This window comes from Equus asinus, unplaced genomic scaffold, assembly GCF_041296235.1.
Source record: "Equus asinus isolate D_3611 breed Donkey unplaced genomic scaffold, EquAss-T2T_v2 contig_196, whole genome shotgun sequence".
NCBI lineage: Eukaryota > Metazoa > Chordata > Mammalia > Perissodactyla > Equidae > Equus > Equus asinus.
This window is the reverse complement of record NW_027224845.1, coordinates 4,122,085-4,259,319: the sequence shown is the minus strand read 5'-3', so window position 1 is coordinate 4,259,319 and position 137,235 is coordinate 4,122,085.

Genomic DNA, 137,235 nt, shown 5'->3' with positions numbered 1-137,235 from the left:
GTTCCCAAACGGGCAGAGGGGTCCCAAGCGTCTTGCTTCCAGCTTTTCAGGAAGGTAAGAAACAACTGGCTCTGCCCAGTGCTCTTACAGCCTACCGGGAACATCTCTTACCAAGGCCTGTGAAACGCAGTTTCTTGGCAGGCCTGATCTGGCTGAAGTAGAACTCCTGCTCTGGGCGTGCTACTTTGGCCTAGAGCTGCCAGGCCCAAAGGGCCGCCTTGTTTCCAAAGGGGCTGAGAGTCCCCAAAGTATCTTGCTTCCAAATCTTTGGGAAGCTAAGAAACAACTGGCTCTGCACAGTGCTCTCACAGCCTACCGGCAACGTGACAGAGAAAGGCCTGTGAGACGCAGTTTCTTGGAAGGCCTGATCTGGCTGAGGTAGAACTTCTGCTCTGGGTGTACTCCATTGGCCTAGGGCTGCCAGGCCCAAAGGGCTGCCTTTATTTCCAAAGTGTGAGAGAGGCCCCAAAGCATCTTGCTTCCTGCTCTCGGGGAAGCTAAAACAACTGGCTCTGCACAGTGCTCTCAAAGCCAACCGGGAACGTCACATACAAAGGCCTGTGAAACGCAGCTTCTTGACAGGCCTTATCTGGCTGAGGTAGAACTTGTGCTCTGGGTTTGCTACTTTGGCCTAGAGCTGCCAGGCACAAAGGCTGCTTTGTTTCCAAAGGGGGAGAGAGGCCCCAAATCATGTTGCTTCCAGCTGTTTTTGAAGCTAAGAAACAACTCGCTCTGCCAGGTACTCTTACAGCCTTCCGGGAACACCTCTTACGAAGGCCTGTGAAAAGCAGTTTCTTGGCAGGCCTGATCTGGCTGAGGTAGAACTTCTGCTCTGGGTGTGCTCCATTGCCCTAGAGCTGAAAGGCCCAAAGGGATGCCTTGTTTGCAAAGGGGCAGAGAGGCCCCAAAGCATCTTGCTTCCAGCTCATTGGGAAGCTAAGAAACAACTGTCTCTGCCCAGTGCTCTGACAGAGTACCGGGAACATCTCTTACCAAAGCCTTTGAAACGCAGTTTCTTGGCAGGCCTTATCTGGCTGAGGTAGAACTTCTGCTCTGGGTGTGCTCCATTGGCCTAGAGCTGAAAGGCCCAAAGGTCGGCCTTGTTGGCAAAGGGGCAGGGAGCCCCCAAAGCATCTTGCTTCCAGCTCTTCGGGAAGCTAAGAAACAACTGGCTCTGCCCAGTGCTCTTACAGCCTGAGAGAAAATCTCTTACCAAGGCCTGTGAAACGCACTTTGTTGGTGGCCTGATCTAGCTGAAGTAGAACTTCTGCTCTGGGTGTGCTCCATTGGCCTAGAGCTGCCTGGCCCAAAGGGCCGCCTTGTTTGCAAAGGGGCAGAGAGGCCCCAAAGCATCTTGCTTCCAGCTCTTCGGGAAGCTAAGAAACATCTGGCGTTGCCCAGTGCTCTTACAGCCTACCGGGAACATCTCTTACCAAGGCCTGTGAAACGCAGTTTCCTGGCAGGCCTGATTTGGCTGAAGTAGAACTTCTGCTCTGGGTGTGATCCATTGCCCTAGAGCTGCCAGGCCCAAGGTGCTGCCTTGTTTCCAAAGGGGCAGAGAGGCCCCAAAGCATCTTGCTTCCAGCTCTCTGGGAAGCTAAGAACCAACTCGCTCTGCCCCGTGCTCTTACAGCCTACCGGGAACATGTCTTTGAAAGGCCTGTGAAACGAAGTTTCTTGGCAGGCCTCATCTGGCTGAAGTAGAACTCCGGCTCTGGGTGTGCTCCATTGCCCTAGAGCTGCCAGGCCCCAAGTGCTGCCCTGTTTCCAAGGGGCAGAGAGGCCCAAAGCATCTTGCTTCCCGGTCTTTGCGAAGCTAAGAAACAACTGGCTCTGCCCAGTGCTCTTACACCTACCGGGAACATCTCTTACCAAGGCCTGTCAAACGCTGTTTCTTTGCTGGCCTGATCAGGCTGAAGTAGAACTCCTGCTCTGCGTGTGCTCCATTGGCCTAGAGCTTCCCGACCCAAAAGGCTGCCTTGTTCCCAAACGGGCAGAGGGGTCCCAAGCGTCTTGCTTCCAGCTTTTCAGGAAGGTAAGAAACAACTGGCTCTGCCCAGTGCTCTTACAGCCTACCGGGAACATCTCTTACCAAGGCCTGTGAAACGCAGTTTCTTGGCAGGCCTGATCTGGCTGAAGTAGAACTCCTGCTCTGGGCGTGCTACTTTGGCCTAGAGCTGCCAGGCCCAAAGGGCCGCCTTGTTTCCAAAGGGGCTGAGAGTCCCCAAAGTATCTTGCTTCCAAATCTCTGGGAAGCTAAGAAACAACTGGCTCTGCACAGTGCTCTCACAGCCTACCGGCAACGTGACAGAGAAAGGCCTGTGAGACGCAGTTACTTGGAAGGCCTGATCTGGCTGAGGTAGAACTTCTGCTCTGGGTGTACTCCATTGGCCTAGGGCTGCCAGGCCCAAAGGGCTGCCTTTATTTCCAAAGTGTGAGAGAGGCCCCAAAGCATCTTGCTTCCTGCTCTCTGGGAAGCTAAAACAACTGGCTCTGCACAGTGCTCTCAAAGCCAACCGGGAACGTCACATACAAAGGCCTGTGAAACGCAGCTTCTTGACAGGCCTTATCTGGCTGAGGTAGAACTTGTGCTCTGGGTGTGCTACTTTGGCCTAGAGCTGCCAGGCACAAAGGCTGCTCTGTTTCCTAAGGGGGAGAGAGGCCCCAAATCATGTTGCTTCCAGCTGTTTTTGAAGCTAAGAAACAACTCGCTCTGCCAGGTACTCTTACAGCCTTCCGGGAACACCTCTTACGAAGGCCTGTGAAAAGCAGTTTCTTGGCAGGCCTGATCTGGCTGAGGTAGAACTTCTGCTCTGGGTGTGCTCCATTGCCCTAGAGCTGAAAGGCCCAAAGGGATGCCTTGTTTGCAAAGGGGCAGAGAGGCCCCAAAGCATCTTGCTTCCAGCTCATTGGGAAGCTAAGAAACAACTGTCTCTGCCCAGTGCTCTGACAGAGTACCGGGAACATCTCTTACCAAAGCCTTTGAAACGCAATTTCTTGGCAGGCCTTATCTGGCTGAGGTAGAACTTCTGCTCTGGGTGTGCTCCATTGGCCTAGAGCTGAAAGGCCCAAAGGTCGGCCTTGTTGGCAAAGGGGCAGGGAGCCCCCAAAGCATCTTGCTTCCAGCTCTTTGGGAAGCTAAGAAACAACTGGCTCTGCCCAGTGCTCTTACAGCCTACCGGGAACATCTCTTACCAAGGCCTGTGAAACGCACTTTGTTGGTGGCCTGATCTAGCTGAAGTAGAACTTCTGCTCTGGGTGTGCTCCATTGGCCTAGAGCTGCCTGGTCCAAAGGGCCGCCTTGTTTGCAAAGGGGCAGAGAGGCCCCAAAGCATCTTGCTTCCAGCTCTTCGGGAAGCTAAGAAACATCTGGCGTTGCCCAGTGCTCTTACAGCCTACCGGGAACATCTCTTACCAAGGCCTGTGAAACGCAGTTTGTTGGTGGCCTGAACTGGCCGAAGTAGAACTTCTGCTCTGGGTGTGCTCCACTGGCCTGGAGCTACCTGCCCCAAAGGGCTGCCTTGATTCCAAAGTGAGAGAGTGGCACCAAAGCATCTTGCTTCCAGCTCTTCGGGAAGCTAAGAAACATCTGGCCTTGCCCAGTGCTCTTACAGCCTACCGGGAACATCTCTTACCAAGGCCTGTGAAACGCCGTTTCCTGGCAGGCCTGATTTGGCTGAAGTAGAACTTCTGCTCTGGGTGTGCTCCATTGCCCTAGAGCTGCCAGGCCCAAGGTGCTGCCTTGTTTCCAAAGGGGCAGAGAGGCCCCAAAGCATCTTGCTTCCGGCTCTCTGGGAAGCTAAGAACCAACTCGCTCTGCCCCGTGCTCTTACAGCCTACCGGGAACATGTCTTTGAAAGGCCTGTGAAACGCAGTTTCTTGGCAGGCCTCATCTGGCTGAAGTAGAACTCCGGCTCTGGGTGTGCTCCATTGCCCTAGAGCTGCCAGGCCCCAAGTGCTGCCCTGTTTCCAAGGGGCAGAGGGGCCCAAAGCATCTTGCTTCCCGGTCTTTGCGAAGCTAAGAAACAACTGGCTCTGCCCAGTGCTCTTACACCTACCGGGAACATCTCTTACCAAGGCCTGTCAAACGCTGTTTCTTTGCAGGCCTGATCAGGCTGAAGTAGAACTCCTGCTCTGCGTGTGCTCCATTGGCCTAGAGCTTCCCGACCCAAAAGGCTGCCTTGTTCCCAAACGGGCAGAGGGGTCCCAAGCGTCTTGCTTCCAGCTTTTCAGGAAGGTAAGAAACAACTGGCTCTGCCCAGTGCTCTTACAGCCTACCGGGAACATCTCTTACCAAGGCCTGTGAAACGCAGTTTCTTGGCAGGCCTGATCTGGCTGAAGTAGAACTCCTGCTCTGGGCGTGCTACTTTGGCCTAGAGCTGCCAGGCCCAAAGGGCCGCCTTGTTTCCAAAGGGGCTGAGAGTCCCCAAAGTATCTTGCTTCCAAATCTTTGGGAAGCTAAGAAACAACTGGCTCTGCACAGTGCTCTCACAGCCTACCGGCAACGTGACAGAGAAAGGCCTGTGAGACGCAGTTTCTTGGAAGGCCTGATCTGGCTGAGGTAGAACTTCTGCTCTGGGTGTACTCCATTGGCCTAGGGCTGCCAGGCCCAAAGGGCTGCCTTTATTTCCAAAGTGTGAGAGAGGCCCCAAAGCATCTTGCTTCCTGCTCTCGGGGAAGCTAAAACAACTGGCTCTGCACAGTGCTCTCAAAGCCAACCGGGAACGTCACATACAAAGGCCTGTGAAACGCAGCTTCTTGACAGGCCTTATCTGGCTGAGGTAGAACTTGTGCTCTGGGTGTGCTACTTTGGCCTAGAGCTGCCAGGCACAAAGGCTGCTTTGTTTCCAAAGGGGGAGAGAGGCCCCAAATCATGTTGCTTCCAGCTGTTTTTGAAGCTAAGAAACAACTCGCTCTGCCAGGTACTCTTACAGCCTTCCGGGAACACCTCTTACGAAGGCCTGTGAAAAGCAGTTTCTTGGCAGGCCTGATCTGGCTGAGGTAGAACTTCTGCTCTGGGTGTGCTCCATTGCCCTAGAGCTGAAAGGCCCAAAGGGATGCCTTGTTTGCAAAGGGGCAGAGAGGCCCCAAAGCATCTTGCTTCCAGCTCATTGGGAAGCTAAGAAACAACTGTCTCTGCCCAGTGCTCTGACAGAGTACCGGGAACATCTCTTACCAAAGCCTTTGAAACGCAGTTTCTTGGCAGGCCTTATCTGGCTGAGGTAGAACTTCTGCTCTGGGTGTGCTCCATTGGCCTAGAGCTGAAAGGCCCAAAGGTCGGCCTTGTTGGCAAAGGGGCAGGGAGCCCCCAAAGCATCTTGCTTCCAGCTCTTCGGGAAGCTAAGAAACAACTGGCTCTGCCCAGTGCTCTTACAGCCTGAGAGAAAATCTCTTACCAAGGCCTGTGAAACGCACTTTGTTGGTGGCCTGATCTAGCTGAAGTAGAACTTCTGCTCTGGGTGTGCTCCATTGGCCTAGAGCTGCCTGGCCCAAAGGGCCGCCTTGTTTGCAAAGGGGCAGAGAGGCCCCAAAGCATCTTGCTTCCAGCTCTTCGGGAAGCTAAGAAACATCTGGCGTTGCCCAGTGCTCTTACAGCCTACCGGGAACATCTCTTACCAAGGCCTGTGAAACGCAGTTTCCTGGCAGGCCTGATTTGGCTGAAGTAGAACTTCTGCTCTGGGTGTGATCCATTGCCCTAGAGCTGCCAGGCCCAAGGTGCTGCCTTGTTTCCAAAGGGGCAGAGAGGCCCCAAAGCATCTTGCTTCCAGCTCTCTGGGAAGCTAAGAACCAACTCGCTCTGCCCCGTGCTCTTACAGCCTACCGGGAACATGTCTTTGAAAGGCCTGTGAAACGAAGTTTCTTGGCAGGCCTCATCTGGCTGAAGTAGAACTCCGGCTCTGGGTGTGCTCCATTGCCCTAGAGCTGCCAGGCCCCAAGTGCTGCCCTGTTTCCAAGGGGCAGAGAGGCCCAAAGCATCTTGCTTCCCGGTCTTTGCGAAGCTAAGAAACAACTGGCTCTGCCCAGTGCTCTTACACCTACCGGGAACATCTCTTACCAAGGCCTGTCAAACGCTGTTTCTTTGCAGGCCTGATCAGGCTGAAGTAGAACTCCTGCTCTGCGTGTGCTCCATTGGCCTAGAGCTTCCCGACCCAAAAGGCTGCCTTGTTCCCAAACGGGCAGAGGGGTCCCAAGCGTCTTGCTTCCAGCTTTTCAGGAAGGTAAGAAACAACTGGCTCTGCCCAGTGCTCTTACAGCCTACCGGGAACATCTCTTACCAAGGCCTGTGAAACGCAGTTTCTTGGCAGGCCTGATCTGGCTGAAGTAGAACTCCTGCTCTGGGCGTGCTACTTTGGCCTAGAGCTGCCAGGCCCAAAGGGCCGCCTTGTTTCCAAAGGGGCTGAGAGTCCCCAAAGTATCTTGCTTCCAAATCTTTGGGAAGCTAAGAAACAACTGGCTCTGCACAGTGCTCTCACAGCCTACCGGCAACGTGACAGAGAAAGGCCTGTGAGACGCAGTTTCTTGGAAGGCCTGATCTGGCTGAGGTAGAACTTCTGCTCTGGGTGTACTCCATTGGCCTAGGGCTGCCAGGCCCAAAGGGCTGCCTTTATTTCCAAAGTGTGAGAGAGGCCCCAAAGCATCTTGCTTCCTGCTCTCGGGGAAGCTAAAACAACTGGCTCTGCACAGTGCTCTCAAAGCCAACCGGGAACGTCACATACAAAGGCCTGTGAAACGCAGCTTCTTGACAGGCCTTATCTGGCTGAGGTAGAACTTGTGCTCTGGGTGTGCTACTTTGGCCTAGAGCTGCCAGGCACAAAGGCTGCTTTGTTTCCAAAGGGGGAGAGAGGCCCCAAATCATGTTGCTTCCAGCTGTTTTTGAAGCTAAGAAACAACTCGCTCTGCCAGGTACTCTTACAGCCTTCCGGGAACACCTCTTACGAAGGCCTGTGAAAAGCAGTTTCTTGGCAGGCCTGATCTGGCTGAGGTAGAACTTCTGCTCTGGGTGTGCTCCATTGCCCTAGAGCTGAAAGGCCCAAAGGGATGCCTTGTTTGCAAAGGGGCAGAGAGGCCCCAAAGCATCTTGCTTCCAGCTCATTGGGAAGCTAAGAAACAACTGTCTCTGCCCAGTGCTCTGACAGAGTACCGGGAACATCTCTTACCAAAGCCTTTGAAACGCAGTTTCTTGGCAGGCCTTATCTGGCTGAGGTAGAACTTCTGCTCTGGGTGTGCTCCATTGGCCTAGAGCTGAAAGGCCCAAAGGTCGGCCTTGTTGGCAAAGGGGCAGGGAGCCCCCAAAGCATCTTGCTTCCAGCTCTTCGGGAAGCTAAGAAACAACTGGCTCTGCCCAGTGCTCTTACAGCCTGAGAGAAAATCTCTTACCAAGGCCTGTGAAACGCACTTTGTTGGTGGCCTGATCTAGCTGAAGTAGAAATTCTGCTCTGGGTGTGCTCCATTGGCCTAGAGCTGCCTGGCCCAAAGGGCCGCCTTGTTTGCAAAGGGGCAGAGAGGCCCCAAAGCATCTTGCTTCCAGCTCTTCGGGAAGCTAAGAAACATCTGGCGTTGCCCAGTGCTCTTACAGCCTACCGGGAACATCTCTTACCAAGGCCTGTGAAACGCAGTTTGTTGGTGGCCTGAACTGGCCAAAGTAGAACTTCTGCTCTGGGTGTGCTCCACTGGCCTGGAGCTACCTGCCCCAAAGGGCTGCCTTGATTCCAAAGTGAGAGAGTGGCACCAAAGCATCTTGCTTCCAGCTCTTCGGGAAGCTAAGAAACATCTGGCGTTGCCCAGTGCTCTTACAGCCTACCGGGAACATCTCTTACCAAGGCCTGTGAAACGCCGTTTCCTGGCAGGCCTGATTTGGCTGAAGTAGAACTTCTGCTCTGGGTGTGCTCCATTGCCCTAGAGCTGCCAGGCCCAAGGTGCTGCCTTGTTTCCAAAGGGGCAGAGAGGCCCCAAAGCATCTTGCTTCCGGCTCTCTGGGAAGCTAAGAACCAACTCGCTCTGCCCCGTGCTCTTACAGCCTACCGGGAACATGTCTTTGAAAGGCCTGTGAAACGCAGTTTCTTGGCAGGCCTCATCTGGCTGAAGTAGAACTCCGGCTCTGGGTGTGCTCCATTGCCCTAGAGCTGCCAGGCCCCAAGTGCTGCCCTGTTTCCAAGGGGCAGAGAGGCCCAAAGCATCTTGCTTCCCGGTCTTTGCGAAGCTAAGAAACAACTGGCTCTGCCCAGTGCTCTTACACCTACCGGGAACATCTCTTACCAAGGCCTGTCAAACGCTGTTTCTTTGCAGGCCTGATCAGGCTGAAGTAGAACTCCTGCTCTGCGTGTGCTCCATTGGCCTAGAGCTTCCCGACCCAAAAGGCTGCCTTGTTCCCAAACGGGCAGAGGGGTCCCAAGCGTCTTGCTTCCAGCTTTTCAGGAAGGTAAGAAACAACTGGCTCTGCCCAGTGCTCTTACAGCCTACCGGGAACATCTCTTACCAAGGCCTGTGAAACGCAGTTTCTTGGCAGGCCTGATCTGGCTGAAGTAGAACTCCTGCTCTGGGCGTGCTACTTTGGCCTAGAGCTGCCAGGCCCAAAGGGCCGCCTTGTTTCCAAAGGGGCTGAGAGTCCCCAAAGTATCTTGCTTCCAAATCTTTGGGAAGCTAAGAAACAACTGGCTCTGCACAGTGCTCTCACAGCCTACCGGCAACGTGACAGAGAAAGGCCTGTGAGACGCAGTTTCTTGGAAGGCCTGATCTGGCTGAGGTAGAACTTCTGCTCTGGGTGTACTCCATTGGCCTAGGGCTGCCAGGCCCAAAGGGCTGCCTTTATTTCCAAAGTGTGAGAGAGGCCCCAAAGCATCTTGCTTCCTGCTCTCGGGGAAGCTAAAACAACTGGCTCTGCACAGTGCTCTCAAAGCCAACCGGGAACGTCACATACAAAGGCCTGTGAAACGCAGCTTCTTGACAGGCCTTATCTGGCTGAGGTAGAACTTGTGCTCTGGGTGTGCTACTTTGGCCTAGAGCTGCCAGGCACAAAGGCTGCTTTGTTTCCAAAGGGGGAGAGAGGCCCCAAATCATGTTGCTTCCAGCTGTTTTTGAAGCTAAGAAACAACTCGCTCTGCCAGGTACTCTTACAGCCTTCCGGGAACACCTCTTACGAAGGCCTGTGAAAAGCAGTTTCTTGGCAGGCCTGATCTGGCTGAGGTAGAACTTCTGCTCTGGGTGTGCTCCATTGCCCTAGAGCTGAAAGGCCCAAAGGGATGCCTTGTTTGCAAAGGGGCAGAGAGGCCCCAAAGCATCTTGCTTCCAGCTCATTGGGAAGCTAAGAAACAACTGTCTCTGCCCAGTGCTCTGACAGAGTACCGGGAACATCTCTTACCAAAGCCTTTGAAACGCAGTTTCTTGGCAGGCCTTATCTGGCTGAGGTAGAACTTCTGCTCTGGGTGTGCTCCATTGGCCTAGAGCTGAAAGGCCCAAAGGTCGGCCTTGTTGGCAAAGGGGCAGGGAGCCCCCAAAGCATCTTGCTTCCAGCTCTTCGGGAAGCTAAGAAACAACTGGCTCTGCCCAGTGCTCTTACAGCCTGAGAGAAAATCTCTTACCAAGGCCTGTGAAACGCACTTTGTTGGTGGCCTGATCTAGCTGAAGTAGAAATTCTGCTCTGGGTGTGCTCCATTGGCCTAGAGCTGCCTGGCCCAAAGGGCCGCCTTGTTTGCAAAGGGGCAGAGAGGCCCCAAAGCATCTTGCTTCCAGCTCTTCGGGAAGCTAAGAAACATCTGGCGTTGCCCAGTGCTCTTACAGCCTACCGGGAACATCTCTTACCAAGGCCTGTGAAACGCAGTTTGTTGGTGGCCTGAACTGGCCGAAGTAGAACTTCTGCTCTGGGTGTGCTCCACTGGCCTGGAGCTACCTGCCCCAAAGGGCTGCCTTGATTCCAAAGTGAGAGAGTGGCACCAAAGCATCTTGCTTCCAGCTCTTCGGGAAGCTAAGAAACATCTGGCGTTGCCCAGTGCTCTTACAGCCTACCGGGAACATCTCTTACCAAGGCCTGTGAAACGCCGTTTCCTGGCAGGCCTGATTTGGCTGAAGTAGAACTTCTGCTCTGGGTGTGCTCCATTGCCCTAGAGCTGCCAGGCCCAAGGTGCTGCCTTGTTTCCAAAGGGGCAGAGAGGCCCCAAAGCATCTTGCTTCCGGCTCTCTGGGAAGCTAAGAACCAACTCGCTCTGCCCCGTGCTCTTACAGCCTACCGGGAACATGTCTTTGAAAGGCCTGTGAAACGCAGTTTCTTGGCAGGCCTCATCTGGCTGAAGTAGAACTCCGGCTCTGGGTGTGCTCCATTGCCCTAGAGCTGCCAGGCCCCAAGTGCTGCCCTGTTTCCAAGGGGCAGAGAGGCCCAAAGCATCTTGCTTCCCGGTCTTTGCGAAGCTAAGAAACAACTGGCTCTGCCCAGTGCTCTTACACCTACCGGGAACATCTCTTACCAAGGCCTGTCAAACGCTGTTTCTTTGCAGGCCTGATCAGGCTGAAGTAGAACTCCTGCTCTGCGTGTGCTCCATTGGCCTAGAGCTTCCCGACCCAAAAGGCTGCCTTGTTCCCAAACGGGCAGAGGGGTCCCAAGCGTCTTGCTTCCAGCTTTTCAGGAAGGTAAGAAACAACTGGCTCTGCCCAGTGCTCTTACAGCCTACCGGGAACATCTCTTACCAAGGCCTGTGAAACGCAGTTTCTTGGCAGGCCTGATCTGGCTGAAGTAGAACTCCTGCTCTGGGCGTGCTACTTTGGCCTAGAGCTGCCAGGCCCAAAGGGCCGCCTTGTTTCCAAAGGGGCTGAGAGTCCCCAAAGTATCTTGCTTCCAAATCTTTGGGAAGCTAAGAAACAACTGGCTCTGCACAGTGCTCTCACAGCCTACCGGCAACGTGACAGAGAAAGGCCTGTGAGACGCAGTTTCTTGGAAGGCCTGATCTGGCTGAGGTAGAACTTCTGCTCTGGGTGTACTCCATTGGCCTAGGGCTGCCAGGCCCAAAGGGCTGCCTTTATTTCCAAAGTGTGAGAGAGGCCCCAAAGCATCTTGCTTCCTGCTCTCGGGGAAGCTAAAACAACTGGCTCTGCACAGTGCTCTCAAAGCCAACCGGGAACGTCACATACAAAGGCCTGTGAAACGCAGCTTCTTGACAGGCCTTATCTGGCTGAGGTAGAACTTGTGCTCTGGGTGTGCTACTTTGGCCTAGAGCTGCCAGGCACAAAGGCTGCTTTGTTTCCAAAGGGGGAGAGAGGCCCCAAATCATGTTGCTTCCAGCTGTTTTTGAAGCTAAGAAACAACTCGCTCTGCCAGGTACTCTTACAGCCTTCCGGGAACACCTCTTACGAAGGCCTGTGAAAAGCAGTTTCTTGGCAGGCCTGATCTGGCTGAGGTAGAACTTCTGCTCTGGGTGTGCTCCATTGGCCTAGAGCTGAAAGGCCCAAAGGGATGCCTTGTTTGCAAAGGGGCAGAGAGGCCCCAAAGCATCTTGCTTCCAGCTCATTGGGAAGCTAAGAAACAACTGTCTCTGCCCAGTGCTCTGACAGAGTACCGGGAACATCTCTTACCAAAGCCTTTGAAACGCAGTTTCTTGGCAGGCCTTATCTGGCTGAGGTAGAACTTCTGCTCTGGGTGTGCTCCATTGGCCTAGAGCTGAAAGGCCCAAAGGTCGGCCTTGTTGGCAAAGGGGCAGGGAGCCCCCAAAGCATCTTGCTTCCAGCTCTTCGGGAAGCTAAGAAACAACTGGCTCTGCCCAGTGCTCTTACAGCCTGAGAGAAAATCTCTTACCAAGGCCTGTGAAACGCACTTTGTTGGTGGCCTGATCTAGCTGAAGTAGAAATTCTGCTCTGGGTGTGCTCCATTGGCCTAGAGCTGCCTGGCCCAAAGGGCCGCCTTGTTTGCAAAGGGGCAGAGAGGCCCCAAAGCATCTTGCTTCCAGCTCTTCGGGAAGCTAAGAAACATCTGGCGTTGCCCAGTGCTCTTACAGCCTACCGGGAACATCTCTTACCAAGGCCTGTGAAACGCAGTTTGTTGGTGGCCTGAACTGGCCGAAGTAGAACTTCTGCTCTGGGTGTGCTCCACTGGCCTGGAGCTACCTGCCCCAAAGGGCTGCCTTGATTCCAAAGTGAGAGAGTGGCACCAAAGCATCTTGCTTCCAGCTCTTCGGGAAGCTAAGAAACATCTGGCGTTGCCCAGTGCTCTTACAGCCTACCGGGAACATCTCTTACCAAGGCCTGTGAAACGCCGTTTCCTGGCAGGCCTGATTTGGCTGAAGTAGAACTTCTGCTCTGGGTGTGCTCCATTGCCCTAGAGCTGCCAGGCCCAAGGTGCTGCCTTGTTTCCAAAGGGGCAGAGAGGCCCCAAAGCATCTTGCTTCCAGCTCTCTGGGAAGCTAAGAACCAACTCGCTCTGCCCCGTGCTCTTACAGCCTACCGGGAACATGTCTTTGAAAGGCCTGTGAAACGCAGTTTCTTGGCAGGCCTCATCTGGCTGAAGTAGAACTCCGGCTCTGGGTGTGCTCCATTGCCCTAGAGCTGCCAGGCCCCAAGTGCTGCCCTGTTTCCAAGGGGCAGAGAGGCCCAAAGCATCTTGCTTCCCGGTCTTTGCGAAGCTAAGAAACAACTGGCTCTGCCCAGTGCTCTTACACCTACCGGGAACATCTCTTACCAAGGCCTGTCAAACGCTGTTTCTTTGCAGGCCTGATCAGGCTGAAGTAGAACTCCTGCTCTGCGTGTGCTCCATTGGCCTAGAGCTTCCCGACCCAAAAGGCTGCCTTGTTCCCAAACGGGCAGAGGGGTCCCAAGCGTCTTGCTTCCAGCTTTTCAGGAAGGTAAGAAACAACTGGCTCTGCCCAGTGCTCTTACAGCCTACCGGGAACATCTCTTACCAAGGCCTGTGAAACGCAGTTTCTTGGCAGGCCTGATCTGGCTGAAGTAGAACTCCTGCTCTGGGCGTGCTACTTTGGCCTAGAGCTGCCAGGCCCAAAGGGCCGCCTTGTTTCCAAAGGGGCTGAGAGTCCCCAAAGTATCTTGCTTCCAAATCTTTGGGAAGCTAAGAAACAACTGGCTCTGCACAGTGCTCTCACAGCCTACCGGCAACGTGACAGAGAAAGGCCTGTGAGACGCAGTTTCTTGGAAGGCCTGATCTGGCTGAGGTAGAACTTCTGCTCTGGGTGTACTCCATTGGCCTAGGGCTGCCAGGCCCAAAGGGCTGCCTTTATTTCCAAAGTGTGAGAGAGGCCCCAAAGCATCTTGCTTCCTGCTCTCGGGGAAGCTAAAACAACTGGCTCTGCACAGTGCTCTCAAAGCCAACCGGGAACGTCACATACAAAGGCCTGTGAAACGCAGCTTCTTGACAGGCCTTATCTGGCTGAGGTAGAACTTGTGCTCTGGGTGTGCTACTTTGGCCTAGAGCTGCCAGGCACAAAGGCTGCTTTGTTTCCAAAGGGGGAGAGAGGCCCCAAATCATGTTGCTTCCAGCTGTTTTTGAAGCTAAGAAACAACTCGCTCTGCCAGGTACTCTTACAGCCTTCCGGGAACACCTCTTACGAAGGCCTGTGAAAAGCAGTTTCTTGGCAGGCCTGATCTGGCTGAGGTAGAACTTCTGCTCTGGGTGTGCTCCATTGCCCTAGAGCTGAAAGGCCCAAAGGGATGCCTTGTTTGCAATTGGCAGAGAGGCCCCAAAGCATCTTGCTTCCAGCTCATTGGGAAGCTAAGAAACAACTGTCTCTGCCCAGTGCTCTGACAGAGTACCGGGAACATCTCTTACCAAAGCCTTTGAAACGCAGTTTCTTGGCAGGCCTTATCTGGCTGAGGTAGAACTTCTGCTCTGGGTGTGCTCCATTGGCCTAGAGCTGAAAGGCCCAAAGGTCGGCCTTGTTGGCAAAGGGGCAGGGAGCCCCCAAAGCATCTTGCTTCCAGCTCTTCGGGAAGCTAAGAAACAACTGGCTCTGCCCAGTGCTCTTACAGCCTGAGAGAAAATCTCTTACCAAGGCCTGTGAAACGCACTTTGTAGGTGGCCTGATCTAGCTGAAGTAGAACTTCTGCTCTGGGTGTGCTCCATTGGCCTAGAGCTGCCTGGCCCAAAGGGCCGCCTTGTTTGCAAAGGGGCAGAGAGGCCCCAAAGCATCTTGCTTCCAGCTCTTCGGGAAGCTAAGAAACATCTGGCGTTGCCCAGTGCTCTTACAGCCTACCGGGAACATCTCTTACCAAGGCCTGTGAAACGCAGTTTGTTGGTGGCCTGAACTGGCCGAAGTAGAACTTCTGCTCTGGGTGTGCTCCACTGGCCTGGAGCTACCTGCCCCAAAGGGCTGCCTTGATTCCAAAGTGAGAGAGTGGCACCAAAGCATCTTGCTTCCAGCTCTTCGGGAAGCTAAGAAACATCTGGCGTTGCCCAGTGCTCTTACAGCCTACCGGGAACATCTCTTACCAAGGCCTGTGAAACGCAGTTTGTTGGTGGCCTGAACTGGCCGAAGTAGAACTTCTGCTCTGGGTGTGCTCCACTGGCCTGGAGCTACCTGCCCCAAAGGGCTGCCTTGATTCCAAAGTGAGAGAGTGGCACCAAAGCATCTTGCTTCCAGCTCTTCGGGAAGCTAAGAAACATCTGGCGTTGCCCAGTGCTCTTACAGCCTACCGGGAACATCTCTTACCAAGGCCTGTGAAACGCCGTTTCCTGGCAGGCCTGATTTGGCTGAAGTAAAACTTCTGCTCTGGGTGTGCTCCATTGCCCTAGAGCTGCCAGGCCCAAGGTGCTGCCTTGTTTCCAAAGGGGCAGAGAGGCCCCAAAGCATCTTGCTTCCAGCTCTCTGGGAAGCTAAGAACCAACTCGCTCTGCCCCGTGCTCTTACAGCCTACCGGGAACATGTCTTTGAAAGGCCTGTGAAACGCAGTTTCTTGGCAGGCCTCATCTGGCTGAAGTAGAACTCCGGCTCTGGGTGTGCTCCATTGCCCTAGAGCTGCCAGGCCCCAAGTGCTGCCCTGTTTCCAAGGGGCAGAGAGGCCCAAAGCATCTTGCTTCCCGGTCTTTGCGAAGCTAAGAAACAACTGGCTCTGCCCAGTGCTCTTACACCTACCGGGAACATCTCTTACCAAGGCCTGTCAAACGCTGTTTCTTTGCAGGCCTGATCAGGCTGAAGTAGAACTCCTGCTCTGCGTGTGCTCCATTGGCCTAGAGCTTCCCGACCCAAAAGGCTGCCTTGTTCCCAAACGGGCAGAGGGGTCCCAAGCGTCTTGCTTCCAGCTTTTCAGGAAGGTAAGAAACAACTGGCTCTGCCCAGTGCTCTTACAGCCTACCGGGAACATCTCTTACCAAGGCCTGTGAAACGCAGTTTCTTGGCAGGCCTGATCTGGCTGAAGTAGAACTCCTGCTCTGGGCGTGCTACTTTGGCCTAGAGCTGCCAGGCCCAAAGGGCCGCCTTGTTTCCAAAGGGGCTGAGAGTCCCCAAAGTATCTTGCTTCCAAATCTTTGGGAAGCTAAGAAACAACTGGCTCTGCACAGTGCTCTCACAGCCTACCGGCAACGTGACAGAGAAAGGCCTGTGAGATGCAGTTTCTTGGAAGGCCTGATCTGGCTGAGGTAGAACTTCTGCTCTGGGTGTACTCCATTGGCCTAGGGCTGCCAGGCCCAAAGGGCTGCCTTTATTTCCAAAGTGTGAGAGAGGCCCCAAAGCATCTTGCTTCCTGCTCTCTGGGAAGCTAAAACAACTGGCTCTGCACAGTGCTCTCAAAGCCAACCGGGAACGTCACATACAAAGGCCTGTGAAACGCAGCTTCTTGACAGGCCTTATCTGGCTGAGGTAGAACTTGTGCTCTGGGTGTGCTACTTTGGCCTAGAGCTGCCAGGCACAAAGGCTGCTTTGTTTCCAAAGGGGGAGAGAGGCCCCAAATCATGTTGCTTCCAGCTGTTTTTGAAGCTAAGAAACAACTCGCTCTGCCAGGTACTCTTACAGCCTTCCGGGAACACCTCTTACGAAGGCCTGTGAAAAGCAGTTTCTTGGCAGGCCTGATCTGGCTGAGGTAGAACTTCTGCTCTGGGTGTGCTCCATTGCCCTAGAGCTGAAAGGCCCAAAGGGATGCCTTGTTTGCAATTGGCAGAGAGGCCCCAAAGCATCTTGCTTCCAGCTCATTGGGAAGCTAAGAAACAACTGTCTCTGCCCAGTGCTCTGACAGAGTACCGGGAACATCTCTTACCAAAGCCTTTGAAACGCAGTTTCTTGGCAGGCCTTATCTGGCTGAGGTAGAACTTCTGCTCTGGGTGTGCTCCATTGGCCTAGAGCTGAAAGGCCCAAAGGTCGGCCTTGTTGGCAAAGGGGCAGGGAGCCCCCAAAGCATCTTGCTTCCAGCTCTTCGGGAAGCTAAGAAACAACTGGCTCTGCCCAGTGCTCTTACAGCCTGAGAGAAAATCTCTTACCAAGGCCTGTGAAACGCACTTTGTTGGTGGCCTGATCTAGCTGAAGTAGAACTTCTGCTCTGGGTGTGCTCCATTGGCCTAGAGCTGCCTGGCCCAAAGGGCCGCCTTGTTTGCAAAGGGGCAGAGAGGCCCTAAAGCATCTTGCTTCCAGCTCTTCGGGAAGCTAAGAAACATCTGGCGTTGCCCAGTGCTCTTACAGCCTACCGGGAACATCTCTTACCAAGGCCTGTGAAACGCAGTTTGTTGGTGGCCTGAACTGGCCGAAGTAGAACTTCTGCTCTGGGTGTGCTCCACTGGCCTGGAGCTACCTGCCCCAAAGGGCTGCCTTGATTCCAAAGTGAGAGAGTGGCACCAAAGCATCTTGCTTCCAGCTCTTCGGGAAGCTAAGAAACATCTGGCGTTGCCCAGTGCTCTTACAGCCTACCGGGAACATCTCTTACCAAGGCCTGTGAAACGCCGTTTCCTGGCAGGCCTGATTTGGCTGAAGTAGAACTTCTGCTCTGGGTGTGCTCCATTGCCCTAGAGCTGCCAGGCCCAAGGTGCTGCCTTGTTTCCAAAGGGGCAGAGAGGCCCCAAAGCATCTTGCTTCCAGCTCTCTGGGAAGCTAAGAACCAACTCGCTCTGCCCCGTGCTCTTACAGCCTACCGGGAACATGTCTTTGAAAGGCCTGTGAAACGCAGTTTCTTGGCAGGCCTCATCTGGCTGAAGTAGAACTCCGGCTCTGGGTGTGCTCCATTGCCCTAGAGCTGCCAGGCCCCAAGTGCTGCCCTGTTTCCAAGGGGCAGAGAGGCCCAAAGCATCTTGCTTCCCGGTCTTTGCGAAGCTAAGAAACAACTGGCTCTGCCCAGTGCTCTTACACCTACCGGGAACATCTCTTACCAAGGCCTGTCAAACGCTGTTTCTTTGCAGGCCTGATCAGGCTGAAGTAGAACTCCTGCTCTGCGTGTGCTCCATTGGCCTAGAGCTTCCCGACCCAAAAGGCTGCCTTGTTCCCAAACGGGCAGAGGGGTCCCAAGCGTCTTGCTTCCAGCTTTTCAGGAAGGTAAGAAACAACTGGCTCTGCCCAGTGCTCTTACAGCCTACCGGGAACATCTCTTACCAAGGCCTGTGAAACGCAGTTTCTTGGCAGGCCTGATCTGGCTGAAGTAGAACTCCTGCTCTGGGCGTGCTACTTTGGCCTAGAGCTGCCAGGCCCAAAGGGCCGCCTTGTTTCCAAAGGGGCTGAGAGTCCCCAAAGTATCTTGCTTCCAAATCTTTGGGAAGCTAAGAAACAACTGGCTCTGCACAGTGCTCTCACAGCCTACCGGCAACGTGACAGAGAAAGGCCTGTGAGACGCAGTTTCTTGGAAGGCCTGATCTGGCTGAGGTAGAACTTCTGCTCTGGGTGTACTCCATTGGCCTAGGGCTGCCAGGCCCAAAGGGCTGCCTTTATTTCCAAAGTGTGAGAGAGGCCCCAAAGCATCTTGCTTCCTGCTCTCTGGGAAGCTAAAACAACTGGCTCTGCACAGTGCTCTCAAAGCCAACCGGGAACGTCACATACAAAGGCCTGTGAAACGCAGCTTCTTGACAGGCCTTATCTGGCTGAGGTAGAACTTGTGCTCTGGGTGTGCTACTTTGGCCTAGAGCTGCCAGGCACAAAGGCTGCTTTGTTTCCAAAGGGGGAGAGAGGCCCCAAATCATGTTGCTTCCAGCTGTTTTTGAAGCTAAGAAACAACTCGCTCTGCCAGGTACTCTTACAGCCTTCCGGGAACACCTCTTACGAAGGCCTGTGAAAAGCAGTTTCTTGGCAGGCCTGATCTGGCTGAGGTAGAACTTCTGCTCTGGGTGTGCTCCATTGGCCTAGAGCTGAAAGGCCCAAAGGGATGCCTTGTTTGCAAAGGGGCAGAGAGGCCCCAAAGCATCTTGCTTCCAGCTCATTGGGAAGCTAAGAAACAACTGTCTCTGCCCAGTGCTCTGACAGAGTACCGGGAACATCTCTTACCAAAGCCTTTGAAACGCAGTTTCTTGGCAGGCCTTATCTGGCTGAGGTAGAACTTCTGCTCTGGGTGTGCTCCATTGGCCTAGAGCTGAAAGGCCCAAAGGTCGGCCTTGTTGGCAAAGGGGCAGGGAGCCCCCAAAGCATCTTGCTTCCAGCTCTTCGGGAAGCTAAGAAACAACTGGCTCTGCCCAGTGCTCTTACAGCCTGAGAGAAAATCTCTTACCAAGGCCTGTGAAACGCACTTTGTAGGTGGCCTGATCTAGCTGAAGTAGAACTTCTGCTCTGGGTGTGCTCCATTGGCCTAGAGCTGCCTGGCCCAAAGGGCCGCCTTGTTTGCAAAGGGGCAGAGAGGCCCCAAAGCATCTTGCTTCCAGCTCTTCGGGAAGCTAAGAAACATCTGGCGTTGCCCAGTGCTCTTACAGCCTACCGGGAACATCTCTTACCAAGGCCTGTGAAACGCAGTTTGTTGGTGGCCTGAACTGGCCGAAGTAGAACTTCTGCTCTGGGTGTGCTCCACTGACCTGGAGCTACCTGCCCCAAAGGGCTGCCTTGATTCCAAAGTGAGAGAGTGGCACCAAAGCATCTTGCTTCCAGCTCTTCGGGAAGCTAAGAAACATCTGGCGTTGCCCAGTGCTCTTACAGCCTACCGGGAACATCTCTTACCAAGGCCTGTGAAACGCCGTTTCCTGGCAGGCCTGATTTGGCTGAAGTAGAACTTCTGCTCTGGGTGTGCTCCATTGCCCTAGAGCTGCCAGGCCCAAGGTGCTGCCTTGTTTCCAAAGGGGCAGAGAGGCCCCAAAGCATCTTGCTTCCAGCTCTCTGGGAAGCTAAGAACCAACTCGCTCTGCCCCGTGCTCTTACAGCCTACCGGGAACATGTCTTTGAAAGGCCTGTGAAACGCAGTTTCTTGGCAGGCCTCATCTGGCTGAAGTAGAACTCCGGCTCTGGGTGTGCTCCATTGCCCTAGAGCTGCCAGGCCCCAAGTGCTGCCCTGTTTCCAAGGGGCAGAGAGGCCCAAAGCATCTTGCTTCCCGGTCTTTGCGAAGCTAAGAAACAACTGGCTCTGCCCAGTGCTCTTACACCTACCGGGAACATCTCTTACCAAGGCCTGTCAAACGCTGTTTCTTTGCAGGCCTGATCAGGCTGAAGTAGAACTCCTGCTCTGCGTGTGCTCCATTGGCCTAGAGCTTCCCGACCCAAAAGGCTGCCTTGTTCCCAAACGGGCAGAGGGGTCCCAAGCATCTTGCTTCCAGCTTTTCAGGAAGGTAAGAAACAACTGGCTCTGCCCAGTGCTCTTACAGCCTACCGGGAACATCTCTTACCAAGGCCTGTGAAACGCAGTTTCCTGGCAGGCCTGATCTGGCTGAAGTAGAACTTCTGCTCTGGGTGTGCTCCATTGCCCTAGAGCTGCCAGGCCCAAAGGGCTGCCTTGTTTCCAAAGACGGAGAGTGGACCCAAAGCATCTTGCTCCCAGCTCTTCGGGAAGCTAAGAAACAGCTGGCTCTGCCCAGTGCTCTTACAGCCTAAGAGAACATCTCTTTGAAAGGCCTGTGAAACGCAGTTTCTTGGCAGGCCTGACCTGGCTGAAGTAGAACTTCTGTTCTGGTTGTGCTACATAGGCCTAGAGCTACCAGGACCTAAGGGCTGCCTTGTTTCCAAAGGGTGAGAGAGGCCCCAAAGCATCTTGCCTCCAGCACTTTGGGAAGCTAAAAAACAACTGGTTCTGCCCAGTGCTCTCACAGCCTACCGTGAACATCTCTTACCAAGGGCTGTGAAACGCAGTTTCTGGGCAGGACTGATCTGCCTGAAGTAGAACTTCTGCTGTGGGTGTGCTCCATTGGCCTAGAGCTGCCAGGCCCAAACGGCTGCCTTGTGTCCAAAGGGAGAGAGAGGCCCCAAAGCATCTTGCTTCCAGCTCTGTGGGAAGCTAAAGCAACTGGCTCTCCACAGTGCTCTCACAGCCTACCGGGAACATCTCTTACCAAGGCCTGTGAAACGCAGTTTCTTGGCAGGCCTGATCTGGCTGAAGTATAACTCCTGCTCTGGGCGTGCTACTTTGGCCTAGAGCTGCCAGGCCCAAAGGGCCGCCTTGTTTCCAAAGGGGCTGAGAGTCCCCAAAGTATCTTGCTTCCAAATCTTTGGGAAGCTAAGAAACAACTGGCTCTGCACAGTGCTCTCACAGCCTACCGGCAACGTGACAGAGACAGGCCTGTGAGACGCAGTTTCTTGGAAGGCCTGATCTGGCTGAGGTAGAACTTCTGCTCTGGGTGTGCTCCATTGCCCTAGAGCTGAAAGGCCCAAAGGGCTGCCTTGTTTCCAAAGGGGGAGAGAGGCCCCAAAGCATCTTGCTTCCACCTCTTGGGAAGCTAAGAAAGAACTGGCTGTGCCCAGTGCTCTTATAGCCTAAGAGAACATCTCTTATCAAGGCCTGTGAAACGCACTTTCTAGGCAGGCCTGATCTGGAAGAAGTAGAACTTCTGCTCTGGTTGTGCTCCATTGCCCTAGAGCTGCCAGACTCAACGTGCTGCCTTGTTTCCAAAGGGGCAGAGAGGCCCCAAAGCGTCTTGCTTCCAGCTGTTTGGGAAACAAGGAAACAACTGGCTCTGCACCGTGCTCTCACAGCCTACCGGGAACGTCACATACAAAGGCCTCTGAAACGCAGTTCCTTGGCAGGACTGATCTGGCTGAAGTAGGACTTCTGCTCTGGCTGTGCTCCATTGGCCTAGAGCTGAAAGGCCCAAAGGGATGCCTTGTTTGCAAAGGGGCAGAGAGGCTCCAAAGCATCTTGCTTCCAGCTCTTTGGGAAGCTAAGAAACAACTGTCTCTGCCCAGTGCTCTGACAGAGTACCGGCAACATCTCTTACCAAAGCCTTTGAAACGCAGTTTCTTGGCAGGCCTTATCTGGCTGAAGTAGAACTCCTGCTCTGGGCGTGCTACTTTGGCCTAGAGCTGCCAGGCCCAAAGGGCCGCCTTGTTTCCAAAGGGGCTGAGAGTCCCCAAAGTACCTTGCTTCCAAATCTATGGGAAGCTAAGAAACAACTGGCTCTGCACAGTGCTCTCACAGCCTACCGGCAACGTGACAGAGAAAGGCCTGTGAGACGCAGTTTCTTGGAAGGCCTGATCTGGCTGAGGTAGAACTTCTGCTCTGGGTGTACTCCATTGGCCTAGGGCTGCCAGGCCCAAAGGGCTGCCTTTATTTCCAAAGTGTGAGAGAGGCCCCAAAGCATCTTGCTTCCTGCTCTCTGGGAAGCTAAAACAACTGGCTCTGCACAGTGCTCTCAAAGCCAACCGGGAACGTCACATACAAAGGCCTGTGAAACGCAGCTTCTTGACAGGCCTTATCTGGCTGAGGTAGAACTTGTGCTCTGGGTGTGCTACTTTGGCCTAGAGCTGCCAGGCACAAAGGCTGCTCTGTTTCCTAAGGGGGAGAGAGGCCCCAAATCATGTTGCTTCCAGCTGTTTTTGAAGCTAAGAAACAACTCGCTCTGCCAGGTACTCTTACAGCCTTCCGGGAACACCTCTTACGAAGGCCTGTGAAAAGCAGTTTCTTGGCAGGCCTGATCTGGCTGAGGTAGAACTTCTGCTCTGGGTGTGCTCCATTGCCCTAGAGCTGAAAGGCCCAAAGGGATGCCTTGTTTGCAAAGGGGCAGAGAGGCCCCAAAGCATCTTGCTTCCAGCTCATTGGGAAGCTAAGAAACATGTGTCTCTGCCCAGTGCTCTGACAGAGTACCGGGAACATCTCTTACCAAAGCCTTTGAAACGCAGTTTCTTGGCAGGCCTTATCTGGCTGAGGTAGAACTTCTGCTCTGGGTGTGCTCCATTGGCCTAGAGCTGAAAGGCCCAAAGGTCGGCCTTGTTGGCAAAGGGGCAGGGAGCCCCCAAAGCATCTTGCTTCCAGCTCTTTGGGAAGCTAAGAAACAACTGGCTCTGCCCAGTGCTCTTACAGCCTACCGGGAACATCTCTTACCAAGGCCTGTGAAACGCACTTTGTTGGTGGCCTGATCTAGCTGAAGTAGAACTTCTGCTCTGGGTGTGCTCCATTGGCCTAGAGCTGCCTGGCCCAAAGGGCCACCTTGTTTGCAAAGGGGCAGAGAGGCCCCAAAGCATGTTGCTTCCAGCTCTTCGGGAAGCTAAGAAACATCTGGCGTTGCCCAGTGCTCTTACAGCCTACCGGGAACATCTCTTACCAAGGCCTGTGAAACGCAGTTTGTTGGTGGCCTGAACTGGCCGAAGTAGAACTTCTGCTCTGGGTGTGCTCCACTGGCCTGGAGCTACCTGCCCCAAAGGGCTGCCTTGATTCCAAAGTGAGAGAGTGGCACCAAAGCATCTTGCTTCCAGCTCTTCGGGAAGCTAAGAAACATCTGGCCTTGCCCAGTGCTCTTACAGCCTACCGGGAACATGTCTTTGAAAGGCCTGTGAAACGCAGTTTCTTGGCAGGCCTCATCTGGCTGAAGTAGAACTCCGGCTCTGGGTGTGCTCCATTGCCCTAGAGCTGCCAGGCCCCAAGTGCTGCCCTGTTTCCAAGGGGCAGAGAGGCCCAAAGCATCTTGCTTCCCGGTCTTTGCGAAGCTAAGAAACAACTGGCTCTGCCCAGTGCTCTTACACCTACCGGGAACATCTCTTACCAAGGCCTGTCAAACGCTGTTTCTTTGCAGGCCTGATCAGGCTGAAGTAGAACTCCTGCTCTGCGTGTGCTCCATTGGCCTAGAGCTTCCCGACCCAAAAGGCTGCCTTGTTCCCAAACGGGCAGAGGGGTCCCAAGCGTCTTGCTTCCAGCTTTTCAGGAAGGTAAGAAACAACTGGCTCTGCCCAGTGCTCTTACAGCCTACCGGGAACATCTCTTACCAAGGCCTTTGAAACGCAGTTTCTTGGCAGGCCTGATCTGGCTGAAGTAGAACTCCTGCTCTGGGCGTGCTACTTTGGCCTAGAGCTGCCAGGCCCAAAGGGCCGCCTTGTTTCCAAAGGGGCTGAGAGTCCCCAAAGTATCTTGCTTCCAAATCTCTGGGAAGCTAAGAAACAACTGGCTCTGCACAGTGCTCTCACAGCCTACCGGCAACGTGACAGAGAAAGGCCTGTGAGACGCAGTTTCTTGGAAGGCCTGATCTGGCTGAGGTAGAACTTCTGCTCTGGGTGTACTCCATTGGCCTAGGGCTGCCAGGCCCAAAGGGCTGCCTTTATTTCCAAAGTGTGAGAGAGGCCCCAAAGCATCTTGCTTCCTGCTCTCTGGGAAGCTAAAACAACTGGCTCTGCACAGTGCTCTCAAAGCCAACCGGGAACGTCACATACAAAGGCCTGTGAAACGCAGCTTCTTGACAGGCCTTATCAGGCTGAGGTAGAACTTGTGCTCTGGGTGTGCTACTTTGGCCTAGAGCTGCCAGGCACAAAGGCTGCTCTGTTTCCTAAGGGGGAGAGAGGCCCCAAATCATGTTGCTTCCAGCTGTTTTTGAAGCTAAGAAACAACTCGCTCTGCCAGGTACTCTTACAGCCTTCCGGGAACACCTCTTACGAAGGCCTGTGAAAAGCAGTTTCTTGGCAGGCCTGATCTGGCTGAGGTAGAACTTCTGCTCTGGGTGTGCTCCATTGGCCTAGAGCTGAAAGGCCCAAAGGGATGCCTTGTTTGCAAAGGGGCAGAGAGGCCCCAAAGCATCTTGCTTCCAGCTCATTGGGAAGCTAAGAAACAACTGTCTCTGCCCAGTGCTCTGACAGAGTACCGGGAACATCTCTTACCAAAGCCTTTGAAACGCAGTTTCTTGGCAGGCCTTATCTGGCTGAGGTAGAACTTCTGCTCTGGGTGTGCTCCATTGGCCTAGAGCTGCCTGGCCCAAAGGGCCGCCTTGTTTGCAAAGGGGCAGAGAGGCCCCAAAGCATCTTGCTTCCAGCTCTTCGGGAAGCTAAGAAACATCTGGCGTTGCCCAGTGCTCTTACAGCCTACCGGGAACATCTCTTACCAAGGCCTGTGAAACGCCGTTTCCTGGCAGGCCTGATTTGGCTGAAGTAGAACTTCTGCTCTGGGTGTGCTCCATTGCCCTAGAGCTGCCAGGCCCAAGGTGCTGCCTTGTTTCCAAAGGGGCAGAGAGGCCCCAAAGCATCTTGCTTCCGGATCTCTGGGAAGCTAAGAACCAACTCGCTCTGCCCCGTGCTCTTACAGCCTACCGGGAACATGTCTTTGAAAGGCCTGTGAAACGCAGTTTCTTGGCAGGCCTCATCTGGCTGAAGTAGAACTCCGGCTCTGGGTGTGCTCCATTGCCCTAGAGCTGCCAGGCCCCAAGTGCTGCCCTGTTTCCAAGGGGCAGAGAGGCCCAAAGCATCTTGCTTCCCGGTCTTTGCGAAGCTAAGAAACAACTGGCTCTGCCCAGTGCTCTTACACCTACCGGGAACATCTCTTACCAAGGCCTGTCAAACGCTGTTTCTTTGCAGGCCTGATCAGGCTGAAGTAGAACTCCTGCTCTGCGTGTGCTCCATTGGCCTAGAGCTTCCCGACCCAAAAGGCTGCCTTGTTCCCAAACGGGCAGAGGGGTCCCAAGCGTCTTGCTTCCAGCTTTTCAGGAAGGTAAGAAACAACTGGCTCTGCCCAGTGCTCTTACAGCCTACCGGGAACATCTCTTACCAAGGCCTGTGAAACGCAGTTTCTTGGCAGGCCTGATCTGGCTGAAGTAGAACTCCTGCTCTGGGCGTGCTACTTTGGCCTAGAGCTGCCAGGCCCAAAGGGCCGCCTTGTTTCCAAAGGGGCTGAGAGTCCCCAAAGTATCTTGCTTCCAAATCTTTGGGAAGCTAAGAAACAACTGGCTCTGCACAGTGCTCTCACAGCCTACCGGCAACGTGACAGAGAAAGGCCTGTGAGACGCAGTTTCTTGGAAGGCCTGATCTGGCTGAGGTAGAACTTCTGCTCTGGGTGTACTCCATTGGCCTAGGGCTGCCAGGCCCAAAGGGCTGCCTTTATTTCCAAAGTGTGAGAGAGGCCCCAAAGCATCTTGCTTCCTGCTCTCTGGGAAGCTAAAACAACTGGCTCTGCACAGTGCTCTCAAAGCCAACCGGGAACGTCACATACAAAGGCCTGTGAAACGCAGCTTCTTGACAGGCCTTATCTGGCTGAGGTAGAACTTGTGCTCTGGGTGTGCTACTTTGGCCTAGAGCTGCCAGGCACAAAGGCTGCTTTGTTTCCAAAGGGGGAGAGAGGCCCCAAATCATGTTGCTTCCAGCTGTTTTTGAAGCTAAGAAACAACTCGCTCTGCCAGGTACTCTTACAGCCTTCCGGGAACACCTCTTACGAAGGCCTGTGAAAAGCAGTTTCTTGGCAGGCCTGATCTGGCTGAGGTAGAACTTCTGCTCTCGGTGTGCTCCATTGGCCTAGAGCTGAAAGGCCCAAAGGTCGGCCTTGTTGGCAAAGGGGCAGGGAGCCCCCAAAGCATCTTGCTTCCAGCTCTTTGGGATGCTAAGAAACAACTGGATCTGCCCAGTGCTCTTACAGCCTGAGAGAAAATCTCTTACCAAGGCCTGTGAAACGCACTTTGTTGGTGGCCTGATCTAGCTGAAGTAGAACTTCTGCTCTGGGTGTGCTCCATTGGCCTAGAGCTGCCTGGCCCAAAGGGCCGCCTTGTTTGCAAAGGGGCAGAGAGGCCCCAAAGCATCTTGCTTCCAGCTCTTCGGGAAGCTAAGAAACATCTGGCGTTGCCCAGTGCTCTTACAGCCTACCGGGAACATCTCTTACCAAGGCCTGTGAAACGCAGTTTGTTGGTGGCCTGAACTGGCCGAAGTAGAACTTCTGCTCTGGGTGTGCTCCACTGGCCTGGAGCTACCTGCCCCAAAGGGCTGCCTTGATTCCAAAGTGAGAGAGTGGCACCAAAGCATCTTGCTTCCAGCTCTTCGGGAAGCTAAGAAACATCTGGCGTTGCCCAGTGCTCTTACAGCCTACCGGGAACATCTCTTACCAAGGCCTGTGAAACGCAGTTTCCTGGCAGGCCTGATTTGGCTGAAGTAGAACTTCTGCTCTGGGTGTGCTCCATTGCCCTAGAGCTGCCAGGCCCAAGGTGCTGCCTTGTTTCCAAAGGAGCAGAGAGGCCCCAAAGCATCTTGCTTCCGGCTCTCTGGGAAGCTAAGAACCAACTCGCTCTGCCCCGTGCTCTTACAGCCTACCGGGAACATGTCTTTGAAAGGCCTGTGAAACGCAGTTTCTTGGCAGGCCTCATCTGGCTGAAGTAGAACTCCGGCTCTGGGTGTGCTCCATTGCCCTAGAGCTGCCAGGCCCCAAGTGCTGCCCTGTTTCCAAGGGGCAGAGAGGCCCAAAGCATCTTGCTTCCCGGTCTTTGCGAAGCTAAGAAACAACTGGCTCTGCCCAGTGCTCTTACACCTACCGGGAACATCTCTTACCAAGGCCTGTCAAACGCTGTTTCTTTGCAGGCCTGATCAGGCTGAAGTAGAACTCCTGCTCTGCGTGTGCTCCATTGGCCTAGAGCTTCCCGACCCAAAAGGCTGCCTTGTTCCCAAACGGGCAGAGGGGTCCCAAGCGTCTTGCTTCCAGCTTTTCAGGAAGGTAAGAAACAACTGGCTCTGCCCAGTGCTCTTACAGCCTACCGGGAACATCTCTTACCAAGGCCTGTGAAACGCAGTTTCTTGGCAGGCCTGATCTGGCTGAAGTAGAACTCCTGCTCTGGGCGTGCTACTTTGGCCTAGAGCTGCCAGGCCCAAAGGGCCGCCTTGTTTCCAAAGGGGCTGAGAGTCCCCAAAGTATCTTGCTTCCAAATCTTTGGGAAGCTAAGAAACAACTGGCTCTGCACAGTGCTCTCACAGCCTACCGGCAACGTGACAGAGAAAGGCCTGTGAGACGCAGTTTCTTGGAAGGCCTGATCTGGCTGAGGTAGAACTTCTGCTCTGGGTGTACTCCATTGGCCTAGGGCTGCCAGGCCCAAAGGGCTGCCTTTATTTCCAAAGTGTGAGAGAGGCCCCAAAGCATCTTGCTTCCTGCTCTCTGGGAAGCTAAAACAACTGGCTCTGCACAGTGCTCTCAAAGCCAACCGGGAACGTCACATACAAAGGCCTGTGAAACGCAGCTTCTTGACAGGCCTTATCTGGCTGAGGTAGAACTTGTGCTCTGGGTGTGCTACTTTGGCCTAGAGCTGCCAGGCACAAAGGCTGCTTTGTTTCCAAAGGGGGAGAGAGGCCCCAAATCATGTTGCTTCCAGCTGTTTTTGAAGCTAAGAAACAACTCGCTCTGCCAGGTACTCTTACAGCCTTCCGGGAACACCTCTTACGAAGGCCTGTGAAAAGCAGTTTCTTGGCAGGCCTGATCTGGCTGAGGTAGAACTTCTGCTCTCGGTGTGCTCCATTGGCCTAGAGCTGAAAGGCCCAAAGGTCGGCCTTGTTGGCAAAGGGGCAGGGAGCCCCCAAAGCATCTTGCTTCCAGCTCTTTGGGATGCTAAGAAACAACTGGATCTGCCCAGTGCTCTTACAGCCTGAGAGAAAATCTCTTACCAAGGCCTGTGAAACGCACTTTGTTGGTGGCCTGATCTAGCTGAAGTAGAACTTCTGCTCTGGGTGTGCTCCATTGGCCTAGAGCTGCCTGGCCCAAAGGGCCGCCTTGTTTGCAAAGGGGCAGAGAGGCCCCAAAGCATCTTGCTTCCAGCTCTTCGGGAAGCTAAGAAACATCTGGCGTTGCCCAGTGCTCTTACAGCCTACCGGGAACATCTCTTACCAAGGCCTGTGAAACGCAGTTTGTTGGTGGCCTGAACTGGCCGAAGTAGAACTTCTGCTCTGGGTGTGCTCCACTGGCCTGGAGCTACCTGCCCCAAAGGGCTGCCTTGATTCCAAAGTGAGAGAGTGGCACCAAAGCATCTTGCTTCCAGCTCTTTGGGAAGCTAAGAAACATCTGGCGTTGCCCAGTGCTCTTATAGCCTACCGGGAACATCTCTTACCAAGGCCTGTGAAACGCAGTTTCCTGGCAGGCCTGATTTGGCTGAAGTAGAACTTCTGCTCTGGGTGTGCTCCATTGCCCTAGAGCTGCCAGGCCCAAGGTGCTGCCTTGTTTCCAAAGGAGCAGAGAGGCCCCAAAGCATCTTGCTTCCAGCTCTCTGGGAAGCTAAGAACCAACTCGCTCTGCCCCGTGCTCTTACAGCCTACCGGGAACATGTCTTTGAAAGGCCTGTGAAACGCAGTTTCTTGGCAGGCCTCATCTGGCTGAAGTAGAACTCCGGCTCTGGGTGTGCTCCATTGCCCTAGAGCTGCCAGGCCCCAAGTGCTGCCCTGTTTCCAAGGGGCAGAGAGGCCCAAAGCATCTTGCTTCCCGGTCTTTGCGAAGCTAAGAAACAACTGGCTCTGCCCAGTGCTCTTACACCTACCGGGAACATCTCTTACCAAGGCCTGTCAAACGCTGTTTCTTTGCAGGCCTGATCAGGCTGAAGTAGAACTCCTGCTCTGCGTGTGCTCCATTGGCCTAGAGCTTCCCGACCCAAAAGGCTGCCTTGTTCCCAAACGGGCAGAGGGGTCCCAAGCGTCTTGCTTCCAGCTTTTCAGGAAGGTAAGAAACAACTGGCTCTGCCCAGTGCTCTTACAGCCTACCGGGAACATCTCTTACCAAGGCCTGTGAAACGCAGTTTCTTGGCAGGCCTGATCTGGCTGAAGTAGAACTCCTGCTCTGGGCGTGCTACTTTGGCCTAGAGCTGCCAGGCCCAAAGGGCCGCCTTGTTTCCAAAGGGGCTGAGAGTCCCCAAAGTATCTTGCTTCCAAATCTTTGGGAAGCTAAGAAACAACTGGCTCTGCACAGTGCTCTCACAGCCTACCGGCAACGTGACAGAGAAAGGCCTGTGAGACGCAGTTTCTTGGAAGGCCTGATCTGGCTGAGGTAGAACTTCTGCTCTGGGTGTACTCCATTGGCCTAGGGCTGCCAGGCCCAAAGGGCTGCCTTTATTTCCAAAGTGTGAGAGAGGCCCCAAAGCATCTTGCTTCCTGCTCTCTGGGAAGCTAAAACAACTGGCTCTGCACAGTGCTCTCAAAGCCAACCGGGAACGTCACATACAAAGGCCTGTGAAACGCAGCTTCTTGACAGGCCTTTTCTGGCTGAGGTAGAACTTGTGCTCTGGGTGTGCTACTTTGGCCTAGAGCTGCCAGGCACAAAGGCTGCTTTGTTTCCAAAGGGGGAGAGAGGCCCCAAATCATGTTGCTTCCAGCTGTTTTTGAAGCTAAGAAACAACTCGCTCTGCCAGGTACTCTTACAGCCTTCCGGGAACACCTCTTACGAAGGCCTGTGAAAAGCAGTTTCTTGGCAGGCCTGATCTGGCTGAGGTAGAACTTCTGCTCTCGGTGTGCTCCATTGGCCTAGAGCTGAAAGGCCCAAAGGTCGGCCTTGTTGGCAAAGGGGCAGGGAGCCCCCAAAGCATCTTGCTTCCAGCTCTTTGGGATGCTAAGAAACAACTGGATCTGCCCAGTGCTCTTACAGCCTGAGAGAAAATCTCTTACCAAGGCCTGTGAAACGCACTTTGTTGGTGGCCTGATCTAGCTGAAGTAGAACTTCTGCTCTGGGTGTGCTCCATTGGCCTAGAGCTGCCTGGCCCAAAGGGCCGCCTTGTTTGCAAAGGGGCAGAGAGGCCCCAAAGCATCTTGCTTCCAGCTCTTCGGGAAGCTAAGAAACATCTGGCGTTGCCCAGTGCTCTTACAGCCTACCGGGAACATCTCTTACCAAGGCCTGTGAAACGCAGTTTGTTGGTGGCCTGAACTGGCCGAAGTAGAACTTCTGCTCTGGGTGTGCTCCACTGGCCTGGAGCTACCTGCCCCAAAGGGCTGCCTTGATTCCAAAGTGAGAGAGTGGCACCAAAGCATCTTGCTTCCAGCTCTTTGGGAAGCTAAGAAACATCTGGCGTTGCCCAGTGCTCTTACAGCCTACCGGGAACATCTCTTACCAAGGCCTGTGAAACGCAGTTTCCTGGCAGGCCTGATTTGGCTGAAGTAGAACTTCTGCTCTGGGTGTGCTCCATTGCCCTAGAGCTGCCAGGCCCAAGGTGCTGCCTTGTTTCCAAAGGAGCAGAGAGGCCCCAAAGCATCTTGCTTCCAGCTCTCTGGGAAGCTAAGAACCAACTCGCTCTGCCCCGTGCTCTTACAGCCTACCGGGAACATGTCTTTGAAAGGCCTGTGAAACGCAGTTTCTTGGCAGGCCTCATCTGGCTGAAGTAGAACTCCGGCTCTGGGTGTGCTCCATTGCCCTAGAGCTGCCAGGCCCCAAGTGCTGCCCTGTTTCCAAGGGGCAGAGAGGCCCAAAGCATCTTGCTTCCCGGTCTTTGCGAAGCTAAGAAACAACTGGCTCTGCCCAGTGCTCTTACACCTACCGGGAACATCTCTTACCAAGGCCTGTCAAACGCTGTTTCTTTGCAGGCCTGATCAGGCTGAAGTAGAACTCCTGCTCTGCGTGTGCTCCATTGGCCTAGAGCTTCCCGACCCAAAAGGCTGCCTTGTTCCCAAACGGGCAGAGGGGTCCCAAGCGTCTTGCTTCCAGCTTTTCAGGAAGGTAAGAAACAACTGGCTCTGCCCAGTGCTCTTACAGCCTACCGGGAACATCTCTTACCAAGGCCTGTGAAACGCAGTTTCTTGGCAGGCCTGATCTGGCTGAAGTAGAACTCCTGCTCTGGGCGTGCTACTTTGGCCTAGAGCTGCCAGGCCCAAAGGGCCGCCTTGTTTCCAAAGGGGCTGAGAGTCCCCAAAGTATCTTGCTTCCAAATCTTTGGGAAGCTAAGAAACAACTGGCTCTGCACAGTGCTCTCACAGCCTACCGGCAACGTGACAGAGAAAGGCCTGTGAGACGCAGTTTCTTGGAAGGCCTGATCTGGCTGAGGTAGAACTTCTGCTCTGGGTGTACTCCATTGGCCTAGGGCTGCCAGGCCCAAAGGGCTGCCTTTATTTCCAAAGTGTGAGAGAGGCCCCAAAGCATCTTGCTTCCTGCTCTCTGGGAAGCTAAAACAACTGGCTCTGCACAGTGCTCTCAAAGCCAACCGGGAACGTCACATACAAAGGCCTGTGAAACGCAGCTTCTTGACAGGCCTTATCTGGCTGAGGTAGAACTTGTGCTCTGGGTGTGCTACTTTGGCCTAGAGCTGCCAGGCACAAAGGCTGCTTTGTTTCCAAAGGGGGAGAGAGGCCCCAAATCATGTTGCTTCCAGCTGTTTTTGAAGCTAAGAAACAACTCGCTCTGCCAGGTACTCTTACAGCCTTCCGGGAACACCTCTTACGAAGGCCTGTGAAAAGCAGTTTCTTGGCAGGCCTGATCTGGCTGAGGTAGAACTTCTGCTCTCGGTGTGCTCCATTGGCCTAGAGCTGAAAGGCCCAAAGGTCGGCCTTGTTGGCAAAGGGGCAGGGAGCCCCCAAAGCATCTTGCTTCCAGCTCTTCGGGAAGCTAAGAAACAACTGGCTCTGCCCAGTGCTCTTACAGCCTGAGAGAAAATCTCTTACCAAGGCCTGTGAAACGCACTTTGCTGGTGGCCTGATCTAGCTGAAGTAGAACTTCTGCTCTGGGTGTGCTCCATTGGCCTAGAGCTGCCTGGCCCAAAGGGCCGCCTTGTTTGCAAAGGGGCAGAGAGGCCCCAAAGCATCTTGCTTCCAGCTCTTCGGGAAGCTAAGAAACATCTGGCGTTGCCCAGTGCTCTTATAGCCTACCGGGAACATCTCTTACCAAGGCCTGTGAAACGCAGTTTGTTGGTGGCCTGAACTGGCCGAAGTAGAACTTCTGCTCTGGGTGTGCTCCACTGGCCTGGAGCTACCTGCCCCAAAGGGCTGCCTTGATTCCAAAGTGCGAGAGTGGCACCAAAGCATCTTGCTTCCAGCTCTTCGGGAAGCTAAGAAACATCTGGCGTTGCCCAGTGCTCTTACAGCCTACCGGGAACATCTCTTACCAAGGCCTGTGAAACGCCGTTTCCTGGCAGGCCTGATTTGGCTGAAGTAGAACTTCTGCTCTGGGTGTGCTCCATTGCCCTAGAGCTGCCAGGCCCAAGGTGCTGCCTTGTTTCCAAAGGGGCAGAGAGGCCCCAAAGCATCTTGCTTCCGGCTCTCTGGGAAGCTAAGAACCAACTCGCTCTGCCCCGTGCTCTTACAGCCTACCGGGAACATGTCTTTGAAAGGCCTGTGAAACGCAGTTTCTTGGCAGGCCTCATCTGGCTGAAGTAGAACTCCGGCTCTGGGTGTGCTCCATTGCCCTAGAGCTGCCAGGCCCCAAGTGCTGCCCTGTTTCCAAGGGGCAGAGAGGCCCAAAGCATCTTGCTTCCCGGTCTTTGCGAAGCTAAGAAACAACTGGCTCTGCCCAGTGCTCTTACACCTACCGGGAACATCTCTTACCAAGGCCTGTCAAACGCTGTTTCTTTGCAGGCCTGATCAGGCTGAAGTAGAACTCCTGCTCTGCGTGTGCTCCATTGGCCTAGAGCTTCCCGACCCAAAAGGCTGCCTTGTTCCCAAACGGGCAGAGGGGTCCCAAGCGTCTTGCTTCCAGCTTTTCAGGAAGGTAAGAAACAACTGGCTCTGCCCAGTGCTCTTACAGCCTACCGGGAACATCTCTTACCAAGGCCTGTGAAACGCAGTTTCTTGGCAGGCCTGATCTGGCTGAAGTAGAACTCCTGCTCTGGGCGTGCTACTTTGGCCTAGAGCTGCCAGGCCCAAAGGGCCGCCTTGTTTCCAAAGGGGCTGAGAGTCCCCAAAGTATCTTGCTTCCAAATCTTTGGGAAGCTAAGAAACAACTGGCTCTGCACAGTGCTCTCACAGCCTACCGGCAACGTGACAGAGAAAGGCCTGTGAGACGCAGTTTCTTGGAAGGCCTGATCTGGCTGAGGTAGAACTTCTGCTCTGGGTGTACTCCATTGGCCTAGGGCTGCCAGGCCCAAAGGGCTGCCTTTATTTCCAAAGTGTGAGAGAGGCCCCAAAGCATCTTGCTTCCTGCTCTCTGGGAAGCTAAAACAACTGGCTCTGCACAGTGCTCTCAAAGCCAACCGGGAACGTCACATACAAAGGCCTGTGAAACGCAGCTTCTTGACAGGCCTTATCTGGCTGAGGTAGAACTTGTGCTCTGGGTGTGCTACTTTGGCCTAGAGCTGCCAGGCACAAAGGCTGCTCTGTTTCCAAAGGGGGAGAGAGGCCCCAAATCATGTTGCTTCCAGCTGTTTTTGAAGCTAAGAAACAACTCGCTCTGCCAGGTACTCTTACAGCCTTCCGGGAACACCTCTTACGAAGGCCTGTGAAAAGCAGTTTCTTGGCAGGCCTGATCTGGCTGAGGTAGAACTTCTGCTCTGGGTGTGCTCCATTGCCCTAGAGCTGAAAGGCCCAAAGGGATGCCTTGTTTGCAAAGGGGCAGAGAGGCCCCAAAGCATCTTGCTTCCAGCTCATTGGGAAGCTAAGAAACAACTGTCTCTGCCCAGTGCTCTGACAGAGTACCGGCAACATCTCTTACCAAAGCCTTTGAAACGCAGTTTCTTGGCAGGCCTTATCTGGCTGAGGTAGAACTTCTGCTCTGGGTGTGCTCCATTGGCCTAGAGCTGAAAGGCCCAAAGGTCGGCCTTGTTGGCAAAGGGGCAGGGAGCCCCCAAAGCATCTTGCTTCCAGCTCTTTGGGAAGCTAAGAAACAACTGGCTCTGCCCAGTGCTCTTACAGCCTACCGGGAACATCTCTTACCAAGGCCTGTGAAACGCACTTTGTTGGTGGCCTGATCTAGCTGAAGTAGAACTTCTGCTCTGGGTGTGCTCCATTGGCCTAGAGCTGCCTGGCCCAAAGGGCCGCCTTGTTTGCAAAGGGGCAGAGAGGCCCCAAAGCATCTTGCTTCCAGCTCTTCGGGAAGCTAAGAAACATCTGGCGTTGCCCAGTGCTCTTACAGCCTACCGGGAACATCTCTTACCAAGGCCTGTGAAACGCAGTTTGTTGGTGGCCTGAACTGGCCCAAGTAGAACTTCTGCTCTGGGTGTGCTCCACTGGCCTGGAGCTACCTGCCCCAAAGGGCTGCCTTGATTCCAAAGTGAGAGAGTGGCACCAAAGCATCTTGCTTCCAGCTCTTCGGGAAGCTAAGAAACATCTGGCGTTGCCCAGTGCTCTTACAGCCTACCGGGAACATCTCTTACCAAGGCCTGTGAAACGCAGTTTCCTGGCAGGCCTGATTTGGCTGAAGTAGAACTTCTGCTCTGGGTGTGCTCCATTGCCCTAGAGCTGCCAGGCCCAAGGTGCTGCCTTGTTTCCAAAGGGGCAGAGAGGCCCCAAAGCATCTTGCTTCCGGCTCTCTGGGAAGCTAAGAACCAACTCGCTCTGCCCCGTGCTCTTACAGCCTACCGGGAACATGTCTTTGAAAGGCCTGTGAAACGCAGTTTCTTGGCAGGCCTCATCTGGCTGAAGTAGAACTCCGGCTCTGGGTGTGCTCCATTGCCCTAGAGCTGCCAGGCCCCAAGTGCTGCCCTGTTTCCAAGGGGCAGAGAGGCCCAAAGCATCTTGCTTCCCGGTCTTTGCGAAGCTAAGAAACAACTGGCTCTGCCCAGTGCTCTTACACCTACCGGGAACATCTCTTACCAAGGCCTGTCAAACGCTGTTTCTTTGCAGGCCTGATCAGGCTGAAGTAGAACTCCTGCTCTGCGTGTGCTCCATTGGCCTAGAGCTTCCCGACCCAAAAGGCTGCCTTGTTCCCAAACGGGCAGAGGGGTCCCAAGCGTCTTGCTTCCAGCTTTTCAGGAAGGTAAGAAACAACTGGCTCTGCCCAGTGCTCTTACAGCCTACCGGGAACATCTCTTACCAAGGCCTGTGAAACGCAGTTTCTTGGCAGGCCTGATCTGGCTGAAGTAGAACTCCTGCTCTGGGCGTGCTACTTTGGCCTAGAGCTGCCAGGCCCAAAGGGCCGCCTTGTTTCCAAAGGGGCTGAGAGTCCCCAAAGTATCTTGCTTCCAAATCTTTGGGAAGCTAAGAAACAACTGGCTCTGCACAGTGCTCTCACAGCCTACCGGCAACGTGACAGAGAAAGGCCTGTGAGACGCAGTTTCTTGGAAGGCCTGATCTGGCTGAGGTAGAACTTCTGCTCTGGGTGTACTCCATTGGCCTAGGGCTGCCAGGCCCAAAGGGCTGCCTTTATTTCCAAAGTGTGAGAGAGGCCCCAAAGCATCTTGCTTCCTGCTCTCGGGGAAGCTAAAACAACTGGCTCTGCACAGTGCTCTCAAAGCCAACCGGGAACGTCACATACAAAGGCCTGTGAAACGCAGCTTCTTGACAGGCCTTATCTGGCTGAGGTAGAACTTGTGCTCTGGGTGTGCTACTTTGGCCTAGAGCTGCCAGGCACAAAGGCTGCTTTGTTTCCAAAGGGGGAGAGAGGCCCCAAATCATGTTGCTTCCAGCTGTTTTTGAAGCTAAGAAACAACTCGCTCTGCCAGGTACTCTTACAGCCTTCCGGGAACACCTCTTACGAAGGCCTGTGAAAAGCAGTTTCTTGGCAGGCCTGATCTGGCTGAGGTAGAACTTCTGCTCTGGGTGTGCTCCATTGCCCTAGAGCTGAAAGGCCCAAAGGGATGCCTTGTTTGCAAAGGGGCAGAGAGGCCCCAAAGCATCTTGCTTCCAGCTCATTGGGAAGCTAAGAAACAACTGTCTCTGCCCAGTGCTCTGACAGAGTACCGGGAACATCTCTTACCAAAGCCTTTGAAACGCAGTTTCTTGGCAGGCCTTATCTGGCTGAGGTAGAACTTCTGCTCTGGGTGTGCTCCATTGGCCTAGAGCTGAAAGGCCCAAAGGTCGGCCTTGTTGGCAAAGGGGCAGGGAGCCCCCAAAGCATCTTGCTTCCAGCTCTTCGGGAAGCTAAGAAACAACTGGCTCTGCCCAGTGCTCTTACAGCCTGAGAGAAAATCTCTTACCAAGGCCTGTGAAACGCACTTTGCTGGTGGCCTGATCTAGCTGAAGTAGAACTTCTGCTCTGGGTGTGCTCCATTGGCCTAGAGCTGCCTGGCCCAAAGGGCCGCCTTGTTTGCAAAGGGGCAGAGAGGCCCCAAAGCATCTTGCTTCCAGCTCTTCGGGAAGCTAAGAAACATCTGGCGTTGCCCAGTGCTCTTATAGCCTACCGGGAACATCTCTTACCAAGGCCTGTGAAACGCAGTTTGTTGGTGGCCTGAACTGGCCGAAGTAGAACTTCTGCTCTGGGTGTGCTCCACTGGCCTGGAGCTACCTGCCCCAAAGGGCTGCCTTGATTCCAAAGTGCGAGAGTGGCACCAAAGCATCTTGCTTCCAGCTCTTCGGGAAGCTAAGAAACATCTGGCGTTGCCCAGTGCTCTTACAGCCTACCGGGAACATCTCTTACCAAGGCCTGTGAAACGCCGTTTCCTGGCAGGCCTGATTTGGCTGAAGTAGAACTTCTGCTCTGGGTGTGCTCCATTGCCCTAGAGCTGCCAGGCCCAAGGTGCTGCCTTGTTTCCAAAGGGGCAGAGAGGCCCCAAAGCATCTTGCTTCCGGCTCTCTGGGAAGCTAAGAACCAACTCGCTCTGCCCCGTGCTCTTACAGCCTACCGGGAACATGTCTTTGAAAGGCCTGTGAAACGCAGTTTCTTGGCAGGCCTCATCTGGCTGAAGTAGAACTCCGGCTCTGGGTGTGCTCCATTGCCCTAGAGCTGCCAGGCCCCAAGTGCTGCCCTGTTTCCAAGGGGCAGAGAGGCCCAAAGCATCTTGCTTCCCGGTCTTTGCGAAGCTAAGAAACAACTGGCTCTGCCCAGTGCTCTTACACCTACCGGGAACATCTCTTACCAAGGCCTGTCAAACGCTGTTTCTTTGCAGGCCTGATCAGGCTGAAGTAGAACTCCTGCTCTGCGTGTGCTCCATTGGCCTAGAGCTTCCCGACCCAAAAGGCTGCCTTGTTCCCAAACGGGCAGAGGGGTCCCAAGCGTCTTGCTTCCAGCTTTTCAGGAAGGTAAGAAACAACTGGCTCTGCCCAGTGCTCTTACAGCCTACCGGGAACATCTCTTACCAAGGCCTGTGAAACGCAGTTTCTTGGCAGGCCTGATCTGGCTGAAGTAGAACTCCTGCTCTGGGCGTGCTACTTTGGCCTAGAGCTGCCAGGCCCAAAGGGCCGCCTTGTTTCCAAAGGGGCTGAGAGTCCCCAAAGTATCTTGCTTCCAAATCTTTGGGAAGCTAAGAAACAACTGGCTCTGCACAGTGCTCTCACAGCCTACCGGCAACGTGACAGAGAAAGGCCTGTGAGACGCAGTTTCTTGGAAGGCCTGATCTGGCTGAGGTAGAACTTCTGCTCTGGGTGTACTCCATTGGCCTAGGGCTGCCAGGCCCAAAGGGCTGCCTTTATTTCCAAAGTGTGAGAGAGGCCCCAAAGCATCTTGCTTCCTGCTCTCTGGGAAGCTAAAACAACTGGCTCTGCACAGTGCTCTCAAAGCCAACCGGGAACGTCACATACAAAGGCCTGTGAAACGCAGCTTCTTGACAGGCCTTATCTGGCTGAGGTAGAACTTGTGCTCTGGGTGTGCTACTTTGGCCTAGAGCTGCCAGGCACAAAGGCTGCTTTGTTTCCAAAGGGGGAGAGAGGCCCCAAATCATGTTGCTTCCAGCTGTTTTTGAAGCTAAGAAACAACTCGCTCTGCCAGGTACTCTTACAGCCTTCCGGGAACACCTCTTACGAAGGCCTGTGAAAAGCAGTTTCTTGGCAGGCCTGATCTGGCTGAGGTAGAACTTCTGCTCTGGGTGTGCTCCATTGGCCTAGAGCTGAAAGGCCCAAAGGTCGGCCTTGTTGGCAAAGGGGCAGGGAGCCCCCAAAGCATCTTGCTTCCAGCTCTTCGGGAAGCTAAGAAACAACTGGCTCTGCCCAGTGCTCTTACAGCCTGAGAGAAAATCTCTTACCAAGGCCTGTGAAACGCACTTTGCTGGTGGCCTGATCTAGCTGAAGTAGAACTTCTGCTCTGGGTGTGCTCCATTGGCCTAGAGCTGCCTGGCCCAAAGGGCCGCCTTGTTTGCAAAGGGGCAGAGAGGCCCCAAAGCATCTTGCTTCCAGCTCTTCGGGAAGCTAAGAAACATCTGGCGTTGCCCAGTGCTCTTATAGCCTACCGGGAACATCTCTTACCAAGGCCTGTGAAACGCAGTTTGTTGGTGGCCTGAACTGGCCGAAGTAGAACTTCTGCTCTGGGTGTGCTCCACTGGCCTGGAGCTACCTGCCCCAAAGGGCTGCCTTGATTCCAAAGTGCGAGAGTGGCACCAAAGCATCTTGCTTCCAGCTCTTCGGGAAGCTAAGAAACATCTGGCGTTGCCCAGTGCTCTTACAGCCTACCGGGAACATCTCTTACCAAGGCCTGTGAAACGCCGTTTCCTGGCAGGCCTGATTTGGCTGAAGTAGAACTTCTGCTCTGGGTGTGCTCCATTGCCCTAGAGCTGCCAGGCCCAAGGTGCTGCCTTGTTTCCAAAGGGGCAGAGAGGCCCCAAAGCATCTTGCTTCCGGCTCTCTGGGAAGCTAAGAACCAACTCGCTCTGCCCCGTGCTCTTACAGCCTACCGGGAACATGTCTTTGAAAGGCCTGTGAAACGCAGTTTCTTGGCAGGCCTCATCTGGCTGAAGTAGAACTCCGGCTCTGGGTGTGCTCCATTGCCCTAGAGCTGCCAGGCCCCAAGTGCTGCCCTGTTTCCAAGGGGCAGAGAGGCCCAAAGCATCTTGCTTCCCGGTCTTTGCGAAGCTAAGAAACAACTGGCTCTGCCCAGTGCTCTTACACCTACCGGGAACATCTCTTACCAAGGCCTGTCAAACGCTGTTTCTTTGCAGGCCTGATCAGGCTGAAGTAGAACTCCTGCTCTGCGTGTGCTCCATTGGCCTAGAGCTTCCCGACCCAAAAGGCTGCCTTGTTCCCAAACGGGCAGAGGGGTCCCAAGCGTCTTGCTTCCAGCTTTTCAGGAAGGTAAGAAACAACTGGCTCTGCCCAGTGCTCTTACAGCCTACCGGGAACATCTCTTACCAAGGCCTGTGAAACGCAGTTTCTTGGCAGGCCTGATCTGGCTGAAGTAGAACTCCTGCTCTGGGCATGCTACTTTGGCCTAGAGCTGCCAGGCCCAAAGGGCCGCCTTGTTTCCAAAGGGGCTGAGAGTCCCCAAAGTATCTTGCTTCCAAATCTTTGGGAAGCTAAGAAACAACTGGCTCTGCACAGTGCTCTCACAGCCTACCGGCAACGTGACAGAGAAAGGCCTGTGAGACGCAGTTTCTTGGAAGGCCTGATCTGGCTGAGGTAGAACTTCTGCTCTGGGTGTACTCCATTGGCCTAGGGCTGCCAGGCCCAAAGGGCTGCCTTTATTTCCAAAGTGTGAGAGAGGCCCCAAAGCATCTTGCTTCCTGCTCTCTGGGAAGCTAAAACAACTGGCTCTGCACAGTGCTCTCAAAGCCAACCGGGAACGTCACATACAAAGGCCTGTGAAACGCAGCTTCTTGACAGGCCTTATCTGGCTGAGGTAGAACTTGTGCTCTGGGTGTGCTACTTTGGCCTAGAGCTGCCAGGCACAAAGGCTGCTCTGTTTCCAAAGGGGGAGAGAGGCCCCAAATCATGTTGCTTCCAGCTGTTTTTGAAGCTAAGAAACAACTCGCTCTGCCAGGTACTCTTACAGCCTTCCGGGAACACCTCTTACGAAGGCCTGTGAAAAGCAGTTTCTTGGCAGGCCTGATCTGGCTGAGGTAGAACTTCTGCTCTGGGTGTGCTCCATTGCCCTAGAGCTGAAAGGCCCAAAGGGATGCCTTGTTTGCAAAGGGGCAGAGAGGCCCCAAAGCATCTTGCTTCCAGCTCATTGGGAAGCTAAGAAACAACTGTCTCTGCCCAGTGCTCTGACAGAGTACCGGCAACATCTCTTACCAAAGCCTTTGAAACGCAGTTTCTTGGCAGGCCTTATCTGGCTGAGGTAGAACTTCTGCTCTGGGTGTGCTCCATTGGCCTAGAGCTGAAAGGCCCAAAGGTCGGCCTTGTTGGCAAAGGGGCAGGGAGCCCCCAAAGCATCTTGCTTCCAGCTCTTTGGGAAGCTAAGAAACAACTGGCTCTGCCCAGTGCTCTTACAGCCTACCGGGAACATCTCTTACCAAGGCCTGTGAAACGCACTTTGTAGGTGGCCTGATCTAGCTGAAGTAGAACTTCTGCTCTGGGTGTGCTCCATTGGCCTAGAGCTGCCTGGCCCAAAGGGCCGCCTTGTTTGCAAAGGGGCAGAGAGGCCCCAAAGCATCTTGCTTCCAGCTCTTCGGGAAGCTAAGAAACATCTGGCGTTGCCCAGTGCTCTTACAGCCTACCGGGAACATCTCTTACCAAGGCCTGTGAAACGCAGTTTGTTGGTGGCCTGAACTGGCCCAAGTAGAACTTCTGCTCTGGGTGTGCTCCACTGGCCTGGAGCTACCTGCCCCAAAGGGCTGCCTTGATTCCAAAGTGAGAGAGTGGCACCAAAGCATCTTGCTTCCAGCTCTTCGGGAAGCTAAGAAACATCTGGCGTTGCCCAGTGCTCTTACAGCCTACCGGGAACATCTCTTACCAAGGCCTGTGAAACGCAGTTTCCTGGCAGGCCTGATTTGGCTGAAGTAGAACTTCTGCTCTGGGTGTGCTCCATTGCCCTAGAGCTGCCAGGCCCAAGGTGCTGCCTTGTTTCCAAAGGGGCAGAGAGGCCCCAAAGCATCTTGCTTCCGGCTCTCTGGGAAGCTAAGAACCAACTCGCTCTGCCCCGTGCTCTTACAGCCTACCGGGAACATGTCTTTGAAAGGCCTGTGAAACGCAGTTTCTTGGCAGGCCTCATCTGGCTGAAGTAGAACTCCGGCTCTGGGTGTGCTCCATTGCCCTAGAGCTGCCAGGCCCCAAGTGCTGCCCTGTTTCCAAGGGGCAGAGAGGCCCAAAGCATCTTGCTTCCCGGTCTTTGCGAAGCTAAGAAACAACTGGCTCTGCCCAGTGCTCTTACACCTACCGGGAACATCTCTTACCAAGGCCTGTCAAACGCTGTTTCTTTGCAGGCCTGATCAGGCTGAAGTAGAACTCCTGCTCTGCGTGTGCTCCATTGGCCTAGAGCTTCCCGACCCAAAAGGCTGCCTTGTTCCCAAACGGGCAGAGGGGTCCCAAGCGTCTTGCTTCCAGCTTTTCAGGAAGGTAAGAAACAACTGGCTCTGCCCAGTGCTCTTACAGCCTACCGGGAACATCTCTTACCAAGGCCTGTGAAACGCAGTTTCTTGGCAGGCCTGATCTGGCTGAAGTAGAACTCCTGCTCTGGGCGTGCTACTTTGGCCTAGAGCTGCCAGGCCCAAAGGGCCGCCTTGTTTCCAAAGGGGCTGAGAGTCCCCAAAGTATCTTGCTTCCAAATCTTTGGGAAGCTAAGAAACAACTGGCTCTGCACAGTGCTCTCACAGCCTACCGGCAACGTGACAGAGAAAGGCCTGTGAGACGCAGTTTCTTGGAAGGCCTGATCTGGCTGAGGTAGAACTTCTGCTCTGGGTGTACTCCATTGGCCTAGGGCTGCCAGGCCCAAAGGGCTGCCTTTATTTCCAAAGTGTGAGAGAGGCCCCAAAGCATCTTGCTTCCTGCTCTCTGGGAAGCTAAAACAACTGGCTCTGCACAGTGCTCTCAAAGCCAACCGGGAACGTCACATACAAAGGCCTGTGAAACGCAGCTTCTTGACAGGCCTTATCTGGCTGAGGTAGAACTTGTGCTCTGGGTGTGCTACTTTGGCCTAGAGCTGCCAGGCACAAAGGCTGCTCTGTTTCCAAAGGGGGAGAGAGGCCCCAAATCATGTTGCTTCCAGCTGTTTTTGAAGCTAAGAAACAACTCGCTCTGCCAGGTACTCTTACAGCCTTCCGGGAACACCTCTTACGAAGGCCTGTGAAAAGCAGTTTCTTGGCAGGCCTGATCTGGCTGAGGTAGAACTTCTGCTCTGGGTGTGCTCCATTGCCCTAGAGCTGAAAGGCCCAAAGGGATGCCTTGTTTGCAAAGGGGCAGAGAGGCCCCAAAGCATCTTGCTTCCAGCTCATTGGGAAGCTAAGAAACAACTGTCTCTGCCCAGTGCTCTGACAGAGTACCGGGAACATCTCTTACCAAAGCCTTTGAAACGCAGTTTCTTGGCAGGCCTTATCTGGCTGAGGTAGAACTTCTGCTCTGGGTGTGCTCCATTGGCCTAGAGCTGAAAGGCCCAAAGGTCGGCCTTGTTGGCAAAGGGGCAGGGAGCCCCCAAAGCATCTTGCTTCCAGCTCTTCGGGAAGCTAAGAAACAACTGGCTCTGCCCAGTGCTCTTACAGCCTGAGAGAAAATCTCTTACCAAGGCCTGTGAAACGCACTTTGCTGGTGGCCTGATCTAGCTGAAGTAGAACTTCTGCTCTGGGTGTGCTCCATTGGCCTAGAGCTGCCTGGCCCAAAGGGCCGCCTTGTTTGCAAAGGGGCAGAGAGGCCCCAAAGCATCTTGCTTCCAGCTCTTCGGGAAGCTAAGAAACATCTGGCGTTGCCCAGTGCTCTTATAGCCTACCGGGAACATCTCTTACCAAGGCCTGTGAAACGCAGTTTGTTGGTGGCCTGAACTGGCCGAAGTAGAACTTCTGCTCTGGGTGTGCTCCACTGGCCTGGAGCTACCTGCCCCAAAGGGCTGCCTTGATTCCAAAGTGCGAGAGTGGCACCAAAGCATCTTGCTTCCAGCTCTTCGGGAAGCTAAGAAACATCTGGCGTTGCCCAGTGCTCTTACAGCCTACCGGGAACATCTCTTACCAAGGCCTGTGAAATGCCGTTTCCTGGCAGGCCTGATTTGGCTGAAGTAGAACTTCTGCTCTGGGTGTGCTCCATTGCCCTAGAGCTGCCAGGCCCAAGGTGCTGCCTTGTTTCCAAAGGGGCAGAGAGGCCCCAAAGCATCTTGCTTCCGGCTCTCTGGGAAGCTAAGAACCAACTCGCTCTGCCCCGTGCTCTTACAGCCTACCGGGAACATGTCTTTGAAAGGCCTGTGAAACGCAGTTTCTTGGCAGGCCTCATCTGGCTGAAGTAGAACTCCGGCTCTGGGTGTGCTCCATTGCCCTAGAGCTGCCAGGCCCCAAGTGCTGCCCTGTTTCCAAGGGGCAGAGAGGCCCAAAGCATCTTGCTTCCCGGTCTTTGCGAAGCTAAGAAACAACTGGCTCTGCCCAGTGCTCTTACACCTACCGGGAACATCTCTTACCAAGGCCTGTCAAACGCTGTTTCTTTGCAGGCCTGATCAGGCTGAAGTAGAACTCCTGCTCTGCGTGTGCTCCATTGGCCTAGAGCTTCCCGACCCAAAAGGCTGCCTTGTTCCCAAACGGGCAGAGGGGTCCCAAGCGTCTTGCTTCCAGCTTTTCAGGAAGGTAAGAAACAACTGGCTCTGCCCAGTGCTCTTACAGCCTACCGGGAACATCTCTTACCAAGGCCTGTGAAACGCAGTTTCTTGGCAGGCCTGATCTGGCTGAAGTAGAACTCCTGCTCTGGGCGTGCTACTTTGGCCTAGAGCTGCCAGGCCCAAAGGGCCGCCTTGTTTCCAAAGGGGCTGAGAGTCCCCAAAGTATCTTGCTTCCAAATCTTTGGGAAGCTAAGAAACAACTGGCTCTGCACAGTGCTCTCACAGCCTACCGGCAACGTGACAGAGAAAGGCCTGTGAGACGCAGTTTCTTGGAAGGCCTGATCTGGCTGAGGTAGAACTTCTGCTCTGGGTGTACTCCATTGGCCTAGGGCTGCCAGGCCCAAAGGGCTGCCTTTATTTCCAAAGTGTGAGAGAGGCCCCAAAGCATCTTGCTTCCTGCTCTCTGGGAAGCTAAAACAACTGGCTCTGCACAGTGCTCTCAAAGCCAACCGGGAACGTCACATACAAAGGCCTGTGAAACGCAGCTTCTTGACAGGCCTTATCTGGCTGAGGTAGAACTTGTGCTCTGGGTGTGCTACTTTGGCCTAGAGCTGCCAGGCACAAAGGCTGCTCTGTTTCCAAAGGGGGAGAGAGGCCCCAAATCATGTTGCTTCCAGCTGTTTTTGAAGCTAAGAAACAACTCGCTCTGCCAGGTACTCTTACAGCCTTCCGGGAACACCTCTTACGAAGGCCTGTGAAAAGCAGTTTCTTGGCAGGCCTGATCTGGCTGAGGTAGAACTTCTGCTCTGGGTGTGCTCCATTGCCCTAGAGCTGAAAGGCCCAAAGGGATGCCTTGTTTGCAAAGGGGCAGAGAGGCCCCAAAGCATCTTGCTTCCAGCTCATTGGGAAGCTAAGAAACAACTGTCTCTGCCCAGTGCTCTGACAGAGTACCGGGAACATCTCTTACCAAAGCCTTTGAAACGCAGTTTCTTGGCAGGCCTTATCTGGCTGAGGTAGAACTTCTGCTCTGGGTGTGCTCCATTGGCCTAGAGCTGAAAGGCCCAAAGGTCGGCCTTGTTGGCAAAGGGGCAGGGAGCCCCCAAAGCATCTTGCTTCCAGCTCTTCGGGAAGCTAAGAAACAACTGGCTCTGCCCAGTGCTCTTACAGCCTGAGAGAAAATCTCTTACCAAGGCCTGTGAAACGCACTTTGTTGGTGGCCTGATCTAGCTGAAGTAGAACTTCTGCTCTGGGTGTGCTCCATTGGCCTAGAGCTGCCTGGCCCAAAGGGCCGCCTTGTTTGCAAAGGGGCAGAGAGGCCCCAAAGCATCTTGCTTCCAGCTCTTCGGGAAGCTAAGAAACATCTGGCGTTGCCCAGTGCTCTTACAGCCTACCGGGAACATCTCTTACCAAGGCCTGTGAAACGCAGTTTGTTGGTGGCCTGAACTGGCCGAAGTAGAACTTCTGCTCTGGGTGTGCTCCACTGGCCTGGAGCTACCTGCCCCAAAGGGCTGCCTTGATTCCAAAGTGCGAGAGTGGCACCAAAGCATCTTGCTTCCAGCTCTTCGGGAAGCTAAGAAACATCTGGCGTTGCCCAGTGCTCTTACAGCCTACCGGGAACATCTCTTACCAAGGCCTGTGAAACGCCGTTTCCTGGCAGGCCTGATTTGGCTGAAGTAGAACTTCTGCTCTGGGTGTGCTCCATTGCCCTAGAGCTGCCAGGCCCAAGGTGCTGCCTTGTTTCCAAAGGGGCAGAGAGGCCCCAAAGCATCTTGCTTCCGGCTCTCTGGGAAGCTAAGAACCAACTCGCTCTGCCCCGTGCTCTTACAGCCTACCGGGAACATGTCTTTGAAAGGCCTGTGAAACGCAGTTTCTTGGCAGGCCTCATCTGGCTGAAGTAGAACTCCGGCTCTGGGTGTGCTCCATTGCCCTAGAGCTGCCAGGCCCCAAGTGCTGCCCTGTTTCCAAGGGGCAGAGAGGCCCAAAGCATCTTGCTTCCCGGTCTTTGCGAAGCTAAGAAACAACTGGCTCTGCCCAGTGCTCTTACACCTACCGGGAACATCTCTTACCAAGGCCTGTCAAACGCTGTTTCTTTGCAGGCCTGATCAGGCTGAAGTAGAACTCCTGCTCTGCGTGTGCTCCATTGGCCTAGAGCTTCCCGACCCAAAAGGCTGCCTTGTTCCCAAACGGGCAGAGGGGTCCCAAGCGTCTTGCTTCCAGCTTTTCAGGAAGGTAAGAAACAACTGGCTCTGCCCAGTGCTCTTACAGCCTACCGGGAACATCTCTTACCAAGGCCTGTGAAACGCAGTTTCTTGGCAGGCCTGATCTGGCTGAAGTAGAACTCCTGCTCTGGGCGTGCTACTTTGGCCTAGAGCTGCCAGGCCCAAAGGGCCGCCTTGTTTCCAAAGGGGCTGAGAGTCCCCAAAGTATCTTGCTTCCAAATCTTTGGGAAGCTAAGAAACAACTGGCTCTGCACAGTGCTCTCACAGCCTACCGGCAACGTGACAGAGAAAGGCCTGTGAGACGCAGTTTCTTGGAAGGCCTGATCTGGCTGAGGTAGAACTTCTGCTCTGGGTGTACTCCATTGGCCTAGGGCTGCCAGGCCCAAAGGGCTGCCTTTATTTCCAAAGTGTGAGAGAGGCCCCAAAGCATCTTGCTTCCTGCTCTCGGGGAAGCTAAAACAACTGGCTCTGCACAGTGCTCTCAAAGCCAACCGGGAACGTCACATACAAAGGCCTGTGAAACGCAGCTTCTTGACAGGCCTTATCTGGCTGAGGTAGAACTTGTGCTCTGGGTGTGCTACTTTGGCCTAGAGCTGCCAGGCACAAAGGCTGCTTTGTTTCCAAAGGGGGAGAGAGGCCCCAAATCATGTTGCTTCCAGCTGTTTTTGAAGCTAAGAAACAACTCGCTCTGCCAGGTACTCTTACAGCCTTCCGGGAACACCTCTTACGAAGGCCTGTGAAAAGCAGTTTCTTGGCAGGCCTGATCTGGCTGAGGTAGAACTTCTGCTCTGGGTGTGCTCCATTGCCCTAGAGCTGAAAGGCCCAAAGGGATGCCTTGTTTGCAAAGGGGCAGAGAGGCCCCAAAGCATCTTGCTTCCAGCTCATTGGGAAGCTAAGAAACAACTGTCTCTGCCCAGTGCTCTGACAGAGTACCGGGAACATCTCTTACCAAAGCCTTTGAAACGCAGTTTCTTGGCAGGCCTTATCTGGCTGAGGTAGAACTTCTGCTCTGGGTGTGCTCCATTGGCCTAGAGCTGAAAGGCCCAAAGGTCGGCCTTGTTGGCAAAGGGGCAGGGAGCCCCCAAAGCATCTTGCTTCCAGCTCTTCGGGAAGCTAAGAAACAACTGGCTCTGCCCAGTGCTCTTACAGCCTGAGAGAAAATCTCTTACCAAGGCCTGTGAAACGCACTTTGCTGGTGGCCTGATCTAGCTGAAGTAGAACTTCTGCTCTGGGTGTGCTCCATTGGCCTAGAGCTGCCTGGCCCAAAGGGCCGCCTTGTTTGCAAAGGGGCAGAGAGGCCCCAAAGCATCTTGCTTCCAGCTCTTCGGGAAGCTAAGAAACATCTGGCGTTGCCCAGTGCTCTTATAGCCTACCGGGAACATCTCTTACCAAGGCCTGTGAAACGCAGTTTGTTGGTGGCCTGAACTGGCCGAAGTAGAACTTCTGCTCTGGGTGTGCTCCACTGGCCTGGAGCTACCTGCCCCAAAGGGCTGCCTTGATTCCAAAGTGCGAGAGTGGCACCAAAGCATCTTGCTTCCAGCTCTTCGGGAAGCTAAGAAACATCTGGCGTTGCCCAGTGCTCTTACAGCCTACCGGGAACATCTCTTACCAAGGCCTGTGAAACGCCGTTTCCTGGCAGGCCTGATTTGGCTGAAGTAGAACTTCTGCTCTGGGTGTGCTCCATTGCCCTAGAGCTGCCAGGCCCAAGGTGCTGCCTTGTTTCCAAAGGGGCAGAGAGGCCCCAAAGCATCTTGCTTCCGGCTCTCTGGGAAGCTAAGAACCAACTCGCTCTGCCCCGTGCTCTTACAGCCTACCGGGAACATGTCTTTGAAAGGCCTGTGAAACGCAGTTTCTTGGCAGGCCTCATCTGGCTGAAGTAGAACTCCGGCTCTGGGTGTGCTCCATTGCCCTAGAGCTGCCAGGCCCCAAGTGCTGCCCTGTTTCCAAGGGGCAGAGAGGCCCAAAGCATCTTGCTTCCCGGTCTTTGCGAAGCTAAGAAACAACTGGCTCTGCCCAGTGCTCTTACACCTACCGGGAACATCTCTTACCAAGGCCTGTCAAACGCTGTTTCTTTGCAGGCCTGATCAGGCTGAAGTAGAACTCCTGCTCTGCGTGTGCTCCATTGGCCTAGAGCTTCCCGACCCAAAAGGCTGCCTTGTTCCCAAACGGGCAGAGGGGTCCCAAGCGTCTTGCTTCCAGCTTTTCAGGAAGGTAAGAAACAACTGGCTCTGCCCAGTGCTCTTACAGCCTACCGGGAACATCTCTTACCAAGGCCTGTGAAACGCAGTTTCTTGGCAGGCCTGATCTGGCTGAAGTAGAACTCCTGCTCTGGGCGTGCTACTTTGGCCTAGAGCTGCCAGGCCCAAAGGGCCGCCTTGTTTCCAAAGGGGCTGAGAGTCCCCAAAGTATCTTGCTTCCAAATCTTTGGGAAGCTAAGAAACAACTGGCTCTGCACAGTGCTCTCACAGCCTACCGGCAACGTGACAGAGAAAGGCCTGTGAGACGCAGTTTCTTGGAAGGCCTGATCTGGCTGAGGTAGAACTTCTGCTCTGGGTGTACTCCATTGGCCTAGGGCTGCCAGGCCCAAAGGGCTGCCTTTATTTCCAAAGTGTGAGAGAGGCCCCAAAGCATCTTGCTTCCTGCTCTCTGGGAAGCTAAAACAACTGGCTCTGCACAGTGCTCTCAAAGCCAACCGGGAACGTCACATACAAAGGCCTGTGAAACGCAGCTTCTTGACAGGCCTTATCTGGCTGAGGTAGAACTTGTGCTCTGGGTGTGCTACTTTGGCCTAGAGCTGCCAGGCACAAAGGCTGCTCTGTTTCCAAAGGGGGAGAGAGGCCCCAAATCATGTTGCTTCCAGCTGTTTTTGAAGCTAAGAAACAACTCGCTCTGCCAGGTACTCTTACAGCCTTCCGGGAACACCTCTTACGAAGGCCTGTGAAAAGCAGTTTCTTGGCAGGCCTGATCTGGCTGAGGTAGAACTTCTGCTCTGGGTGTGCTCCATTGCCCTAGAGCTGAAAGGCCCAAAGGGATGCCTTGTTTGCAAAGGGGCAGAGAGGCCCCAAAGCATCTTGCTTCCAGCTCATTGGGAAGCTAAGAAACAACTGTCTCTGCCCAGTGCTCTGACAGAGTACCGGCAACATCTCTTACCAAAGCCTTTGAAACGCAGTTTCTTGGCAGGCCTTATCTGGCTGAGGTAGAACTTCTGCTCTGGGTGTGCTCCATTGGCCTAGAGCTGAAAGGCCCAAAGGTCGGCCTTGTTGGCAAAGGGGCAGGGAGCCCCCAAAGCATCTTGCTTCCAGCTCTTTGGGAAGCTAAGAAACAACTGGCTCTGCCCAGTGCTCTTACAGCCTACCGGGAACATCTCTTACCAAGGCCTGTGAAACGCACTTTGTTGGTGGCCTGATCTAGCTGAAGTAGAACTTCTGCTCTGGGTGTGCTCCATTGGCCTAGAGCTGCCTGGCCCAAAGGGCCGCCTTGTTTGCAAAGGGGCAGAGAGGCCCCAAAGCATCTTGCTTCCAGCTCTTCGGGAAGCTAAGAAACATCTGGCGTTGCCCAGTGCTCTTACAGCCTACCGGGAACATCTCTTACCAAGGCCTGTGAAACGCAGTTTGTTGGTGGCCTGAACTGGCCCAAGTAGAACTTCTGCTCTGGGTGTGCTCCACTGGCCTGGAGCTACCTGCCCCAAAGGGCTGCCTTGATTCCAAAGTGAGAGAGTGGCACCAAAGCATCTTGCTTCCAGCTCTTCGGGAAGCTAAGAAACATCTGGCGTTGCCCAGTGCTCTTACAGCCTACCGGGAACATCTCTTACCAAGGCCTGTGAAACGCAGTTTCCTGGCAGGCCTGATTTGGCTGAAGTAGAACTTCTGCTCTGGGTGTGCTCCATTGCCCTAGAGCTGCCAGGCCCAAGGTGCTGCCTTGTTTCCAAAGGGGCAGAGAGGCCCCAAAGCATCTTGCTTCCGGCTCTCTGGGAAGCTAAGAACCAACTCGCTCTGCCCCGTGCTCTTACAGCCTACCGGGAACATGTCTTTGAAAGGCCTGTGAAACGCAGTTTCTTGGCAGGCCTCATCTGGCTGAAGTAGAACTCCGGCTCTGGGTGTGCTCCATTGCCCTAGAGCTGCCAGGCCCAAGGTGCTGCCTTGTTTCCAAAGGGGCAGAGAGGCCCCAAAGCATCTTGCTTCCGGCTCTCTGGGAAGCTAAGAACCAACTCGCTCTGCCCCGTGCTCTTACAGCCTACCGGGAACATGTCTTTGAAAGGCCTGTGAAACGCAGTTTCTTGGCAGGCCTCATCTGGCTGAAGTAGAACTCCGGCTCTGGGTGTGCTCCATTGCCCTAGAGCTGCCAGGCCCCAAGTGCTGCCCTGTTTCCAAGGGGCAGAGAGGCCCAAAGCATCTTGCTTCCCGGTCTTTGCGAAGCTAAGAAACAACTGGCTCTGCCCAGTGCTCTTACACCTACCGGGAACATCTCTTACCAAGGCCTGTCAAACGCTGTTTCTTTGCAGGCCTGATCAGGCTGAAGTAGAACTCCTGCTCTGCGTGTGCTCCATTGGCCTAGAGCTTCCCGACCCAAAAGGCTGCCTTGTTCCCAAACGGGCAGAGGGGTCCCAAGCGTCTTGCTTCCAGCTTTTCAGGAAGGTAAGAAACAACTGGCTCTGCCCAGTGCTCTTACAGCCTACCGGGAACATCTCTTACCAAGGCCTGTGAAACGCAGTTTCTTGGCAGGCCTGATCTGGCTGAAGTAGAACTCCTGCTCTGGGCGTGCTACTTTGGCCTAGAGCTGCCAGGCCCAAAGGGCCGCCTTGTTTCCAAAGGGGCTGAGAGTCCCCAAAGTATCTTGCTTCCAAATCTTTGGGAAGCTAAGAAACAACTGGCTCTGCACAGTGCTCTCACAGCCTACCGGCAACGTGACAGAGAAAGGCCTGTGAGACGCAGTTTCTTGGAAGGCCTGATCTGGCTGAGGTAGAACTTCTGCTCTGGGTGTACTCCATTGGCCTAGGGCTGCCAGGCCCAAAGGGCTGCCTTTATTTCCAAAGTGTGAGAGAGGCCCCAAAGCATCTTGCTTCCTGCTCTCTGGGAAGCTAAAACAACTGGCTCTGCACAGTGCTCTCAAAGCCAACCGGGAACGTCACATACAAAGGCCTGTGAAACGCAGCTTCTTGACAGGCCTTATCTGGCTGAGGTAGAACTTGTGCTCTGGGTGTGCTACTTTGGCCTAGAGCTGCCAGGCACAAAGGCTGCTTTGTTTCCAAAGGGGGAGAGAGGCCCCAAATCATGTTGCTTCCAGCTGTTTTTGAAGCTAAGAAACAACTCGCTCTGCCAGGTACTCTTACAGCCTTCCGGGAACACCTCTTACGAAGGCCTGTGAAAAGCAGTTTCTTGGCAGGCCTGATCTGGCTGAGGTAGAACTTCTGCTCTGGGTGTGCTCCATTGCCCTAGAGCTGAAAGGCCCAAAGGGATGCCTTGTTTGCAAAGGGGCAGAGAGGCCCCAAAGCATCTTGCTTCCAGCTCATTGGGAAGCTAAGAAACAACTGTCTCTGCCCAGTGCTCTGACAGAGTACCGGCAACATCTCTTACCAAAGCCTTTGAAACGCAGTTTCTTGGCAGGCCTTATCTGGCTGAGGTAGAACTTCTGCTCTGGGTGTGCTCCATTGGCCTAGAGCTGAAAGGCCCAAAGGTCGGCCTTGTTGGCAAAGGGGCAGGGAGCCCCCAAAGCATCTTGCTTCCAGCTCTTCGGGAAGCTAAGAAACAACTGGCTCTGCCCAGTGCTCTTACAGCCTGAGAGAAAATCTCTTACCAAGGCCTGTGAAACGCACTTTGCTGGTGGCCTGGTCTAGCTGAAGTAGAACTTCTGCTCTGGGTGTGCTCCATTGGCCTAGAGCTGCCTGGCCCAAAGGGCCGCCTTGTTTGCAAAGGGGCAGAGAGGCCCCAAAGCATCTTGCTTCCAGCTCTTCGGGAAGCTAAGAAACATCTGGCGTTGCCCAGTGCTCTTATAGCCTACCGGGAACATCTCTTACCAAGGCCTGTGAAACGCAGTTTGTTGGTGGCCTGAACTGGCCGAAGTAGAACTTCTGCTCTGGGTGTGCTCCACTGGCCTAGAGCTACCTGCCCCAAAGGGCTGCCTTGATTCCAAAGTGCGAGAGTGGCACCAAAGCATCTTGCTTCCAGCTCTTCGGGAAGCTAAGAAACATCTGGCGTTGCCCAGTGCTCTTACAGCCTACCAGGAACATCTCTTACCAAGGCCTGTGAAACGCCGTTTCCTGGCAGGCCTGATTTGGCTGAAGTAGAACTTCTGCTCTGGGTGTGCTCCATTGCCCTAGAGCTGCCAGGCCCAAGGTGCTGCCTTGTTTCCAAAGGGGCAGAGAGGCCCCAAAGCATCTTGCTTCCGGCTCTCTGGGAAGCTAAGAACCAACTCGCTCTGCCCCGTGCTCTTACAGCCTACCGGGAACATGTCTTTGAAAGGCCTGTGAAACGCAGTTTCTTGGCAGGCCTCATCTGGCTGAAGTAGAACTCCGGCTCTGGGTGTGCTCCATTGCCCTAGAGCTGCCAGGCCCCAAGTGCTGCCCTGTTTCCAAGGGGCAGAGAGGCCCAAAGCATCTTGCTTCCCGGTCTTTGCGAAGCTAAGAAACAACTGGCTCTGCCCAGTGCTCTTACACCTACCGGGAACATCTCTTACCAAGGCCTGTCAAACGCTGTTTCTTTGCAGGCCTGATCAGGCTGAAGTAGAACTCCTGCTCTGCGTGTGCTCCATTGGCCTAGAGCTTCCCGACCCAAAAGGCTGCCTTGTTCCCAAACGGGCAGAGGGGTCCCAAGCGTCTTGCTTCCAGCTTTTCAGGAAGGTAAGAAACAACTGGCTCTGCCCAGTGCTCTTACAGCCTACCGGGAACATCTCTTACCAAGGCCTGTGAAACGCAGTTTCTTGGCAGGCCTGATCTGGCTGAAGTAGAACTCCTGCTCTGGGCGTGCTACTTTGGCCTAGAGCTGCCAGGCCCAAAGGGCCGCCTTGTTTCCAAAGGGGCTGAGAGTCCCCAAAGTATCTTGCTTCCAAATCTTTGGGAAGCTAAGAAACAACTGGCTCTGCACAGTGCTCTCACAGCCTACCGGCAACGTGACAGAGAAAGGCCTGTGAGACGCAGTTTCTTGGAAGGCCTGATCTGGCTGAGGTAGAACTTCTGCTCTGGGTGTACTCCATTGGCCTAGGGCTGCCAGGCCCAAAGGGCTGCCTTTATTTCCAAAGTGTGAGAGAGGCCCCAAAGCATCTTGCTTCCTGCTCTCTGGGAAGCTAAAACAACTGGCTCTGCACAGTGCTCTCAAAGCCAACCGGGAACGTCACATACAAAGGCCTGTGAAACGCAGCTTCTTGACAGGCCTTATCTGGCTGAGGTAGAACTTGTGCTCTGGGTGTGCTACTTTGGCCTAGAGCTGCCAGGCACAAAGGCTGCTCTGTTTCCAAAGGGGGAGAGAGGCCCCAAATCATGTTGCTTCCAGCTGTTTTTGAAGCTAAGAAACAACTCGCTCTGCCAGGTACTCTTACAGCCTTCCGGGAACACCTCTTACGAAGGCCTGTGAAAAGCAGTTTCTTGGCAGGCCTGATCTGGCTGAGGTAGAACTTCTGCTCTGGGTGTGCTCCATTGCCCTAGAGCTGAAAGGCCCAAAGGGATGCCTTGTTTGCAAAGGGGCAGAGAGGCCCCAAAGCATCTTGCTTCCAGCTCATTGGGAAGCTAAGAAACAACTGTCTCTGCCCAGTGCTCTGACAGAGTACCGGCAACATCTCTTACCAAAGCCTTTGAAACGCAGTTTCTTGGCAGGCCTTATCTGGCTGAGGTAGAACTTCTGCTCTGGGTGTGCTCCATTGGCCTAGAGCTGAAAGGCCCAAAGGTCGGCCTTGTTGGCAAAGGGGCAGGGAGCCCCCAAAGCATCTTGCTTCCAGCTCTTTGGGAAGCTAAGAAACAACTGGCTCTGCCCAGTGCTCTTACAGCCTACCGGGAACATCTCTTACCAAGGCCTGTGAAACGCACTTTGTTGGTGGCCTGATCTAGCTGAAGTAGAACTTCTGCTCTGGGTGTGCTCCATTGGCCTAGAGCTGCCTGGCCCAAAGGGCCGCCTTGTTTGCAAAGGGGCAGAGAGGCCCCAAAGCATCTTGCTTCCAGCTCTTCGGGAAGCTAAGAAACATCTGGCGTTGCCCAGTGCTCTTACAGCCTACCGGGAACATCTCTTACCAAGGCCTGTGAAACGCAGTTTGTTGGTGGCCTGAACTGGCCCAAGTAGAACTTCTGCTCTGGGTGTGCTCCACTGGCCTGGAGCTACCTGCCCCAAAGGGCTGCCTTGATTCCAAAGTGAGAGAGTGGCACCAAAGCATCTTGCTTCCAGCTCTTCGGGAAGCTAAGAAACATCTGGCGTTGCCCAGTGCTCTTACAGCCTACCGGGAACATCTCTTACCAAGGCCTGTGAAACGCAGTTTCCTGGCAGGCCTGATTTGGCTGAAGTAGAACTTCTGCTCTGGGTGTGCTCCATTGCCCTAGAGCTGCCAGGCCCAAGGTGCTGCCTTGTTTCCAAAGGGGCAGAGAGGCCCCAAAGCATCTTGCTTCCGGCTCTCTGGGAAGCTAAGAACCAACTCGCTCTGCCCCGTGCTCTTACAGCCTACCGGGAACATGTCTTTGAAAGGCCTGTGAAACGCAGTTTCTTGGCAGGCCTCATCTGGCTGAAGTAGAACTCCGGCTCTGGGTGTGCTCCATTGCCCTAGAGCTGCCAGGCCCAAGGTGCTGCCTTGTTTCCAAAGGGGCAGAGAGGCCCCAAAGCATCTTGCTTCCGGCTCTCTGGGAAGCTAAGAACCAACTCGCTCTGCCCCGTGCTCTTACAGCCTACCGGGAACATGTCTTTGAAAGGCCTGTGAAACGCAGTTTCTTGGCAGGCCTCATCTGGCTGAAGTAGAACTCCGGCTCTGGGTGTGCTCCATTGCCCTAGAGCTGCCAGGCCCCAAGTGCTGCCCTGTTTCCAAGGGGCAGAGAGGCCCAAAGCATCTTGCTTCCCGGTCTTTGCGAAGCTAAGAAACAACTGGCTCTGCCCAGTGCTCTTACACCTACCGGGAACATCTCTTACCAAGGCCTGTCAAACGCTGTTTCTTTGCAGGCCTGATCAGGCTGAAGTAGAACTCCTGCTCTGCGTGTGCTCCATTGGCCTAGAGCTTCCCGACCCAAAAGGCTGCCTTGTTCCCAAACGGGCAGAGGGGTCCCAAGCGTCTTGCTTCCAGCTTTTCAGGAAGGTAAGAAACAACTGGCTCTGCCCAGTGCTCTTACAGCCTACCGGGAACATCTCTTACCAAGGCCTGTGAAACGCAGTTTCTTGGCAGGCCTGATCTGGCTGAAGTAGAACTCCTGCTCTGGGCGTGCTACTTTGGCCTAGAGCTGCCAGGCCCAAAGGGCCGCCTTGTTTCCAAAGGGGCTGAGAGTCCCCAAAGTATCTTGCTTCCAAATCTTTGGGAAGCTAAGAAACAACTGGCTCTGCACAGTGCTCTCACAGCCTACCGGCAACGTGACAGAGAAAGGCCTGTGAGACGCAGTTTCTTGGAAGGCCTGATCTGGCTGAGGTAGAACTTCTGCTCTGGGTGTACTCCATTGGCCTAGGGCTGCCAGGCCCAAAGGGCTGCCTTTATTTCCAAAGTGTGAGAGAGGCCCCAAAGCATCTTGCTTCCTGCTCTCTGGGAAGCTAAAACAACTGGCTCTGCACAGTGCTCTCAAAGCCAACCGGGAACGTCACATACAAAGGCCTGTGAAACGCAGCTTCTTGACAGGCCTTATCTGGCTGAGGTAGAACTTGTGCTCTGGGTGTGCTACTTTGGCCTAGAGCTGCCAGGCACAAAGGCTGCTCTGTTTCCAAAGGGGGAGAGAGGCCCCAAATCATGTTGCTTCCAGCTGTTTTTGAAGCTAAGAAACAACTCGCTCTGCCAGGTACTCTTACAGCCTTCCGGGAACACCTCTTACGAAGGCCTGTGAAAAGCAGTTTCTTGGCAGGCCTGATCTGGCTGAGGTAGAACTTCTGCTCTGGGTGTGCTCCATTGCCCTAGAGCTGAAAGGCCCAAAGGGATGCCTTGTTTGCAAAGGGGCAGAGAGGCCCCAAAGCATCTTGCTTCCAGCTCATTGGGAAGCTAAGAAACAACTGTCTCTGCCCAGTGCTCTGACAGAGTACCGGCAACATCTCTTACCAAAGCCTTTGAAACGCAGTTTCTTGGCAGGCCTTATCTGGCTGAGGTAGAACTTCTGCTCTGGGTGTGCTCCATTGGCCTAGAGCTGAAAGGCCCAAAGGTCGGCCTTGTTGGCAAAGGGGCAGGGAGCCCCCAAAGCATCTTGCTTCCAGCTCTTTGGGAAGCTAAGAAACAACTGGCTCTGCCCAGTGCTCTTACAGCCTACCGGGAACATCTCTTACCAAGGCCTGTGAAACGCACTTTGTTGGTGGCCTGATCTAGCTGAAGTAGAACTTCTGCTCTGGGTGTGCTCCATTGGCCTAGAGCTGCCTGGCCCAAAGGGCCGCCTTGTTTGCAAAGGGGCAGAGAGGCCCCAAAGCATCTTGCTTCCAGCTCTTCGGGAAGCTAAGAAACATCTGGCGTTGCCCAGTGCTCTTACAGCCTACCGGGAACATCTCTTACCAAGGCCTGTGAAACGCAGTTTGTTGGTGGCCTGAACTGGCCCAAGTAGAACTTCTGCTCTGGGTGTGCTCCACTGGCCTGGAGCTACCTGCCCCAAAGGGCTGCCTTGATTCCAAAGTGAGAGAGTGGCACCAAAGCATCTTGCTTCCAGCTCTTCGGGAAGCTAAGAAACATCTGGCGTTGCCCAGTGCTCTTACAGCCTACCGGGAACATCTCTTACCAAGGCCTGTGAAACGCAGTTTCCTGGCAGGCCTGATTTGGCTGAAGTAGAACTTCTGCTCTGGGTGTGCTCCATTGCCCTAGAGCTGCCAGGCCCAAGGTGCTGCCTTGTTTCCAAAGGGGCAGAGAGGCCCCAAAGCATCTTGCTTCCGGCTCTCTGGGAAGCTAAGAACCAACTCGCTCTGCCCCGTGCTCTTACAGCCTACCGGGAACATGTCTTTGAAAGGCCTGTGAAACGCAGTTTCTTGGCAGGCCTCATCTGGCTGAAGTAGAACTCCGGCTCTGGGTGTGCTCCATTGCCCTAGAGCTGCCAGGCCCAAGGTGCTGCCTTGTTTCCAAAGGGGCAGAGAGGCCCCAAAGCATCTTGCTTCCGGCTCTCTGGGAAGCTAAGAACCAACTCGCTCTGCCCCGTGCTCTTACAGCCTACCGGGAACATGTCTTTGAAAGGCCTGTGAAACGCAGTTTCTTGGCAGGCCTCATCTGGCTGAAGTAGAACTCCGGCTCTGGGTGTGCTCCATTGCCCTAGAGCTGCCAGGCCCCAAGTGCTGCCCTGTTTCCAAGGGGCAGAGAGGCCCAAAGCATCTTGCTTCCCGGTCTTTGCGAAGCTAAGAAACAACTGGCTCTGCCCAGTGCTCTTACACCTACCGGGAACATCTCTTACCAAGGCCTGTCAAACGCTGTTTCTTTGCAGGCCTGATCAGGCTGAAGTAGAACTCCTGCTCTGCGTGTGCTCCATTGGCCTAGAGCTTCCCGACCCAAAAGGCTGCCTTGTTCCCAAACGGGCAGAGGGGTCCCAAGCGTCTTGCTTCCAGCTTTTCAGGAAGGTAAGAAACAACTGGCTCTGCCCAGTGCTCTTACAGCCTACCGGGAACATCTCTTACCAAGGCCTGTGAAACGCAGTTTCTTGGCAGGCCTGATCTGGCTGAAGTAGAACTCCTGCTCTGGGCGTGCTACTTTGGCCTAGAGCTGCCAGGCCCAAAGGGCCGCCTTGTTTCCAAAGGGGCTGAGAGTCCCCAAAGTATCTTGCTTCCAAATCTTTGGGAAGCTAAGAAACAACTGGCTCTGCACAGTGCTCTCACAGCCTACCGGCAACGTGACAGAGAAAGGCCTGTGAGACGCAGTTTCTTGGAAGGCCTGATCTGGCTGAGGTAGAACTTCTGCTCTGGGTGTACTCCATTGGCCTAGGGCTGCCAGGCCCAAAGGGCTGCCTTTATTTCCAAAGTGTGAGAGAGGCCCCAAAGCATCTTGCTTCCTGCTCTCTGGGAAGCTAAAACAACTGGCTCTGCACAGTGCTCTCAAAGCCAACCGGGAACGTCACATACAAAGGCCTGTGAAACGCAGCTTCTTGACAGGCCTTATCTGGCTGAGGTAGAACTTGTGCTCTGGGTGTGCTACTTTGGCCTAGAGCTGCCAGGCACAAAGGCTGCTTTGTTTCCAAAGGGGGAGAGAGGCCCCAAATCATGTTGCTTCCAGCTGTTTTTGAAGCTAAGAAACAACTCGCTCTGCCAGGTACTCTTACAGCCTTCCGGGAACACCTCTTACGAAGGCCTGTGAAAAGCAGTTTCTTGGCAGGCCTGATCTGGCTGAGGTAGAACTTCTGCTCTGGGTGTGCTCCATTGCCCTAGAGCTGAAAGGCCCAAAGGGATGCCTTGTTTGCAAAGGGGCAGAGAGGCCCCAAAGCATCTTGCTTCCAGCTCATTGGGAAGCTAAGAAACAACTGTCTCTGCCCAGTGCTCTGACAGAGTACCGGGAACATCTCTTACCAAAGCCTTTGAAACGCAGTTTCTTGGCAGGCCTTATCTGGCTGAGGTAGAACTTCTGCTCTGGGTGTGCTCCATTGGCCTAGAGCTGAAAGGCCCAAAGGTCGGCCTTGTTGGCAAAGGGGCAGGGAGCCCCCAAAGCATCTTGCTTCCAGCTCTTCGGGAAGCTAAGAAACAACTGGCTCTGCCCAGTGCTCTTACAGCCTGAGAGAAAATCTCTTACCAAGGCCTGTGAAACGCACTTTGCTGGTGGCCTGATCTAGCTGAAGTAGAACTTCTGCTCTGGGTGTGCTCCATTGGCCTAGAGCTGCCTGGCCCAAAGGGCCGCCTTGTTTGCAAAGGGGCAGAGAGGCCCCAAAGCATCTTGCTTCCAGCTCTTCGGGAAGCTAAGAAACATCTGGCGTTGCCCAGTGCTCTTATAGCCTACCGGGAACATCTCTTACCAAGGCCTGTGAAACGCAGTTTGTTGGTGGCCTGAACTGGCCGAAGTAGAACTTCTGCTCTGGGTGTGCTCCACTGGCCTGGAGCTACCTGCCCCAAAGGGCTGCCTTGATTCCAAAGTGCGAGAGTGGCACCAAAGCATCTTGCTTCCAGCTCTTCGGGAAGCTAAGAAACATCTGGCGTTGCCCAGTGCTCTTACAGCCTACCGGGAACATCTCTTACCAAGGCCTGTGAAACGCCGTTTCCTGGCAGGCCTGATTTGGCTGAAGTAGAACTTCTGCTCTGGGTGTGCTCCATTGCCCTAGAGCTGCCAGGCCCAAGGTGCTGCCTTGTTTCCAAAGGGGCAGAGAGGCCCCAAAGCATCTTGCTTCCGGCTCTCTGGGAAGCTAAGAACCAACTCGCTCTGCCCCGTGCTCTTACAGCCTACCGGGAACATGTCTTTGAAAGGCCTGTGAAACGCAGTTTCTTGGCAGGCCTCATCTGGCTGAAGTAGAACTCCGGCTCTGGGTGTGCTCCATTGCCCTAGAGCTGCCAGGCCCCAAGTGCTGCCCTGTTTCCAAGGGGCAGAGAGGCCCAAAGCATCTTGCTTCCCGGTCTTTGCGAAGCTAAGAAACAACTGGCTCTGCCCAGTGCTCTTACACCTACCGGGAACATCTCTTACCAAGGCCTGTCAAACGCTGTTTCTTTGCAGGCCTGATCAGGCTGAAGTAGAACTCCTGCTCTGCGTGTGCTCCATTGGCCTAGAGCTTCCCGACCCAAAAGGCTGCCTTGTTCCCAAACGGGCAGAGGGGTCCCAAGCGTCTTGCTTCCAGCTTTTCAGGAAGGTAAGAAACAACTGGCTCTGCCCAGTGCTCTTACAGCCTACCGGGAACATCTCTTACCAAGGCCTGTGAAACGCAGTTTCTTGGCAGGCCTGATCTGGCTGAAGTAGAACTCCTGCTCTGGGCGTGCTACTTTGGCCTAGAGCTGCCAGGCCCAAAGGGCCGCCTTGTTTCCAAAGGGGCTGAGAGTCCCCAAAGTATCTTGCTTCCAAATCTTTGGGAAGCTAAGAAACAACTGGCTCTGCACAGTGCTCTCACAGCCTACCGGCAACGTGACAGAGAAAGGCCTGTGAGACGCAGTTTCTTGGAAGGCCTGATCTGGCTGAGGTAGAACTTCTGCTCTGGGTGTACTCCATTGGCCTAGGGCTGCCAGGCCCAAAGGGCTGCCTTTATTTCCAAAGTGTGAGAGAGGCCCCAAAGCATCTTGCTTCCTGCTCTCTGGGAAGCTAAAACAACTGGCTCTGCACAGTGCTCTCAAAGCCAACCGGGAACGTCACATACAAAGGCCTGTGAAACGCAGCTTCTTGACAGGCCTTATCTGGCTGAGGTAGAACTTGTGCTCTGGGTGTGCTACTTTGGCCTAGAGCTGCCAGGCACAAAGGCTGCTCTGTTTCCAAAGGGGGAGAGAGGCCCCAAATCATGTTGCTTCCAGCTGTTTTTGAAGCTAAGAAACAACTCGCTCTGCCAGGTACTCTTACAGCCTTCCGGGAACACCTCTTACGAAGGCCTGTGAAAAGCAGTTTCTTGGCAGGCCTGATCTGGCTGAGGTAGAACTTCTGCTCTGGGTGTGCTCCATTGCCCTAGAGCTGAAAGGCCCAAAGGGATGCCTTGTTTGCAAAGGGGCAGAGAGGCCCCAAAGCATCTTGCTTCCAGCTCATTGGGAAGCTAAGAAACAACTGTCTCTGCCCAGTGCTCTGACAGAGTACCGGCAACATCTCTTACCAAAGCCTTTGAAACGCAGTTTCTTGGCAGGCCTTATCTGGCTGAGGTAGAACTTCTGCTCTGGGTGTGCTCCATTGGCCTAGAGCTGAAAGGCCCAAAGGTCGGCCTTGTTGGCAAAGGGGCAGGGAGCCCCCAAAGCATCTTGCTTCCAGCTCTTTGGGAAGCTAAGAAACAACTGGCTCTGCCCAGTGCTCTTACAGCCTACCGGGAACATCTCTTACCAAGGCCTGTGAAACGCACTTTGTTGGTGGCCTGATCTAGCTGAAGTAGAACTTCTGCTCTGGGTGTGCTCCATTGGCCTAGAGCTGCCTGGCCCAAAGGGCCGCCTTGTTTGCAAAGGGGCAGAGAGGCCCCAAAGCATCTTGCTTCCAGCTCTTCGGGAAGCTAAGAAACATCTGGCGTTGCCCAGTGCTCTTACAGCCTACCGGGAACATCTCTTACCAAGGCCTGTGAAACGCAGTTTGTTGGTGGCCTGAACTGGCCCAAGTAGAACTTCTGCTCTGGGTGTGCTCCACTGGCCTGGAGCTACCTGCCCCAAAGGGCTGCCTTGATTCCAAAGTGAGAGAGTGGCACCAAAGCATCTTGCTTCCAGCTCTTCGGGAAGCTAAGAAACATCTGGCGTTGCCCAGTGCTCTTACAGCCTACCGGGAACATCTCTTACCAAGGCCTGTGAAACGCAGTTTCCTGGCAGGCCTGATTTGGCTGAAGTAGAACTTCTGCTCTGGGTGTGCTCCATTGCCCTAGAGCTGCCAGGCCCAAGGTGCTGCCTTGTTTCCAAAGGGGCAGAGAGGCCCCAAAGCATCTTGCTTCCGGCTCTCTGGGAAGCTAAGAACCAACTCGCTCTGCCCCGTGCTCTTACAGCCTACCGGGAACATGTCTTTGAAAGGCCTGTGAAACGCAGTTTCTTGGCAGGCCTCATCTGGCTGAAGTAGAACTCCGGCTCTGGGTGTGCTCCATTGCCCTAGAGCTGCCAGGCCCAAGGTGCTGCCTTGTTTCCAAAGGGGCAGAGAGGCCCCAAAGCATCTTGCTTCCGGCTCTCTGGGAAGCTAAGAACCAACTCGCTCTGCCCCGTGCTCTTACAGCCTACCGGGAACATGTCTTTGAAAGGCCTGTGAAACGCAGTTTCTTGGCAGGCCTCATCTGGCTGAAGTAGAACTCCGGCTCTGGGTGTGCTCCATTGCCCTAGAGCTGCCAGGCCCCAAGTGCTGCCCTGTTTCCAAGGGGCAGAGAGGCCCAAAGCATCTTGCTTCCCGGTCTTTGCGAAGCTAAGAAACAACTGGCTCTGCCCAGTGCTCTTACACCTACCGGGAACATCTCTTACCAAGGCCTGTCAAACGCTGTTTCTTTGCAGGCCTGATCAGGCTGAAGTAGAACTCCTGCTCTGCGTGTGCTCCATTGGCCTAGAGCTTCCCGACCCAAAAGGCTGCCTTGTTCCCAAACGGGCAGAGGGGTCCCAAGCGTCTTGCTTCCAGCTTTTCAGGAAGGTAAGAAACAACTGGCTCTGCCCAGTGCTCTTACAGCCTACCGGGAACATCTCTTACCAAGGCCTGTGAAACGCAGTTTCTTGGCAGGCCTGATCTGGCTGAAGTAGAACTCCTGCTCTGGGCGTGCTACTTTGGCCTAGAGCTGCCAGGCCCAAAGGGCCGCCTTGTTTCCAAAGGGGCTGAGAGTCCCCAAAGTATCTTGCTTCCAAATCTTTGGGAAGCTAAGAAACAACTGGCTCTGCACAGTGCTCTCACAGCCTACCGGCAACGTGACAGAGAAAGGCCTGTGAGACGCAGTTTCTTGGAAGGCCTGATCTGGCTGAGGTAGAACTTCTGCTCTGGGTGTACTCCATTGGCCTAGGGCTGCCAGGCCCAAAGGGCTGCCTTTATTTCCAAAGTGTGAGAGAGGCCCCAAAGCATCTTGCTTCCTGCTCTCTGGGAAGCTAAAACAACTGGCTCTGCACAGTGCTCTCAAAGCCAACCGGGAACGTCACATACAAAGGCCTGTGAAACGCAGCTTCTTGACAGGCCTTATCTGGCTGAGGTAGAACTTGTGCTCTGGGTGTGCTACTTTGGCCTAGAGCTGCCAGGCACAAAGGCTGCTTTGTTTCCAAAGGGGGAGAGAGGCCCCAAATCATGTTGCTTCCAGCTGTTTTTGAAGCTAAGAAACAACTCGCTCTGCCAGGTACTCTTACAGCCTTCCGGGAACACCTCTTACGAAGGCCTGTGAAAAGCAGTTTCTTGGCAGGCCTGATCTGGCTGAGGTAGAACTTCTGCTCTGGGTGTGCTCCATTGCCCTAGAGCTGAAAGGCCCAAAGGGATGCCTTGTTTGCAAAGGGGCAGAGAGGCCCCAAAGCATCTTGCTTCCAGCTCATTGGGAAGCTAAGAAACAACTGTCTCTGCCCAGTGCTCTGACAGAGTACCGGGAACATCTCTTACCAAAGCCTTTGAAACGCAGTTTCTTGGCAGGCCTTATCTGGCTGAGGTAGAACTTCTGCTCTGGGTGTGCTCCATTGGCCTAGAGCTGAAAGGCCCAAAGGTCGGCCTTGTTGGCAAAGGGGCAGGGAGCCCCCAAAGCATCTTGCTTCCAGCTCTTCGGGAAGCTAAGAAACAACTGGCTCTGCCCAGTGCTCTTACAGCCTGAGAGAAAATCTCTTACCAAGGCCTGTGAAACGCACTTTGCTGGTGGCCTGGTCTAGCTGAAGTAGAACTTCTGCTCTGGGTGTGCTCCATTGGCCTAGAGCTGCCTGGCCCAAAGGGCCGCCTTGTTTGCAAAGGGGCAGAGAGGCCCCAAAGCATCTTGCTTCCAGCTCTTCGGGAAGCTAAGAAACATCTGGCGTTGCCCAGTGCTCTTATAGCCTACCGGGAACATCTCTTACCAAGGCCTGTGAAACGCAGTTTGTTGGTGGCCTGAACTGGCCGAAGTAGAACTTCTGCTCTGGGTGTGCTCCACTGGCCTAGAGCTACCTGCCCCAAAGGGCTGCCTTGATTCCAAAGTGCGAGAGTGGCACCAAAGCATCTTGCTTCCAGCTCTTCGGGAAGCTAAGAAACATCTGGCGTTGCCCAGTGCTCTTACAGCCTACCAGGAACATCTCTTACCAAGGCCTGTGAAACGCCGTTTCCTGGCAGGCCTGATTTGGCTGAAGTAGAACTTCTGCTCTGGGTGTGCTCCATTGCCCTAGAGCTGCCAGGCCCAAGGTGCTGCCTTGTTTCCAAAGGGGCAGAGAGGCCCCAAAGCATCTTGCTTCCGGCTCTCTGGGAAGCTAAGAACCAACTCGCTCTGCCCCGTGCTCTTACAGCCTACCGGGAACATGTCTTTGAAAGGCCTGTGAAACGCAGTTTCTTGGCAGGCCTCATCTGGCTGAAGTAGAACTCCGGCTCTGGGTGTGCTCCATTGCCCTAGAGCTGCCAGGCCCCAAGTGCTGCCCTGTTTCCAAGGGGCAGAGAGGCCCAAAGCATCTTGCTTCCCGGTCTTTGCGAAGCTAAGAAACAACTGGCTCTGCCCAGTGCTCTTACACCTACCGGGAACATCTCTTACCAAGGCCTGTCAAACGCTGTTTCTTTGCAGGCCTGATCAGGCTGAAGTAGAACTCCTGCTCTGCGTGTGCTCCATTGGCCTAGAGCTTCCCGACCCAAAAGGCTGCCTTGTTCCCAAACGGGCAGAGGGGTCCCAAGCGTCTTGCTTCCAGCTTTTCAGGAAGGTAAGAAACAACTGGCTCTGCCCAGTGCTCTTACAGCCTACCGGGAACATCTCTTACCAAGGCCTGTGAAACGCAGTTTCTTGGCAGGCCTGATCTGGCTGAAGTAGAACTCCTGCTCTGGGCGTGCTACTTTGGCCTAGAGCTGCCAGGCCCAAAGGGCCGCCTTGTTTCCAAAGGGGCTGAGAGTCCCCAAAGTATCTTGCTTCCAAATCTTTGGGAAGCTAAGAAACAACTGGCTCTGCACAGTGCTCTCACAGCCTACCGGCAACGTGACAGAGAAAGGCCTGTGAGACGCAGTTTCTTGGAAGGCCTGATCTGGCTGAGGTAGAACTTCTGCTCTGGGTGTACTCCATTGGCCTAGGGCTGCCAGGCCCAAAGGGCTGCCTTTATTTCCAAAGTGTGAGAGAGGCCCCAAAGCATCTTGCTTCCTGCTCTCTGGGAAGCTAAAACAACTGGCTCTGCACAGTGCTCTCAAAGCCAACCGGGAACGTCACATACAAAGGCCTGTGAAACGCAGCTTCTTGACAGGCCTTATCTGGCTGAGGTAGAACTTGTGCTCTGGGTGTGCTACTTTGGCCTAGAGCTGCCAGGCACAAAGGCTGCTTTGTTTCCAAAGGGGGAGAGAGGCCCCAAATCATGTTGCTTCCAGCTGTTTTTGAAGCTAAGAAACAACTCGCTCTGCCAGGTACTCTTACAGCCTTCCGGGAACACCTCTTACGAAGGCCTGTGAAAAGCAGTTTCTTGGCAGGCCTGATCTGGCTGAGGTAGAACTTCTGCTCTGGGTGTGCTCCATTGCCCTAGAGCTGAAAGGCCCAAAGGGATGCCTTGTTTGCAAAGGGGCAGAGAGGCCCCAAAGCATCTTGCTTCCAGCTCATTGGGAAGCTAAGAAACAACTGTCTCTGCCCAGTGCTCTGACAGAGTACCGGGAACATCTCTTACCAAAGCCTTTGAAACGCAGTTTCTTGGCAGGCCTTATCTGGCTGAGGTAGAACTTCTGCTCTGGGTGTGCTCCATTGGCCTAGAGCTGAAAGGCCCAAAGGTCGGCCTTGTTGGCAAAGGGGCAGGGAGCCCCCAAAGCATCTTGCTTCCAGCTCTTCGGGAAGCTAAGAAACAACTGGCTCTGCCCAGTGCTCTTACAGCCTGAGAGAAAATCTCTTACCAAGGCCTGTGAAACGCACTTTGCTGGTGGCCTGATCTAGCTGAAGTAGAACTTCTGCTCTGGGTGTGCTCCATTGGCCTAGAGCTGCCTGGCCCAAAGGGCCGCCTTGTTTGCAAAGGGGCAGAGAGGCCCCAAAGCATCTTGCTTCCAGCTCTTCGGGAAGCTAAGAAACATCTGGCGTTGCCCAGTGCTCTTATAGCCTACCGGGAACATCTCTTACCAAGGCCTGTGAAACGCAGTTTGTTGGTGGCCTGAACTGGCCGAAGTAGAACTTCTGCTCTGGGTGTGCTCCACTGGCCTGGAGCTACCTGCCCCAAAGGGCTGCCTTGATTCCAAAGTGCGAGAGTGGCACCAAAGCATCTTGCTTCCAGCTCTTCGGGAAGCTAAGAAACATCTGGCGTTGCCCAGTGCTCTTACAGCCTACCGGGAACATCTCTTACCAAGGCCTGTGAAACGCCGTTTCCTGGCAGGCCTGATTTGGCTGAAGTAGAACTTCTGCTCTGGGTGTGCTCCATTGCCCTAGAGCTGCCAGGCCCAAGGTGCTGCCTTGTTTCCAAAGGGGCAGAGAGGCCCCAAAGCATCTTGCTTCCGGCTCTCTGGGAAGCTAAGAACCAACTCGCTCTGCCCCGTGCTCTTACAGCCTACCGGGAACATGTCTTTGAAAGGCCTGTGAAACGCAGTTTCTTGGCAGGCCTCATCTGGCTGAAGTAGAACTCCGGCTCTGGGTGTGCTCCATTGCCCTAGAGCTGCCAGGCCCCAAGTGCTGCCCTGTTTCCAAGGGGCAGAGAGGCCCAAAGCATCTTGCTTCCCGGTCTTTGCGAAGCTAAGAAACAACTGGCTCTGCCCAGTGCTCTTACACCTACCGGGAACATCTCTTACCAAGGCCTGTCAAACGCTGTTTCTTTGCAGGCCTGATCAGGCTGAAGTAGAACTCCTGCTCTGCGTGTGCTCCATTGGCCTAGAGCTTCCCGACCCAAAAGGCTGCCTTGTTCCCAAACGGGCAGAGGGGTCCCAAGCGTCTTGCTTCCAGCTTTTCAGGAAGGTAAGAAACAACTGGCTCTGCCCAGTGCTCTTACAGCCTACCGGGAACATCTCTTACCAAGGCCTGTGAAACGCAGTTTCTTGGCAGGCCTGATCTGGCTGAAGTAGAACTCCTGCTCTGGGCGTGCTACTTTGGCCTAGAGCTGCCAGGCCCAAAGGGCCGCCTTGTTTCCAAAGGGGCTGAGAGTCCCCAAAGTATCTTGCTTCCAAATCTTTGGGAAGCTAAGAAACAACTGGCTCTGCACAGTGCTCTCACAGCCTACCGGCAACGTGACAGAGAAAGGCCTGTGAGACGCAGTTTCTTGGAAGGCCTGATCTGGCTGAGGTAGAACTTCTGCTCTGGGTGTACTCCATTGGCCTAGGGCTGCCAGGCCCAAAGGGCTGCCTTTATTTCCAAAGTGTGAGAGAGGCCCCAAAGCATCTTGCTTCCTGCTCTCTGGGAAGCTAAAACAACTGGCTCTGCACAGTGCTCTCAAAGCCAACCGGGAACGTCACATACAAAGGCCTGTGAAACGCAGCTTCTTGACAGGCCTTATCTGGCTGAGGTAGAACTTGTGCTCTGGGTGTGCTACTTTGGCCTAGAGCTGCCAGGCACAAAGGCTGCTCTGTTTCCAAAGGGGGAGAGAGGCCCCAAATCATGTTGCTTCCAGCTGTTTTTGAAGCTAAGAAACAACTCGCTCTGCCAGGTACTCTTACAGCCTTCCGGGAACACCTCTTACGAAGGCCTGTGAAAAGCAGTTTCTTGGCAGGCCTGATCTGGCTGAGGTAGAACTTCTGCTCTGGGTGTGCTCCATTGCCCTAGAGCTGAAAGGCCCAAAGGGATGCCTTGTTTGCAAAGGGGCAGAGAGGCCCCAAAGCATCTTGCTTCCAGCTCATTGGGAAGCTAAGAAACAACTGTCTCTGCCCAGTGCTCTGACAGAGTACCGGCAACATCTCTTACCAAAGCCTTTGAAACGCAGTTTCTTGGCAGGCCTTATCTGGCTGAGGTAGAACTTCTGCTCTGGGTGTGCTCCATTGGCCTAGAGCTGAAAGGCCCAAAGGTCGGCCTTGTTGGCAAAGGGGCAGGGAGCCCCCAAAGCATCTTGCTTCCAGCTCTTTGGGAAGCTAAGAAACAACTGGCTCTGCCCAGTGCTCTTACAGCCTACCGGGAACATCTCTTACCAAGGCCTGTGAAACGCACTTTGTTGGTGGCCTGATCTAGCTGAAGTAGAACTTCTGCTCTGGGTGTGCTCCATTGGCCTAGAGCTGCCTGGCCCAAAGGGCCGCCTTGTTTGCAAAGGGGCAGAGAGGCCCCAAAGCATCTTGCTTCCAGCTCTTCGGGAAGCTAAGAAACATCTGGCGTTGCCCAGTGCTCTTACAGCCTACCGGGAACATCTCTTACCAAGGCCTGTGAAACGCAGTTTGTTGGTGGCCTGAACTGGCCCAAGTAGAACTTCTGCTCTGGGTGTGCTCCACTGGCCTGGAGCTACCTGCCCCAAAGGGCTGCCTTGATTCCAAAGTGAGAGAGTGGCACCAAAGCATCTTGCTTCCAGCTCTTCGGGAAGCTAAGAAACATCTGGCGTTGCCCAGTGCTCTTACAGCCTACCGGGAACATCTCTTACCAAGGCCTGTGAAACGCAGTTTCCTGGCAGGCCTGATTTGGCTGAAGTAGAACTTCTGCTCTGGGTGTGCTCCATTGCCCTAGAGCTGCCAGGCCCAAGGTGCTGCCTTGTTTCCAAAGGGGCAGAGAGGCCCCAAAGCATCTTGCTTCCGGCTCTCTGGGAAGCTAAGAACCAACTCGCTCTGCCCCGTGCTCTTACAGCCTACCGGGAACATGTCTTTGAAAGGCCTGTGAAACGCAGTTTCTTGGCAGGCCTCATCTGGCTGAAGTAGAACTCCGGCTCTGGGTGTGCTCCATTGCCCTAGAGCTGCCAGGCCCAAGGTGCTGCCTTGTTTCCAAAGGGGCAGAGAGGCCCCAAAGCATCTTGCTTCCGGCTCTCTGGGAAGCTAAGAACCAACTCGCTCTGCCCCGTGCTCTTACAGCCTACCGGGAACATGTCTTTGAAAGGCCTGTGAAACGCAGTTTCTTGGCAGGCCTCATCTGGCTGAAGTAGAACTCCGGCTCTGGGTGTGCTCCATTGCCCTAGAGCTGCCAGGCCCCAAGTGCTGCCCTGTTTCCAAGGGGCAGAGAGGCCCAAAGCATCTTGCTTCCCGGTCTTTGCGAAGCTAAGAAACAACTGGCTCTGCCCAGTGCTCTTACACCTACCGGGAACATCTCTTACCAAGGCCTGTCAAACGCTGTTTCTTTGCAGGCCTGATCAGGCTGAAGTAGAACTCCTGCTCTGCGTGTGCTCCATTGGCCTAGAGCTTCCCGACCCAAAAGGCTGCCTTGTTCCCAAACGGGCAGAGGGGTCCCAAGCGTCTTGCTTCCAGCTTTTCAGGAAGGTAAGAAACAACTGGCTCTGCCCAGTGCTCTTACAGCCTACCGGGAACATCTCTTACCAAGGCCTGTGAAACGCAGTTTCTTGGCAGGCCTGATCTGGCTGAAGTAGAACTCCTGCTCTGGGCGTGCTACTTTGGCCTAGAGCTGCCAGGCCCAAAGGGCCGCCTTGTTTCCAAAGGGGCTGAGAGTCCCCAAAGTATCTTGCTTCCAAATCTTTGGGAAGCTAAGAAACAACTGGCTCTGCACAGTGCTCTCACAGCCTACCGGCAACGTGACAGAGAAAGGCCTGTGAGACGCAGTTTCTTGGAAGGCCTGATCTGGCTGAGGTAGAACTTCTGCTCTGGGTGTACTCCATTGGCCTAGGGCTGCCAGGCCCAAAGGGCTGCCTTTATTTCCAAAGTGTGAGAGAGGCCCCAAAGCATCTTGCTTCCTGCTCTCTGGGAAGCTAAAACAACTGGCTCTGCACAGTGCTCTCAAAGCCAACCGGGAACGTCACATACAAAGGCCTGTGAAACGCAGCTTCTTGACAGGCCTTATCTGGCTGAGGTAGAACTTGTGCTCTGGGTGTGCTACTTTGGCCTAGAGCTGCCAGGCACAAAGGCTGCTTTGTTTCCAAAGGGGGAGAGAGGCCCCAAATCATGTTGCTTCCAGCTGTTTTTGAAGCTAAGAAACAACTCGCTCTGCCAGGTACTCTTACAGCCTTCCGGGAACACCTCTTACGAAGGCCTGTGAAAAGCAGTTTCTTGGCAGGCCTGATCTGGCTGAGGTAGAACTTCTGCTCTGGGTGTGCTCCATTGCCCTAGAGCTGAAAGGCCCAAAGGGATGCCTTGTTTGCAAAGGGGCAGAGAGGCCCCAAAGCATCTTGCTTCCAGCTCATTGGGAAGCTAAGAAACAACTGTCTCTGCCCAGTGCTCTGACAGAGTACCGGGAACATCTCTTACCAAAGCCTTTGAAACGCAGTTTCTTGGCAGGCCTTATCTGGCTGAGGTAGAACTTCTGCTCTGGGTGTGCTCCATTGGCCTAGAGCTGAAAGGCCCAAAGGTCGGCCTTGTTGGCAAAGGGGCAGGGAGCCCCCAAAGCATCTTGCTTCCAGCTCTTCGGGAAGCTAAGAAACAACTGGCTCTGCCCAGTGCTCTTACAGCCTGAGAGAAAATCTCTTACCAAGGCCTGTGAAACGCACTTTGCTGGTGGCCTGGTCTAGCTGAAGTAGAACTTCTGCTCTGGGTGTGCTCCATTGGCCTAGAGCTGCCTGGCCCAAAGGGCCGCCTTGTTTGCAAAGGGGCAGAGAGGCCCCAAAGCATCTTGCTTCCAGCTCTTCGGGAAGCTAAGAAACATCTGGCGTTGCCCAGTGCTCTTATAGCCTACCGGGAACATCTCTTACCAAGGCCTGTGAAACGCAGTTTGTTGGTGGCCTGAACTGGCCGAAGTAGAACTTCTGCTCTGGGTGTGCTCCACTGGCCTAGAGCTACCTGCCCCAAAGGGCTGCCTTGATTCCAAAGTGCGAGAGTGGCACCAAAGCATCTTGCTTCCAGCTCTTCGGGAAGCTAAGAAACATCTGGCGTTGCCCAGTGCTCTTACAGCCTACCAGGAACATCTCTTACCAAGGCCTGTGAAACGCCGTTTCCTGGCAGGCCTGATTTGGCTGAAGTAGAACTTCTGCTCTGGGTGTGCTCCATTGCCCTAGAGCTGCCAGGCCCAAGGTGCTGCCTTGTTTCCAAAGGGGCAGAGAGGCCCCAAAGCATCTTGCTTCCGGCTCTCTGGGAAGCTAAGAACCAACTCGCTCTGCCCCGTGCTCTTACAGCCTACCGGGAACATGTCTTTGAAAGGCCTGTGAAACGCAGTTTCTTGGCAGGCCTCATCTGGCTGAAGTAGAACTCCGGCTCTGGGTGTGCTCCATTGCCCTAGAGCTGCCAGGCCCCAAGTGCTGCCCTGTTTCCAAGGGGCAGAGAGGCCCAAAGCATCTTGCTTCCCGGTCTTTGCGAAGCTAAGAAACAACTGGCTCTGCCCAGTGCTCTTACACCTACCGGGAACATCTCTTACCAAGGCCTGTCAAACGCTGTTTCTTTGCAGGCCTGATCAGGCTGAAGTAGAACTCCTGCTCTGCGTGTGCTCCATTGGCCTAGAGCTTCCCGACCCAAAAGGCTGCCTTGTTCCCAAACGGGCAGAGGGGTCCCAAGCGTCTTGCTTCCAGCTTTTCAGGAAGGTAAGAAACAACTGGCTCTGCCCAGTGCTCTTACAGCCTACCGGGAACATCTCTTACCAAGGCCTGTGAAACGCAGTTTCTTGGCAGGCCTGATCTGGCTGAAGTAGAACTCCTGCTCTGGGCGTGCTACTTTGGCCTAGAGCTGCCAGGCCCAAAGGGCCGCCTTGTTTCCAAAGGGGCTGAGAGTCCCCAAAGTATCTTGCTTCCAAATCTTTGGGAAGCTAAGAAACAACTGGCTCTGCACAGTGCTCTCACAGCCTACCGGCAACGTGACAGAGAAAGGCCTGTGAGACGCAGTTTCTTGGAAGGCCTGATCTGGCTGAGGTAGAACTTCTGCTCTGGGTGTACTCCATTGGCCTAGGGCTGCCAGGCCCAAAGGGCTGCCTTTATTTCCAAAGTGTGAGAGAGGCCCCAAAGCATCTTGCTTCCTGCTCTCTGGGAAGCTAAAACAACTGGCTCTGCACAGTGCTCTCAAAGCCAACCGGGAACGTCACATACAAAGGCCTGTGAAACGCAGCTTCTTGACAGGCCTTATCTGGCTGAGGTAGAACTTGTGCTCTGGGTGTGCTACTTTGGCCTAGAGCTGCCAGGCACAAAGGCTGCTCTGTTTCCAAAGGGGGAGAGAGGCCCCAAATCATGTTGCTTCCAGCTGTTTTTGAAGCTAAGAAACAACTCGCTCTGCCAGGTACTCTTACAGCCTTCCGGGAACACCTCTTACGAAGGCCTGTGAAAAGCAGTTTCTTGGCAGGCCTGATCTGGCTGAGGTAGAACTTCTGCTCTGGGTGTGCTCCATTGCCCTAGAGCTGAAAGGCCCAAAGGGATGCCTTGTTTGCAAAGGGGCAGAGAGGCCCCAAAGCATCTTGCTTCCAGCTCATTGGGAAGCTAAGAAACAACTGTCTCTGCCCAGTGCTCTGACAGAGTACCGGCAACATCTCTTACCAAAGCCTTTGAAACGCAGTTTCTTGGCAGGCCTTATCTGGCTGAGGTAGAACTTCTGCTCTGGGTGTGCTCCATTGGCCTAGAGCTGAAAGGCCCAAAGGTCGGCCTTGTTGGCAAAGGGGCAGGGAGCCCCCAAAGCATCTTGCTTCCAGCTCTTTGGGAAGCTAAGAAACAACTGGCTCTGCCCAGTGCTCTTACAGCCTACCGGGAACATCTCTTACCAAGGCCTGTGAAACGCACTTTGTTGGTGGCCTGATCTAGCTGAAGTAGAACTTCTGCTCTGGGTGTGCTCCATTGGCCTAGAGCTGCCTGGCCCAAAGGGCCGCCTTGTTTGCAAAGGGGCAGAGAGGCCCCAAAGCATCTTGCTTCCAGCTCTTCGGGAAGCTAAGAAACATCTGGCGTTGCCCAGTGCTCTTACAGCCTACCGGGAACATCTCTTACCAAGGCCTGTGAAACGCAGTTTGTTGGTGGCCTGAACTGGCCCAAGTAGAACTTCTGCTCTGGGTGTGCTCCACTGGCCTGGAGCTACCTGCCCCAAAGGGCTGCCTTGATTCCAAAGTGAGAGAGTGGCACCAAAGCATCTTGCTTCCAGCTCTTCGGGAAGCTAAGAAACATCTGGCGTTGCCCAGTGCTCTTACAGCCTACCGGGAACATCTCTTACCAAGGCCTGTGAAACGCAGTTTCCTGGCAGGCCTGATTTGGCTGAAGTAGAACTTCTGCTCTGGGTGTGCTCCATTGCCCTAGAGCTGCCAGGCCCAAGGTGCTGCCTTGTTTCCAAAGGGGCAGAGAGGCCCCAAAGCATCTTGCTTCCGGCTCTCTGGGAAGCTAAGAACCAACTCGCTCTGCCCCGTGCTCTTACAGCCTACCGGGAACATGTCTTTGAAAGGCCTGTGAAACGCAGTTTCTTGGCAGGCCTCATCTGGCTGAAGTAGAACTCCGGCTCTGGGTGTGCTCCATTGCCCTAGAGCTGCCAGGCCCAAGGTGCTGCCTTGTTTCCAAAGGGGCAGAGAGGCCCCAAAGCATCTTGCTTCCGGCTCTCTGGGAAGCTAAGAACCAACTCGCTCTGCCCCGTGCTCTTACAGCCTACCGGGAACATGTCTTTGAAAGGCCTGTGAAACGCAGTTTCTTGGCAGGCCTCATCTGGCTGAAGTAGAACTCCGGCTCTGGGTGTGCTCCATTGCCCTAGAGCTGCCAGGCCCCAAGTGCTGCCCTGTTTCCAAGGGGCAGAGAGGCCCAAAGCATCTTGCTTCCCGGTCTTTGCGAAGCTAAGAAACAACTGGCTCTGCCCAGTGCTCTTACACCTACCGGGAACATCTCTTACCAAGGCCTGTCAAACGCTGTTTCTTTGCAGGCCTGATCAGGCTGAAGTAGAACTCCTGCTCTGCGTGTGCTCCATTGGCCTAGAGCTTCCCGACCCAAAAGGCTGCCTTGTTCCCAAACGGGCAGAGGGGTCCCAAGCGTCTTGCTTCCAGCTTTTCAGGAAGGTAAGAAACAACTGGCTCTGCCCAGTGCTCTTACAGCCTACCGGGAACATCTCTTACCAAGGCCTGTGAAACGCAGTTTCTTGGCAGGCCTGATCTGGCTGAAGTAGAACTCCTGCTCTGGGCGTGCTACTTTGGCCTAGAGCTGCCAGGCCCAAAGGGCCGCCTTGTTTCCAAAGGGGCTGAGAGTCCCCAAAGTATCTTGCTTCCAAATCTTTGGGAAGCTAAGAAACAACTGGCTCTGCACAGTGCTCTCACAGCCTACCGGCAACGTGACAGAGAAAGGCCTGTGAGACGCAGTTTCTTGGAAGGCCTGATCTGGCTGAGGTAGAACTTCTGCTCTGGGTGTACTCCATTGGCCTAGGGCTGCCAGGCCCAAAGGGCTGCCTTTATTTCCAAAGTGTGAGAGAGGCCCCAAAGCATCTTGCTTCCTGCTCTCTGGGAAGCTAAAACAACTGGCTCTGCACAGTGCTCTCAAAGCCAACCGGGAACGTCACATACAAAGGCCTGTGAAACGCAGCTTCTTGACAGGCCTTATCTGGCTGAGGTAGAACTTGTGCTCTGGGTGTGCTACTTTGGCCTAGAGCTGCCAGGCACAAAGGCTGCTTTGTTTCCAAAGGGGGAGAGAGGCCCCAAATCATGTTGCTTCCAGCTGTTTTTGAAGCTAAGAAACAACTCGCTCTGCCAGGTACTCTTACAGCCTTCCGGGAACACCTCTTACGAAGGCCTGTGAAAAGCAGTTTCTTGGCAGGCCTGATCTGGCTGAGGTAGAACTTCTGCTCTGGGTGTGCTCCATTGCCCTAGAGCTGAAAGGCCCAAAGGGATGCCTTGTTTGCAAAGGGGCAGAGAGGCCCCAAAGCATCTTGCTTCCAGCTCATTGGGAAGCTAAGAAACAACTGTCTCTGCCCAGTGCTCTGACAGAGTACCGGGAACATCTCTTACCAAAGCCTTTGAAACGCAGTTTCTTGGCAGGCCTTATCTGGCTGAGGTAGAACTTCTGCTCTGGGTGTGCTCCATTGGCCTAGAGCTGAAAGGCCCAAAGGTCGGCCTTGTTGGCAAAGGGGCAGGGAGCCCCCAAAGCATCTTGCTTCCAGCTCTTCGGGAAGCTAAGAAACAACTGGCTCTGCCCAGTGCTCTTACAGCCTGAGAGAAAATCTCTTACCAAGGCCTGTGAAACGCACTTTGCTGGTGGCCTGATCTAGCTGAAGTAGAACTTCTGCTCTGGGTGTGCTCCATTGGCCTAGAGCTGCCTGGCCCAAAGGGCCGCCTTGTTTGCAAAGGGGCAGAGAGGCCCCAAAGCATCTTGCTTCCAGCTCTTCGGGAAGCTAAGAAACATCTGGCGTTGCCCAGTGCTCTTATAGCCTACCGGGAACATCTCTTACCAAGGCCTGTGAAACGCAGTTTGTTGGTGGCCTGAACTGGCCGAAGTAGAACTTCTGCTCTGGGTGTGCTCCACTGGCCTGGAGCTACCTGCCCCAAAGGGCTGCCTTGATTCCAAAGTGCGAGAGTGGCACCAAAGCATCTTGCTTCCAGCTCTTCGGGAAGCTAAGAAACATCTGGCGTTGCCCAGTGCTCTTACAGCCTACCGGGAACATCTCTTACCAAGGCCTGTGAAACGCCGTTTCCTGGCAGGCCTGATTTGGCTGAAGTAGAACTTCTGCTCTGGGTGTGCTCCATTGCCCTAGAGCTGCCAGGCCCAAGGTGCTGCCTTGTTTCCAAAGGGGCAGAGAGGCCCCAAAGCATCTTGCTTCCGGCTCTCTGGGAAGCTAAGAACCAACTCGCTCTGCCCCGTGCTCTTACAGCCTACCGGGAACATGTCTTTGAAAGGCCTGTGAAACGCAGTTTCTTGGCAGGCCTCATCTGGCTGAAGTAGAACTCCGGCTCTGGGTGTGCTCCATTGCCCTAGAGCTGCCAGGCCCCAAGTGCTGCCCTGTTTCCAAGGGGCAGAGAGGCCCAAAGCATCTTGCTTCCCGGTCTTTGTGAAGCTAAGAAACAACTGGCTCTGCCCAGTGCTCTTACACCTACCGGGAACATCTCTTACCAAGGCCTGTCAAACGCTGTTTCTTTGCAGGCCTGATCAGGCTGAAGTAGAACTCCTGCTCTGCGTGTGCTCCATTGGCCTAGAGCTTCCCGACCCAAAAGGCTGCCTTGTTCCCAAACGGGCAGAGGGGTCCCAAGCGTCTTGCTTCCAGCTTTTCAGGAAGGTAAGAAACAACTGGCTCTGCCCAGTGCTCTTACAGCCTACCGGGAACATCTCTTACCAAGGCCTGTGAAACGCAGTTTCTTGGCAGGCCTGATCTGGCTGAAGTAGAACTCCTGCTCTGGGCGTGCTACTTTGGCCTAGAGCTGCCAGGCCCAAAGGGCCGCCTTGTTTCCAAAGGGGCTGAGAGTCCCCAAAGTATCTTGCTTCCAAATCTTTGGGAAGCTAAGAAACAACTGGCTCTGCACAGTGCTCTCACAGCCTACCGGCAACGTGACAGAGAAAGGCCTGTGAGACGCAGTTTCTTGGAAGGCCTGATCTGGCTGAGGTAGAACTTCTGCTCTGGGTGTACTCCATTGGCCTAGGGCTGCCAGGCCCAAAGGGCTGCCTTTATTTCCAAAGTGTGAGAGAGGCCCCAAAGCATCTTGCTTCCTGCTCTCGGGGAAGCTAAAACAACTGGCTCTGCACAGTGCTCTCAAAGCCAACCGGGAACGTCACATACAAAGGCCTGTGAAACGCAGCTTCTTGACAGGCCTTATCTGGCTGAGGTAGAACTTGTGCTCTGGGTGTGCTACTTTGGCCTAGAGCTGCCAGGCACAAAGGCTGCTTTGTTTCCAAAGGGGGAGAGAGGCCCCAAATCATGTTGCTTCCAGCTGTTTTTGAAGCTAAGAAACAACTCGCTCTGCCAGGTACTCTTACAGCCTTCCGGGAACACCTCTTACGAAGGCCTGTGAAAAGCAGTTTCTTGGCAGGCCTGATCTGGCTGAGGTAGAACTTCTGCTCTGGGTGTGCTCCATTGCCCTAGAGCTGAAAGGCCCAAAGGGATGCCTTGTTTGCAAAGGGGCAGAGAGGCCCCAAAGCATCTTGCTTCCAGCTCATTGGGAAGCTAAGAAACAACTGTCTCTGCCCAGTGCTCTGACAGAGTACCGGCAACATCTCTTACCAAAGCCTTTGAAACGCCGTTTCTTGGCAGGCCTTATCTGGCTGAGGTAGAACTTCTGCTCTGGGTGTGCTCCATTGGCCTAGAGCTGAAAGGCCCAAAGGTCGGCCTTGTTGGCAAAGGGGCAGGGAGCCCCCAAAGCATCTTGCTTCCAGCTCTTCGGGAAGCTAAGAAACAACTGGCTCTGCCCAGTGCTCTTACAGCCTGAGAGAAAATCTCTTACCAAGGCCTGTGAAACGCACTTTGCTGGTGGCCTGATCTAGCTGAAGTAGAACTTCTGCTCTGGGTGTGCTCCATTGGCCTAGAGCTGCCTGGCCCAAAGGGCCGCCTTGTTTGCAAAGGGGCAGAGAGGCCCCAAAGCATCTTGCTTCCAGCTCTTCGGGAAGCTAAGAAACATCTGGCGTTGCCCAGTGCTCTTATAGCCTACCGGGAACATCTCTTACCAAGGCCTGTGAAACGCAGTTTGTTGGTGGCCTGAACTGGCCGAAGTAGAACTTCTGCTCTGGGTGTGCTCCACTGGCCTGGAGCTACCTGCCCCAAAGGGCTGCCTTGATTCCAAAGTGCGAGAGTGGCACCAAAGCATCTTGCTTCCAGCTCTTCGGGAAGCTAAGAAACATCTGGCGTTGCCCAGTGCTCTTACAGCCTACCGGGAACATCTCTTACCAAGGCCTGTGAAACGCCGTTTCCTGGCAGGCCTGATTTGGCTGAAGTAGAACTTCTGCTCTGGGTGTGCTCCATTGCCCTAGAGCTGCCAGGCCCAAGGTGCTGCCTTGTTTCCAAAGGGGCAGAGAGGCCCCAAAGCATCTTGCTTCCGGCTCTCTGGGAAGCTAAGAACCAACTCGCTCTGCCCCGTGCTCTTACAGCCTACCGGGAACATGTCTTTGAAAGGCCTGTGAAACGCAGTTTCTTGGCAGGCCTCATCTGGCTGAAGTAGAACTCCGGCTCTGGGTGTGCTCCATTGCCCTAGAGCTGCCAGGCCCCAAGTGCTGCCCTGTTTCCAAGGGGCAGAGAGGCCCAAAGCATCTTGCTTCCCGGTCTTTGTGAAGCTAAGAAACAACTGGCTCTGCCCAGTGCTCTTACACCTACCGGGAACATCTCTTACCAAGGCCTGTCAAACGCTGTTTCTTTGCAGGCCTGATCAGGCTGAAGTAGAACTCCTGCTCTGCGTGTGCTCCATTGGCCTAGAGCTTCCCGACCCAAAAGGCTGCCTTGTTCCCAAACGGGCAGAGGGGTCCCAAGCGTCTTGCTTCCAGCTTTTCAGGAAGGTAAGAAACAACTGGCTCTGCCCAGTGCTCTTACAGCCTACCGGGAACATCTCTTACCAAGGCCTGTGAAACGCAGTTTCTTGGCAGGCCTGATCTGGCTGAAGTAGAACTCCTGCTCTGGGCGTGCTACTTTGGCCTAGAGCTGCCAGGCCCAAAGGGCCGCCTTGTTTCCAAAGGGGCTGAGAGTCCCCAAAGTATCTTGCTTCCAAATCTTTGGGAAGCTAAGAAACAACTGGCTCTGCACAGTGCTCTCACAGCCTACCGGCAACGTGACAGAGAAAGGCCTGTGAGACGCAGTTTCTTGGAAGGCCTGATCTGGCTGAGGTAGAACTTCTGCTCTGGGTGTACTCCATTGGCCTAGGGCTGCCAGGCCCAAAGGGCTGCCTTTATTTCCAAAGTGTGAGAGAGGCCCCAAAGCATCTTGCTTCCTGCTCTCGGGGAAGCTAAAACAACTGGCTCTGCACAGTGCTCTCAAAGCCAACCGGGAACGTCACATACAAAGGCCTGTGAAACGCAGCTTCTTGACAGGCCTTATCTGGCTGAGGTAGAACTTGTGCTCTGGGTGTGCTACTTTGGCCTAGAGCTGCCAGGCACAAAGGCTGCTTTGTTTCCAAAGGGGGAGAGAGGCCCCAAATCATGTTGCTTCCAGCTGTTTTTGAAGCTAAGAAACAACTCGCTCTGCCAGGTACTCTTACAGCCTTCCGGGAACACCTCTTACGAAGGCCTGTGAAAAGCAGTTTCTTGGCAGGCCTGATCTGGCTGAGGTAGAACTTCTGCTCTGGGTGTGCTCCATTGCCCTAGAGCTGAAAGGCCCAAAGGGATGCCTTGTTTGCAAAGGGGCAGAGAGGCCCCAAAGCATCTTGCTTCCAGCTCATTGGGAAGCTAAGAAACAACTGTCTCTGCCCAGTGCTCTGACAGAGTACCGGCAACATCTCTTACCAAAGCCTTTGAAACGCCGTTTCTTGGCAGGCCTTATCTGGCTGAGGTAGAACTTCTGCTCTGGGTGTGCTCCATTGGCCTAGAGCTGAAAGGCCCAAAGGTCGGCCTTGTTGGCAAAGGGGCAGGGAGCCCCCAAAGCATCTTGCTTCCAGCTCTTCGGGAAGCTAAGAAACAACTGGCTCTGCCCAGTGCTCTTACAGCCTGAGAGAAAATCTCTTACCAAGGCCTGTGAAACGCACTTTGCTGGTGGCCTGATCTAGCTGAAGTAGAACTTCTGCTCTGGGTGTGCTCCATTGGCCTAGAGCTGCCTGGCCCAAAGGGCCGCCTTGTTTGCAAAGGGGCAGAGAGGCCCCAAAGCATCTTGCTTCCAGCTCTTCGGGAAGCTAAGAAACATCTGGCGTTGCCCAGTGCTCTTATAGCCTACCGGGAACATCTCTTACCAAGGCCTGTGAAACGCAGTTTGTTGGTGGCCTGAACTGGCCGAAGTAGAACTTCTGCTCTGGGTGTGCTCCACTGGCCTGGAGCTACCTGCCCCAAAGGGCTGCCTTGATTCCAAAGTGCGAGAGTGGCACCAAAGCATCTTGCTTCCAGCTCTTCGGGAAGCTAAGAAACATCTGGCGTTGCCCAGTGCTCTTACAGCCTACCGGGAACATCTCTTACCAAGGCCTGTGAAACGCCGTTTCCTGGCAGGCCTGATTTGGCTGAAGTAGAACTTCTGCTCTGGGTGTGCTCCATTGCCCTAGAGCTGCCAGGCCCAAGGTGCTGCCTTGTTTCCAAAGGGGCAGAGAGGCCCCAAAGCATCTTGCTTCCGGCTCTCTGGGAAGCTAAGAACCAACTCGCTCTGCCCCGTGCTCTTACAGCCTACCGGGAACATGTCTTTGAAAGGCCTGTGAAACGCAGTTTCTTGGCAGGCCTCATCTGGCTGAAGTAGAACTCCGGCTCTGGGTGTGCTCCATTGCCCTAGAGCTGCCAGGCCCCAAGTGCTGCCCTGTTTCCAAGGGGCAGAGAGGCCCAAAGCATCTTGCTTCCCGGTCTTTGTGAAGCTAAGAAACAACTGGCTCTGCCCAGTGCTCTTACACCTACCGGGAACATCTCTTACCAAGGCCTGTCAAACGCTGTTTCTTTGCAGGCCTGATCAGGCTGAAGTAGAACTCCTGCTCTGCGTGTGCTCCATTGGCCTAGAGCTTCCCGACCCAAAAGGCTGCCTTGTTCCCAAACGGGCAGAGGGGTCCCAAGCGTCTTGCTTCCAGCTTTTCAGGAAGGTAAGAAACAACTGGCTCTGACCAGTGCTCTTACAGCCTACCGGGAACATCTCTTACCAAGGCCTGTGAAACGCAGTTTCTTGGCAGGCCTGATCTGGCTGAAGTAGAACTCCTGCTCTGGGCGTGCTACTTTGGCCTAGAGCTGCCAGGCCCAAAGGGCCGCCTTGTTTCCAAAGGGGCTGAGAGTCCCCAAAGTATCTTGCTTCCAAATCTTTGGGAAGCTAAGAAACAACTGGCTCTGCACAGTGCTCTCACAGCCTACCGGCAACGTGACAGAGAAAGGCCTGTGAGACGCAGTTTCTTGGAAGGCCTGATCTGGCTGAGGTAGAACTTCTGCTCTGGGTGTACTCCATTGGCCTAGGGCTGCCAGGCCCAAAGGGCTGCCTTTATTTCCAAAGTGTGAGAGAGGCCCCAAAGCATCTTGCTTCCTGCTCTCGGGGAAGCTAAAACAACTGGCTCTGCACAGTGCTCTCAAAGCCAACCGGGAACGTCACATACAAAGGCCTGTGAAACGCAGCTTCTTGACAGGCCTTATCTGGCTGAGGTAGAACTTGTGCTCTGGGTGTGCTACTTTGGCCTAGAGCTGCCAGGCACAAAGGCTGCTTTGTTTCCAAAGGGGGAGAGAGGCCCCAAATCATGTTGCTTCCAGCTGTTTTTGAAGCTAAGAAACAACTCGCTCTGCCAGGTACTCTTACAGCCTTCCGGGAACACCTCTTACGAAGGCCTGTGAAAAGCAGTTTCTTGGCAGGCCTGATCTGGCTGAGGTAGAACTTCTGCTCTGGGTGTGCTCCATTGCCCTAGAGCTGAAAGGCCCAAAGGGATGCCTTGTTTGCAAAGGGGCAGAGAGGCCCCAAAGCATCTTGCTTCCAGCTCATTGGGAAGCTAAGAAACAACTGTCTCTGCCCAGTGCTCTGACAGAGTACCGGCAACATCTCTTACCAAAGCCTTTGAAACGCCGTTTCTTGGCAGGCCTTATCTGGCTGAGGTAGAACTTCTGCTCTGGGTGTGCTCCATTGGCCTAGAGCTGAAAGGCCCAAAGGTCGGCCTTGTTGGCAAAGGGGCAGGGAGCCCCCAAAGCATCTTGCTTCCAGCTCTTCGGGAAGCTAAGAAACAACTGGCTCTGCCCAGTGCTCTTACAGCCTGAGAGAAAATCTCTTACCAAGGCCTGTGAAACGCACTTTGCTGGTGGCCTGATCTAGCTGAAGTAGAACTTCTGCTCTGGGTGTGCTCCATTGGCCTAGAGCTGCCTGGCCCAAAGGGCCGCCTTGTTTGCAAAGGGGCAGAGAGGCCCCAAAGCATCTTGCTTCCAGCTCTTCGGGAAGCTAAGAAACATCTGGCGTTGCCCAGTGCTCTTATAGCCTACCGGGAACATCTCTTACCAAGGCCTGTGAAACGCAGTTTGTTGGTGGCCTGAACTGGCCGAAGTAGAACTTCTGCTCTGGGTGTGCTCCACTGGCCTGGAGCTACCTGCCCCAAAGGGCTGCCTTGATTCCAAAGTGCGAGAGTGGCACCAAAGCATCTTGCTTCCAGCTCTTCGGGAAGCTAAGAAACATCTGGCGTTGCCCAGTGCTCTTACAGCCTACCGGGAACATCTCTTACCAAGGCCTGTGAAACGCCGTTTCCTGGCAGGCCTGATTTGGCTGAAGTAGAACTTCTGCTCTGGGTGTGCTCCATTGCCCTAGAGCTGCCAGGCCCAAGGTGCTGCCTTGTTTCCAAAGGGGCAGAGAGGCCCCAAAGCATCTTGCTTCCGGCTCTCTGGGAAGCTAAGAACCAACTCGCTCTGCCCCGTGCTCTTACAGCCTACCGGGAACATGTCTTTGAAAGGCCTGTGAAACGCAGTTTCTTGGCAGGCCTCATCTGGCTGAAGTAGAACTCCGGCTCTGGGTGTGCTCCATTGCCCTAGAGCTGCCAGGCCCCAAGTGCTGCCCTGTTTCCAAGGGGCAGAGAGGCCCAAAGCATCTTGCTTCCCGGTCTTTGCGAAGCTAAGAAACAACTGGCTCTGCCCAGTGCTCTTACACCTACCGGGAACATCACTTACCAAGGCCTGTCAAACGCTGTTTCTTTGCAGGCCTGATCAGGCTGAAGTAGAACTCCTGCTCTGCGTGTGCTCCATTGGCCTAGAGCTTCCCGACCCAAAAGGCTGCCTTGTTCCCAAACGGGCAGAGGGGTCCCAAGCGTCTTGCTTCCAGCTTTTCAGGAAGGTAAGAAACAACTGGCTCTGCCCAGTGCTCTTACAGCCTACCGGGAACATCTCTTACCAAGGCCTGTGAAACGCAGTTTCTTGGCAGGCCTGATCTGGCTGAAGTAGAACTCCTGCTCTGGGCGTGCTACTTTGGCCTAGAGCTGCCAGGCCCAAAGGGCCGCCTTGTTTCCAAAGGGGCTGAGAGTCCCCAAAGTATCTTGCTTCCAAATCTTTGGGAAGCTAAGAAACAACTGGCTCTGCACAGTGCTCTCACAGCCTACCGGCAACGTGACAGAGAAAGGCCTGTGAGACGCAGTTTCTTGGAAGGCCTGATCTGGCTGAGGTAGAACTTCTGCTCTGGGTGTACTCCATTGGCCTAGGGCTGCCAGGCCCAAAGGGCTGCCTTTATTTCCAAAGTGTGAGAGAGGCCCCAAAGCATCTTGCTTCCTGCTCTCGGGGAAGCTAAAACAACTGGCTCTGCACAGTGCTCTCAAAGCCAACCGGGAACGTCACATACAAAGGCCTGTGAAACGCAGCTTCTTGACAGGCCTTATCTGGCTGAGGTAGAACTTGTGCTCTGGGTGTGCTACTTTGGCCTAGAGCTGCCAGGCACAAAGGCTGCTTTGTTTCCAAAGGGGGAGAGAGGCCCCAAATCATGTTGCTTCCAGCTGTTTTTGAAGCTAAGAAACAACTCGCTCTGCCAGGTACTCTTACAGCCTTCCGGGAACACCTCTTACGAAGGCCTGTGAAAAGCAGTTTCTTGGCAGGCCTGATCTGGCTGAGGTAGAACTTCTGCTCTGGGTGTGCTCCATTGCCCTAGAGCTGAAAGGCCCAAAGGGATGCCTTGTTTGCAAAGGGGCAGAGAGGCCCCAAAGCATCTTGCTTCCAGCTCATTGGGAAGCTAAGAAACAACTGTCTCTGCCCAGTGCTCTGACAGAGTACCGGGAACATCTCTTACCAAAGCCTTTGAAACGCAGTTTCTTGGCAGGCCTTATCTGGCTGAGGTAGAACTTCTGCTCTGGGTGTGCTCCATTGGCCTAGAGCTGAAAGGCCCAAAGGTCGGCCTTGTTGGCAAAGGGGCAGGGAGCCCCCAAAGCATCTTGCTTCCAGCTCTTCGGGAAGCTAAGAAACAACTGGCTCTGCCCAGTGCTCTTACAGCCTGAGAGAAAATCTCTTACCAAGGCCTGTGAAACGCACTTTGCTGGTGGCCTGATCTAGCTGAAGTAGAACTTCTGCTCTGGGTGTGCTCCATTGGCCTAGAGCTGCCTGGCCCAAAGGGCCGCCTTGTTTGCAAAGGGGCAGAGAGGCCCCAAAGCATCTTGCTTCCAGCTCTTCGGGAAGCTAAGAAACATCTGGCGTTGCCCAGTGCTCTTATAGCCTACCGGGAACATCTCTTACCAAGGCCTGTGAAACGCAGTTTGTTGGTGGCCTGAACTGGCCGAAGTAGAACTTCTGCTCTGGGTGTGCTCCACTGGCCTGGAGCTACCTGCCCCAAAGGGCTGCCTTGATTCCAAAGTGCGAGAGTGGCACCAAAGCATCTTGCTTCCAGCTCTTCGGGAAGCTAAGAAACATCTGGCGTTGCCCAGTGCTCTTACAGCCTACCGGGAACATCTCTTACCAAGGCCTGTGAAACGCCGTTTCCTGGCAGGCCTGATTTGGCTGAAGTAGAACTTCTGCTCTGGGTGTGCTCCATTGCCCTAGAGCTGCCAGGCCCAAGGTGCTGCCTTGTTTCCAAAGGGGCAGAGAGGCCCCAAAGCATCTTGCTTCCGGCTCTCTGGGAAGCTAAGAACCAACTCGCTCTGCCCCGTGCTCTTACAGCCTACCGGGAACATGTCTTTGAAAGGCCTGTGAAACGCAGTTTCTTGGCAGGCCTCATCTGGCTGAAGTAGAACTCCGGCTCTGGGTGTGCTCCATTGCCCTAGAGCTGCCAGGCCCCAAGTGCTGCCCTGTTTCCAAGGGGCAGAGAGGCCCAAAGCATCTTGCTTCCCGGTCTTTGCGAAGCTAAGAAACAACTGGCTCTGCCCAGTGCTCTTACACCTACCGGGAACATCTCTTACCAAGGCCTGTCAAACGCTGTTTCTTTGCAGGCCTGATCAGGCTGAAGTAGAACTCCTGCTCTGCGTGTGCTCCATTGGCCTAGAGCTTCCCGACCCAAAAGGCTGCCTTGTTCCCAAACGGGCAGAGGGGTCCCAAGCGTCTTGCTTCCAGCTTTTCAGGAAGGTAAGAAACAACTGGCTCTGCCCAGTGCTCTTACAGCCTACCGGGAACATCTCTTACCAAGGCCTGTGAAACGCAGTTTCTTGGCAGGCCTGATCTGGCTGAAGTAGAACTCCTGCTCTGGGCGTGCTACTTTGGCCTAGAGCTGCCAGGCCCAAAGGGCCGCCTTGTTTCCAAAGGGGCTGAGAGTCCCCAAAGTATCTTGCTTCCAAATCTTTGGGAAGCTAAGAAACAACTGGCTCTGCACAGTGCTCTCACAGCCTACCGGCAACGTGACAGAGAAAGGCCTGTGAGACGCAGTTTCTTGGAAGGCCTGATCTGGCTGAGGTAGAACTTCTGCTCTGGGTGTACTCCATTGGCCTAGGGCTGCCAGGCCCAAAGGGCTGCCTTTATTTCCAAAGTGTGAGAGAGGCCCCAAAGCATCTTGCTTCCTGCTCTCGGGGAAGCTAAAACAACTGGCTCTGCACAGTGCTCTCAAAGCCAACCGGGAACGTCACATACAAAGGCCTGTGAAACGCAGCTTCTTGACAGGCCTTATCTGGCTGAGGTAGAACTTGTGCTCTGGGTGTGCTACTTTGGCCTAGAGCTGCCAGGCACAAAGGCTGCTTTGTTTCCAAAGGGGGAGAGAGGCCCCAAATCCTGTTGCTTCCAGCTGTTTTTGAAGCTAAGAAACAACTCGCTCTGCCAGGTACTCTTACAGCCTTCCGGGAACACCTCTTACGAAGGCCTGTGAAAAGCAGTTTCTTGGCAGGCCTGATCTGGCTGAGGTAGAACTTCTGCTCTGGGTGTGCTCCATTGCCCTAGAGCTGAAAGGCCCAAAGGGATGCCTTGTTTGCAAAGGGGCAGAGAGGCCCCAAAGCATCTTGCTTCCAGCTCATTGGGAAGCTAAGAAACAACTGTCTCTGCCCAGTGCTCTGACAGAGTACCGGCAACATCTCTTACCAAAGCCTTTGAAACGCCGTTTCTTGGCAGGCCTTATCTGGCTGAGGTAGAACTTCTGCTCTGGGTGTGCTCCATTGGCCTAGAGCTGAAAGGCCCAAAGGTCGGCCTTGTTGGCAAAGGGGCAGGGAGCCCCCAAAGCATCTTGCTTCCAGCTCTTCGGGAAGCTAAGAAACAACTGGCTCTGCCCAGTGCTCTTACAGCCTGAGAGAAAATCTCTTACCAAGGCCTGTGAAACGCACTTTGCTGGTGGCCTGATCTAGCTGAAGTAGAACTTCTGCTCTGGGTGTGCTCCATTGGCCTAGAGCTGCCTGGCCCAAAGGGCCGCCTTGTTTGCAAAGGGGCAGAGAGGCCCCAAAGCATCTTGCTTCCAGCTCTTCGGGAAGCTAAGAAACATCTGGCGTTGCCCAGTGCTCTTATAGCCTACCGGGAACATCTCTTACCAAGGCCTGTGAAACGCAGTTTGTTGGTGGCCTGAACTGGCCGAAGTAGAACTTCTGCTCTGGGTGTGCTCCACTGGCCTGGAGCTACCTGCCCCAAAGGGCTGCCTTGATTCCAAAGTGCGAGAGTGGCACCAAAGCATCTTGCTTCCAGCTCTTCGGGAAGCTAAGAAACATCTGGCGTTGCCCAGTGCTCTTACAGCCTACCGGGAACATCTCTTACCAAGGCCTGTGAAACGCCGTTTCCTGGCAGGCTTGATTTGGCTGAAGTAGAACTTCTGCTCTGGGTGTGCTCCATTGCCCTAGAGCTGCCAGGCCCAAGGTGCTGCCTTGTTTCCAAAGGGGCAGAGAGGCCCCAAAGCATCTTGCTTCCGGCTCTCTGGGAAGCTAAGAACCAACTCGCTCTGCCCCGTGCTCTTACAGCCTACCGGGAACATGTCTTTGAAAGGCCTGTGAAACGCAGTTTCTTGGCAGGCCTCATCTGGCTGAAGTAGAACTCCGGCTCTGGGTGTGCTCCATTGCCCTAGAGCTGCCAGGCCCCAAGTGCTGCCCTGTTTCCAAGGGGCAGAGAGGCCCAAAGCATCTTGCTTCCCGGTCTTTGCGAAGCTAAGAAACAACTGGCTCTGCCCAGTGCTCTTACACCTACCGGGAACATCTCTTACCAAGGCCTGTCAAACGCTGTTTCTTTGCAGGCCTGATCAGGCTGAAGTAGAACTCCTGCTCTGCGTGTGCTCCATTGGCCTAGAGCTTCCCGACCCAAAAGGCTGCCTTGTTCCCAAACGGGCAGAGGGGTCCCAAGCGTCTTGCTTCCAGCTTTTCAGGAAGGTAAGAAACAACTGGCTCTGCCCAGTGCTCTTACAGCCTACCGGGAACATCTCTTACCAAGGCCTGTGAAACGCAGTTTCTTGGCAGGCCTGATCTGGCTGAAGTAGAACTCCTGCTCTGGGCGTGCTACTTTGGCCTAGAGCTGCCAGGCCCAAAGGGCCGCCTTGTTTCCAAAGGGGCTGAGAGTCCCCAAAGTATCTTGCTTCCAAATCTTTGGGAAGCTAAGAAACAACTGGCTCTGCACAGTGCTCTCACAGCCTACCGGCAACGTGACAGAGAAAGGCCTGTGAGACGCAGTTTCTTGGAAGGCCTGATCTGGCTGAGGTAGAACTTCTGCTCTGGGTGTACTCCATTGGCCTAGGGCTGCCAGGCCCAAAGGGCTGCCTTTATTTCCAAAGTGTGAGAGAGGCCCCAAAGCATCTTGCTTCCTGCTCTCTGGGAAGCTAAAACAACTGGCTCTGCACAGTGCTCTCAAAGCCAACCGGGAACGTCACATACAAAGGCCTGTGAAACGCAGCTTCTTGACAGGCCTTATCTGGCTGAGGTAGAACTTGTGCTCTGGGTGTGCTACTTTGGCCTAGAGCTGCCAGGCACAAAGGCTGCTTTGTTTCCAAAGGGGGAGAGAGGCCCCAAATCATGTTGCTTCCAGCTGTTTTTGAAGCTAAGAAACAACTCGCTCTGCCAGGTACTCTTACAGCCTTCCGGGAACACCTCTTACGAAGGCCTGTGAAAAGCAGTTTCTTGGCAGGCCTGATCTGGCTGAGGTAGAACTTCTGCTCTGGGTGTGCTCCATTGCCCTAGAGCTGAAAGGCCCAAAGGGATGCCTTGTTTGCAAAGGGGCAGAGAGGCCCCAAAGCATCTTGCTTCCAGCTCATTGGGAAGCTAAGAAACAACTGTCTCTGCCCAGTGCTCTGACAGAGTACCGGCAACATCTCTTACCAAAGCCTTTGAAACGCCGTTTCTTGGCAGGCCTTATCTGGCTGAGGTAGAACTTCTGCTCTGGGTGTGCTCCATTGGCCTAGAGCTGAAAGGCCCAAAGGTCGGCCTTGTTGGCAAAGGGGCAGGGAGCCCCCAAAGCATCTTGCTTCCAGCTCTTCGGGAAGCTAAGAAACAACTGGCTCTGCCCAGTGCTCTTACAGCCTGAGAGAAAATCTCTTACCAAGGCCTGTGAAACGCACTTTGCTGGTGGCCTGATCTAGCTGAAGTAGAACTTCTGCTCTGGGTGTGCTCCATTGGCCTAGAGCTGCCTGGCCCAAAGGGCCGCCTTGTTTGCAAAGGGGCAGAGAGGCCCCAAAGCATCTTGCTTCCAGCTCTTCGGGAAGCTAAGAAACATCTGGCGTTGCCCAGTGCTCTTATAGCCTACCGGGAACATCTCTTACCAAGGCCTGTGAAACGCAGTTTGTTGGTGGCCTGAACTGGCCGAAGTAGAACTTCTGCTCTGGGTGTGCTCCACTGGCCTGGAGCTACCTGCCCCAAAGGGCTGCCTTGATTCCAAAGTGCGAGAGTGGCACCAAAGCATCTTGCTTCCAGCTCTTCGGGAAGCTAAGAAACATCTGGCGTTGCCCAGTGCTCTTACAGCCTACCGGGAACATCTCTTACCAAGGCCTGTGAAACGCCGTTTCCTGGCAGGCCTGATTTGGCTGAAGTAGAACTTCTGCTCTGGGTGTGCTCCATTGCCCTAGAGCTGCCAGGCCCAAGGTGCTGCCTTGTTTCCAAAGGGGCAGAGAGGCCCCAAAGCATCTTGCTTCCGGCTCTCTGGGAAGCTAAGAACCAACTCGCTCTGCCCCGTGCTCTTACAGCCTACCGGGAACATGTCTTTGAAAGGCCTGTGAAACGCAGTTTCTTGGCAGGCCTCATCTGGCTGAAGTAGAACTCCGGCTCTGGGTGTGCTCCATTGCCCTAGAGCTGCCAGGCCCCAAGTGCTGCCCTGTTTCCAAGGGGCAGAGAGGCCCAAAGCATCTTGCTTCCCGGTCTTTGCGAAGCTAAGAAACAACTGGCTCTGCCCAGTGCTCTTACACCTACCGGGAACATCTCTTACCAAGGCCTGTCAAACGCTGTTTCTTTGCAGGCCTGATCAGGCTGAAGTAGAACTCCTGCTCTGCGTGTGCTCCATTGGCCTAGAGCTTCCCGACCCAAAAGGCTGCCTTGTTCCCAAACGGGCAGAGGGGTCCCAAGCGTCTTGCTTCCAGCTTTTCAGGAAGGTAAGAAACAACTGGCTCTGCCCAGTGCTCTTACAGCCTACCGGGAACATCTCTTACCAAGGCCTGTGAAACGCAGTTTCTTGGCAGGCCTGATCTGGCTGAAGTAGAACTCCTGCTCTGGGCGTGCTACTTTGGCCTAGAGCTGCCAGGCCCAAAGGGCCGCCTTGTTTCCAAAGGGGCTGAGAGTCCCCAAAGTATCTTGCTTCCAAATCTTTGGGAAGCTAAGAAACAACTGGCTCTGCACAGTGCTCTCACAGCCTACCGGCAACGTGACAGAGAAAGGCCTGTGAGACGCAGTTTCTTGGAAGGCCTGATCTGGCTGAGGTAGAACTTCTGCTCTGGGTGTACTCCATTGGCCTAGGGCTGCCAGGCCCAAAGGGCTGCCTTTATTTCCAAAGTGTGAGAGAGGCCCCAAAGCATCTTGCTTCCTGCTCTCGGGGAAGCTAAAACAACTGGCTCTGCACAGTGCTCTCAAAGCCAACCGGGAACGTCACATACAAAGGCCTGTGAAACGCAGCTTCTTGACAGGCCTTATCTGGCTGAGGTAGAACTTGTGCTCTGGGTGTGCTACTTTGGCCTAGAGCTGCCAGGCACAAAGGCTGCTTTGTTTCCAAAGGGGGAGAGAGGCCCCAAATCATGTTGCTTCCAGCTGTTTTTGAAGCTAAGAAACAACTCGCTCTGCCAGGTACTCTTACAGCCTTCCGGGAACACCTCTTACGAAGGCCTGTGAAAAGCAGTTTCTTGGCAGGCCTGATCTGGCTGAGGTAGAACTTCTGCTCTGGGTGTGCTCCATTGCCCTAGAGCTGAAAGGCCCAAAGGGATGCCTTGTTTGCAAAGGGGCAGAGAGGCCCCAAAGCATCTTGCTTCCAGCTCATTGGGAAGCTAAGAAACAACTGTCTCTGCCCAGTGCTCTGACAGAGTACCGGCAACATCTCTTACCAAAGCCTTTGAAACGCCGTTTCTTGGCAGGCCTTATCTGGCTGAGGTAGAACTTCTGCTCTGGGTGTGCTCCATTGGCCTAGAGCTGAAAGGCCCAAAGGTCGGCCTTGTTGGCAAAGGGGCAGGGAGCCCCCAAAGCATCTTGCTTCCAGCTCTTCGGGAAGCTAAGAAACAACTGGCTCTGCCCAGTGCTCTTACAGCCTGAGAGAAAATCTCTTACCAAGGCCTGTGAAACGCACTTTGCTGGTGGCCTGATCTAGCTGAAGTAGAACTTCTGCTCTGGGTGTGCTCCATTGGCCTAGAGCTGCCTGGCCCAAAGGGCCGCCTTGTTTGCAAAGGGGCAGAGAGGCCCCAAAGCATCTTGCTTCCAGCTCTTCGGGAAGCTAAGAAACATCTGGCGTTGCCCAGTGCTCTTATAGCCTACCGGGAACATCTCTTACCAAGGCCTGTGAAACGCAGTTTGTTGGTGGCCTGAACTGGCCGAAGTAGAACTTCTGCTCTGGGTGTGCTCCACTGGCCTGGAGCTACCTGCCCCAAAGGGCTGCCTTGATTCCAAAGTGCGAGAGTGGCACCAAAGCATCTTGCTTCCAGCTCTTCGGGAAGCTAAGAAACATCTGGCGTTGCCCAGTGCTCTTACAGCCTACCGGGAACATCTCTTACCAAGGCCTGTGAAACGCCGTTTCCTGGCAGGCCTGATTTGGCTGAAGTAGAACTTCTGCTCTGGGTGTGCTCCATTGCCCTAGAGCTGCCAGGCCCAAGGTGCTGCCTTGTTTCCAAAGGGGCAGAGAGGCCCCAAAGCATCTTGCTTCCGGCTCTCTGGGAAGCTAAGAACCAACTCGCTCTGCCCCGTGCTCTTACAGCCTACCGGGAACATGTCTTTGAAAGGCCTGTGAAACGCAGTTTCTTGGCAGGCCTCATCTGGCTGAAGTAGAACTCCGGCTCTGGGTGTGCTCCATTGCCCTAGAGCTGCCAGGCCCCAAGTGCTGCCCTGTTTCCAAGGGGCAGAGAGGCCCAAAGCATCTTGCTTCCCGGTCTTTGCGAAGCTAAGAAACAACTGGCTCTGCCCAGTGCTCTTACACCTACCGGGAACATCTCTTACCAAGGCCTGTCAAACGCTGTTTCTTTGCAGGCCTGATCAGGCTGAAGTAGAACTCCTGCTCTGCGTGTGCTCCATTGGCCTAGAGCTTCCCGACCCAAAAGGCTGCCTTGTTCCCAAACGGGCAGAGGGGTCCCAAGCGTCTTGCTTCCAGCTTTTCAGGAAGGTAAGAAACAACTGGCTCTGCCCAGTGCTCTTACAGCCTACCGGGAACATCTCTTACCAAGGCCTGTGAAACGCAGTTTCTTGGCAGGCCTGATCTGGCTGAAGTAGAACTCCTGCTCTGGGCGTGCTACTTTGGCCTAGAGCTGCCAGGCCCAAAGGGCCGCCTTGTTTCCAAAGGGGCTGAGAGTCCCCAAAGTATCTTGCTTCCAAATCTTTGGGAAGCTAAGAAACAACTGGCTCTGCACAGTGCTCTCACAGCCTACCGGCAACGTGACAGAGAAAGGCCTGTGAGACGCAGTTTCTTGGAAGGCCTGATCTGGCTGAGGTAGAACTTCTGCTCTGGGTGTACTCCATTGGCCTAGGGCTGCCAGGCCCAAAGGGCTGCCTTTATTTCCAAAGTGTGAGAGAGGCCCCAAAGCATCTTGCTTCCTGCTCTCGGGGAAGCTAAAACAACTGGCTCTGCACAGTGCTCTCAAAGCCAACCGGGAACGTCACATACAAAGGCCTGTGAAACGCAGCTTCTTGACAGGCCTTATCTGGCTGAGGTAGAACTTGTGCTCTGGGTGTGCTACTTTGGCCTAGAGCTGCCAGGCACAAAGGCTGCTTTGTTTCCAAAGGGGGAGAGAGGCCCCAAATCATGTTGCTTCCAGCTGTTTTTGAAGCTAAGAAACAACTCGCTCTGCCAGGTACTCTTACAGCCTTCCGGGAACACCTCTTACGAAGGCCTGTGAAAAGCAGTTTCTTGGCAGGCCTGATCTGGCTGAGGTAGAACTTCTGCTCTGGGTGTGCTCCATTGCCCTAGAGCTGAAAGGCCCAAAGGGATGCCTTGTTTGCAAAGGGGCAGAGAGGCCCCAAAGCATCTTGCTTCCAGCTCATTGGGAAGCTAAGAAACAACTGTCTCTGCCCAGTGCTCTGACAGAGTACCGGGAACATCTCTTACCAAAGCCTTTGAAACGCAGTTTCTTGGCAGGCCTTATCTGGCTGAGGTAGAACTTCTGCTCTGGGTGTGCTCCATTGGCCTAGAGCTGAAAGGCCCAAAGGTCGGCCTTGTTGGCAAAGGGGCAGGGAGCCCCCAAAGCATCTTGCTTCCAGCTCTTCGGGAAGCTAAGAAACAACTGGCTCTGCCCAGTGCTCTTACAGCCTGAGAGAAAATCTCTTACCAAGGCCTGTGAAACGCACTTTGCTGGTGGCCTGATCTAGCTGAAGTAGAACTTCTGCTCTGGGTGTGCTCCATTGGCCTAGAGCTGCCTGGCCCAAAGGGCCGCCTTGTTTGCAAAGGGGCAGAGAGGCCCCAAAGCATCTTGCTTCCAGCTCTTCGGGAAGCTAAGAAACATCTGGCGTTGCCCAGTGCTCTTATAGCCTACCGGGAACATCTCTTACCAAGGCCTGTGAAACGCAGTTTGTTGGTGGCCTGAACTGGCCGAAGTAGAACTTCTGCTCTGGGTGTGCTCCACTGGCCTGGAGCTACCTGCCCCAAAGGGCTGCCTTGATTCCAAAGTGCGAGAGTGGCACCAAAGCATCTTGCTTCCAGCTCTTCGGGAAGCTAAGAAACATCTGGCGTTGCCCAGTGCTCTTACAGCCTACCGGGAACATCTCTTACCAAGGCCTGTGAAACGCCGTTTCCTGGCAGGCCTGATTTGGCTGAAGTAGAACTTCTGCTCTGGGTGTGCTCCATTGCCCTAGAGCTGCCAGGCCCAAGGTGCTGCCTTGTTTCCAAAGGGGCAGAGAGGCCCCAAAGCATCTTGCTTCCGGCTCTCTGGGAAGCTAAGAACCAACTCGCTCTGCCCCGTGCTCTTACAGCCTACCGGGAACATGTCTTTGAAAGGCCTGTGAAACGCAGTTTCTTGGCAGGCCTCATCTGGCTGAAGTAGAACTCCGGCTCTGGGTGTGCTCCATTGCCCTAGAGCTGCCAGGCCCCAAGTGCTGCCCTGTTTCCAAGGGGCAGAGAGGCCCAAAGCATCTTGCTTCCCGGTCTTTGCGAAGCTAAGAAACAACTGGCTCTGCCCAGTGCTCTTACACCTACCGGGAACATCTCTTACCAAGGCCTGTCAAACGCTGTTTCTTTGCAGGCCTGATCAGGCTGAAGTAGAACTCCTGCTCTGCGTGTGCTCCATTGGCCTAGAGCTTCCCGACCCAAAAGGCTGCCTTGTTCCCAAACGGGCAGAGGGGTCCCAAGCGTCTTGCTTCCAGCTTTTCAGGAAGGTAAGAAACAACTGGCTCTGCCCAGTGCTCTTACAGCCTACCGGGAACATCTCTTACCAAGGCCTGTGAAACGCAGTTTCTTGGCAGGCCTGATCTGGCTGAAGTAGAACTCCTGCTCTGGGCGTGCTACTTTGGCCTAGAGCTGCCAGGCCCAAAGGGCCGCCTTGTTTCCAAAGGGGCTGAGAGTCCCCAAAGTATCTTGCTTCCAAATCTTTGGGAAGCTAAGAAACAACTGGCTCTGCACAGTGCTCTCACAGCCTACCGGCAACATGACAGAGAAAGGCCTGTGAGACGCAGTTTCTTGGAAGGCCTGATCTGGCTGAGGTAGAACTTCTGCTCTGGGTGTACTCCATTGGCCTAGGGCTGCCAGGCCCAAAGGGCTGCCTTTATTTCCAAAGTGTGAGAGAGGCCCCAAAGCATCTTGCTTCCTGCTCTCGGGGAAGCTAAAACAACTGGCTCTGCACAGTGCTCTCAAAGCCAACCGGGAACGTCACATACAAAGGCCTGTGAAACGCAGCTTCTTGACAGGCCTTATCTGGCTGAGGTAGAACTTGTGCTCTGGGTGTGCTACTTTGGCCTAGAGCTGCCAGGCACAAAGGCTGCTTTGTTTCCAAAGGGGGAGAGAGGCCCCAAATCCTGTTGCTTCCAGCTGTTTTTGAAGCTAAGAAACAACTCGCTCTGCCAGGTACTCTTACAGCCTTCCGGGAACACCTCTTACGAAGGCCTGTGAAAAGCAGTTTCTTGGCAGGCCTGATCTGGCTGAGGTAGAACTTCTGCTCTGGGTGTGCTCCATTGCCCTAGAGCTGAAAGGCCCAAAGGGATGCCTTGTTTGCAAAGGGGCAGAGAGGCCCCAAAGCATCTTGCTTCCAGCTCATTGGGAAGCTAAGAAACAACTGTCTCTGCCCAGTGCTCTGACAGAGTACCGGCAACATCTCTTACCAAAGCCTTTGAAACGCCGTTTCTTGGCAGGCCTTATCTGGCTGAGGTAGAACTTCTGCTCTGGGTGTGCTCCATTGGCCTAGAGCTGAAAGGCCCAAAGGTCGGCCTTGTTGGCAAAGGGGCAGGGAGCCCCCAAAGCATCTTGCTTCCAGCTCTTCGGGAAGCTAAGAAACAACTGGCTCTGCCCAGTGCTCTTACAGCCTGAGAGAAAATCTCTTACCAAGGCCTGTGAAACGCACTTTGCTGGTGGCCTGATCTAGCTGAAGTAGAACTTCTGCTCTGGGTGTGCTCCATTGGCCTAGAGCTGCCTGGCCCAAAGGGCCGCCTTGTTTGCAAAGGGGCAGAGAGGCCCCAAAGCATCTTGCTTCCAGCTCTTCGGGAAGCTAAGAAACATCTGGCGTTGCCCAGTGCTCTTATAGCCTACCGGGAACATCTCTTACCAAGGCCTGTGAAACGCAGTTTGTTGGTGGCCTGAACTGGCCGAAGTAGAACTTCTGCTCTGGGTGTGCTCCACTGGCCTGGAGCTACCTGCCCCAAAGGGCTGCCTTGATTCCAAAGTGCGAGAGTGGCACCAAAGCATCTTGCTTCCAGCTCTTCGGGAAGCTAAGAAACATCTGGCGTTGCCCAGTGCTCTTACAGCCTACCGGGAACATCTCTTACCAAGGCCTGTGAAACGCCGTTTCCTGGCAGGCTTGATTTGGCTGAAGTAGAACTTCTGCTCTGGGTGTGCTCCATTGCCCTAGAGCTGCCAGGCCCAAGGTGCTGCCTTGTTTCCAAAGGGGCAGAGAGGCCCCAAAGCATCTTGCTTCCGGCTCTCTGGGAAGCTAAGAACCAACTCGCTCTGCCCCGTGCTCTTACAGCCTACCGGGAACATGTCTTTGAAAGGCCTGTGAAACGCAGTTTCTTGGCAGGCCTCATCTGGCTGAAGTAGAACTCCGGCTCTGGGTGTGCTCCATTGCCCTAGAGCTGCCAGGCCCCAAGTGCTGCCCTGTTTCCAAGGGGCAGAGAGGCCCAAAGCATCTTGCTTCCCGGTCTTTGCGAAGCTAAGAAACAACTGGCTCTGCCCAGTGCTCTTACACCTACCGGGAACATCTCTTACCAAGGCCTGTCAAACGCTGTTTCTTTGCAGGCCTGATCAGGCTGAAGTAGAACTCCTGCTCTGCGTGTGCTCCATTGGCCTAGAGCTTCCCGACCCAAAAGGCTGCCTTGTTCCCAAACGGGCAGAGGGGTCCCAAGCGTCTTGCTTCCAGCTTTTCAGGAAGGTAAGAAACAACTGGCTCTGCCCAGTGCTCTTACAGCCTACCGGGAACATCTCTTACCAAGGCCTGTGAAACGCAGTTTCTTGGCAGGCCTGATCTGGCTGAAGTAGAACTCCTGCTCTGGGCGTGCTACTTTGGCCTAGAGCTGCCAGGCCCAAAGGGCCGCCTTGTTTCCAAAGGGGCTGAGAGTCCCCAAAGTATCTTGCTTCCAAATCTTTGGGAAGCTAAGAAACAACTGGCTCTGCACAGTGCTCTCACAGCCTACCGGCAACGTGACAGAGAAAGGCCTGTGAGACGCAGTTTCTTGGAAGGCCTGATCTGGCTGAGGTAGAACTTCTGCTCTGGGTGTACTCCATTGGCCTAGGGCTGCCAGGCCCAAAGGGCTGCCTTTATTTCCAAAGTGTGAGAGAGGCCCCAAAGCATCTTGCTTCCTGCTCTCTGGGAAGCTAAAACAACTGGCTCTGCACAGTGCTCTCAAAGCCAACCGGGAACGTCACATACAAAGGCCTGTGAAACGCAGCTTCTTGACAGGCCTTATCTGGCTGAGGTAGAACTTGTGCTCTGGGTGTGCTACTTTGGCCTAGAGCTGCCAGGCACAAAGGCTGCTTTGTTTCCAAAGGGGGAGAGAGGCCCCAAATCATGTTGCTTCCAGCTGTTTTTGAAGCTAAGAAACAACTCGCTCTGCCAGGTACTCTTACAGCCTTCCAGGAACACCTCTTACGAAGGCCTGTGAAAAGCAGTTTCTTGGCAGGCCTGATCTGGCTGAGGTAGAACTTCTGCTCTGGGTGTGCTCCATTGCCCTAGAGCTGAAAGGCCCAAAGGGATGCCTTGTTTGCAAAGGGGCAGAGAGGCCCCAAAGCATCTTGCTTCCAGCTCATTGGGAAGCTAAGAAACAACTGTCTCTGCCCAGTGCTCTGACAGAGTACCGGCAACATCTCTTACCAAAGCCTTTGAAACGCAGTTTCTTGGCAGGCCTTATCTGGCTGAGGTAGAACTTCTGCTCTGGGTGTGCTCCATTGGCCTAGAGCTGAAAGGCCCAAAGGTCGGCCTTGTTGGCAAAGGGGCAGGGAGCCCCCAAAGCATCTTGCTTCCAGCTCTTCGGGAAGCTAAGAAACAACTGGCTCTGCCCAGTGCTCTTACAGCCTGAGAGAAAATCTCTTACCAAGGCCTGTGAAACGCACTTTGCTGGTGGCCTGATCTAGCTGAAGTAGAACTTCTGCTCTGGGTGTGCTCCATTGGCCTAGAGCTGCCTGGCCCAAAGGGCCGCCTTGTTTGCAAAGGGGCAGAGAGGCCCCAAAGCATCTTGCTTCCAGCTCTTCGGGAATCTAAGAAACATCTGGCGTTGCCCAGTGCTCTTATAGCCTACCGGGAACATCTCTTACCAAGGCCTGTGAAACGCAGTTTGTTGGTGGCCTGAACTGGCCGAAGTAGAACTTCTGCTCTGGGTGTGCTCCACTGGCCTGGAGCTACCTGCCCCAAAGGGCTGCCTTGATTCCAAAGTGCGAGAGTGGCACCAAAGCATCTTGCTTCCAGCTCTTCGGGAAGCTAAGAAACATCTGGCGTTGCCCAGTGCTCTTACAGCCTACCGGGAACATCTCTTACCAAGGCCTGTGAAACGCCGTTTCCTGGCAGGCCTGATTTGGCTGAAGTAGAACTTCTGCTCTGGGTGTGCTCCATTGCCCTAGAGCTGCCAGGCCCAAGGTGCTGCCTTGTTTCCAAAGGGGCAGAGAGGCCCCAAAGCATCTTGCTTCCGGCTCTCTGGGAAGCTAGGAACCAACTCGCTCTGCCCCGTGCTCTTACAGCCTACCGGGAACATGTCTTTGAAAGGCCTGTGAAACGCAGTTTCTTGGCAGGCCTCATCTGGCTGAAGTAGAACTCCGGCTCTGGGTGTGCTCCATTGCCCTAGAGCTGCCAGGCCCCAAGTGCTGCCCTGTTTCCAAGGGTCAGAGAGGCCCAAAGCATCTTGCTTCCCGGTCTTTGCGAAGCTAAGAAACAACTGGCTCTGCCCAGTGCTCTTACACCTACCGGGAACATCTCTTACCAAGGCCTGTCAAACGCTGTTTCTTTGCAGGCCTGATCAGGCTGAAGTAGAACTCCTGCTCTGCGTGTGCTCCATTGGCCTAGAGCTTCCCGACCCAAAAGGCTGCCTTGTTCCCAAACGGGCAGAGGGGTCCCAAGCGTCTTGCTTCCAGCTTTTCAGGAAGGTAAGAAACAACTGGCTCTGCCCAGTGCTCTTACAGCCTACCGGGAACATCTCTTACCAAGGCCTGTGAAACGCAGTTTCTTGGCAGGCCTGATCTGGCTGAAGTAGAACTCCTGCTCTGGGCGTGCTACTTTGGCCTAGAGCTGCCAGGCCCAAAGGGCCGCCTTGTTTCCAAAGGGGCTGAGAGTCCCCAAAGTATCTTGCTTCCAAATCTTTGGGAAGCTAAGAAACAACTGGCTCTGCACAGTGCTCTCAAAGCCAACCGGGAACGTCACATACAAAGGCCTGTGAAACGCAGCTTCTTGACAGGCCTTATCTGGCTGAGGTAGAACTTGTGCTCTGGGTGTGCTACTTTGGCCTAGAGCTGCCAGGCACAAAGGCTGCTTTGTTTCCAAAGGGGGAGAGAGGCCCCAAATCCTGTTGCTTCCAGCTGTTTTTGAAGCTAAGAAACAACTCGCTCTGCCAGGTACTCTTACAGCCTTCCGGGAACACCTCTTACGAAGGCCTGTGAAAAGCAGTTTCTTGGCAGGCCTGATCTGGCTGAGGTAGAACTTCTGCTCTGGGTGTGCTCCATTGCCCTAGAGCTGAAAGGCCCAAAGGGATGCCTTGTTTGCAAAGGGGCAGAGAGGCCCCAAAGCATCTTGCTTCCAGCTCATTGGGAAGCTAAGAAACAACTGTCTCTGCCCAGTGCTCTGACAGAGTACCGGCAACATCTCTTACCAAAGCCTTTGAAACGCCGTTTCTTGGCAGGCCTTATCTGGCTGAGGTAGAACTTCTGCTCTGGGTGTGCTCCATTGGCCTAGAGCTGAAAGGCCCAAAGGTCGGCCTTGTTGGCAAAGGGGCAGGGAGCCCCCAAAGCATCTTGCTTCCAGCTCTTCGGGAAGCTAAGAAACAACTGGCTCTGCCCAGTGCTCTTACAGCCTGAGAGAAAATCTCTTACCAAGGCCTGTGAAACGCACTTTGCTGGTGGCCTGATCTAGCTGAAGTAGAACTTCTGCTCTGGGTGTGCTCCATTGGCCTAGAGCTGCCTGGCCCAAAGGGCCGCCTTGTTTGCAAAGGGGCAGAGAGGCCCCAAAGCATCTTGCTTCCAGCTCTTCGGGAAGCTAAGAAACATCTGGCGTTGCCCAGTGCTCTTATAGCCTACCGGGAACATCTCTTACCAAGGCCTGTGAAACGCAGTTTGTTGGTGGCCTGAACTGGCCGAAGTAGAACTTCTGCTCTGGGTGTGCTCCACTGGCCTGGAGCTACCTGCCCCAAAGGGCTGCCTTGATTCCAAAGTGCGAGAGTGGCACCAAAGCATCTTGCTTCCAGCTCTTCGGGAAGCTAAGAAACATCTGGCGTTGCCCAGTGCTCTTACAGCCTACCGGGAACATCTCTTACCAAGGCCTGTGAAACGCCGTTTCCTGGCAGGCTTGATTTGGCTGAAGTAGAACTTCTGCTCTGGGTGTGCTCCATTGCCCTAGAGCTGCCAGGCCCAAGGTGCTGCCTTGTTTCCAAAGGGGCAGAGAGGCCCCAAAGCATCTTGCTTCCGGCTCTCTGGGAAGCTAAGAACCAACTCGCTCTGCCCCGTGCTCTTACAGCCTACCGGGAACATGTCTTTGAAAGGCCTGTGAAACGCAGTTTCTTGGCAGGCCTCATCTGGCTGAAGTAGAACTCCGGCTCTGGGTGTGCTCCATTGCCCTAGAGCTGCCAGGCCCCAAGTGCTGCCCTGTTTCCAAGGGGCAGAGAGGCCCAAAGCATCTTGCTTCCCGGTCTTTGCGAAGCTAAGAAACAACTGGCTCTGCCCAGTGCTCTTACACCTACCGGGAACATCTCTTACCAAGGCCTGTCAAACGCTGTTTCTTTGCAGGCCTGATCAGGCTGAAGTAGAACTCCTGCTCTGCGTGTGCTCCATTGGCCTAGAGCTTCCCGACCCAAAAGGCTGCCTTGTTCCCAAACGGGCAGAGGGGTCCCAAGCGTCTTGCTTCCAGCTTTTCAGGAAGGTAAGAAACAACTGGCTCTGCCCAGTGCTCTTACAGCCTACCGGGAACATCTCTTACCAAGGCCTGTGAAACGCAGTTTCTTGGCAGGCCTGATCTGGCTGAAGTAGAACTCCTGCTCTGGGCGTGCTACTTTGGCCTAGAGCTGCCAGGCCCAAAGGGCCGCCTTGTTTCCAAAGGGGCTGAGAGTCCCCAAAGTATCTTGCTTCCAAATCTTTGGGAAGCTAAGAAACAACTGGCTCTGCACAGTGCTCTCACAGCCTACCGGCAACGTGACAGAGAAAGGCCTGTGAGACGCAGTTTCTTGGAAGGCCTGATCTGGCTGAGGTAGAACTTCTGCTCTGGGTGTACTCCATTGGCCTAGGGCTGCCAGGCCCAAAGGGCTGCCTTTATTTCCAAAGTGTGAGAGAGGCCCCAAAGCATCTTGCTTCCTGCTCTCTGGGAAGCTAAAACAACTGGCTCTGCACAGTGCTCTCAAAGCCAACCGGGAACGTCACATACAAAGGCCTGTGAAACGCAGCTTCTTGACAGGCCTTATCTGGCTGAGGTAGAACTTGTGCTCTGGGTGTGCTACTTTGGCCTAGAGCTGCCAGGCACAAAGGCTGCTTTGTTTCCAAAGGGGGAGAGAGGCCCCAAATCATGTTGCTTCCAGCTGTTTTTGAAGCTAAGAAACAACTCGCTCTGCCAGGTACTCTTACAGCCTTCCAGGAACACCTCTTACGAAGGCCTGTGAAAAGCAGTTTCTTGGCAGGCCTGATCTGGCTGAGGTAGAACTTCTGCTCTGGGTGTGCTCCATTGCCCTAGAGCTGAAAGGCCCAAAGGGATGCCTTGTTTGCAAAGGGGCAGAGAGGCCCCAAAGCATCTTGCTTCCAGCTCATTGGGAAGCTAAGAAACAACTGTCTCTGCCCAGTGCTCTGACAGAGTACCGGCAACATCTCTTACCAAAGCCTTTGAAACGCAGTTTCTTGGCAGGCCTTATCTGGCTGAGGTAGAACTTCTGCTCTGGGTGTGCTCCATTGGCCTAGAGCTGAAAGGCCCAAAGGTCGGCCTTGTTGGCAAAGGGGCAGGGAGCCCCCAAAGCATCTTGCTTCCAGCTCTTCGGGAAGCTAAGAAACAACTGGCTCTGCCCAGTGCTCTTACAGCCTGAGAGAAAATCTCTTACCAAGGCCTGTGAAACGCACTTTGCTGGTGGCCTGATCTAGCTGAAGTAGAACTTCTGCTCTGGGTGTGCTCCATTGGCCTAGAGCTGCCTGGCCCAAAGGGCCGCCTTGTTTGCAAAGGGGCAGAGAGGCCCCAAAGCATCTTGCTTCCAGCTCTTCGGGAATCTAAGAAACATCTGGCGTTGCCCAGTGCTCTTATAGCCTACCGGGAACATCTCTTACCAAGGCCTGTGAAACGCAGTTTGTTGGTGGCCTGAACTGGCCGAAGTAGAACTTCTGCTCTGGGTGTGCTCCACTGGCCTGGAGCTACCTGCCCCAAAGGGCTGCCTTGATTCCAAAGTGCGAGAGTGGCACCAAAGCATCTTGCTTCCAGCTCTTCGGGAAGCTAAGAAACATCTGGCGTTGCCCAGTGCTCTTACAGCCTACCGGGAACATCTCTTACCAAGGCCTGTGAAACGCCGTTTCCTGGCAGGCCTGATTTGGCTGAAGTAGAACTTCTGCTCTGGGTGTGCTCCATTGCCCTAGAGCTGCCAGGCCCAAGGTGCTGCCTTGTTTCCAAAGGGGCAGAGAGGCCCCAAAGCATCTTGCTTCCGGCTCTCTGGGAAGCTAGGAACCAACTCGCTCTGCCCCGTGCTCTTACAGCCTACCGGGAACATGTCTTTGAAAGGCCTGTGAAACGCAGTTTCTTGGCAGGCCTCATCTGGCTGAAGTAGAACTCCGGCTCTGGGTGTGCTCCATTGCCCTAGAGCTGCCAGGCCCCAAGTGCTGCCCTGTTTCCAAGGGTCAGAGAGGCCCAAAGCATCTTGCTTCCCGGTCTTTGCGAAGCTAAGAAACAACTGGCTCTGCCCAGTGCTCTTACACCTACCGGGAACATCTCTTACCAAGGCCTGTCAAACGCTGTTTCTTTGCAGGCCTGATCAGGCTGAAGTAGAACTCCTGCTCTGCGTGTGCTCCATTGGCCTAGAGCTTCCCGACCCAAAAGGCTGCCTTGTTCCCAAACGGGCAGAGGGGTCCCAAGCGTCTTGCTTCCAGCTTTTCAGGAAGGTAAGAAACAACTGGCTCTGCCCAGTGCTCTTACAGCCTACCGGGAACATCTCTTACCAAGGCCTGTGAAACGCAGTTTCTTGGCAGGCCTGATCTGGCTGAAGTAGAACTCCTGCTCTGGGCGTGCTACTTTGGCCTAGAGCTGCCAGGCCCAAAGGGCCGCCTTGTTTCCAAAGGGGCTGAGAGTCCCCAAAGTATCTTGCTTCCAAATCTTTGGGAAGCTAAGAAACAACTGGCTCTGCACAGTGCTCTCACAGCCTACCGGCAACGTGACAGAGAAAGGCCTGTGAGACGCAGTTTCTTGGAAGGCCTGATCTGGCTGAGGTAGAACTTCTGCTCTGGGTGTACTCCATTGGCCTAGGGCTGCCAGGCCCAAAGGGCTGCCTTTATTTCCAAAGTGTGAGAGAGGCCCCAAAGCATCTTGCTTCCTGCTCTCGGGGAAGCTAAAACAACTGGCTCTGCACAGTGCTCTCAAAGCCAACCGGGAACGTCACATACAAAGGCCTGTGAAACGCAGCTTCTTGACAGGCCTTATCTGGCTGAGGTAGAACTTGTGCTCTGGGTGTGCTACTTTGGCCTAGAGCTGCCAGGCACAAAGGCTGCTTTGTTTCCAAAGGGGGAGAGAGGCCCCAAATCATGTTGCTTCCAGCTGTTTTTGAAGCTAAGAAACAACTCGCTCTGCCAGGTACTCTTACAGCCTTCCGGGAACACCTCTTACGAAGGCCTGTATAAAGCAGTTTCTTGGCAGGCCTGATCTGGCTGAGGTAGAACTTCTGCTCTGGGTGTGCTCCATTGCCCTAGAGCTGAAAGGCCCAAAGGGATGCCTTGTTTGCAAAGGGGCAGAGAGGCCCCAAAGCATCTTGCTTCCAGCTCATTGGGAAGCTAAGAAACAACTGTCTCTGCCCAGTGCTCTGACAGAGTACCGGCAACATCTCTTACCAAAGCCTTTGAAACGCCGTTTCTTGGCAGGCCTTATCTGGCTGAGGTAGAACTTCTGCTCTGGGTGTGCTCCATTGGCCTAGAGCTGAAAGGCCCAAAGGTCGGCCTTGTTGGCAAAGGGGCAGGGAGCCCCCAAAGCATCTTGCTTCCAGCTCTTCGGGAAGCTAAGAAACAACTGGCTCTGCCCAGTGCTCTTACAGCCTGAGAGAAAATCTCTTACCAAGGCCTGTGAAACGCACTTTGCTGGTGGCCTGATCTAGCTGAAGTAGAACTTCTGCTCTGGGTGTGCTCCATTGGCCTAGAGCTGCCTGGCCCAAAGGGCCGCCTTGTTTGCAAAGGGGCAGAGAGGCCCCAAAGCATCTTGCTTCCAGCTCTTCGGGAAGCTAAGAAACATCTGGCGTTGCCCAGTGCTCTTATAGCCTACCGGGAACATCTCTTACCAAGGCCTGTGAAACGCAGTTTGTTGGTGGCCTGAACTGGCCGAAGTAGAACTTCTGCTCTGGGTGTGCTCCACTGGCCTGGAGCTACCTGCCCCAAAGGGCTGCCTTGATTCCAAAGTGCGAGAGTGGCACCAAAGCATCTTGCTTCCAGCTCTTCGGGAAGCTAAGAAACATCTGGCGTTGCCCAGTGCTCTTACAGCCTACCGGGAACATCTCTTACCAAGGCCTGTGAAACGCCGTTTCCTGGCAGGCCTGATTTGGCTGAAGTAGAACTTCTGCTCTGGGTGTGCTCCATTGCCCTAGAGCTGCCAGGCCCAAGGTGCTGCCTTGTTTCCAAAGGGGCAGAGAGGCCCCAAAGCATCTTGCTTCCGGCTCTCTGGGAAGCTAAGAACCAACTCGCTCTGCCCCGTGCTCTTACAGCCTACCGGGAACATGTCTTTGAAAGGCCTGTGAAACGCAGTTTCTTGGCAGGCCTCATCTGGCTGAAGTAGAACTCCGGCTCTGGGTGTGCTCCATTGCCCTAGAGCTGCCAGGCCCCAAGTGCTGCCCTGTTTCCAAGGGGCAGAGAGGCCCAAAGCATCTTGCTTCCCGGTCTTTGCGAAGCTAAGAAACAACTGGCTCTGCCCAGTGCTCTTACACCTACCGGGAACATCTCTTACCAAGGCCTGTCAAACGCTGTTTCTTTGCAGGCCTGATCAGGCTGAAGTAGAACTCCTGCTCTGCGTGTGCTCCATTGGCCTAGAGCTTCCCGACCCAAAAGGCTGCCTTGTTCCCAAACGGGCAGAGGGGTCCCAAGCGTCTTGCTTCCAGCTTTTCAGGAAGGTAAGAAACAACTGGCTCTGCCCAGTGCTCTTACAGCCTACCGGGAACATCTCTTACCAAGGCCTGTGAAACGCAGTTTCTTGGCAGGCCTGATCTGGCTGAAGTAGAACTCCTGCTCTGGGCGTGCTACTTTGGCCTAGAGCTGCCAGGCCCAAAGGGCCGCCTTGTTTCCAAAGGGGCTGAGAGTCCCCAAAGTATCTTGCTTCCAAATCTTTGGGAAGCTAAGAAACAACTGGCTCTGCACAGTGCTCTCACAGCCTACCGGCAACGTGACAGAGAAAGGCCTGTGAGACGCAGTTTCTTGGAAGGCCTGATCTGGCTGAGGTAGAACTTCTGCTCTGGGTGTACTCCATTGGCCTAGGGCTGCCAGGCCCAAAGGGCTGCCTTTATTTCCAAAGTGTGAGAGAGGCCCCAAAGCATCTTGCTTCCTGCTCTCGGGGAAGCTAAAACAACTGGCTCTGCACAGTGCTCTCAAAGCCAACCGGGAACGTCACATACAAAGGCCTGTGAAACGCAGCTTCTTGACAGGCCTTATCTGGCTGAGGTAGAACTTGTGCTCTGGGTGTGCTACTTTGGCCTAGAGCTGCCAGGCACAAAGGCTGCTTTGTTTCCAAAGGGGGAGAGAGGCCCCAAATCATGTTGCTTCCAGCTGTTTTTGAAGCTAAGAAACAACTCGCTCTGCCAGGTACTCTTACAGCCTTCCAGGAACACCTCTTACGAAGGCCTGTGAAAAGCAGTTTCTTGGCAGGCCTGATCTGGCTGAGGTAGAACTTCTGCTCTGGGTGTGCTCCATTGGCCTAGAGCTGAAAGGCCCAAAGGTCGGCCTTGTTGGCAAAGGGGCAGGGAGCCCCCAAAGCATCTTGCTTCCAGCTCTTCGGGAAGCTAAGAAACAACTGGCTCTGCCCAGTGCTCTTACAGCCTGAGAGAAAATCTCTTACCAAGGCCTGTGAAACGCACTTTGCTGGTGGCCTGATCTAGCTGAAGTAGAACTTCTGCTCTGGGTGTGCTCCATTGGCCTAGAGCTGCCTGGCCCAAAGGGCCGCCTTGTTTGCAAAGGGGCAGAGAGGCCCCAAAGCATCTTGCTTCCAGCTCTTCGGGAAGCTAAGAAACATCTGGCGTTGCCCAGTGCTCTTATAGCCTACCGGGAACATCTCTTACCAAGGCCTGTGAAACGCAGTTTGTTGGTGGCCTGAACTGGCCGAAGTAGAACTTCTGCTCTGGGTGTGCTCCACTGGCCTGGAGCTACCTGCCCCAAAGGGCTGCCTTGATTCCAAAGTGCGAGAGTGGCACCAAAGCATCTTGCTTCCAGCTCTTCGGGAAGCTAAGAAACATCTGGCGTTGCCCAGTGCTCTTACAGCCTACCGGGAACATCTCTTACCAAGGCCTGTGAAACGCCGTTTCCTGGCAGGCCTGATTTGGCTGAAGTAGAACTTCTGCTCTGGGTGTGCTCCATTGCCCTAGAGCTGCCAGGCCCAAGGTGCTGCCTTGTTTCCAAAGGGGCAGAGAGGCCCCAAAGCATCTTGCTTCCGGCTCTCTGGGAAGCTAGGAACCAACTCGCTCTGCCCCGTGCTCTTACAGCCTACCGGGAACATGTCTTTGAAAGGCCTGTGAAACGCAGTTTCTTGGCAGGCCTCATCTGGCTGAAGTAGAACTCCGGCTCTGGGTGTGCTCCATTGCCCTAGAGCTGCCAGGCCCCAAGTGCTGCCCTGTTTCCAAGGGTCAGAGAGGCCCAAAGCATCTTGCTTCCCGGTCTTTGCGAAGCTAAGAAACAACTGGCTCTGCCCAGTGCTCTTACACCTACCGGGAACATCTCTTACCAAGGCCTGTCAAACGCTGTTTCTTTGCAGGCCTGATCAGGCTGAAGTAGAACTCCTGCTCTGCGTGTGCTCCATTGGCCTAGAGCTTCCCGACCCAAAAGGCTGCCTTGTTCCCAAACGGGCAGAGGGGTCCCAAGCGTCTTGCTTCCAGCTTTTCAGGAAGGTAAGAAACAACTGGCTCTGCCCAGTGCTCTTACAGCCTACCGGGAACATCTCTTACCAAGGCCTGTGAAACGCAGTTTCTTGGCAGGCCTGATCTGGCTGAAGTAGAACTCCTGCTCTGGGCGTGCTACTTTGGCCTAGAGCTGCCAGGCCCAAAGGGCCGCCTTGTTTCCAAAGGGGCTGAGAGTCCCCAAAGTATCTTGCTTCCAAATCTTTGGGAAGCTAAGAAACAACTGGCTCTGCACAGTGCTCTCACAGCCTACCGGCAACGTGACAGAGAAAGGCCTGTGAGACGCAGTTTCTTGGAAGGCCTGATCTGGCTGAGGTAGAACTTCTGCTCTGGGTGTACTCCATTGGCCTAGGGCTGCCAGGCCCAAAGGGCTGCCTTTATTTCCAAAGTGTGAGAGAGGCCCCAAAGCATCTTGCTTCCTGCTCTCGGGGAAGCTAAAACAACTGGCTCTGCACAGTGCTCTCAAAGCCAACCGGGAACGTCACATACAAAGGCCTGTGAAACGCAGCTTCTTGACAGGCCTTATCTGGCTGAGGTAGAACTTGTGCTCTGGGTGTGCTACTTTGGCCTAGAGCTGCCAGACACAAAGGCTGCTTTGTTTCCAAAGGGGGAGAGAGGCCCCAAATCATGTTGCTTCCAGCTGTTTTTGAAGCTAAGAAACAACTCGCTCTGCCAGGTACTCTTACAGCCTTCCGGGAACACCTCTTACGAAGGCCTGTATAAAGCAGTTTCTTGGCAGGCCTGATCTGGCTGAGGTAGAACTTCTGCTCTGGGTGTGCTCCATTGCCCTAGAGCTGAAAGGCCCAAAGGGATGCCTTGTTTGCAAAGGGGCAGAGAGGCCCCAAAGCATCTTGCTTCCAGCTCATTGGGAAGCTAAGAAACAACTGTCTCTGCCCAGTGCTCTGACAGAGTACCGGCAACATCTCTTACCAAAGCCTTTGAAACGCCGTTTCTTGGCAGGCCTTATCTGGCTGAGGTAGAACTTCTGCTCTGGGTGTGCTCCATTGGCCTAGAGCTGAAAGGCCCAAAGGTCGGCCTTGTTGGCAAAGGGGCAGGGAGCCCCCAAAGCATCTTGCTTCCAGCTCTTCGGGAAGCTAAGAAACAACTGGCTCTGCCCAGTGCTCTTACAGCCTGAGAGAAAATCTCTTACCAAGGCCTGTGAAACGCACTTTGCTGGTGGCCTGATCTAGCTGAAGTAGAACTTCTGCTCTGGGTGTGCTCCATTGGCCTAGAGCTGCCTGGCCCAAAGGGCCGCCTTGTTTGCAAAGGGGCAGAGAGGCCCCAAAGCATCTTGCTTCCAGCTCTTCGGGAAGCTAAGAAACATCTGGCGTTGCCCAGTGCTCTTATAGCCTACCGGGAACATCTCTTACCAAGGCCTGTGAAACGCAGTTTGTTGGTGGCCTGAACTGGCCGAAGTAGAACTTCTGCTCTGGGTGTGCTCCACTGGCCTGGAGCTACCTGCCCCAAAGGGCTGCCTTGATTCCAAAGTGCGAGAGTGGCACCAAAGCATCTTGCTTCCAGCTCTTCGGGAAGCTAAGAAACATCTGGCGTTGCCCAGTGCTCTTACAGCCTACCGGGAACATCTCTTACCAAGGCCTGTGAAACGCCGTTTCCTGGCAGGCCTGATTTGGCTGAAGTAGAACTTCTGCTCTGGGTGTGCTCCATTGCCCTAGAGCTGCCAGGCCCAAGGTGCTGCCTTGTTTCCAAAGGGGCAGAGAGGCCCCAAAGCATCTTGCTTCCGGCTCTCTGGGAAGCTAAGAACCAACTCGCTCTGCCCCGTGCTCTTACAGCCTACCGGGAACATGTCTTTGAAAGGCCTGTGAAACGCAGTTTCTTGGCAGGCCTCATCTGGCTGAAGTAGAACTCCGGCTCTGGGTGTGCTCCATTGCCCTAGAGCTGCCAGGCCCCAAGTGCTGCCCTGTTTCCAAGGGGCAGAGAGGCCCAAAGCATCTTGCTTCCCGGTCTTTGCGAAGCTAAGAAACAACTGGCTCTGCCCAGTGCTCTTACACCTACCGGGAACATCTCTTACCAAGGCCTGTCAAACGCTGTTTCTTTGCAGGCCTGATCAGGCTGAAGTAGAACTCCTGCTCTGCGTGTGCTCCATTGGCCTAGAGCTTCCCGACCCAAAAGGCTGCCTTGTTCCCAAACGGGCAGAGGGGTCCCAAGCGTCTTGCTTCCAGCTTTTCAGGAAGGTAAGAAACAACTGGCTCTGCCCAGTGCTCTTACAGCCTACCGGGAACATCTCTTACCAAGGCCTGTGAAACGCAGTTTCTTGGCAGGCCTGATCTGGCTGAAGTAGAACTCCTGCTCTGGGCGTGCTACTTTGGCCTAGAGCTGCCAGGCCCAAAGGGCCGCCTTGTTTCCAAAGGGGCTGAGAGTCCCCAAAGTATCTTGCTTCCAAATCTTTGGGAAGCTAAGAAACAACTGGCTCTGCACAGTGCTCTCACAGCCTACCGGCAACGTGACAGAGAAAGGCCTGTGAGACGCAGTTTCTTGGAAGGCCTGATCTGGCTGAGGTAGAACTTCTGCTCTGGGTGTACTCCATTGGCCTAGGGCTGCCAGGCCCAAAGGGCTGCCTTTATTTCCAAAGTGTGAGAGAGGCCCCAAAGCATCTTGCTTCCTGCTCTCGGGGAAGCTAAAACAACTGGCTCTGCACAGTGCTCTCAAAGCCAACCGGGAACGTCACATACAAAGGCCTGTGAAACGCAGCTTCTTGACAGGCCTTATCTGGCTGAGGTAGAACTTGTGCTCTGGGTGTGCTACTTTGGCCTAGAGCTGCCAGGCACAAAGGCTGCTTTGTTTCCAAAGGGGGAGAGAGGCCCCAAATCATGTTGCTTCCAGCTGTTTTTGAAGCTAAGAAACAACTCGCTCTGCCAGGTACTCTTACAGCCTTCCAGGAACACCTCTTACGAAGGCCTGTGAAAAGCAGTTTCTTGGCAGGCCTGATCTGGCTGAGGTAGAACTTCTGCTCTGGGTGTGCTCCATTGGCCTAGAGCTGAAAGGCCCAAAGGTCGGCCTTGTTGGCAAAGGGGCAGGGAGCCCCCAAAGCATCTTGCTTCCAGCTCTTCGGGAAGCTAAGAAACAACTGGCTCTGCCCAGTGCTCTTACAGCCTGAGAGAAAATCTCTTACCAAGGCCTGTGAAACGCACTTTGCTGGTGGCCTGATCTAGCTGAAGTAGAACTTCTGCTCTGGGTGTGCTCCATTGGCCTAGAGCTGCCTGGCCCAAAGGGCCGCCTTGTTTGCAAAGGGGCAGAGAGGCCCCAAAGCATCTTGCTTCCAGCTCTTCGGGAAGCTAAGAAACATCTGGCGTTGCCCAGTGCTCTTATAGCCTACCGGGAACATCTCTTACCAAGGCCTGTGAAACGCAGTTTGTTGGTGGCCTGAACTGGCCGAAGTAGAACTTCTGCTCTGGGTGTGCTCCACTGGCCTGGAGCTACCTGCCCCAAAGGGCTGCCTTGATTCCAAAGTGCGAGAGTGGCACCAAAGCATCTTGCTTCCAGCTCTTCGGGAAGCTAAGAAACATCTGGCGTTGCCCAGTGCTCTTACAGCCTACCGGGAACATCTCTTACCAAGGCCTGTGAAACGCCGTTTCCTGGCAGGCCTGATTTGGCTGAAGTAGAACTTCTGCTCTGGGTGTGCTCCATTGCCCTAGAGCTGCCAGGCCCAAGGTGCTGCCTTGTTTCCAAAGGGGCAGAGAGGCCCCAAAGCATCTTGCTTCCGGCTCTCTGGGAAGCTAAGAACCAACTCGCTCTGCCCCGTGCTCTTACAGCCTACCGGGAACATGTCTTTGAAAGGCCTGTGAAACGCAGTTTCTTGGCAGGCCTCATCTGGCTGAAGTAGAACTCCGGCTCTGGGTGTGCTCCATTGCCCTAGAGCTGCCAGGCCCCAAGTGCTGCCCTGTTTCCAAGGGGCAGAGAGGCCCAAAGCATCTTGCTTCCCGGTCTTTGCGAAGCTAAGAAACAACTGGCTCTGCCCAGTGCTCTTACACCTACCGGGAACATCTCTTACCAAGGCCTGTCAAACGCTGTTTCTTTGCAGGCCTGATCAGGCTGAAGTAGAACTCCTGCTCTGCGTGTGCTCCATTGGCCTAGAGCTTCCCGACCCAAAAGGCTGCCTTGTTCCCAAACGGGCAGAGGGGTCCCAAGCGTCTTGCTTCCAGCTTTTCAGGAAGGTAAGAAACAACTGGCTCTGCCCAGTGCTCTTACAGCCTACCGGGAACATCTCTTACCAAGGCCTGTGAAACGCAGTTTCTTGGCAGGCCTGATCTGGCTGAAGTAGAACTCCTGCTCTGGGCGTGCTACTTTGGCCTAGAGCTGCCAGGCCCAAAGGGCCGCCTTGTTTCCAAAGGGGCTGAGAGTCCCCAAAGTATCTTGCTTCCAAATCTTTGGGAAGCTAAGAAACAACTGGCTCTGCACAGTGCTCTCACAGCCTACCGGCAACGTGACAGAGAAAGGCCTGTGAGACGCAGTTTCTTGGAAGGCCTGATCTGGCTGAGGTAGAACTTCTGCTCTGGGTGTACTCCATTGGCCTAGGGCTGCCAGGCCCAAAGGGCTGCCTTTATTTCCAAAGTGTGAGAGAGGCCCCAAAGCATCTTGCTTCCTGCTCTCTGGGAAGCTAAAACAACTGGCTCTGCACAGTGCTCTCAAAGCCAACCGGGAACGTCACATACAAAGGCCTGTGAAACGCAGCTTCTTGACAGGCCTTATCTGGCTGAGGTAGAACTTGTGCTCTGGGTGTGCTACTTTGGCCTAGAGCTGCCAGGCACAAAGGCTGCTTTGTTTCCAAAGGGGGAGAGAGGCCCCAAATCATGTTGCTTCCAGCTGTTTTTGAAGCTAAGAAACAACTCGCTCTGCCAGGTACTCTTACAGCCTTCCGGGAACACCTCTTACGAAGGCCTGTGAAAAGCAGTTTCTTGGCAGGCCTGATCTGGCTGAGGTAGAACTTCTGCTCTGGGTGTGCTCCATTGGCCTAGAGCTGAAAGGCCCAAAGGGATGCCTTGTTTGCAAAGGGGCAGAGAGGCCCCAAAGCATCTTGCTTCCAGCTCATTGGGAAGCTAAGAAACAACTGTCTCTGCCCAGTGCTCTGACAGAGTACCGGCAACATCTCTTACCAAAGCCTTTGAAACGCAGTTTCTTGGCAGGCCTTATCTGGCTGAGGTAGAACTTCTGCTCTGGGTGTGCTCCATTGGCCTAGAGCTGAAAGGCCCAAAGGTCGGCCTTGTTGGCAAAGGGGCAGGGAGCCCCCAAAGCATCTTGCTTCCAGCTCTTCGGGAAGCTAAGAAACAACTGGCTCTGCCCAGTGCTCTTACAGCCTGAGAGAAAATCTCTTACCAAGGCCTGTGAAACGCACTTTGCTGGTGGCCTGATCTAGCTGAAGTAGAACTTCTGCTCTGGGTGTGCTCCATTGGCCTAGAGCTGCCTGGCCCAAAGGGCCGCCTTGTTTGCAAAGGGGCAGAGAGGCCCCAAAGCATCTTGCTTCCAGCTCTTCGGGAAGCTAAGAAACATCTGGCGTTGCCCAGTGCTCTTACAGCCTACCGGGAACATCTCTTACCAAGGCCTGTGAAACGCAGTTTGTTGGTGGCCTGAACTGGCCGAAGTAGAACTTCTGCTCTGGGTGTGCTCCACTGGCCTGGAGCTACCTGCCCCAAAGGGCTGCCTTGATTCCAAAGTGAGAGAGTGGCACCAAAGCATCTTGCTTCCAGCTCTTCGGGAAGCTAAGAAACATCTGGCGTTGCCCAGTGCTCTTACAGCCTACCGGGAACATCTCTTACCAAGGCCTGTGAAACGCCGTTTCCTGGCAGGCCTGATTTGGCTGAAGTAGAACTTCTGCTCTGGGTGTGCTCCATTGCCCTAGAGCTGCCAGGCCCAAGGTGCTGCCTTGTTTCCAAAGGGGCAGAGAGGCCCCAAAGCATCTTGCTTCCGGCTCTCTGGGAAGCTAAGAACCAACTCGCTCTGCCCCGTGCTCTTACAGCCTACCGGGAACATGTCTTTGAAAGGCCTGTGAAACGCAGTTTCTTGGCAGGCCTCATCTGGCTGAAGTAGAACTCCGGCTCTGGGTGTGCTCCATTGCCCTAGAGCTGCCAGGCCCCAAGTGCTGCCCTGTTTCCAAGGGGCAGAGAGGCCCAAAGCATCTTGCTTCCCGGTCTTTGCGAAGCTAAGAAACAACTGGCTCTGCCCAGTGCTCTTACACCTACCGGGAACATCTCTTACCAAGGCCTGTCAAACGCTGTTTCTTTGCAGGCCTGATCAGGCTGAAGTAGAACTCCTGCTCTGCGTGTGCTCCATTGGCCTAGAGCTTCCCGACCCAAAAGGCTGCCTTGTTCCCAAACGGGCAGAGGGGTCCCAAGCGTCTTGCTTCCAGCTTTTCAGGAAGGTAAGAAACAACTGGCTCTGCCCAGTGCTCTTACAGCCTACCGGGAACATCTCTTACCAAGGCCTGTGAAACGCAGTTTCTTGGCAGGCCTGATCTGGCTGAAGTAGAACTCCTGCTCTGGGCGTGCTACTTTGGCCTAGAGCTGCCAGGCCCAAAGGGCCGCCTTGTTTCCAAAGGGGCTGAGAGTCCCCAAAGTATCTTGCTTCCAAATCTTTGGGAAGCTAAGAAACAACTGGCTCTGCACAGTGCTCTCACAGCCTACCGGCAACGTGACAGAGAAAGGCCTGTGAGACGCAGTTTCTTGGAAGGCCTGATCTGGCTGAGGTAGAACTTCTGCTCTGGGTGTACTCCATTGGCCTAGGGCTGCCAGGCCCAAAGGGCTGCCTTTATTTCCAAAGTGTGAGAGAGGCCCCAAAGCATCTTGCTTCCTGCTCTCGGGGAAGCTAAAACAACTGGCTCTGCACAGTGCTCTCAAAGCCAACCGGGAACGTCACATACAAAGGCCTGTGAAACGCAGCTTCTTGACAGGCCTTATCTGGCTGAGGTAGAACTTGTGCTCTGGGTGTGCTACTTTGGCCTAGAGCTGCCAGGCACAAAGGCTGCTCTGTTTCCAAAGGGGGAGAGAGGCCCCAAATCATGTTGCTTCCAGCTGTTTTTGAAGCTAAGAAACAACTCGCTCTGCCAGGTACTCTTACAGCCTTCCGGGAACACCTCTTACGAAGGCCTGTGAAAAGCAGTTTCTTGGCAGGCCTGATCTGGCTGAGGTAGAACTTCTGCTCTGGGTGTGCTCCATTGCCCTAGAGCTGAAAGGCCCAAAGGGATGCCTTGTTTGCAAAGGGGCAGAGAGGCCCCAAAGCATCTTGCTTCCAGCTCATTGGGAAGCTAAGAAACAACTGTCTCTGCCCAGTGCTCTGACAGAGTACCGGGAACATCTCTTACCAAAGCCTTTGAAACGCAGTTTCTTGGCAGGCCTTATCTGGCTGAGGTAGAACTTCTGCTCTGGGTGTGCTCCATTGGCCTAGAGCTGAAAGGCCCAAAGGTCGGCCTTGTTGGCAAAGGGGCAGGGAGCCCCCAAAGCATCTTGCTTCCAGCTCTTCGGGAAGCTAAGAAACAACTGGCTCTGCCCAGTGCTCTTACAGCCTGAGAGAAAATCTCTTACCAAGGCCTGTGAAACGCACTTTGCTGGTGGCCTGATCTAGCTGAAGTAGAACTTCTGCTCTGGGTGTGCTCCATTGGCCTAGAGCTGCCTGGCCCAAAGGGCCGCCTTGTTTGCAAAGGGGCAGAGAGGCCCCAAAGCATCTTGCTTCCAGCTCTTCGGGAAGCTAAGAAACATCTGGCGTTGCCCAGTGCTCTTATAGCCTACCGGGAACATCTCTTACCAAGGCCTGTGAAACGCAGTTTGTTGGTGGCCTGAACTGGCCGAAGTAGAACTTCTGCTCTGGGTGTGCTCCACTGGCCTGGAGCTACCTGCCCCAAAGGGCTGCCTTGATTCCAAAGTGCGAGAGTGGCACCAAAGCATCTTGCTTCCAGCTCTTCGGGAAGCTAAGAAACATCTGGCGTTGCCCAGTGCTCTTACAGCCTACCGGGAACATCTCTTACCAAGGCCTGTGAAACGCCGTTTCCTGGCAGGCCTGATTTGGCTGAAGTAGAACTTCTGCTCTGGGTGTGCTCCATTGCCCTAGAGCTGCCAGGCCCAAGGTGCTGCCTTGTTTCCAAAGGGGCAGAGAGGCCCCAAAGCATCTTGCTTCCGGCTCTCTGGGAAGCTAAGAACCAACTCGCTCTGCCCCGTGCTCTTACAGCCTACCGGGAACATGTCTTTGAAAGGCCTGTGAAACGCAGTTTCTTGGCAGGCCTCATCTGGCTGAAGTAGAACTCCGGCTCTGGGTGTGCTCCATTGCCCTAGAGCTGCCAGGCCCCAAGTGCTGCCCTGTTTCCAAGGGGCAGAGAGGCCCAAAGCATCTTGCTTCCCGGTCTTTGCGAAGCTAAGAAACAACTGGCTCTGCCCAGTGCTCTTACACCTACCGGGAACATCTCTTACCAAGGCCTGTCAAACGCTGTTTCTTTGCAGGCCTGATCAGGCTGAAGTAGAACTCCTGCTCTGCGTGTGCTCCATTGGCCTAGAGCTTCCCGACCCAAAAGGCTGCCTTGTTCCCAAACGGGCAGAGGGGTCCCAAGCGTCTTGCTTCCAGCTTTTCAGGAAGGTAAGAAACAACTGGCTCTGCCCAGTGCTCTTACAGCCTACCGGGAACATCTCTTACCAAGGCCTGTGAAACGCAGTTTCTTGGCAGGCCTGATCTGGCTGAAGTAGAACTCCTGCTCTGGGCGTGCTACTTTGGCCTAGAGCTGCCAGGCCCAAAGGGCCGCCTTGTTTCCAAAGGGGCTGAGAGTCCCCAAAGTATCTTGCTTCCAAATCTTTGGGAAGCTAAGAAACAACTGGCTCTGCACAGTGCTCTCACAGCCTACCGGCAACGTGACAGAGAAAGGCCTGTGAGACGCAGTTTCTTGGAAGGCCTGATCTGGCTGAGGTAGAACTTCTGCTCTGGGTGTACTCCATTGGCCTAGGGCTGCCAGGCCCAAAGGGCTGCCTTTATTTCCAAAGTGTGAGAGAGGCCCCAAAGCATCTTGCTTCCTGCTCTCTGGGAAGCTAAAACAACTGGCTCTGCACAGTGCTCTCAAAGCCAACCGGGAACGTCACATACAAAGGCCTGTGAAACGCAGCTTCTTGACAGGCCTTATCTGGCTGAGGTAGAACTTGTGCTCTGGGTGTGCTACTTTGGCCTAGAGCTGCCAGGCACAAAGGCTGCTTTGTTTCCAAAGGGGGAGAGAGGCCCCAAATCATGTTGCTTCCAGCTGTTTTTGAAGCTAAGAAACAACTCGCTCTGCCAGGTACTCTTACAGCCTTCCGGGAACACCTCTTACGAAGGCCTGTGAAAAGCAGTTTCTTGGCAGGCCTGATCTGGCTGAGGTAGAACTTCTGCTCTGGGTGTGCTCCATTGCCCTAGAGCTGAAAGGCCCAAAGGGATGCCTTGTTTGCAAAGGGGCAGAGAGGCCCCAAAGCATCTTGCTTCCAGCTCATTGGGAAGCTAAGAAACAACTGTCTCTGCCCAGTGCTCTGACAGAGTACCGGCAACATCTCTTACCAAAGCCTTTGAAATGCAGTTTCTTGGCAGGCCTTATATGGCTGAGGTAGAACTTCTGCTCTGGGTGTGCTCCATTGGCCTAGAGCTGAAAGGCCCAAAGGTCGGCCTTGTTGGCAAAGGGGCAGGGAGCCCCCAAAGCATCTTGCTTCCAGCTCTTCGGGAAGCTAAGAAACAACTGGCTCTGCCCAGTGCTCTTACAGCCTGAGAGAAAATCTCTTACCAAGGCCTGTGAAACGCACTTTGCTGGTGGCCTGGTCTAGCTGAAGTAGAACTTCTGCTCTGGGTGTGCTCCATTGGCCTAGAGCTGCCTGGCCCAAAGGGCCGCCTTGTTTGCAAAGGGGCAGAGAGGCCCCAAAGCATCTTGCTTCCAGCTCTTCGGGAAGCTAAGAAACATCTGGCGTTGCCCAGTGCTCTTATAGCCTACCGGGAACATCTCTTACCAAGGCCTGTGAAACGCAGTTTGTTGGTGGCCTGAACTGGCCGAAGTAGAACTTCTGCTCTGGGTGTGCTCCACTGGCCTAGAGCTACCTGCCCCAAAGGGCTGCCTTGATTCCAAAGTGCGAGAGTGGCACCAAAGCATCTTGCTTCCAGCTCTTCGGGAAGCTAAGAAACATCTGGCGTTGCCCAGTGCTCTTACAGCCTACCAGGAACATCTCTTACCAAGGCCTGTGAAACGCCGTTTCCTGGCAGGCCTGATTTGGCTGAAGTAGAACTTCTGCTCTGGGTGTGCTCCATTGCCCTAGAGCTGCCAGGCCCAAGGTGCTGCCTTGTTTCCAAAGGGGCAGAGAGGCCCCAAAGCATCTTGCTTCCGGCTCTCTGGGAAGCTAAGAACCAACTCGCTCTGCCCCGTGCTCTTACAGCCTACCGGGAACATGTCTTTGAAAGGCCTGTGAAACGCAGTTTCTTGGCAGGCCTCATCTGGCTGAAGTAGAACTCCGGCTCTGGGTGTGCTCCATTGCCCTAGAGCTGCCAGGCCCCAAGTGCTGCCCTGTTTCCAAGGGGCAGAGAGGCCCAAAGCATCTTGCTTCCCGGTCTTTGCGAAGCTAAGAAACAACTGGCTCTGCCCAGTGCTCTTACACCTACCGGGAACATCTCTTACCAAGGCCTGTCAAACGCTGTTTCTTTGCAGGCCTGATCAGGCTGAAGTAGAACTCCTGCTCTGCGTGTGCTCCATTGGCCTAGAGCTTCCCGACCCAAAAGGCTGCCTTGTTCCCAAACGGGCAGAGGGGTCCCAAGCGTCTTGCTTCCAGCTTTTCAGGAAGGTAAGAAACAACTGGCTCTGCCCAGTGCTCTTACAGCCTACCGGGAACATCTCTTACCAAGGCCTGTGAAACGCAGTTTCTTGGCAGGCCTGATCTGGCTGAAGTAGAACTCCTGCTCTGGGCGTGCTACTTTGGCCTAGAGCTGCCAGGCCCAAAGGGCCGCCTTGTTTCCAAAGGGGCTGAGAGTCCCCAAAGTATCTTGCTTCCAAATCTTTGGGAAGCTAAGAAACAACTGGCTCTGCACAGTGCTCTCACAGCCTACCGGCAACGTGACAGAGAAAGGCCTGTGAGACGCAGTTTCTTGGAAGGCCTGATCTGGCTGAGGTAGAACTTCTGCTCTGGGTGTACTCCATTGGCCTAGGGCTGCCAGGCCCAAAGGGCTGCCTTTATTTCCAAAGTGTGAGAGAGGCCCCAAAGCATCTTGCTTCCTGCTCTCTGGGAAGCTAAAACAACTGGCTCTGCACAGTGCTCTCAAAGCCAACCGGGAACGTCACATACAAAGGCCTGTGAAACGCAGCTTCTTGACAGGCCTTATCTGGCTGAGGTAGAACTTGTGCTCTGGGTGTGCTACTTTGGCCTAGAGCTGCCAGGCACAAAGGCTGCTTTGTTTCCAAAGGGGGAGAGAGGCCCCAAATCATGTTGCTTCCAGCTGTTTTTGAAGCTAAGAAACAACTCGCTCTGCCAGGTACTCTTACAGCCTTCCGGGAACACCTCTTACGAAGGCCTGTGAAAAGCAGTTTCTTGGCAGGCCTGATCTGGCTGAGGTAGAACTTCTGCTCTGGGTGTGCTCCATTGCCCTAGAGCTGAAAGGCCCAAAGGGATGCCTTGTTTGCAAAGGGGCAGAGAGGCCCCAAAGCATCTTGCTTCCAGCTCATTGGGAAGCTAAGAAACAACTGTCTCTGCCCAGTGCTCTGACAGAGTACCGGCAACATCTCTTACCAAAGCCTTTGAAACGCAGTTTCTTGGCAGGCCTTATCTGGCTGAGGTAGAACTTCTGCTCTGGGTGTGCTCCATTGGCCTAGAGCTGAAAGGCCCAAAGGTCGGCCTTGTTGGCAAAGGGGCAGGGAGCCCCCAAAGCATCTTGCTTCCAGCTCTTCGGGAAGCTAAGAAACAACTGGCTCTGCCCAGTGCTCTTACAGCCTGAGAGAAAATCTCTTACCAAGGCCTGTGAAACGCACTTTGCTGGTGGCCTGATCTAGCTGAAGTAGAACTTCTGCTCTGGGTGTGCTCCATTGGCCTAGAGCTGCCTGGCCCAAAGGGCCGCCTTGTTTGCAAAGGGGCAGAGAGGCCCCAAAGCATCTTGCTTCCAGCTCTTCGGGAAGCTAAGAAACATCTGGCGTTGCCCAGTGCTCTTATAGCCTACCGGGAACATCTCTTACCAAGGCCTGTGAAACGCAGTTTGTTGGTGGCCTGAACTGGCCGAAGTAGAACTTCTGCTCTGGGTGTGCTCCACTGGCCTGGAGCTACCTGCCCCAAAGGGCTGCCTTGATTCCAAAGTGAGAGAGTGGCACCAAAGCATCTTGCTTCCAGCTCTTCGGGAATCTAAGAAACATCTGGCGTTGCCCAGTGCTCTTACAGCCTACCGGGAACATCTCTTACCAAGGCCTGTGAAACGCCGTTTCCTGGCAGGCCTGATTTGGCTGAAGTAGAACTTCTGCTCTGGGTGTGCTCCATTGCCCTAGAGCTGCCAGGCCCAAGGTGCTGCCTTGTTTCCAAAGGGGCAGAGAGGCCCCAAAGCATCTTGCTTCCGGCTCTCTGGGAAGCTAAGAACCAACTCGCTCTGCCCCGTGCTCTTACAGCCTACCGGGAACATGTCTTTGAAAGGCCTGTGAAACGCAGTTTCTTGGCAGGCCTCATCTGGCTGAAGTAGAACTCCGGCTCTGGGTGTGCTCCATTGCCCTAGAGCTGCCAGGCCCCAAGTGCTGCCCTGTTTCCAAGGGGCAGAGAGGCCCAAAGCATCTTGCTTCCCGGTCTTTGCGAAGCTAAGAAACAACTGGCTCTGCCCAGTGCTCTTACACCTACCGGGAACATCTCTTACCAAGGCCTGTCAAACGCTGTTTCTTTGCAGGCCTGATCAGGCTGAAGTAGAACTCCTGCTCTGCGTGTGCTCCATTGGCCTAGAGCTTCCCGACCCAAAAGGCTGCCTTGTTCCCAAACGGGCAGAGGGGTCCCAAGCGTCTTGCTTCCAGCTTTTCAGGAAGGTAAGAAACAACTGGCTCTGCCCAGTGCTCTTACAGCCTACCGGGAACATCTCTTACCAAGGCCTGTGAAACGCAGTTTCTTGGCAGGCCTGATCTGGCTGAAGTAGAACTCCTGCTCTGGGCGTGCTACTTTGGCCTAGAGCTGCCAGGCCCAAAGGGCCGCCTTGTTTCCAAAGGGGCTGAGAGTCCCCAAAGTATCTTGCTTCCAAATCTTTGGGAAGCTAAGAAACAACTGGCTCTGCACAGTGCTCTCACAGCCTACCGGCAACGTGACAGAGAAAGGCCTGTGAGACGCAGTTTCTTGGAAGGCCTGATCTGGCTGAGGTAGAACTTCTGCTCTGGGTGTACTCCATTGGCCTAGGGCTGCCAGGCCCAAAGGGCTGCCTTTATTTCCAAAGTGTGAGAGAGGCCCCAAAGCATCTTGCTTCCTGCTCTCTGGGAAGCTAAAACAACTGGCTCTGCACAGTGCTCTCAAAGCCAACCGGGAACGTCACATACAAAGGCCTGTGAAACGCAGCTTCTTGACAGGCCTTATCTGGCTGAGGTAGAACTTGTGCTCTGGGTGTGCTACTTTGGCCTAGAGCTGCCAGGCACAAAGGCTGCTCTGTTTCCAAAGGGGGAGAGAGGCCCCAAATCATGTTGCTTCCAGCTGTTTTTGAAGCTAAGAAACAACTCGCTCTGCCAGGTACTCTTACAGCCTTCCGGGAACACCTCTTACGAAGGCCTGTGAAAAGCAGTGTCTTGGCAGGCCTGATCTGGCTGAGGTAGAACTTCTGCTCTGGGTGTGCTCCATTGCCCTAGAGCTGAAAGGCCCAAAGGGATGCCTTGTTTGCAAAGGGGCAGAGAGGCCCCAAAGCATCTTGCTTCCAGCTCATTGGGAAGCTAAGAAACAACTGTCTCTGCCCAGTGCTCTGACAGAGTACCGGCAACATCTCTTACCAAAGCCTTTGAAACGCAGTTTCTTGGCAGGCCTTATCTGGCTGAGGTAGAACTTCTGTTCTGGGTGTGCTCCATTGGCCTAGAGCTGAAAGGCCCAAAGGTCGGCCTTGTTGGCAAAGGGGCAGGGAGCCCCCAAAGCATCTTGCTTCCAGCTCTTCGGGAAGCTAAGAAACAACTGGCTCTTCCCAGTGCTCTTACAGCCTGAGAGAAAATCTCTTACCAAGGCCTGTGAAACGCACTTTGTTGGTGGCCTGATCTAGCTGAAGTAGAACTTCTGCTCTGGGTGTGCTCCATTGGCCTAGAGCTGCCTGGCCCAAAGGGCCGCCTTGTTTGCAAAGGGGCAGAGAGGCCCCAAAGCATCTTGCTTCCAGCTCTTCGGGAAGCTAAGAAACATCTGGCGTTGCCCAGTGCTCTTATAGCCTACCGGGAACATCTCTTACCAAGGCCTGTGAAACGCAGTTTGTTGGTGGCCTGAACTGGCCGAAGTAGAACTTCTGCTCTGGGTGTGCTCCACTGGCCTGGAGCTACCTGCCCCAAAGGGCTGCCTTGATTCCAAAGTGAGAGAGTGGCACCAAAGCATCTTGCTTCCAGCTCTTCGGGAAGCTAAGAAACATCTGGCGTTGCCCAGTGCTCTTACAGCCTACCGGGAACATCTCTTACCAAGGCCTGTGAAACGCCGTTTCCTGGCAGGCCTGATTTGGCTGAAGTAGAACTTCTGCTCTGGGTGTGCTCCATTGCCCTAGAGCTGCCAGGCCCAAGGTGCTGCCTTGTTTCCAAAGGGGCAGAGAGGCCCCAAAGCATCTTGCTTCCGGCTCTCTGGGAAGCTAAGAACCAACTCGCTCTGCCCCGTGCTCTTACAGCCTACCGGGAACATGTCTTTGAAAGGCCTGTGAAACGCAGTTTCTTGGCAGGCCTCATCTGGCTGAAGTAGAACTCCGGCTCTGGGTGTGCTCCATTGCCCTAGAGCTGCCAGGCCCCAAGTGCTGCCCTGTTTCCAAGGGGCAGAGAGGCCCAAAGCATCTTGCTTCCCGGTCTTTGCGAAGCTAAGAAACAACTGGCTCTGCCCAGTGCTCTTACACCTACCGGGAACATCTCTTACCAAGGCCTGTCAAACGCTGTTTCTTTGCAGGCCTGATCAGGCTGAAGTAGAACTCCTGCTCTGCGTGTGCTCCATTGGCCTAGAGCTTCCCGACCCAAAAGGCTGCCTTGTTCCCAAACGGGCAGAGGGGTCCCAAGCGTCTTGCTTCCAGCTTTTCAGGAAGGTAAGAAACAACTGGCTCTGCCCAGTGCTCTTACAGCCTACCGGGAACATCTCTTACCAAGGCCTGTGAAACGCAGTTTCTTGGCAGGCCTGATCTGGCTGAAGTAGAACTCCTGCTCTGGGCGTGCTACTTTGGCCTAGAGCTGCCAGGCCCAAAGGGCCGCCTTGTTTCCAAAGGGGCTGAGAGTCCCCAAAGTATCTTGCTTCCAAATCTCTGGGAAGCTAAGAAACAACTGGCTCTGCACAGTGCTCTCACAGCCTACCGGCAACGTGACAGAGAAAGGCCTGTGAGACGCAGTTTCTTGGAAGGCCTGATCTGGCTGAGGTAGAACTTCTGCTCTGGGTGTACTCCATTGGCCTAGGGCTGCCAGGCCCAAAGGGCTGCCTTTATTTCCAAAGTGTGAGAGAGGCCCCAAAGCATCTTGCTTCCTGCTCTCTGGGAAGCTAAAACAACTGGCTCTGCACAGTGCTCTCAAAGCCAACCGGGAACGTCACATACAAAGGCCTGTGAAACGCAGCTTCTTGACAGGCCTTATCTGGCTGAGGTAGAACTTGTGCTCTGGGTGTGCTACTTTGGCCTAGAGCTGCCAGGCACAAAGGCTGCTTTGTTTCCAAAGGGGGAGAGAGGCCCCAAATCATGTTGCTTCCAGCTGTTTTTGAAGCTAAGAAACAACTCGCTCTGCCAGGTACTCTTACAGCCTTCCGGGAACACCTCTTACGAAGGCCTGTGAAAAGCAGTTTCTTGGCAGGCCTGATCTGGCTGAGGTAGAACTTCTGCTCTGGGTGTGCTCCATTGCCCTAGAGCTGCCAGGCCCAAGGTGCTGCCTTGTTTGCAAAGGGGCAGAGAGGCCCCAAAGCATCTTGCTTCCAGCTCATTGGGAAGCTAAGAAACAACTGTCTCTGCCCAGTGCTCTGACAGAGTACCGGCAACATCTCTTACCAAAGCCTTTGAAACGCAGTTTCTTGGCAGGCCTTATCTGGCTGAGGTAGAACTTCTGTTCTGGGTGTGCTCCATTGGCCTAGAGCTGAAAGGCCCAAAGGTCGGCCTTGTTGGCAAAGGGGCAGGGAGCCCCCAAAGCATCTTGCTTCCAGCTCTTCGGGAAGCTAAGAAACAACTGGCTCTTCCCAGTGCTCTTACAGCCTGAGAGAAAATCTCTTACCAAGGCCTGTGAAACGCACTTTGTTGGTGGCCTGATCTAGCTGAAGTAGAACTTCTGCTCTGGGTGTGCTCCATTGGCCTAGAGCTGCCTGGCCCAAAGGGCCGCCTTGTTTGCAAAGGGGCAGAGAGGCCCCAAAGCATCTTGCTTCCAGCTCTTCGGGAAGCTAAGAAACATCTGGCGTTGCCCAGTGCTCTTATAGCCTACCGGGAACATCTCTTACCAAGGCCTGTGAAACGCAGTTTGTTGGTGGCCTGAACTGGCCGAAGTAGAACTTCTGCTCTGGGTGTGCTCCACTGGCCTGGAGCTACCTGCCCCAAAGGGCTGCCTTGATTCCAAAGTGAGAGAGTGGCACCAAAGCATCTTGCTTCCAGCTCTTCGGGAAGCTAAGAAACATCTGGCGTTGCCCAGTGCTCTTACAGCCTACCGGGAACATCTCTTACCAAGGCCTGTGAAACGCCGTTTCCTGGCAGGCCTGATTTGGCTGAAGTAGAACTTCTGCTCTGGGTGTGCTCCATTGCCCTAGAGCTGCCAGGCCCAAGGTGCTGCCTTGTTTCCAAAGGGGCAGAGAGGCCCCAAAGCATCTTGCTTCCGGCTCTCTGGGAAGCTAAGAACCAACTCGCTCTGCCCCGTGCTCTTACAGCCTACCGGGAACATGTCTTTGAAAGGCCTGTGAAACGCAGTTTCTTGGCAGGCCTCATCTGGCTGAAGTAGAACTCCGGCTCTGGGTGTGCTCCATTGCCCTAGAGCTGCCAGGCCCCAAGTGCTGCCCTGTTTCCAAGGGGCAGAGAGGCCCAAAGCATCTTGCTTCCCGGTCTTTGCGAAGCTAAGAAACAACTGGCTCTGCCCAGTGCTCTTACACCTACCGGGAACATCTCTTACCAAGGCCTGTCAAACGCTGTTTCTTTGCAGGCCTGATCAGGCTGAAGTAGAACTCCTGCTCTGCGTGTGCTCCATTGGCCTAGAGCTTCCCGACCCAAAAGGCTGCCTTGTTCCCAAACGGGCAGAGGGGTCCCAAGCGTCTTGCTTCCAGCTTTTCAGGAAGGTAAGAAACAACTGGCTCTGCCCAGTTCTCTTACAGCCTACCGGGAACATCTCTTACCAAGGCCTGTGAAACGCAGTTTCTTGGCAGGCCTGATCTGGCTGAAGTAGAACTCCTGCTCTGGGCGTGCTACTTTGGCCTAGAGCTGCCAGGCCCAAAGGGCCGCCTTGTTTCCAAAGGGGCTGAGAGTCCCCAAAGTATCTTGCTTCCAAATCTTTGGGAAGCTAAGAAACAACTGGCTCTGCACAGTGCTCTCACAGCCTACCGGCAACGTGACAGAGAAAGGCCTGTGAGACGCAGTTTCTTGGAAGGCCTGATCTGGCTGAGGTAGAACTTCTGCTCTGGGTGTACTCCATTGGCCTAGGGCTGCCAGGCCCAAAGGGCTGCCTTTATTTCCAAAGTGTGAGAGAGGCCCCAAAGCATCTTGCTTCCTGCTCTCTGGGAAGCTAAAACAACTGGCTCTGCACAGTGCTCTCAAAGCCAACCGGGAACGTCACATACAAAGGCCTGTGAAACGCAGCTTCTTGACAGGCCTTATCTGGCTGAGGTAGAACTTGTGCTCTGGGTGTGCTACTTTGGCCTAGAGCTGCCAGGCACAAAGGCTGCTTTGTTTCCAAAGGGGGAGAGAGGCCCCAAATCATGTTGCTTCCAGCTGTTTTTGAAGCTAAGAAACAACTCGCTCTGCCAGGTACTCTTACAGCCTTCCGGGAACACCTCTTACGAAGGCCTGTGAAAAGCAGTTTCTTGGCAGGCCTGATCTGGCTGAGGTAGAACTTCTGCTCTGGGTGTGCTCCATTGCCCTAGAGCTGAAAGGCCCAAAGGGATGCCTTGTTTGCAAAGGGGCAGAGAGGCCCCAAAGCATCTTGCTTCCAGCTCATTGGGAAGCTAAGAAACAACTGTCTCTGCCCAGTGCTCTGACAGAGTACCGGCAACATCTCTTACCAAAGCCTTTGAAACGCAGTTTCTTGGCAGGCCTTATCTGGCTGAGGTAGAACTTCTGCTCTGGGTGTGCTCCATTGGCCTAGAGCTGAAAGGCCCAAAGGTCGGCCTTGTTGGCAAAGGGGCAGGGAGCCCCCAAAGCATCTTGCTTCCAGCTCTTCGGGAAGCTAAGAAACAACTGGCTCTGCCCAGTGCTCTTACAGCCTGAGAGAAAATCTCTTACCAAGGCCTGTGAAACGCACTTTGTTGGTGGCCTGATCTAGCTGAAGTAGAACTTCTGCTCTGGGTGTGCTCCATTGGCCTAGAGCTGCCTGGCCCAAAGGACCGCCTTGTTTGCAAAGGGGCAGAGAGGCCCCAAAGCATCTTGCTTCCAGCTCTCTGGGAAGCTAATAACCAACTCGCTCTGCCCCGTGCTCTTACAGCCTACCGGGAACATGTCTTTGAAAGGCCTGTGAAACGCAGTTTCTTGGCAGGCCTCATCTGGCTGAAGTAGAACTCCGGATCTGGGTGTGCTCCATTGCCCTAGAGCTGCCAGGCCCCAAGTGCTGCCCTGTTTCCAAGGGGCAGAGAGGCCCAAAGCATCTTGCTTCCCGGTCTTTGCGAAGCTAAGAAACAACTGGCTCTGCCCAGTGCTCTTACACCTACCGGGAACATCTCTTACCAAGGCCTGTGAAACGCCGTTTCCTGGCAGGCCTGATTTGGCTGAAGTAGAACTTCTGCTCTGGTGTGCTCCAATGCCCTAGAGCTGCCAGGCCCAAGGTGCTGCCTTGTTTCCAAAGGGGCAGAGAGGCCCCAAAGCATCTTGCTTCCAGCTCTCTGGGAAGCTAAGAACCAACTCGCTCTGCCCCGTGCTCTTACAGCCTACCGGGAACATGTCTTTGAAAGGCCTGTGAAACGCAGTTTCTTGGCAGGCCTCATCTGGCTGAAGTAGAACTCCGGCTCTGGGTGTGCTCCATTGCCCTAGAGCTGCCAGGCCCCAAGTGCTGCCCTGTTTCCAAGGGGCAGAGAGGTCCAAAGCATCTTGCTTCCCGGTCTTTGCGAAGCTAAGAAACAACTGGCTCTGCCCAGTGCTCTTACACCTACCGGGAACATCTCTTACCAAGGCCTGTCAAACGCTGTTTCTTTGCAGGCCTGATCAGGCTGAAGTAGAACTCCTGCTCTGCGTGTGCTCCATTGGCCTAGAGCTTCCCGACCCAAAAGGCTGCCTTGTTCCCAAACGGGCAGAGGGGTCCCAAGCGTCTTGCTTCCAGCTTTTCAGGAAGGTAAGAAACAACTGGCTCTGCCCAGTGCTCTTACAGCCTACCGGGAACATCTCTCACCAAGGCCTGTGAAACGCAGTTTCTTGGCAGGCCTGATCTGGCTGAAGTAGAACTTCTTCTCTGGGTGTGCTCCATTGCCCTAGAGCTGCCAGGCCCAAAGGGCTGCCTTGTTTCCAAAGACGGAGAGTGGACCCAAAGCATCTTGCTCACAGCTCTTCGGGAAGCTAAGAAACAGCTGGCTCTGCCCAGTGCTCTTACAGCCTAAGAGAACATCTCTTTGAAAGGCCTGTGAAACGCAGTTTCTTGGCAGGCCTGACCTGGCTGAAGTAGAACTTCTGTTCTGGTTGTGCTACATAGGCCTAGAGCTACCAGGACCTAAGGGCTGCCTTGTTTCCAAAGGGTGAGAGAGGCCCCAAAGCATCTTGCCTCCAGCACTTTGGGAAGCTAAAAAACAACTGGTTCTGCCCAGTGCTCTCACAGCCTACCGTGAACATCTCTTACCAAGGGCTGTGAAACGCAGTTTCTGGGCAGGACTGATCTGCCTGAAGTAGAACTTCTGCTGTGGGTGTGCTCCATTGGCCTAGAGCTGCCAGGCGCAAACGGCTGCCTTGTGTCCAAAGGGAGAGAGAGGCTCCAAAGCATCTTGCTTCCAGCTCTGTGGGAAGCTAAAGCAACTGGCTCTCCACAGTGCTCTCACAGCCTACCGGGAACATCTCTTACCAAGGCCTGTGAAACGCAGTTTCTTGGCAGGCCTGATCTGGCTGAAGTAGAACTCCTGCTCTGGGCGTGCTACTTTGGCCTAGAGCTGCCAGGCCCAAAGGGCCGCCTTGTTTCCAAAGGGGCTGAGAGTCCCCAAAGCATCTTGCTTCCAAATCTTTGGGAAGCTAAGAAACAACTGGCTCTGCACAGTGCTCTCACAGCCTACCGGCAACGTGACAGAGAAAGGCCTGTGAGACGCAGTTTCTTGGAAGGCCTGATCTGGCTGAGGTAGAACTTCTGCTCTGGGTGTACTCCATTGGCCTAGGGCTGCCAGGCCCAAAGGGCTGCCTTTATTTCCAAAGTGTGAGAGAGGCCCCAAAGCATCTTGCTTCCTGCTCTCTGGGAAGCTAAGAACCAACTCGCTCTGCCCCGTGCTCTTACAGCCTACCGGGAACATGTCTTTGAAAGGCCTGTAAAACGCAGTTTCTTGGCAGGCCTCATCTGGCTGAAGTAGAACTCCGGCTCTGGGTGTGCTCCATTGCCCTAGAGCTGCTAGGCCCCAAGTGCTGCCCTGTTTCCAAGGGGCAGAGAGGCCCAAAGCATCTTGCTTCCCGGTCTTTGCGAAGCTAAGAAACAACTGGCTCTGCCCAGTGCTCTTACACCTACCGGGAACATCTCTTACCAAGGCCTGTCAAACGCTGTTTCTTTGCAGGCCTGATCAGGCTGAAGTAGAACTCCTGCTCTGCGTGTGCTCCATTGGCCTAGAGCTTCCCGACCCAAAAGGCTGCCTTGTTCCCAAACGGGCAGAGGGGTCCCAAGTGTCTTGCTTCCAGCTTTTCAGGAAGGTAAGAAACAACTGGCTCTGCCCAGTGCTCTTACAGCCTACCGGGAACATCTCTCACCAAGGCCTGTGAAACGCAGTTTCCTGGCAGGCCTGATCTGGCTGAAGTAGAACTTCTTCTCTGGGTGTGCTCCATTGCCCTAGAGCTGCCAGGCCCAAAGGGCTGCCTTGTTTCCAAAGACGGAGAGTGGACCCAAAGCATCTTGCTCCCAGCTCTTCGGGAAGCTAAGAAACAGCTGGCTCTGCCCAGTGCTCTTACAGCCTAAGAGAACATCTCTTTGAAAGGCCTGTGAAACGCAGTTTCTTGGCAGGCCTGACCTGGCTGAAGTAGAACTTCTGTTCTGGTTGTGCTACATAGGCCTAGAGCTACCAGGACCTAAGGGCTGCCTTGTTTCCAAAGGGTGAGAGAGGCCCCAAAGCATCTTGCCTCCAGCACTTTGGGAAGCTAAAAAACAACTGGTTCTGCCCAGTGCTCTCACAGCCTACCGTGAACATCTCTTACCAAGGGCTGTGAAACGCAGTTTCTGGGCAGGACTGATCTGCCTGAAGTAGAACTTCTGCTGTGGGTGTGCTCCATTGGCCTAGAGCTGCCAGGCCCAAACGGCTGCCTTGTGTCCAAAGGGAGAGAGAGGCCCCAAAGCATCTTGCTTCCAGCTCTGTGGGAAGCTAAAGCAACTGGCTCTCCACAGTGCTCTTACAGCCTACCGGGAACATCTCTTACCAAGGCCTGTGAAACGCAGTTTCTTGGCAGGCCTGATCTGGCTGAAGTATAACTCCTGCTCTGGGCGTGCTACTTTGGCCTAGAGCTGCCAGGCCCAAAGGGCCGCCTTGTTTCCAAAGGGGCTGAGAGTCCCCAAAGTATCTTGCTTCCAAATCTTTGGGAAGCTAAGAAACAACTGGCTCTGCACAGTGCTCTCACAGCCTACTGGCAACGTGACAGAGAAAGGCCTGTGAGACGCAGTTTCTTGGAAGGCCTGATCTGGCTGAGGTAGAACTTCTGCTCTGGGTGTACTCCATTGGCCTAGGGCTGCCAGGCCCAAAGGGCTGCCTTTATTTCCAAAGTGTGAGAGAGGCCCCAAAGCATCTTGCTTCCTGCTCTCTGGGAAGCTAAAACAACTGGCTCTGCACAGTGCTCTCAAAGCCAACCGGGAACGTCACATACAAAGGCCTGTGAAACGCAGCTTCTTGACAGGCCTTATCTGGCTGAGGTAGAACTTGTGCTCTGGGTGTGCTACTTTGGCCTAGAGCTGCCAGGCACAAAGGCTGCTTTGTTTCCAAAGGGGGAGAGAGGCCCCAAATCATGTTGCTTCCAGCTGTTTTTGAAGCTAAGAAACAACTCGCTCTGCCAGGTACTCTTACAGCCTTCCGGGAACACCTCTTACGAAGGCCTGTGAAAAGCAGTTTCTTGGCAGGCCTGATCTGGCTGAGGTAGAACTTCTGCTCTGGGTGTGCTCCACTGGCCTAGAGCTGAAAGGCCCAAAGGGATGCCTTGTTTGCAAAGGGGCAGAGAGGCCCCAAAGCATCTTGCTTCCAGCTCTTTGGGAAGCTAAGAAACAACTGTCTCTGCCCAGTGCTCTGACAGAGTACCGGCAACATCTCTTACCAAAGCCTTTGAAACGCAGTTTCTTGGCAGGCCTTATCTGGCTGAGGTAGAACTTCTGCTCTCGGTGTGCTCCATTGGCCTAGAGCTGAAAGGCCCAAAGGTCGGCCTTGTTGGCAAAGGGGCAGGGAGCCCCCAAAGCATCTTGCTTTCAGCTCTTTGGGAAGCTAAGAAACAACTGGCTCTGCCCAGTGCTCTTACAGCCTAAGAGAAAATCTCTTACCAAGGCCTGTGAAACGCACTTTGTTGGTGGCCTGATCTAGCTGAAGTAGAACTTCTGCTCTGGGTGTGCTCCACTGGCCTAGAGCTGCATGGCCCAAAGGGCCGCCTTGTTTGCAAAGGGGCAGAGAGGCCCCAAAGCATCTTGCTTCCAGCTCTTCGGGAAGCTAAGAAACATCTGGCGTTGCCCTGTGCTCTTACAGCCTACCGGGAACATCACTTAACAAGGCCTGTGAAACGCAGTTTGTTGGTGGCCTGAACTGGCCGAAGTAGAACTTCTGCTCTGGGTGTGCTCCACTGGCCTAGAGCTACCTGCCCCAAAGGCCTGCCTTGATTCCAAAGTGAGAGAGTGGCAACAAAGCATCTTGCTTCCAGCTCTTCGGGAAGCTAAGAAACATCTGGCGTTGCCCAGTGCTCTTACAGCCTACCGGGAACATCTCTTACCAAGGCCTGTGAAACGCCGTTTCCTGGCAGGCCTGATTTGGCTGAAGTAGAACTTCCGCTCTGGGTGTGCTCCATTGCCCTAGAGCTGCCAGGCCCAAGGTGCTGCTTGTTTCCAAAGGGGCAGAGAGGCCCCAAAGCATCTTGCTTCCGGCTCTCTGGGAAGCTAAGAACCAACTCGCTTTGCCCCGTGCTCTTACAGCCTACCGGGAACATCTCTTACCAAGGCCTGTGAAACGCAGTTTCCTGGCAGGCCTCATGTGGCTGAAGTAGAACTCCGGCTCTGGGTGTGCTCCATTGCCCTAGAGCTGCCAGGCCCCAAGTGCTGCCCTGTTTCCAAGGGGCAGAGAGGCCCAAAGCATCTTGCTTCCCGGTCTTTGCGAAGCTAAGAAACAACTGGCTCTGCCCAGTGCTCTTACACCTACCGGGAACATCTCTTACCAAGGCCTGTCAAACGCTGTTTCTTTGCAGGCCTGATCAGGCTGAAGTAGAACTCCTGCTCTGCGTGTGCTCCATTGGCCTAGAGCTTCCCGACCCAAAAGGCTGCCTTGTTCCCAAACGGGCAGAGGGGTCCCAAGCATCTTGCTTCCAGCTTTTCAGGAAGGTAAGAAACAACTGGCTCTGCCCAGTGCTCTTACAGCCTACCGGGAACATCTCTTACCAAGGCCTGTGAAACGCAGTTTCCTGGCAGGCCTGATCTGGCTGAAGTAGAACTTCTGCTCTGGGTGTGCTCCATTGCCCTAGAGCTGCCAGGCCCAAAGGGCTGCCTTGTTTCCAAAGACGGAGAGTGGACCCAAAGCATCTTGTTCCCGGCTCTTCGGGAAGCTAAGAAACAGCTGGCTCTGCCCAGTGCTCTTACAGCCTAAGAGAACATCTCTTTGAAAGGCCTGTGAAACGCAGTTTCTTGGCAGGCCTGACCTGGCTGAAGTAGAACTTCTGTTCTGGTTGTGCTACATAGGCCTAGAGCTACCAGGACCTAAGGGCTGCCTTGTTTCCAAAGGGTGAGGGAGGCCCCAAAGCATCTTGCCTCCAGCACTTTGGGAAGCTAAAAAACAACTGCTTCTGCCCAGTGCTCTCACAGCCTACCGTGAACATCTCTTACCAAGGGCTGTGAATCACAGTTTCTGGGCAGGACTGATCTGCCTGAAGTAAAACTTCTGCTGTGGGTGTGCTCCATTGGCCTAGAGCTGCCAGGCCCAAACGGCTGCCTTGTGTCCAAAGGGAGAGAGAGGCTCCAAAGCATCTTGCTTCCAGCTGTGTGGGAAGCTAAAGCAACTGGCTCTGCCCAGTTCTCTTACAGCCTACCGGGAACATCTCTTACCAAGGCCTGTGAAACGCAGTTTCTTGGCAGGCCTGATCTGGCTGAAGTAGAACTCCTGCTCTGGGCGTGCTACTTTGGCCTAGAGCTGCCAGGCCCAAAGGGCCGCCTTGTTTCCAAAGGGGCTGAGAGTCCCCAAAGTATCTTGCTTCCAAATCTTTGGGAAGCTAAGAAACAACTGGCTCTGCACAGTGCTCTCACAGCCTACCGGCAACGTGACAGAGAAAGGCCTGTGAGACGCAGTTTCTTGGAAGGCCTGATCTGGCTGAGGTAGAACTTCTGCTCTGGGTGTACTCCATTGGCCTAGGGCTGCCAGGCCCAAAGGGCTGCCTTTATTTCCAAAGTGTGAGAGAGGCCCCAAAGCATCTTGCTTCCTGCTCTCTGGGAAGCTAAAACAACTGGCTCTGCACAGTGCTCTCAAAGCCAACCGGGAACGTCACATACAAAGGCCTGTGAAACGCAGCTTCTTGACAGGCCTTATCTGGCTGAGGTAGAACTTGTGCTCTGGGTGTGCTACTTTGGCCTAGAGCTGCCAGGCACAAAGGCTGCTTTGTTTCCAAAGGGGGAGAGAGGCCCCAAATCATGTTGCTTCCAGCTGTTTTTGAAGCTAAGAAACAACTCGCTCTGCCAGGTACTCTTACAGCCTTCCGGGAACACCTCTTACGAAGGCCTGTGAAAAGCAGTTTCTTGGCAGGCCTGATCTGGCTGAGGTAGAACTTCTGCTCTGGGTGTGCTCCATTGCCCTAGAGCTGAAAGGCCCAAAGGGATGCCTTGTTTGCAAAGGGGCAGAGAGGCCCCAAAGCATCTTGCTTCCAGCTCATTGGGAAGCTAAGAAACAACTGTCTCTGCCCAGTGCTCTGACAGAGTACCGGCAACATCTCTTACCAAAGCCTTTGAAACGCAGTTTCTTGGCAGGCCTTATCTGGCTGAGGTAGAACTTCTGCTCTGGGTGTGCTCCATTGGCCTAGAGCTGAAAGGCCCAAAGGTCGGCCTTGTTGGCAAAGGGGCAGGGAGCCCCCAAAGCATCTTGCTTCCAGCTCTTCGGGAAGCTAAGAAACAACTGGCTCTGCCCAGTGCTCTTACAGCCTGAGAGAAAATCTCTTACCAAGGCCTGTGAAACGCACTTTGTTGGTGGCCTGATCTAGCTGAAGTAGAACTTCTGCTCTGGGTGTGCTCCATTGGCCTAGAGCTGCCTGGCCCAAAGGACCGCCTTGTTTGCAAAGGGGCAGAGAGGCCCCAAAGCATCTTGCTTCCAGCTCTCTGGGAAGCTAATAACCAACTCGCTCTGCCCCGTGCTCTTACAGCCTACCGGGAACATGTCTTTGAAAGGCCTGTGAAACGCAGTTTCTTGGCAGGCCTCATCTGGCTGAAGTAGAACTCCGGATCTGGGTGTGCTCCATTGCCCTAGAGCTGCCAGGCCCCAAGTGCTGCCCTGTTTCCAAGGGGCAGAGAGGCCCAAAGCATCTTGCTTCCCGGTCTTTGCGAAGCTAAGAAACAACTGGCTCTGCCCAGTGCTCTTACACCTACCGGGAACATCTCTTACCAAGGCCTGTGAAACGCCGTTTCCTGGCAGGCCTGATTTGGCTGAAGTAGAACTTCTGCTCTGGTGTGCTCCAATGCCCTAGAGCTGCCAGGCCCAAGGTGCTGCCTTGTTTCCAAAGGGGCAGAGAGGCCCCAAAGCATCTTGCTTCCAGCTCTCTGGGAAGCTAAGAACCAACTCGCTCTGCCCCGTGCTCTTACAGCCTACCGGGAACATGTCTTTGAAAGGCCTGTGAAACGCAGTTTCTTGGCAGGCCTCATCTGGCTGAAGTAGAACTCCGGCTCTGGGTGTGCTCCATTGCCCTAGAGCTGCCAGGCCCCAAGTGCTGCCCTGTTTCCAAGGGGCAGAGAGGCCCAAAGCATCTTGCTTCCCGGTCTTTGCGAAGCTAAGAAACAACTGGCTCTGCCCAGTGCTCTTACACCTACCGGGAACATCTCTTACCAAGGCCTGTCAAACGCTGTTTCTTTGCAGGCCTGATCAGGCTGAAGTAGAACTCCTGCTCTGCGTGTGCTCCATTGGCCTAGAGCTTCCCGACCCAAAAGGCTGCCTTGTTCCCAAACGGGCAGAGGGGTCCCAAGTGTCTTGCTTCCAGCTTTTCAGGAAGGTAAGAAACAACTGGCTCTGCCCAGTGCTCTTACAGCCTACCGGGAACATCTCTCACCAAGGCCTGTGAAACGCAGTTTCCTGGCAGGCCTGATCTGGCTGAAGTAGAACTTCTTCTCTGGGTGTGCTCCATTGCCCTAGAGCTGCCAGGCCCAAAGGGCTGCCTTGTTTCCAAAGACGGAGAGTGGACCCAAAGCATCTTGCTCCCAGCTCTTCGGGAAGCTAAGAAACAGCTGGCTCTGCCCAGTGCTCTTACAGCCTAAGAGAACATCTCTTTGAAAGGCCTGTGAAACGCAGTTTCTTGGCAGGCCTGACCTGGCTGAAGTAGAACTTCTGTTCTGGTTGTGCTACATAGGCCTAGAGCTACCAGGACCTAAGGGCTGCCTTGTTTCCAAAGGGTGAGAGAGGCCCCAAAGCATCTTGCCTCCAGCACTTTGGGAAGCTAAAAAACAACTGGTTCTGCCCAGTGCTCTCACAGCCTACCGTGAACATCTCTTACCAAGGGCTGTGAAACGCAGTTTCTGGGCAGGACTGATCTGCCTGAAGTAGAACTTCTGCTGTGGGTGTGCTCCATTGGCCTAGAGCTGCCAGGCCCAAACGGCTGCCTTGTGTCCAAAGGGAGAGAGAGGCCCCAAAGCATCTTGCTTCCAGCTCTGTGGGAAGCTAAAGCAACTGGCTCTCCACAGTGCTCTTACAGCCTACCGGGAACATCTCTTACCAAGGCCTGTGAAACGCAGTTTCTTGGCAGGCCTGATCTGGCTGAAGTATAACTCCTGCTCTGGGCGTGCTACTTTGGCCTAGAGCTGCCAGGCCCAAAGGGCCGCCTTGTTTCCAAAGGGGCTGAGAGTCCCCAAAGTATCTTGCTTCCAAATCTTTGGGAAGCTAAGAAACAACTGGCTCTGCACAGTGCTCTCACAGCCTACTGGCAACGTGACAGAGAAAGGCCTGTGAGACGCAGTTTCTTGGAAGGCCTGATCTGGCTGAGGTAGAACTTCTGCTCTGGGTGTACTCCATTGGCCTAGGGCTGCCAGGCCCAAAGGGCTGCCTTTATTTCCAAAGTGTGAGAGAGGCCCCAAAGCATCTTGCTTCCTGCTCTCTGGGAAGCTAAAACAACTGGCTCTGCACAGTGCTCTCAAAGCCAACCGGGAACGTCACATACAAAGGCCTGTGAAACGCAGCTTCTTGACAGGCCTTATCTGGCTGAGGTAGAACTTGTGCTCTGGGTGTGCTACTTTGGCCTAGAGCTGCCAGGCACAAAGGCTGCTTTGTTTCCAAAGGGGGAGAGAGGCCCCAAATCATGTTGCTTCCAGCTGTTTTTGAAGCTAAGAAACAACTCGCTCTGCCAGGTACTCTTACAGCCTTCCGGGAACACCTCTTACGAAGGCCTGTGAAAAGCAGTTTCTTGGCAGGCCTGATCTGGCTGAGGTAGAACTTCTGCTCTGGGTGTGCTCCACTGGCCTAGAGCTGAAAGGCCCAAAGGGATGCCTTGTTTGCAAAGGGGCAGAGAGGCCCCAAAGCATCTTGCTTCCAGCTCTTTGGGAAGCTAAGAAACAACTGTCTCTGCCCAGTGCTCTGACAGAGTACCGGCAACATCTCTTACCAAAGCCTTTGAAACGCAGTTTCTTGGCAGGCCTTATCTGGCTGAGGTAGAACTTCTGCTCTCGGTGTGCTCCATTGGCCTAGAGCTGAAAGGCCCAAAGGTCGGCCTTGTTGGCAAAGGGGCAGGGAGCCCCCAAAGCATCTTGCTTTCAGCTCTTTGGGAAGCTAAGAAACAACTGGCTCTGCCCAGTGCTCTTACAGCCTAAGAGAAAATCTCTTACCAAGGCCTGTGAAACGCACTTTGTTGGTGGCCTGATCTAGCTGAAGTAGAACTTCTGCTCTGGGTGTGCTCCACTGGCCTAGAGCTGCATGGCCCAAAGGGCCGCCTTGTTTGCAAAGGGGCAGAGAGGCCCCAAAGCATCTTGCTTCCAGCTCTTCGGGAAGCTAAGAAACATCTGGCGTTGCCCTGTGCTCTTACAGCCTACCGGGAACATCACTTAACAAGGCCTGTGAAACGCAGTTTGTTGGTGGCCTGAACTGGCCGAAGTAGAACTTCTGCTCTGGGTGTGCTCCACTGGCCTAGAGCTACCTGCCCCAAAGGCCTGCCTTGATTCCAAAGTGAGAGAGTGGCACCAAAGCATCTTGCTTCCAGCTCTTCGGGAAGCTAAGAAACATCTGGCGTTGCCCAGTGCTCTTACAGCCTACCGGGAACATCTCTTACCAAGGCCTGTGAAACGCCGTTTCCTGGCAGGCCTGATTTGGCTGAAGTAGAACTTCCGCTCTGGGTGTGCTCCATTGCCCTAGAGCTGCCAGGCCCAAGGTGCTGCTTGTTTCCAAAGGGGCAGAGAGGCCCCAAAGCATCTTGCTTCCGGCTCTCTGGGAAGCTAAGAACCAACTCGCTTTGCCCCGTGCTCTTACAGCCTACCGGGAACATCTCTTACCAAGGCCTGTGAAACGCAGTTTCCTGGCAGGCCTCATGTGGCTGAAGTAGAACTCCGGCTCTGGGTGTGCTCCATTGCCCTAGAGCTGCCAGGCCCCAAGTGCTGCCCTGTTTCCAAGGGGCAGAGAGGCCCAAAGCATCTTGCTTCCCGGTCTTTGCGAAGCTAAGAAACAACTGGCTCTGCCCAGTGCTCTTACACCTACCGGGAACATCTCTTACCAAGGCCTGTCAAACGCTGTTTCTTTGCAGGCCTGATCAGGCTGAAGTAGAACTCCTGCTCTGCGTGTGCTCCATTGGCCTAGAGCTTCCCGACCCAAAAGGCTGCCTTGTTCCCAAACGGGCAGAGGGGTCCCAAGCATCTTGCTTCCAGCTTTTCAGGAAGGTAAGAAACAACTGGCTCTGCCCAGTGCTCTTACAGCCTACCGGGAACATCTCTTACCAAGGCCTGTGAAACGCAGTTTCCTGGCAGGCCTGATCTGGCTGAAGTAGAACTTCTGCTCTGGGTGTGCTCCATTGCCCTAGAGCTGCCAGGCCCAAAGGGCTGCCTTGTTTCCAAAGACGGAGAGTGGACCCAAAGCATCTTGTTCCCGGCTCTTCGGGAAGCTAAGAAACAGCTGGCTCTGCCCAGTGCTCTTACAGCCTAAGAGAACATCTCTTTGAAAGGCCTGTGAAACGCAGTTTCTTGGCAGGCCTGACCTGGCTGAAGTAGAACTTCTGTTCTGGTTGTGCTACATAGGCCTAGAGCTACCAGGACCTAAGGGCTGCCTTGTTTCCAAAGGGTGAGGGAGGCCCCAAAGCATCTTGCCTCCAGCACTTTGGGAAGCTAAAAAACAACTGCTTCTGCCCAGTGCTCTCACAGCCTACCGTGAACATCTCTTACCAAGGGCTGTGAATCACAGTTTCTGGGCAGGACTGATCTGCCTGAAGTAAAACTTCTGCTGTGGGTGTGCTCCATTGGCCTAGAGCTGCCAGGCCCAAACGGCTGCCTTGTGTCCAAAGGGAGAGAGAGGCTCCAAAGCATCTTGCTTCCAGCTGTGTGGGAAGCTAAAGCAACTGGCTCTCCACAGTGCTCTCACAGCCTACCGGGAACATCTCTTACCAAGGCCTGTGAAACGCAGTTTCTTGGCAGGCCTGACCTGGCTGAAGTAGAACTTCTGTTCTGGTTGTGCTACATAGGCCTAGAGCTACCAGGACCAAAGGGCTGCCTTGTTTCCAAAGGGTGAGAGAGGCCCCAAAGCATCTTGCCTCCAGCACTTTGGGAAGCTAAAAAACAACTGGTTCTGCCCAGTGCTCTCACAGCCTACCGTGAACATCTCTTACCAAGGGCTGTGAAACGCAGTTTCTGGGCAGGACTGATCTGCCTGAAGTAGAACTTCTGCTGTGGGTGTGCTCCATTGGCCTAGAGCTGCCAAGCGCAAACGGCTGCCTTGTGTCCAAAGGGAGAGAGAGGCCCCAAAGCATCTTGCTTCCAGCTCTGTGGGAAGCTAAAGCAACTGGCTCTCCACAGTGCTCTCACAGCCTACCGGGAACATCTCTTACCAAGGCCTGTGAAACGCAGTTTCTTGGCAGGCCTGATCTGGCTGAAGTAGAACTCCTGCTCTGGGCGTGCTACTTTGGCCTAGAGCTGCCAGGCCCAAAGGGCCGCCTTGTTTCCAAAGGGGCTGAGAGTCCCCAAAGTATCTTGCTTCCAAATCTTTGGGAAGCTAAGAAACAACTGGCTCTGCACAGTGCTCTCACAGCCTACTGGCAACGTGACAGAGA